Source organism: Ceratotherium simum, chromosome 8 (genome assembly GCF_057802395.1).
Source record: "Ceratotherium simum simum isolate JZ-2026a chromosome 8, ASM5780239v1, whole genome shotgun sequence".
Lineage (NCBI taxonomy): Eukaryota > Metazoa > Chordata > Mammalia > Perissodactyla > Rhinocerotidae > Ceratotherium > Ceratotherium simum.
The window spans coordinates 85,513,392-85,624,238 of NC_141907.1; the positions used below are offsets into that span (position 1 = coordinate 85,513,392).

Here is a 110,847-nt window from a genome sequence, read left to right on the forward strand (position 1 = left end):
TGTGATTTAACTTTATAACTGTAAATAAATACTATTGATACTGTTTCATTTAAAAACTACTAAACCAGACTGTCATTTTAAGGGTATTGCAGAAGTAATTTAAGTCTAACTTTAGTAAAGTCTACTTTTACTAAAAGTAAGTACTTTTACTTAACATATAATTTATTCAGATAGTTACTAAAACCAGAATTTAAAAGCTATTTAGGTGACCCATTTAAAGTTGGTGTGTTTGTTTTATTCCTGTCATTTTTTTTTTTTTTCTTTTTCAGGTGATCTTTTTAACTGAATTACTAAACTGATGGGGAGTTCTACTCCTCCTATTTAGAGACTTGACTATTTTATGTTTCTGTCATTAGATTCATTTAATTTTTTATTATGCTTAGTTTGTATTATGACAGCATAAGCCTGATGGATTACTTTAAACTTTCCTACGGTATTTACAGATTTACTTTGTTCTTGAAATATAAAAATACTAGGAGGGCATTCTATTTTATATTATTTTTATTAAATTAACTTTGGAATAAAAAATCATAGGAAAGCTCTATAGCGAAATCACATATTTATTAAATCTTTGGTTCTAAGTACACTCCACATATTTGTACCTTTTTATTTTTCTCTCATGTGAGATAATTCATTAAAAGAAGCAGAGAGGTGATGCAAGTAAACTTTTTAATGAAGTTTTAATTCTGTCAATTCCACTCTTATTTTGCTTGCATCACAGCGTGTAAGTACTTTGGGCCCCAGTATGCCAATAATTAGAGCTCCATTTGGAGCTGTGATCAAGATGGCTAAAAACGCTACTGTCATCACATCCTTCGAATATGGTTCCAAATGGGGTGCGCTGATTCTTGCTGTTTCTAGAGCCAGAGGACCTAACACGGCCTGCATTTAGGGGGGATAAACATGAGGCATAAAGAAAAATGTTAAACAGAGTTAACATATAATAAAAGTAAATGGCTCTGTTAAAATAAACAACACTTAGCACTAGACTATTAGAAAAGAGACAAGACTTAAAGTGCTGAGGAGTTTTCATGACTTACTCGTCAATTCTATGTTCTTCCTAGCAAATATACCTGGAGGAAGAGTGAAATAGTGACAAGCCAGTGTGCAGGCATTTGGGGCTGATTTTATGTTCTTGTCATCTCAGCTGTCCCCTGTTTAAACATCTGCCTTGAGTGCTCACTCTGCTCTCAGAACTGCAGGAGTTCTAACTGAACCTGGGTTTTGCTTATTTGCCTTTACCAGGTACCACTGGGCTGCAACAACACAACACAAAATACTGAGGTTTCTCCTGGTTCTCTGGGACTTTGTTGCTCCTTTTCCCTTGTTCCTCCTATTTGGGAGACAGTGTGAGACAGCCAAACCGATGAGAGGTTTGGGATCTACACACGAGCACTGAGAGGCTATGAAGTGACTGGTAGCGTGGTGCTCAAAGCAGGCAGTCGGGCCCCAGGAGCCTGCTTTTCTAACCCAGGCACATAGAGAATTTTGTTGAATGGAAACTCACAAGCTTCTGTTTTGGAATAACAATGAGGAAAAGAATCTCAGGAAATCAAGACCTTAGGCTGACAGGTTAAAAAGTCTAACAGTAAGTAGCAATTCTTTTTGTAGGAGGAGAATATCATTGAATCAGAGGGCAAAACTACATGGTCTCCCTTGTCTTTCATTTATTCATTCGCTCATCATTCATTCTTGTAGGCACGCAGTGCTTATTCACTGTGTACCCTGTCTGTCAGGCACCGTGTTAAGTGCCAGGGAGACATACCAAACCCAGACACTGCTCCCGTCCTCTCACACAGTCTCACGGTGAGACTCAGTCATCAATCCAATAGTCAGACAAACTAAATGTATAATTAAAATAGTACGTGTGCATTCACGTGTGGTACAGTGGGTGGCAGGGGCAGGAAAGATATATTTTAAAAAGAATCAATGTGTCTCTACTTTAAAATCACAACATTTAGCTCTACAATATTCAGCAAAATGTAAAAATTCCAATTTTCAGATATACTCTCATTTTATATTCTGGGAAATAGAATGTTTTCATAAGTTTAGGAATTATTTGTCATTAAAAGTATACTTTTCAATTTCAGAAGAATTGTTTTTAAAACAGACTCTAAAAGATTACATTAAATGTAATGAATAGTTGTGATCAATTGAGCATTTTAAAAGTCAGGCTAATAGCCCATATTTTGTGATTGCAGTAACATTTTTCATTTAGAATTTTAAAAATTCATTAACATTAAAATTATTAGAGTGACTTAATATGTTCTTACCTGGACTGTAGCTTTGGGCATCCATGATAAAGCAATAAAAATTTTCTCCTTAAAACTAAAACCAGCAAAACACATCAATGCAAATGTAAAAGAAATTCGAATCAATAATGACAAACTCACGGTAGCAACACAAAGGCCTACAACAGATAAAAACAAACATAAATAACAAAATATTTGGCAAGAAATCCTTCTTTATGCCTAGAGATGTGATTTGTAAAAGTGTTGAAAGCATTTTAAGACTATTGCCACTTTATGTCTTCATTTAAGTAAAAATAATAATCATAGAAAACATAAATCTGATTGAGCTTCTAAGTAAAGTGCAAAAGATTATCTGATGGTGGAGGTACCATGAAAAATAAGATAGATTACATTTACTTAATTCTGAGCGAATAGACTTTGGACTTTTACTATAAATGAAAGTATTCAAAAGGGGCTGATGTTATCTAATATTTCCTCTCAGAAGATAATTCTAATCTCCATTTCCTCCAGTCACTCAGGGCCGATGCTCAAGGCTGTCTCTGAGAACACAGTGCACACAGGGTGAAGGAAGATGCAGCTCTTACTGGATCTGATGCCGGCCCTGATATCAGTTCCCCTACATTAAACCCAGTATATATGGGGTTAAAACCAAAAGCACTCATCCTCTTTCCCTGCTTCTCAAAGTTACACTCATAGTAAATATGTGTTTTTTTAAACCTTTGTATCCCTGAACTTCACAAGGTAAATAGAAGTTACAAATTGTTAAAAGCCCAGGTGGCCTCTCTCTGGGCTCACACTGAAGTTTTGGCTAATTACCAGTTCTTGAGGTTTGTTACAGGGAAACTGATATCCAGAGAATATCAAGAAGCTAAGCTTCCCAGACCCCAACTCCTTGGCTTCCTGGTGCCAGAATCCACCCTCCACCACAGAGACAGAGACCAAGGACACTCATCTGAGGATTCTCTTATCTCGCCATCCTCCTCCCTGCCAGCAGCCTCACAAGGCCAAACGCAGGCTGATGGGAAAGCGCCAACCAGCAAGGCCACAGGCTCCACCCCCTACAAGCAGCCACGTTCCTCACAACCTTTAAAATCCCTCGCCTCCCATCTTTTCAGGGAGACGAGACGAATTTGAGGGCTCACTCTTGTCTCCCAGCTGACATCACCCAAAACAAAAACCCTTCCCTTGCTATAAGCCTGGTGTTCCAGTTTTTATTTGGCCTCTCCTGTGTGGCAGGTAAAGAACTTGTGTTTGTGTCTGGTAACAGATCCACATGAGTTTCTCAAGGCCCTTGTAGCATTCAAAGACACATTGTAAGTAAAAATACAAATTATTCATAGTTTTCCTAAATATTTTCAAATCTTATATTTTTTGTGCTTCTAATCATTCTTACCAATAGCATTTGACTTAAGAGATGCAACAGATACTTCTGATCCAACCAAACCAAAAAGAAGGGGTTGAAAAACATTCCATGCAGTTGTAATAATTTTTTGGACGCTAATCTGTAGAAAAGAGTAATACATTTTTAGTTATTGTGGCACATAAAAATAACTGCATTTCAGAAATTTAAAGGTTCTCTTAGCATTTAATAAACTTTACATTTAATAAACTTCTACAAATATTTTATTTGTAGAAGAAATGTTAAAAGTTAATAAAAATTGAGTAGGTTAATTCTTTTACTCAAACACTTAGGTAAAATTTGATTAAAAGTAATTTACAAAGCTATAAAATAAAAATATTATTTGTCATGGAACTAGTAAGTCCTTGGAGTTCTAGACATGTTCTGATGGTTTGGTAAGAGTTCCCGCTTTTGTTTATCAGGTAACTGAACAGAGATAGAACTATATCACCCAAAGAGAACATACTCAAGATCATGCCAGCATTTCACTCTCAAAAGGGAGTTGGGAATACCTGTACTAACAATTATCCTGGAACTCAGTCCCATGACAGTGAATCCTAATATGTCCTAAGCTACTAGGAATAAAATTCTGGTAATCTATTAGGCCTGCTCCCAAAGGACCCATGTTGAAAACTTCAAAGTTATTTTTTCCTTAAAACCAAACCAAAAACGTAGAATAGATTCTTATTTGGTTGCCTGCCCTGCTTCCCTTTTTTGGAACGAATCCCTCCCAGTGCTACTTTCCCAATTGTGTGGTGACAGCAAAGCCCCTATTGACATAACTGTACCCTGGCTCTTCACCAGGAACTGGATGGAGAGACTTGAGTCTCAGCCTGGGCTTATCTTTTTTCTTTTCTTTTCTTTTGGTGAAGAAGATTTGCTCCTAGTTCACATCATCTGTTGTCAATCTTCCTCTTTTTTTTTTTTTGCTTGAGAAAGGTCAGCCCCAAGCTAACACCCGTGCCAATCTTCCTCAATTTTGTATGTGGGTTGCTGCCATAGCACGGCTTGATGAGTGTTGTAGGTCATGCCTGGGATCCAAACCCATGAACCCAGGCCACCGAAGCAGAGCGCACTGGACTTAACCGCTACACTACGGGGCTGGCCCTGGGCTTACCTTTTTTTTTTTTATTAATATCTTTTTTTTCTTTTTTTTTGTGAAGAAGATCAGCCCGGAGCTAATATCTGTTGCCAATCCTCCTCTTTTTGCTGAGGAAGATTGGCCCTGGGCTAACATCTGTGCCCATCTTCCTCTACTTTTTATATGTGGGACGCCGCCACAGCATGGTTTGATAAGCAGTGCGTAGGTCTGTGCCCAGGATCCGAACCTGTGAACCCCAGGCTGCTGAAGCGGAGCACGTGAACTTAACCACTATGCCACCAGGCTGGCCACCACTTATCTTTTCTTTATAGAAGATACACAAAACCTTGATATCCTTTGTTTGGGGCTTAAACTATCTTCATAACTATTCCCCTTATGACTGGATTCTCTGATTTCCATTTATAAAAGTAAAGTTTAAAAAAGGAAAAAAACAAGAAACAAATAATATTACTCTTTTTTCTTTATAACACATTATCCTAGTTGTTACTTTTTTTTTTTTTTTTTTTTGCTGCAGAAGATTCGCATTGAATTAACATCTGTTGCCAATCTTCCTCTTTTTTTGCTTGAGGAAGATATGCCCTGAGTTAACATCTGTGCCAGCCTTCCTGTATTTTGTATGTGGGTCACCACCATGGCATGGCTGACAAGTGGTGTAGGTCCATGCCTGCGAACCCAGGCTGCTGAAGCAGAGCGCGCTGAACTTAACCACTATGCCATGGGGTTGGCCCCTCCTATTTGTTACTTTTAATCTTTAAAATCTAGTTATTCTTTACTGTTTGACTTCCTTTATCACGTAAAAAAAGAACTCTAGAAGTTTTCATTTCATTTATCTAATTGTAATTTATTATTAACCATTTAATTTCTTTTATAATTATGATTTTATTGGAATACTAAACAAAATGCCAACATGATTTTTGAGTAGGAAACTTCTCAAGCTTATTCTAAAATTTATCTAAGAAAGAATATGGGCATTAACAGCCAAGAAATACTTTAAAAATAAGTACAATGAGAGAGAATCTTTTATACTAGATTTTGAGACATAAGACTACAGTGATTTAAAATAGAGTGGTATTGGCATAGGAATAGATAAGAAGGACTAAATAGATTCCAGAAATGAACTTGTATATATGTGAGAGTTTAGATCATGTTAAAAGAGGCATTTAAAAATCACTGAATAATTAATGTCAATAAATTAGTCAATAAATAATTTGGCAAAAATTGACCATCCAATTCATATTCATACACATGTATATATATATCTATTACATGTATGTATATATGTCCATGAACCCATAGATATATAATCACACACATGTACATCCTCACCTCACAGCACTCACAAAAATAAACCCCAGATGGATGAAGAACTAAATGCAAAAACAACACAAACTACCAAAGTATTAGGTGATAAAGCAAAAGATGTTATAATGTTTATACTCTTATAATCTTGGGCGAAGAAATCCTTCTTAAACAAGATACAGAATCCAAAACCAAAAAGGAAAAACTGGCAGGTTTGACTATAGGAAATTTTACTTCCATACAAAAGACATTATAAAATAAAGTTGAAGATAAGCAACAATTATATGCAATATATGTATAACAAAGGATTAGTAGCCCTAACATATAGAGAAACTCTATAAGTTAGGAACAAAAAGGCAAATAAGCCAATTAAAAAATGGGCAAAGAACATGAATAGGTAGTTAAAACAGAATATATGAAGAGACGCTTACCCCACTACTAATCAGAAAAATGTAAATAAAGAATAACAATGTTATTATATAGTTTCTTAGCCATCAGCTTGTAAAAACAATAGAACTAGTGATGATGTCCAGGGTTGCTGATGGTTTGACGTACTGGGGACTCTCCTACACTTGTGGCAGTAAGTAGTGCAAATAAATAAAATCTTTTGAAGGGATAATTTGGCAGTACGCATCAAAACAGAAACATACCATTTCTAAATTCAGCGATTCCAGTTCTGGGAATCTATTCCTACAGAAGTACTTGTGCATTTGCAAGAAGACACATGAACAGGACTGTTCATGGCACACTGTTTGTAATAACAAAAAAAGGAAATGACCTAAACGTCTACAAATAGAGGGCTGATTAGAGGAAAGGATTAATTCTGAGAAGGGGGGTTTGATATTTGGGAGTGGTGGGGGAAAAGGAATCTTTTACATTTTATTCTATATGTGGACCCTCTGTATTGTTTTAATCTTTTATGAGCATGTTTTCATGTATTACTTGTATAACCAAAATTTTAATGAATAAAATAATTAAATCAACAAAAGTTATATAATCATATTGCAAAACTTGGAAAAAGAAAGAGGCCTGAGAAATAACTCAATTTCTGATTGCATTTGAGTGTATTTCAAGGTCCTTTTCCTAAATATTTTATTTTCTTGATTGATTCATACACTTCCTCGAAGACACAAACTTCTAGAACATCTTCCAACTAGAACAAGGAGATTTCCTAAATGTCCATTACAGAAAAAAAATGGTTATTTTATCTTTTTAAAAAATGGTATATTAAAAATATTCACCTTTTCTTTGGACCAATTCATCCCTGCCATGAAAGTCAACACTAGTGTGCACAATCCTCCAGCTCCGTGTAAACCGATGCGGTGGCTGCCCAAGACAGCAGAGACACACATACTCAAAAGAAGGGATGCCCTCTTCAATGGAAGCTTTGTCTAGAATTAGATAGATATTTAGAAATTAACTTACATTAAATATATAACACAGTATTTACATTATCTATCATTTATTATTGACCCTTTGATACCACGTCTCTATATTTTATATTAAATAATGTCTCAAATTTTGACTTTCTTCCTTACCAAATATGTTACAGGCTTGGTACCAAGCGACAAAATTTCCAATTACTAAGTTTCATCATCTGCCACATCTTTGATACTAATGTCAGTAAAATGGTTATAATATTTTAACTGTAAGTGAAGAAGGAAAAAAAAGAGACCCATATAACCTGTAATTCCATATAACATATCCAATGAATTCTTAAAAATAAATTTCTGAATATCTCTCTAGCTAAGACAATTGTTACAGGGAAATTAAGATGGGAGTTACAGAAATACAAGAGTAATGCACATGCTGCAGGGCAGGAAAGGGTTGAGTTTATCAGTATTGCCTTAGTCAAAGGGAGCAGGAGTGAATTTAAGTCAGGAAATACGCAGAGATAAATGGGAATCTATCTCCCCAAAAATGTTCAAAGGAGAGTTTGAGGGAAAAAAGATAAGGAAAAATTGTCAGGAGTCAAAGGGCAATTTAATGAATAAAGGAGTGGGGTGGAATAGAGAGGGTCCTCTGAATTGAGTACATTTTTCTGATATTCCTTATTTGCCAGATCAGAAAGCAGAGACCTCAGTCAAGGCTATTGCCCTGTATCAATCACAACTGTGCTTGGGTTAAGCAGAGTAGGCACTGAAGACTACTTTTGGGAAAGAGAATTAAATATTAAATTTAATATCTCATGGATCTTCCAAAAGTTCAAATTTTTGAAAGAAATGTCTAATAACACACTTCTAAAAAATAGATTAATTTTTTATTTACCTGATCTCCACTTGGAAAATATCGAACAAAAAATCCCAAAACAGTTCCTACCAGCACACCAACAAGTATGTCCCGAAAAGAAGCTATGACATTATTAAGGATACCACCTGTAAGGGCACAAATAAGGAAAACATTTCATAGAGAAATATTTTCACATAGCTAACACATCAGAAAATCAAATCTAGGTGGTTCATGAAGAAAGGTATGCATTTTATAGAATATACAAAAATAGACTTTTAATATTTACATATGTGAAAGCATATGCAGATCTATTTCACAAATTAAATATGTACTCTCAAATAATTTATATTTTTTTTTTTTTCTTTTTTTTTTTTTTTTTTTTTTTTTTTATTTATTTTATTTTTCCCCCCCAAAGCTCCAGTGGATAGTTGTTTCTCGTAGCTGCACATCCTTCTAGTTGCTGTATGTGGGACTCGGCCTCAGGATGAACGGAGAAGTGGTGCCTCGATGCGCACCCGGGATCCGAACCCGGGCCGCCAGCATCGCAGCGCGCGCACTTAACCACCAAGCCACAGGGCCGGCCCTCAAATAATTTATATTTATACACAACTCAGAAATGTTCACTGAGTAAATAGGCCAGAAAACGAAGAAGTAATTAGCCACAAAGTACTCCCCGTACACACCTCACCTCAAGACCAGGTGAGGCAGAAGGAGGGACAGAGACTGACAAGGGAGGAGTGCCTCTGGTACCTAGCACATGGCTGGTAATGTTTCTTCTCTGAGGTACTATTATGACAAAGAAACAAGTGATTTAAACATAAAAAGAACAATTTAACAGCAACAACATAAAAAAAAGATTTATTCCAGGGTCAACCTTAGGAATATTCAAGGGTCAACTGAGTTTCCAATATATTTTATTTATCCATATCTGTAGTTTATTGTAATAAGCTTAAAAAAATGATCCTGGGTCACAAAAAAAGTTCAGTTATGCTCTGTGAATTTAGGTCAATACATCATGTAAATATATCAATTTTAGAAATATGTTTTCATTAAAAACAGTAGAAATGGGGGTGACAAAAGCAAAATAGTGGAATGGGAAGCCTCAGAACCTCGATCCTCCACAGAGACACCAAGTTCACAATATACAGTCCAAAGCCTTTATGAAATGCCACAAACAAACTAAGAAGTTGCAGCAGGAGAAAAGGGACTCATCACGTACACAGGAGCTTGCATAAGATTACCAGGAGATTTCACAGCAGAGATCTTAGAGGCCAGAAGGGGTGGGATGATACATTCAAAGCATTGAAAGAAAAAAACTGCCAACCAAGAATAGTATTTCACAAGATTGTCCTTCAAAATGAAGGAGAAATGAAGACTTCCCCAGATAAACATAGGCTGAGGGAGTTCATCACCACTGGACCTGCCTTACAAGGAATGTTAAAGGAAATCCTTCAAGTGGAAATGAAAGGACCTTAGACAGCAACACAAAAGCAGACAAATATAAACCTCTGGTAAGGGTAAGTATATAGATGAATTCAGAATTCTGTAATACTGTAATGGTGGTGAGTAAATCAGTTTTAATTTTGTTATAGAATTTAAGATAAAACCATAAAAAGTAACTAACTATAAAATTATGTTAACGGATATACAACATAAAAATGTATTTGTGACACTGATAACATAAAGCGAGGAGGATGAGATGTGAAGGAGTAGAGTTCTTGTATGTGATTGAAGTTAAGTTGTTATCACTTTAAAATAGATTGTTATAACTGTAAGAATGGAAAAAGATACTCCATGCAAATAGCGACCAAAAGAGAGCAGGAGTGGTCATCCTTACATCAGACAAAGTAGACTTTTAGTCAAACACTGTCACGAGAGATAAAGAAGGACATTATATAATGATAAAAGGGCCAGTGGACCCGGAAGACAAGGTTAGATCTCAGTATTTACCATATTCCAGAATATACATGTATTAGAGATCTAATGTATAAAATGAAACCGTAAAAGTCCTTAAAATTTTAAGTGACAGTTTACATAGTCAGGTGGTGGGAGAGGATTTTCTAGGCATCTACCTGCTGGGTTTTTCACTTTTTTGGTTCTCCTCAAATTAGGTTTGGTTTCCTGTAGCATGTTCCCATAGCATCCTATACTATGCAGTGTTCACCCCCTTTGTAATGATTTGTTTAATATGAAATCCTTGAGAACATGGGCCACATGGTCTTCTCTGTCTGCTGTGTCGGGAGGCAGTGTAGGATAGTACTTAGAAGTATGGATCTGGGGTCAGACTGCCAGATTTGCATCTTGGCTTCTCTACTTATTGGATCTGTGACTTCGAGCAAGTTACTTAACTTTGTTCCTCAGTTTTCTTATCTGTAAAATGAGCATAGAACTATTGTGACTATTACATGAGTGGAAACATCTATGGAACTTAGAGCAAGTACCGAGCGATTTACTCAATAAAAGCTAATATTATTGTTCACTGTTTATCCTCAGTGCTTGGCACAGTAGCTGGCACAATGGAAGAGGAGTACAAAAAATATTTTTTGAAAGAGTGACTGATAACCAGTCATGAAGGAAAAGACTGCCAGATTAGACAATAAAAAAATTTAGAACTTCTGAATGGCAAAACAGAGATAAAGGTCAAATTACAAATGGGAAAAACTGTAGGATATAAAATGAAGGGTTATAATTCTTAATTTTATGCAGAATCTTGACAAATCTAAAAGAACAAAAGATGAATGGATCTATAAGATATAGGCAAAAGATTCCAAGACAAGGAATTTATAAAACCTTCCAAAATGCCAATGGACAATAAATATAAACATTTGTTTAACATCACTAGTATTCAAAGTACTTCATTTGAAGAGGCCTCATTTTTCACCCATCAAATTAGCAAAGGTAAAAAAGACTAGTATACTAGTTTTGAAGAAGGTAAAGAGAAAGGTTGTGCATCCTAGTAGGACATGATGTTGTGGCAACATATTTTTAAAAGCTTATAACTCTATATACTTTTTAGGCCAACAATTCCACTTTTAAAATTAAGAAAATATTAAGTAGGTGCAACTATTTCGGTACAAGATGTTCAACCAGGCATTATTTTAATAGTAAATATTAGAGTCAAATTCAATTTTCAATGGCTTAAGTAATTATGATGCAGCCAATCAAATACTATGCAACCATTAAAAATGTCATAGAAATATATTTCTGGGGCCGGCCCCGTGGCTTGGTGGTTAAGTGAGCGCGCTCCACTGCTGGCGACCCGGGTTCGGATCCCGGGCTCGCACCGACGCGCTGCTTCTCCGGCCATGCTGAGGCCGCGTCCCACATGCAGCAACTAGAAGGGTGTGCAGCTATGACACACAACTATCTACTGGGGCTTTGGGGGGAAAAAATAAATAAATAAAATCTTTAAAAAAAAAAAAAAGAAATATATTTCTGGAAAAGAAACATGTTTGTAATATAAAGTTAAGTGCAAAACAACTCAGGTTACAAGAAAGTATGGTCAATGTTCAATAATTTTATAAGAATATTGGGAGGAGAAAGAAAGAGAGAGTGAGGGAAAGAGAGAGAGAGAGAAGTGTGGGTGGATTTACATCAAAATAATCAGAATTGTTATTGTTGGGGGCATGACTATTGCAGATTTTGTTTTTATCTTTTCCCTTTTTTTCTTCTTTTTTATTTACATCTTATGATTTTAAGAGAAACTATATATATTACTCTTCAACTTAAAAAATATTTTGGTGCTTCAATAATACAGAAGACTGAATTTCAAACATTGTAGATAATTAAAACATTACTAAATGTGGAAATGTTTACTTTCACAATTTCTGCAGAGTGACATTTAAGACTAAATATCACCTTGAGATTCAGAATTGGTGCAGGATCTCGTCCCACCACTACCAAAAAGGCGCACAGTTGTCCACACTCTATATACTTAAGTTGTCTTAATAATAGAGCAACCAGTTATTTATAATGATGGCCAAAAAGGTACATTTCAAAAATATCTATTAAATATATTAGTAGTACTAATAATATTGCTGCTTAAAATTTTCTATTGAAAACTGTGATAAAATTCCAAAGTAATATGAGCAGACAAAAGGTAATAATATGGGTTATTGAATTAACTGAAATATATGATTATTAAAATGAAATCATTTGTGTTAAGTAGTGGTTTCTTAACCCATTTAAATTTCTTCCGTGGTCTAGAATGAGCTTTCTATGAAGAATAAAAGATGTTAAATGTAAAAAAGTCTTGGTTAATAAATGAAGAAGTAAAGCTAGAGACCTTGTTTAAAGAACTAACAAAAAAAGAGCTATGAATGCTATGGCAGCTGTTGTAATTTCTTGTTTACCTGTGGAGAAGACTATGCTCAAGCATGTATTGAAACCAGTGATAGCCAGGATGTCATCCAAACTGCTGGCAGCTATTAGTAAGGTTGGAATGCCTTTCTCAACACCATATCCTTTTTCTTGCAAAACCAGCATGGCAGGGACAACAACAGCAGGAGAGACAGCACCTAGTACAAAACTGAGAGAAAGACTTTGAAAACCAATTTAAAAACATCCTTTTAACCAAATAGTGTTTTATATTAAATTTTACAGCAAATATATTAACCTTTACAACAACTTCAAACGTAAACATTCTGCTTTTGAGTAAATGTCATTTAATGGTGGTAAAATTTTTCACATATTTTTTAGTGCTGGCTAAAATTTTATAGAGATTTCATCCAAGATGTTGGGCTGAGCACAACTGCAGCCTCTACCACCATCCCTAAATCCTTTGAGATGAAGACAGAAAAATCCATAACCTAACTAGAAAAAAAGAGGAGTCCTCAATGGACAAGAAACAAAGTATATCCCAGGAAGATAAGAGACAGTTTAGGATCGAAAAATGAAACTATAGGCCAAAATGTGCATAAGTAAAGATGGCTACAAAGATATGGTATACTTCTAAAAATGCTCCAAGCCCAGAAACGGCAGATGCTGGGAGCAGGAGGTACCTCTGAAGAAATCAAATGGGTGACTATTCGGAGTACCACTGTAAGAATGGCCAGACAAATGTACTTTCCACACCATTCCTACCTCTTGAACAAGTCAGTAAGGAACAGAGATGTCTGCCCTAAAGAAGGAATGATGACTGTGGGCACCTAAGTTGCAAAGGCAAAGGAGAAGATTCCTGGGGTGGTTGATGACACCCACTAGGAATGGGGAAACTCCTGCTCAGAATACCCTCTGTTGGTATATCCCATCCAGAACCTTGCCTCATCTTTTCCACATTCACTTTATGAAGGCTGAAGTGTACCCTGTGAAAAGATGCTCTTGTGCCCCACCAGAACCCATTTACCAGGCCAGTACACACATCCCCCAGCTGCTGCTTGTTGGTTGCTCACTACCGACACCTGCAACTTTCTAGGAGCCTCGCTCTGATGATGAGAGCTTACTTGGGGATGCTGGGGTTTCCCCACCCCTACCCTCCTTCCAGAGGGCTCCTGCCAATGACTGTCTGATGTGAGGGTCTGACAGGTTAGCCCTTTGCCTCTGGCTATACAATCTCTCTGCATTTTATGCTCAAGATTGCCCTGTGGACTCAAGAAGAGCCTAGAATCCTCTGAAAACACATATTTGCCTACTTCAGTGGTTCCTCAACTTTACTGCACATTGGAATCACCTGGTGTATTATTTGCCTGTTGCTGCCTAACAAATCATCCCCAAATTGGGCATCTTAAAACAACAAACACTTATCATCTCACAACTTCCGTGGGTCAGGAATCTGGGTGTGGCTTAGCTGTATGCCTCTGACTCAAGGTCTCTCATGATGTGGTGGGAGAAGATCTGCTTCCAAGTTTACTCACATGCCTGCTGACAAGCTTTCAGTCTCTTGCCATGGGGGCTTCTCTACAGGGCTGCTCACAACGTGGCAGCCGGCTTCCCCCCAGACAAGCAGTCAAAGAGAATGCAAGAGAGAACATGCAAGACAGAAGCCATGGCCTTCTCATAACCTAATCTTTCAAACACATCCTATCACTTCTGTTCTATTCTGTCCATTAGAAGCAAGTCAATAAGTCCAGCCCACACTCAAGAAGAGGGTATTACACAAAGGTGTAAATATCAGAAAGCAGGGATCACTGGGAGCCGTCTTAGGGGTTGCCTACCATGTACTTGGGGACCTTTAAAAAATACTAATGCCTGACTCTCATTTCAAGACATTCTGATCTGATTTAGGAAGGAGTTTGACTAGAGTACTGGGATTTTTAAAAAGTTTTTAAAAAATTTTGGTAAAAAAATACATAATATATAATTTACCCTCAACAATTTTTAAGTGTACAGTTCAGTAGTGTTAACTATATTCACATTGTTGTGTAACTAAATTTACTAAATCTACTAAATTTACTAAAATTTACTAGAAAGACAGAAACCAGGACATGACTTCAGAATAACTGTAAATATCCTCAGAATCGTGAAGGTACAGTGCTCTATCCATAAAATTTTAACTATAGTTCTTAGAAATTAACAATCAATGCCAAAATTAAAGAAATAAATAGGTGATATGGACATAGTTGAAGAGTGAGTTAATAAGTAGAGAACAGAACAGAGAAAATTTTTCAGTGTGTAATGCAAAAAGGCAGGCAGATGAAGAGTATAAGGAAAAAGTAGGTATGGAGGAGGGAGTTACAAAAGGACATAATAAAAGAGAACTAGAAGAGAGAAAAGATATATCCAAGACTTGGGGAAAAAACCCACACAATCCTTTGATTGAAAGATCCCACCAAATATTGAGTAGAATAAATTTTAAAAAGACTCATCTAAGGATATTAAGGAATTGTTGTTAATTTAGTTTAAAAAAATACCTTTACCTTTTAGAAATGCATACTGCAGGATACGGGGTGCAATATCATGATGTCTGTAATTTACTTTAACATTCATTAGGGATTGTTAAGTTTAAGTTAAGGGTATTTAGGTGTTCATTATATTATTCTCTCTACTCTGTTTCATGTGGGAAGAACTTCACTAAGAAAAAAGACCTATCTGAGACTGTTCTTTTCAAACTTTAATATGCAAACAAAATTACCTGAAGATCTCATTAAAATGCAGATTATATTTCAAAAGGTGTGAGGTGGGGCCCACGATTCTGCATTTCTAACAAGTTTTTAAGTGAATCTAATGTTGCTGTCCAAGGAACATACTTTGCATTGCAAGAAATTCTTGTTTGGAAAAATTCAGAAAACCAAGCTTCCAAAGAGAAAAAAATTAGATTAGATTACCTAAAAAAGGAATTAAATTTTAATAAGAAATTCCCCATGAGCAAAATTAATGCAAAGAGATAACAATGATATCTTTAAAGTATTGAGGGAAAAATAATTTTGAACCTAAAATTCAATACCAAGCAATACAGAAGTCATTTTCAGACGTTCAATGATGCCGTTTATCATCCCTTGATCAGTTTTAAAAGAACTAGAAGATCAATTCACCAGGAAAAAAATTTAGTACAAAAGAAAAGAGATAAAAAATAAAAGGATATAGACAGGATTGTGTAGACATTAAGAATAAAGGCTCTAAAGGCAAAGTTCTGGATCCACCTATTAGTTGTCTGACCTCAGGAAAACCATGCATCATCTCTTTGTCTCAGTTTATATACAAAAGAATGGGAATAATAATAGGGTCTACTTCACAGGGCTGTTATGAGGATTAAATAAGTTAATAATTGTCAAGCACCTCACAAAGTGCCTGGCACATGGCAAGCCCTATATAAACGTTTGCTACTACTGTAATTATGATTATCATTATAAGGAACGATGATGAGCAGTGAAACTTATTGCTAAATCTACAGACGTGTTCATTGTAAAGAAAATTTAAAAATAATCTTAGACTAAAGTACTAGATTATATATCAACAGGTGGGGGAATATATGAGAGAGTGGAGAAAAGTGAAAACATGCTATAAACTTAAGCATGTGTTTTCCAAAATTATAGGTAATCACTAGGAGAATGAGTTTCTAATTTCTAAATATTAAAGGAATAAACAAAAGTGAACAAAGAAAATGCTGTTAATCTAACAAAAGGTAGGAAAAGTGAAAAAGAATGAAATTCCCAAGAAAGTATAACATTTTCAAAAGTAAAATGAAAGCAAGATTAAGTTTAAATTGACCTCAAATGAATTGGTTGGATGGATCTGTTTAAGACAGTGACTCTCTGACTGGACTAAAAAAATTTAGCTCTGAGTTGTTAGTAAGATATACCTCTAAAACAAAATGGTACAGGAAAGTTGAAAATTACAAGTATGACGACCAAATTGGGTCCAGTTTATGAATGAAAGTTTGGCTTACATTAGAAAATTAATCGAGGGGGCCAGCTAGTGGTGCAAGCGGTTAAGTGCACGCGCTCCGCTACAGCAGCCCAGGGTTTGCCAGTTCGGATCCCGGGTGTGCACCGATGCACTACTTGGCAAGCCATGCTGTGGCAGTGTCCCATATAAAGTGGAGGAAGTTGGGCACGGATGTCAGCCCAGGGCCAGTCTTCCTCAGCAAAAAAAAAAAAGAGGAGGATTGGCAGATGTTAGCACAGGGCTGATCTTCCTCATAAAACAAAAAAAGAAAATTAATCAACATAATTCACTATAATAGAATAAAGGAGAAAACTCACATCATCTCAATAGAAGCAAAATAATCATTTGATAAAATTCTACATCTATTTACAATAAAAACCTTTAGCAAACTTAGAGGGGAACTTTCTTAATCTAGTAAAAAGGGCAGCTACAAAAACTTATAACAAATATAGGATCAAGACAAAGATGCCTACTATCACCACTTCTAATCAACATTATATTGAAGGTCCTAATCAGTGCCATAAAGAAAGAAAAATAGATGGCATATATATTGGAAAGGAAGAAGTACAGCTGTCATTATCCACAGATAACATGGTTGAACATGTAGAAAATTCAAAGCAACCTACAGATAAATTTGAATTAATGAGTATACCAAGGTTGCTGGAGAAAAAAGCAATATCGAAAATAAATAATATTTCTAATACCAGCAACACATAATAAAAATGTAAAAAAACCACAAAGGTACTATTTATAATAACATTGATAACTATCAAATGCCTAGGGATAAATCTAATTAAACTTCTATGCAGGGGAAAAAAAAACTGGATTAAGAAAAATTAGAGAATAAATGGAGAATAAATAAATAGAAGGGTAGACCATGAGCATGGATTGAATAACTCAATATTGTAAATGTATCATTTGTCTCCTAGTTGATCTATAGATTCCATATAATGTCAACAAAAATATTAATTTTTTAGTGGAAATTGACAAACTGATTCTAAATTTATATGGAAATGTAAAGGGTTATGAATAATGAAAACACTTTTGAGGAAGATCATAAAAGTGAGAGTTTTGTTATACAAGATATCAAGACTTATTATAAAGCTACAGTAATTAACACAGAAGATAGACAAATAGACGACTGGGTAATAGAGTCCAGAATAGAGTCCAGAAACTGATCCATAAAAAGCATTGGAAATACAGCAGACCATCTAGAAGAGAGAATTGGCTAACTTGAAGCTAGAAACCTAGAAATGATTCAGGTGGAAGAAGGGAGAGAACTAAGATGTAAAAAAATATAGAAATTCTATGAGAATTATCTGACTCCATTAGAAAGGGCAACATAAGGATAATGAGTATCCCAGAAGGAGAAGAGAGGGAGAAAGGAGCAGAGAGCTTATTTAAAGAAATAATAGCCCAGAACTTCCCAAACCTGGTAAAGGAACTGGATATACAAATCCATGAAGCTAACAGACCACCCAATAATCTCAACACAAAAAGACCTTCTCCAAGATACATGATAATAAAACTGTCAAAAGTCAATGACAGGGCCGGCCCCGGCTTAGCGGTTAAGTGCGCACACTCCACTACTGGCGGCCTGGGTTCGGATCCCAGGCATGCGCCAACGCACTGCTTGTCAGGCCATGCTGAGGTGGCGTCCCACATAGAACAGCTAGAAGGATGTGCAACTATGACATACGACTATCTACTGGGGCTTTGGGGAGAAAAAGGGGGGAAAAAAAAAGGGAGGAAGATTGGCAATAGATGTTAGTTCAGGGCCAGTCTTCCTCAGCAAAAAGAGGAGGACTGGCATGGATGTTAGCTCAGGGCTGACCTTCCTCACACACAAAAAAAGAAACCTTGGAAACAACAACAAAAAAAGTCAATGACAAAGAAAGAAGATTAAAGGCAGTCAGGGGAAAAAAAAAATAACCAAAAACCTACAAGGGAACCCCCATTAGGCAATCAGCAGATTTCTCAGCAGAAACTCTACAGGCCAGGAGAGAGTGGAATGGTATATTCAAAATACTGAAAGATAAAAACTGCCAGCCAAGAATACTCTATCCAGTGAAGTTATGCTTCAGATATGAAAGAGAAATAAAAGCTTTCCCAGACAAAGAAAAGCTGAGGGAGTTCATCACCACTAGACCTGCCATACGAGAAATGTTAAAAGGAGCTCTTCTACCTGGACTGAAAAGACAAAGGTGTACAAAACTTTGAGCAAGGTGACAAATAGAATCAGAAAAACACAACTCTATATTAGAATAGGTTAGTAAGCACTTAATTATAACATAAAAGTTAAAACAGGAAAGGAAGCATTAAAAATAACTATAAGCACTTCAATTTGATAATGAACTCACAATATAAAAAGAGATAACTTGTAACAACAAAAACATAGAAGAGAAGAAGAAAAGGATAAAACCTGTATAGGTAAATGAAGATAAGATGCTATCAGCAGAAAAAGGATTATGCTATATATGAGATCTTTTATACAAACCTCATATTAACCACATAACAAAAATTCAGAACAGAGACATGAAACATAAAAAAAAGAGATAACTGAGAAAAATATCACAGTAAACCAACCAAACTGAAATGGCAGAGAGAAACACAAGGAAAAAGAAGCATTGGAAATACAGAGCAACCAGAACACAAAAGATAAAATGGCAGTATTAAGTCCTCTATATCAATAATCATCCTGAATGTAAATGGACTGAATTCACCAATCAAAGGACACAGAGTAGCTGGATGGATTAAAAAACAAGACCCAACAATATGCTGCCTCCAGGAAACTCATCTCAGTTCCAAAGACAAACATAAGCTCAAAGTGAAGGGATGGAAGATGATACTCCAAGTAAATGGCAACCAAAAGAAAGCAGGTGTAGCCATACTTATATAAGACAAAAGAGACTTCAAGCCAAAAAAGATAACAAGAGACAAAGATGGACATTATATAATGCTAAGGGGGCAATCCATCAAGAAAAAATAACATTTATTAATATACCTAACATAGGAGCACCAGAATATATAAAGCAATTATTAACACGCCTAAAGGAAGAAATTGACGGCAGCACAATAATAGTAGGGAACTTTAATACCCCACTTACATCAATGGATAGATCATCCAGATGGAAAGTCAACAAGGAAACACAGGCTTTAAATGAAACATTAGACCAGAGGGACTTAATAGATATATATAGAACATTCCATCCAAAAGCAGCAGAATACATACTCTTCTCAAGTGCATATGAAACATTCTCAAGGATAGACCATATGTTGAGAAACAAGAGAAGCCTCAATAAATTTAAGATGATTGAAATTGTATCATTTTTTGACCACAACAGTATGAAACTATAAATCAACTATAAGAAGAAAGCTGGAAAAGTCACAAATATGTGGAGACGAAACATGCTGCTGAACAATTGGACCAATGAAGAAATCAAAGGAGAAATCAAAAAACACCTGGAGACAAATGAAAATAAAAATACGACATGCCAAAATTTATGTGACACAGTAAAAGTCATACTAAGAGGGAAGTTTATAGCAATACAGGCCTACCTCATCAAACAAGAAAAATATCAAATAAACAATCTAAGAGTGTACCTAAAGGAACTAGAAAAATATGAACAAAGCCCAAAGTCAGTAAAAGGAAGGAAATAATGAAAATCAGAGCAGAAGGCTGGCCTGGTGGTGTAGTGGCTAAGTTTGCATGCTCCGCTTTGGGGGCCTAGGGTTTGCAGGTTTGAATCCCAGGTGCGGACCTATGCATCACTTATCAAGCCATGCTGTGGCAGGTGTTCCACATATAAAGTAGAGGAAGATGGGCACAGATATTAGCCTAGGGCGAATCTTCCTCAGCAAAAAGAGGAGGATTGGCAACGGATATTAGCTCAGGTCTGATCTTCCTCATTCAAAAAAATAAATAAATAAATTTTAAAAAAATCAGAGCATAAATAAATAAAATAAAGACTAAAAAGACAGTAGAAAAGATAAAAGAAACTAAGAGCTGGCTCTTTGAAAGATAAACAAAATTGAAAAACCTTTAGCTAGCTCACTAAGAAAAAAAAGAGAGAAGGCTCAAATAAATAAAATCAGAAATGAAAGAGGAGAAATTACAACAGATACTACAGAAATACTAAGGATTATAAAAGAATGCTATGAAAAGCTATACCCCAACAAAGAAGAAATGGATAAATTCCTAGAGTCATACAACCTTCCAAAACTGAATCAAGAAGAAACAGAGAATCTGAATAGACTAGTAAGGAGACTGAAACACTAATCAAAAGCCTCCCAAAAAACAAAAGTCCAGGACCAGATGGCTTCTTTGGTCAATTCTACCAAACATTAAAAGAAGATTTAATACCTATCCTTCTCAAACTCTTCCCACAAATCGAAGAGGTGGGGATGCTTCCTAACCCATTTTACAACTTTACCCTGATACGAGAACCAGATAAGGATAACACACACAAACAAAAATTACAGGCCAATAAAGCTGATGAACATAGATGCAAGAATCCTCAACAAAATATTAGCAAACCTAGTACACCAATACATTAAAAAGATCATATACCATGATCAAGTGGCTTTTTTCCCCCAGGGATGCAAGGATTGTTCAACATCTGCAAATCAATCAACATGATACACCACATTAACAAAATGAAGAATAAAAATCATATAATCCTCTCAATAGACACAGAGAAAGCATTTGACAAGATTTAGCATCCATTTATGATAATAACTCTCAGTAAAATGGGTACCTCAGTAAAAAGGAAAGTACCTCAACATAAGAAACACCATATATGACAAACCCATAGCTACATCATACTCAATGGTGAAAAACTGAAAGATATCCCTCTAGGAATAGGAACAAGACAAGGATGCCCACTCTCACCACTCTTATTTAACATAGTATCAGAAGTCCTAGCCAGAGCAATTAGGCAAAAAGAGAAAGAAATAAAAGGGATCCAAATTGGAAAGGAAGAAGCAAAACTGTCACTATTTTCAGATGACATGATATTATATATAGAAAACCCTAAAGACTCCATCAAAAAACTGTTAGAACTAATAAACGAGTTCAGTAAAGTTGCAGGATCCAAAATCAATACACAAAAATCTGGTGCATTTCTTTACACTAATGACAAACTATCAAATAAATTAAGAAAACAATCCCATTTACAATCACAATAAAAAGAATAAAATATCTATAAACTTAACCAAAGAGGTGAAAGACATGTACAATGAAAATGATAAGACACTGTTGAAAGAAATTGAAGACGACACAAATGGAAAGATATTCTGTGCTCATGGATTGGAAGAATTAAAGTTAAAATTTCCATAAAACCTAAAGCAATCTACAGATTCAATGCAATCCATATCAAAATCCCAACATTTTTCACAGAAATAGAACAAAGAATTCTAAAATATATATGGAACCACAAAAGACCCCGAATAGCCAAAGCAATCCTGAGGAAAAAAACAAAGCTGGAGGTATCACTCTTCCTGATTTCAAAATATACTACAAAGCTATAGTCATCAAAACAGCACAGTACCAGCACAAAACCAGACACACAGATCAATGGAATAGAACTGAGAGCCCAGAAACAAACCCACACATCTGTGGACAGCTAATTTTCAACAAAGGAGCCAAGAACATATAATGGATAAAGGAAAGTCTCTTCAATAGGTGGTGCTGGGAAAACTGGACAGCGACACACAAAAGAATGAAACTAGACCATTATTGGACACCATACACAAAAATTAATTGAAGGAAACAACCTAAGTGTCTGTCAATGAATGAATGGATAAAGAAGATGTGGTACCTACACATATATACATATGTAGTTATAAGATGAATAAGTTTTGGGGATCTAATGTACAGCATGGTGATTATAGCTAATAATACCGTATTATATACTTGAAAGTTGCTAAGAGAATAGATCTTAAATGTTCTCACCACGAAAAGGAAATGATAATTTTGTAATGAGATGGGGTGCTAGCTAATGCTATGTTGGTAATCATTTTGCAATATATAAGTGTATCAAATTAACACATTGTACTCCTTAAACTTACATAATATTATATGTCAATTATATCTCAATAAAGTTGGAAAAAATAAAAATAAAAATGTATGATAGCTTATGACAATAAAAAAAAATGCAATATATGGGGCCGGCCCAGTGGCTTAGTGGTTAAGTGCATGCGCTCTGCTACTGGTGGCCCAGGTTCAGATCCCGGGCATGCACTGACACACCGCTTGTCTGGCCATGCTGAGGCGGCGTCCCACATACAGCAACTAGAAGGATGTGCAATGTTGACATACAGCTATCTACTGGGGCTTTAGGGAGAAAAAGGAGGAGGATTGGCAATAGATGTTAGCTCAGGGCTGGTCTTCCTCAGCAAAAAAAAGAGGAGAGTTGGCATGAATGTTAGCTCAGTGCTGATCTTTCTCACGCACACACACACAAATGCAATATATTAATTGAAAATTTCACTTGATAAGATTAACAGAAGGTTGAATGCTGCAGAAGAAAAGATCAGTTAACTTGAAGACATAGCAATAGAATATACCCAAAATGAAGCACAGAGAGTAACATGACTGAAAAAAAATTAATAGAGTATCAGGGATCTATGGAATAATATTAAGCAGTTAACACATCTGTAATTGTAGTTCCAGAAAAAGAAGAAAGAGAAGGGGGCACAATATTTAAGAAATAATGGCTGAAAAATTTCCAAATTTGATGAAAAACCATAAAACCACAACCTGATACCACCACACACCCACTAAAAAATGCTAAAATTAAATAGACAGACACTATCAAGTATTGGAGAGGACACAGATGGCCTGGAATTTCATACATTGCTTGGGGGAATATGAAATACTACAATACTTTGGAAAACTGTGTGGCAGTTTCTTAATAAAATTAAACATCTTACCATACGACCCAGCAATGCTACTCCTAATTATCTCCTAAGAAATGAAAAGAAATGTCCACACAAAGACTTGAATGCATAACTCATAGTGCTTTATTTGTAACAGCCCCAAACTGGACATAATCCAAATATCCATCAACAAGTAGATGGATCAAGTTGGTGGTATATTCATACAATGAAATATTGCTCTGCAATAAAATGGATGAACAACTAGTCATAATATGGATGCAGCTCAGAAACAGCTTGCTGACCAAAAGCAGCCAGAGTCAAGAGTATACACTATATAATTACGTTTGTTTAAAACTCTAAGAAAATCTCATCTATTGTGACAGAAAATAGATTATGGGTTGCCTGGGGCCAGTGTGGAAATTGACTGGGGTGGGACACAAGAGAATTTGGGGGGGGGTAATGAAAATATTCTGCATTTCAGTTGTGCTGTTGGTTACATGGGTGTATAAATTTGTCAAAACTCATTAAAATGTTCACTAAAAATGAGTGCTCATTTTATTGTGTGTAAACTATACCTCAACAAAAGTGATTTAAAAAATGAGTAGCTTTCTTATACATCTGAAAAAACTAATTAGAAAATGTTATGGAAAAAATTCTACTCACAACATCAATAAAAAACACAAAATATCTAAGAACAAAACTATGAAGATAGTCTAGACCTTTATAAAAATTATGAACACCATAGTACTTAAGATAACACCTGAATAATTGGAGAGACGTTTCACATTTGTGGATAAAAAGCCTCAATATTATAAAAATGTCATCTCTTCCTCAAATTAATTTGTTAATTCAGTGCTATGCCATTTAAAATCCTCTCAGGATTTTTCATTGCACTTGACTAGCTGATTTTAAAATTCATTTGGGAGAATAAGAGCTTAGAATGAAAAAACTAAGTCAATGTAAAAAAGAACACACTGTTTTTGTAAAGGTAAAATGGTTAAGACGGTGCAATAGTGACATAAAAATAGACAAAAACAATTGGAAGAAAATAGAATACAAAGCATAGAAAGAAATCTATGGGATTTGTTACGTGGTAAAATTGACATTTCAAATCAGTGGGGGAAGAAAGGACTTTTCTACAAATGGTGTTGTGGGAAAAAATGTATCAAGATCCCCATACATAATAAATTCTAGTTGCTTTAAAGAATTTAAAAAACTGAACTTAAAAACTAAACTTATATCTATATAAAATATTTCTGATGTATATAATACATATAGTGTATAAGGAAGAGGCCATTAGATGGGTTAAAAAATAGAGATTGATTACAGTGTAGGGGAGAAGGAATAAACTGATGAAGTGAATTATCTTGGCATTAAACATTTAGGGACTAGGCATGTTTGTCAAGGATATGGTGGATTTAGGACCTGGCTCTGCTTCTGACCAACTGATTTCCCAGGTTTTCTACCACTGTGAAAAGAATTTTAATGAGAAGCTTGTCTATACAATATTCTGAATATTTCAATAATTTTAAACCAAGCATCCTTAACTGAATATTTTCATAGGGAAAAATGAGAAAAAGTTACCCTAAGAGAAATCCCCACTGCCAGGAAAAATTCATAAGGAAGTGGGAAATAACAGCAGCTGAACATGCCTCCATAAGGCATGGACCCATAGACAACCTTAAACAAACTCCCTTCAAATGCTTCAAAGCCTGAAATATAAACATAGGCACATTTAGACAAACTTATAATGACCAATAATAAAATTATTTAAGCATATCTTGAAATACATAGTCTTTTTTGAGTAATGAGCTTATACTAAATTAAATCTCCCAGATTGTCCCACTGGGCTTGAAATGCTAACACAGCTCATTTTATATGTCGTCATAGATTAGAATATAAACTATTTCACATTTTATAAAACATCGTTGAATTTTAATTATTAAAAAAGATCCAATTCTCTGTGATTAACTATTTCTACCTTGCTTAATCTTCCTAGTAAATAGTATAATGAAAGTATCCTACAGGTATATTTCCATCAGTCAACTTTTAGAGATGAACTGTTTAATTAATGTAATAATTACAAATAGAAAATATCAACATGCCAAAAGAGAAAATCATTTAAAAACCGCATAATTAACTAAAAGGGAGAATTTTAAAATTTTCTCATTGGTTCAAATTTTCTACTGGAGAATATAGTAAATTATCACTGTCTATAATTATTTATGCTCTTGAGATATTTTCACTAAACTTAAACATTTGTCACATTCGAGTAGCTATATTTATGATATATTCATAATATTCATTAGCAGTCATCTTTTTAATGTCCAAATAGATTTATAGTAATATTTTAAGAAATATTTTTAAAGATTAGCTTTTACAATAATGCAAAGGTAATTAGGAATGTACTTCTGTGGGAAAAAATCATAAAACAAAAATATCTGAAGATCTTAATCTCTGAAAAAATAAAACAAAACAAAACAAAAGCAAAAACCTTTTATGGGGTGAACTTATCCTTTGTTAACTGAAAAGTAGTTCTGCATAGGAAAGCCACAACTCCCACATAATACAAATGCTGCATAAGGGACATTTATCTTTATGCAAGTGTCCCATCTCTAACAGAGATCTGACATCACAGTGATTTCTCTTCCTATCAGTAATAATATGACCACAAGTAGAAATTAAGTTGCCAATATTTCTGCAAAATTTTTGTTCTTTATCTTAGTTTTGCTTACGGACTCCACTTGGAAGAGCTATAATAAAAATTCTGCCTCTTTTTTTTTTCCACCAGCCTCTAATATTTAAAATAACTTTACTCAAGGTATACTTGGAAATCTACCTGGGGATCAAGTCCAAGCCCAGCTCGTATTAGGATAATGGTAAGGGCAGTGTTTCTTAACGTTGAAGACCACGTGTTACTAATATGGACATGCTCACTGATGAATGGAACATTCCTGATGGTAAAGCCAGCCAGTAACATGCCTTAAAAGAAAGAAAATAAAGCATGTCTGATTCAGTTCATTTTTTCCAAGAGAGAAAACAGAAATGTTTAATTTCCCCTCTTCAAACACACTATGTCTCTAATTACTTTGGTGAAGGGCAGGTTACATACAAGTAGAAGAGGCAGCATAAATAAAGGAATAAAGATAAGAAATGACATTTCTCAATAGGGTTCAACAAGTAATTCAATGTTGCTAGAACATAAGGGGCAAGGATAGGAGGGGGAGAATGGGCAGGAGGGGACAGATAGTGGAAAGATATCCCCACCCCTGCTTTGGCAGAGGAAGGCACCATGGCAAAGTTTTAGCTGGGAAATGACACAATGAGCCTTGCACTTTCTAGGTGATAGTCTTCGTGAATTAGCTAGATATAAAACTGGAGGAGAAACCAATTAGAAGTCTCTGCCATAGTCCACGGAATATGTGGAAACAAATAGCCTAAGCTAGGGCAAGAGTGGAAGTTTTGGAGAGGAGGAGAAAAGATTCAATGAATACTTAGGAGGTGCTGAAAGGGTGTTATAGACATAGAAAGGGTGTTAGAAATAAGATGGAGACAGTATCTCTATTGACATTGTACTGAATATTTGGATGTATTGAATACTTAGAAGAAAGGAGACAGCTCTGATGGAAGTTGTTCCACTAATTTTCCTCTGTCCAGCTGGAGAGTTATATAATAATGGTGATGAAGAAACAGGGTATAACTCTGGTTAGCCAGAGGATGAATCCATGAATATACAGGGTGGAGATGCCCCCAAACCACAGGACCCTTTGTTGTCCTAGTCACTATAATATTTGAATCTTATTATTGTATTTGAGTTGGGTTATCTATAGAAAAAATTATGTCTTTTCCAAATTTTTACTTTTCCATACTACATAAAATTAAGTAAAAAAAAGTCCATTAAGTGATAAAGCAAAAGGAATCATTTATTGAGTATATTTAAATTCTTTTAATAATACATTTCAGAAAAAATCTGTGTGTGTGTATGTATAGAGAGAATAAATACTCTACAAATGAGCCATATATACACATATATAGTAAATACATATATAAAAAGCTATATAGATCATTTTACATTGAAATATTTCTAAATTATATCTACTCTGACTAGAATATGTTCATAATTTACATATAGTCAATAACAAAGAAATGAGAGGTAATTATACACTTACCAAGAAGAGGTGGAAGTTGAGGCACTGAAGGTATTCTAATGAGTTCCAAAAGTTTCCCCCCAATAATGGAACTATAAAAGATAATTAACACTCCAAATAAATTTCCACCAGGGAGAACTTCAGGGCCTGAGAGTGACCAGGTTATACACCATATCATAAAAAGTACAACTCCTGAAATATAAAAAAGAGCACATATCTATAGATCCACATAGACATAGATCTATACATATAAAAGATAAATTCTATTTTATTAACTATCATTAATTAATATCATATTAATATCAAATATCATATTAATAGCCATAATACTATGTATCATATATAACGATATATATGATATGTATGATATATAATGATACATAGTGTAGGCTAATGTTGTGTGCTAGTATGATTGATGAAATATCTGTAATAGCCATAATACTATGTATCATTATATATGATACATATCATATATATCATTATATATGATACCTAGCATAGCCTAATGTGTGCTAGTATGACTGATGAAATATCTGTTTAACATACATCCAAAATCTCTGTCAATTTATGGGACAAGTTTTAAACAAAGCATTTTTATTGTAAAAAATATTTTTAAACTATACGTGAATCCTTTAAAGTGCTAAATATTTTTCATAATATATGACATTTAAAAAATGTCATGGCAATATGATTAGATTTACTTCATTTTATATTTTATTTTATTATTATTATTATTTTTTTGCTGAGGAAGATTTGCCCTGAGCTAACATCCATTGTCAATCTTCCTCTTTTTTTCCTTGAGGAAGATCAGCCCTGAGCTTCCATCCATGCCAATTTTCCTCTACTTTATATGTGGGACACCGCCACAGCATGGCTGGTGAGTGCAGTAGGTCCACACCCAGGATCCAAACCTGTGAACCCGGGCCACTGAAGTGGAGTGCGCGGAACTTTAACCACTCGGCCACAGGGCTGGGCCCTTCATTTTATATTTTAAAGTAGCTTTTCCATCATGAATAAAAAGATGATTGGTTGCGATAAGAATTAGCAAATTTGTTGAAAATCACAGCGACACGGTGCCAAATTTTTTAACAGGAAAAGACTAAATCTTTGTATTGAAACATAACTCAGTTGATATTTGGTATAAATTATTAAAGGGAGTGAGTGCTGGGAAAAAAGTAAACCTGGTCTTTGGGAGAACATAAAGTATCTTAGATTATGTGTAGGAAGTAGAGGTGGACAGGGTGAGTAAGGATAAGGTAGCAGACATCTTGTTTCTGGCAACCAGATACAAAGGAAAGGCCTAATTATAGGGGAATCCATGGGTTTCTGTGAAGGGCAGATGGTTGCACTGTGAACTGCCATCTGCAAATTAAATGGCTAACTTCATTTACTATGAATCACAATTTCTAATTCTTTTTCAGGTTCTTAAAACAGCTTAAGTGCATTCTTAACCTGTGACCCCTTTTTGGCTGCATAGAACTGTCGAGGGTAAAAGAGGAGGATTTTGACAAGCTCAAGGCTGGAAGTTAGAACTAAGATTCTTGTCTCCTCCCCTCTGATTACTGCCACTCCACAAAACTGGAACACTTGAAGGACTGAACTTTTATTAAAAGAATGGGCCAGAAAATATGATTCTACTGACAAAAGGAGATGACAAGGCAGTTTGTTTGTCTTAGCTGGTCTCTGGGTGGCAAAATCACCTCTAGGAATTCATACATAGAATAAGCCTCAATTGAATTATGTTTAGGGCTCAGATTTACATGATTTGCATGGTTTGGGAACCGCCAAACCCTAAACCTAGCAGAAAAAGTGTCTTCTCAGGGAACTATCCTTAGGGTACTTAGTAAATGCCAGTTCAAAATATCCCTAATAGACACTCCTGATTCCCGACTGCATAAAGTCCGAAAGGTAAAGCTCCACTGCATCTGAACTTAAAATAAAAACTTACAAAATAAGAAGTAATCCTCTATGAGCAAAAGTTGATGGATACAACAAAGAATGAGATTAGATATCAAAAAACCTTAGCCAATAGAACCACTAGACAGACACTATAAAATATTTATTTTCAAAGAAACTCAAGACAATTTAAAAAGAATAAAGACATAAGAAAAGAAATACTTGGAAATATTGTAAAATAATCAAATAGAACATCTAGAAAGAAACTAAAAAAAATCACTGAAATTTAAAAAAATCAGGGGCTGGCCTGGTGTCCTAGTGGTTAAGTTCACGTGCTCCACTTTGGCGGCCCAGGGATCGCAGGTTCAGATCCCGGTGTGGACGGATGCACCACTTGTCAAGCCATGCTGTGGCGGCTTCCCATATAAAGTAGAAGAAGATGGGCATGGAAGTTAGCCTAGGGCGACTCTTCCTCAGCAAAAAGAGGAGGATTGGCAACGGATGTTAGCTCTGGGCTAATCTTCCTCACACACACACACACAAATCACTAGTTACCTTACACAGCCGGTAATATGACTTACAGTTAGTCATATTTCATGGAATTTTACTAACTAGATATTTATTTGAATAAACACGCACCTCCTTTAAAATTAATCTATTTGCTATCTTGCCCAACACCAAGCTGAGAGCAGATAAACTAAATGAATGGAAGTTTTTTTTTGTTTTGGTGAGGAAGATCAGCCCTGAGCTAACATCCGTGCTAATCCTCCTCTTTTTGCTGAGGAAGACCGGCTCTGAGCTAACGTCTATCGCCAATGCTCCTCCTTTTTTTTCCCCAAAGCCCCAGTAGATAGTTGTATGTCATAGTTGCACATCTTTCTAGTTGCTGTATGTGGGATGCGGCCTCAGCATGGCCGGAGAAGCGGTGCGTCGGTGCGCGCCCGGGACCCGAACCCGGGCCGCCAGCAGCGGAGCGCGCGCACTTAACTGCTAAGCCAGAGGGCTGGCCCCAAATGGAAGTTTTGATTAAGTGAAAAAGAGGATGGGTGGGGTGAAGGGAGAGAAGGAAATAAGAACAAAACCAAGTTAGTTCAAGATGGCAGAGAGGGCACACAAGACTTAACTAAAATAAAAGTACAGAAATACAAAAAGGTATAAACATACCACCATGAAGAGAATTGGGGGAGAAGAAAGAGTGGCTGTCACATAGTTCTGGGGGGTGAAAGCAGATAGGGCCAAGTTGAAGGATGCAAATAGGTGGAGAAAGCTGCAGCCTTGAATATGTGAGGGAGCTACAGAAATCCATCTGACAACGGAAAGTGAAAGAATCTCTGGGCTTAGAGAGAGTATACAGCTAAAGGCAGGAGCGAGAAAAGGGGCTGATGAGAGGGAAATTAATCAAGGGTTTGTAAATGGTACAACAGCACCAGTCAGCGACTCTGCTCCTCTCTCCATTGCATGGATTGCCATATCCGTGACAAGATAAGATAGATATACGATATGAATGATAAGATAGATAAGATAATGCTAGCTTAGAGACTGCTAGCATTTATCATACTTTAAATAGCTGATTGGATTATCTAAGGGAGATCTAAAGCTTCAAGAGTGAACGTCTCATTCTGGCATGTGGAAAGTCCATATCCTCATAGTCAGCTCTGTGTTGATTCACCACAAACCAAAGCCTATCAGTCAATAAAGCTTTGTTCTGCCCTGTTCCAGGCAGAAGACTGTCTCAGAGGAGGGACTCCACAAAAAAACAGTCCTACCTTCAGAACAGCAGAGTATACCCATATAAGCTATTGAGACTTTCCTTCTCTAATCCTCCTCTTTTTGCTGAGGAAGACCGGCCCTGAGCTAACATCTATTGGCAATCCTCCTCCTCTTTCCCCCTGCCCAAAGCCCCAGTAGATAGTTGTATGTCATAGTTGCACATCCTTCTAGTTGCTTTATGTGGGACGCAGACTCAGCATGGCCGGAGAAGTGGTGCGTCGGTGTGCGCCCGGGGTCCGAACCCAGGCCGCCAGTAGCGGAGCCTGCGCACTTAACCGCTAAGCCACGGGACCGGCCCTGGTGCAGCACTATTTAAAACATTATGGAAGTTGTGCAAAAAATTAAAAATAAAACTATCATATGATCCAGCAATTTCACTTCTTGGTATTTGTCCAAAGAAAATGAAAACTCTAACTTGAAAAGTTATACGCACCCCCATGTTCACTGAAGCATTATTTACAATAGCCAAGATATGAAAACAACGTAAGTGTCCATCAGTGGACGAATGGATAATGAAATTGTGGTATATACACAATGGAATATTATTCAGCCATGAAAAAGAAAGAAATCTTGGGCCAGCCCTGGTGGCCTAGTGGTTAAGTTTGGCACGTTCCACTTTGGCAGTCCAGGTTCGGTTCCCGGGCAGAGACCTGCACCACTCATCTGTCAGTGGCCATGCTATGGCGGCAGCTCACATACAAAAAGAGGAAGATTGGCAACAGATGTTAGCTCAGGGTGAATATTCCTCAGCAAAAAAAAAAAAAAAAAAAGAAGGAAATCTTGCCATTTGCAACAACATGGATGGACCTGAAGGGCATTATGCTAGGTGAAAAAAGTCAGACAGAGAACAATACCATATGATCTCACTTACAGTGGAATCTAATACAGCAAACAATCAAGCTCATAGGTACAGAGAACAGATTGGTGGTTGCCAAAGGAGGGGGGTGGGAGGGTGAGCAAAATGAAGGGCATCAAAAGGTACAAACTTCCAGTTATAAAGTAAATAAGTTATGAGATTGTAATGTACAGCATGGTGACTATAGTTAATAATATTGTATTGTATATTTGAAAGTGACTAAGAGAGTAGATCTCAAAAGTTCTTATCACAAGAAAAATATTTTTAAACTATGTACGATGACGGATGTTAACTAGACTCTTATTGCAGTGATCATTTTGCAATATATACAAATATCAAATAATTATATTGTGCACCTGAAACTAATATACCTCAATTTAAAAAATTTAAGAAAAAGGCGAAATTCAGGAATTTTTGGAGAAATAAACGCTGAGAGTATTGCTAGAAGACCTACACTACAAGAAACAGTAAAGGAAAACTTGTAGGCTGAAGGAAAAGAATCCCACATGGAAGCCCAAATTGCCAGAAATAAGTGGAGAGAACCAGAGAATGTAAATATGTGGACAAATATAAGGGAATTTTTTTAACTTTTAAAAAAGATTTGGGCCTTTTAAAGCAAAAATAATAAGAATGTAGAAGTAAAATATATGATAAATCTAGCACGAAGGGTGGAAGAGGGATAAATAAAGTCATTCTATTGCAAGGCTTTCCATATTATATTGATGTGAGCGATGGCTACCAGGGTGTATACATTTGTCAAAATTCATTGAGCTTTGCACTTAAGACCTGTGCTCTTTGTGGTATGTTAACATTATTGTAATTCAATAAAGTATTGTTAACCACAAAAAAATTCATGAGATGATGGAGAGTTTGGGGGAAACAAACAAAAGTATGATACTGACAAATAGGGTAAGGGTTAACAAAAAATTTTGGCAATTATGAACAAAGCTGCTATAAACATCCATGTGCAGGTTTTTGTGGGCATAAATTTTCAGCTCATTTGGGTAAATACAACCAAGGACTGTGATTGTTGGATCACTTGGTAAGAGTATCTTTGGTTTCATAAGAAAGTGCCAAACTGTCTTCCAAAGTGGCTGTACCATTTTGCATTCTTACCAGCAATGAATGAGAGTTCCTGCTGCCCCACATCCTCACTGGTATTTGGTGTCAGTGTTTTGGATTTTGGCCATTCTAATAGGTGTGTAGTGGTACCTTATTGTTGTTTTAATTTGCAATTCCCTAATGACATATGATGTTGAGAATATTTTTACACGCTTATTTGCCATCTGTATATCTTCTTTGGTGAGGTGTCTGTTAAGGTCTTTTGTCCACTTTTAATTGAGTTGTTTCTTTTCTTATTGTTGAGTTTTAAGAGTTCTTTGTATATTTTGGATAACAGTCCTTTATCAGGTGTGTCTTTCACAAATATTTTCTCCCAGTCTGTGGCTTGTCCACTCATTCTCTTGACATTGTCTTTCGCAGAACAGAAATTTTTAATGTTAAAGAAGCCCAGCTTATCAATTGTTTCTTTCATGGATTTTGCCTTTACTAGTGTATCTAAAAAGCCATCACCATTCCCAAGGGCATCTAGACTTTCTCCTATGTTACCTTCTAGGAGTTTTATAGTTTTACATTTTACCTTTAGGTCTATGACCAACTTTGAGTTAATTTTTGTGAAAGATGTAATGTCTGTATCTAGATCCATTTTTTTTGGACATGTATGTCCAGTAGTTCCAGCACCATTTGTTGAAAAGACTATCTTTCTTCCATTGCATTGCCTTTGCTCCTTTGCCAAAGATCAGTCGACTATATTTATGTGGGTCTATTTCTGGGTTCTCTATTCTGTTCCATTAATATATTTGCCTAGTCTTTCACCAACATCACACTGTCTTGATTATTATAGGTTTACATTAAGTCTTGTAGTTGGGAAGCATCAGTTTTCCAACTTTTAATTTTTCTCCTTCAATATTGTGTTGGCTATTCTCAGTCTTTTGCCTCTCCATATAAACTTTAGAATGAGTTTGATATCCATAGATATCCATAAGATAACTTTCTGGGATTTTGATTGGGGTTGCATTGAATCTATAGATCAAATTGGGAAGAACTGACATTTTGACAATTTTGAGTCTTCCATCAACATGGACAATCTATGCAATTATTTCGTTCTTCTTTTTTTTTTTTTTTTTGAGGAAGATCAGCCCTGAGCTAACATCTGATGCCAATCTTCCTTTTTTTCTTGAGGAAGATTGGCCCTGAGCTAACATCCATGCCCATCTTCCTCTACTTTATATGGGATGCCGCCACAGCATGGCTCGACAAGCAGTGTGTTGGTGTGCGCCCGGGATCCGAATCGGCAAACCTTGGGCTGCCACAGTGGAGCACGCACACTTAACCGCTTGCGCCACTGGGCCAGCCTCTATTTAGTTCTTTTAAATTTCTTTCATCAGAGTTTTACAGTCTTCCTTATATAGATCTTGTACATATTTTGTTAGATTTATACCTAGGTATTTCATTTTGGGGAGTACTAATGTAAATGGTGATATGTTTTTAAGTTCAAATTCCATTTTTTCACTGTTGGTACATAGGAAAACAACTGGCTTTTGTATATTGACTTTGTATCCTGCAACCTTGTTATACTTGCTTATTAGTTGTTATGGGAGTTTATTTTTCTTGATTCTTTGGATTTTCTACATTGTCTAATCATGTCATCTGCGAACAAAGACAGTTTTATTTCTTCCTTCCCAATCCGTATACCTTTTATTTCCTTTTCTTGTCTTATTGTATTAGCTAGGACTTCCAGTACAATACTGAAAAGGAGTGGTGAGAGAGGGCATCATTGTCTTATTCCTGATCTTAGTGGGAAAGCTTCTATTTTATTACCAGTAAGTATGATGGTAGCTGTAGATTTTTAGTCAATGTTCTTTATCAAGGTGAGGAAGTTCCCCTCTATTTGTAATTTGCTGAGAGTTTTTATAATGAATGGGTGTTAAATGCTTTTCCTGCATCTATTGATATGATCATGTGATTTTTCTTCGTTAGCTTGTTGATGTGATAGATTACATTAATCCATTTTCAAATGTAAACCAACCTTGCATACCTAGGATAAATCTCACATGGTTGTGATGTATAATGTTTTTTATACATTGTTGAGTTCGATTTGCTAATATTTTGTGGAGGATTTCTGTATCTATGTTCATCAGAGATATTGGTCTGTAGTTTTCTTTTCTTGTAATGTCTGTGATATGAGAGTAATACTGGCCTCATAGAATGAGTTGGGAAGTATTCCTCTGCTTCTATCTTCTAGAAGAGATTGTAGAAAATTGGTATAATTTCTTTCTTAAATGCTTCATAGAATTCACCAGTGAAGCCACCTGGTGTGGTGCTTTCTGTTTTGGGAGGTAATTAATTGTCAATTCAATTTCTTTAATAGATATATGCCTACTCAGATTGTTTCTTCTTGTGTGCATTTTAGCAGATTGTGTCTTTCAAGAAATCGGTCCATTTCTTCTAGGTTATCAAACTTGTGGGCATAGAGTTGTTCATAGTAATCCTTTTGTATCCTTTTAATGTCCACAGGATCTGTAATGATGTCCTCTCTTTCATTTCTGATATTAGTGATTTGTGTCTTCCCTTTTTTTTTTTCTTAGTTAGCCTGGCTGGAGGCTTAGAGAGCATACATTGTACGATTTTTATTCTTTTAAATCTATTAAGGTGTATTGTATGTCCCAGAATGTGGTCTATCTTGGTGAATGTTCCATGTGAAGCTTGAGAAGAATGTGTGTGGCTGAAGTAGTCTATAGATGTCCATTATATCCAGTTGATTCAGAGTGTTGTTGAGGTCAACTACCTCCTCATGCATTTTCTGCCTGTTGGACCTGTCCATTTCTGACAGAGGGTTGTTGAAGTCTAACTGCAATCATGGATTCACATATTTCTTCCTGCAGTTCCATCAGTTTTTGCCTCACGTATTTTGACACTCTGTTGGTAAACACATATACATAAGGATTATCATGTCTTCTTGGAGAACTGACCCCTTATCACGTAATGCCCTCTTTATCCTTGATAATATTCCTTGCTCTGAAGTCTGCTCTATCTGAAATTAATATAGCTACTTCATCTTTCTTTTGATTACTGTTTACATGATATATCTTTCTCCATCCCTTTACTTTTAATTTATATGTGTCTTTATATTTAAAGGTGGTTTCTTGTAGACAACACATAGTTGAGTCTTGTTTTATGATACACTCTGACAATCTCCGTCTTTTAACTGATGTATTTAGATCATTGACTTTTAAAGCTATCATGGAAATAGTTGGATTAATATCTACCACGTTTATTACTGTTTGCTATTCATTGCCCTTGTCCTTTGTTTCAACTTTTGTCTTCCATTCTTTTTTGCCTTTTGTGGTTTTAACTGATCATTTTATATACTTCCATTTTGTCTCCTTTCTTAGCATATCAATTATACTTCTTTTTCATTTTTTTTAGTGGTTGTCCTAGAGTTTGCAATATACATTTACAACTACAGTCACGTGTTGCTTAACAATGGGGATATACTCTGAGAAATGCATCGTTAGGCGATTTCATCATTGTGCGAACATCATAGAGTGCACTTATACAAAACTAGATGGTCTAGCCTACTACACACCTAGGCTATATGGTATAGTCTATTGTTCCTAAGCTACAAACCTGTACAGCATGTTCCTCTACTGAATACTGTAGGCAATTGTAACACAATGGCAAGTATTTGTGTATCTAAACAGAAAAAGTACAGTAAAAATATGGTATAAAAGATAAAAAATGGCACACCTGTATGGGGCACTTATCATGAATGGAGCTTACAGGACTGGAAGTTGCTCTGGGTGAATCAGTGAGTGAGTGGTGAGTGAATGTGAAGGCCTAGGACATCACTGGACACCACTGTAAACTTTATAAACATTGTACACTTAGGCTACACTAAAAATATTTTTCTTTCTTCGATAATAAACTCAGCTTACTATAACTTTTTTACTTTATAAACTTTTTAATTTAACTTTTTGACATGTGTAATAACACATAGCTTAAAACACAAACATTGTACAGGTGTGCAAAGATATTTTCTTTCTTTATATCCTTATTCTATAAGCATTTTTCTATTTTTAAAAGTTTTTGTTTTTTTACCTTTTAAACTTTTTTGTTAAAAATGAAGACACAGAGTCTGGCCCTGTGCCCCAGTGGTTAAGTTTGACACACTCCACTTTGGCGGCCTGGGTTTGGTTCCCAGGTGTGGACCTACACCACTTGTCAGCAGCCACGCAGTGGCCGCAGCTCACATACAAAATAGAGGAAGATTGGCACAGATGTTAGCTCAGGGCAAATCTTCCTCAAGCAAAAGGAGGAGGATTGGCAACAGATGTTATCTCAGGGTGAATCATCCTCAGAAAAAGAAAATAATAAAAATAAAATAAAAACTAAGACACAAACACACACATCAGCCTAGGCCTACACAGGGACAGGATCATCAAGATCACTGTCTTCCACCTCCACATCTTGTCCCACTGGCAGGTCTTCAGAGGCAATAACATGCATGTATGATAACAATGATAACAATGCTATGATAACAATGATAACCTATGATAACAATGCCATCTTCTGGAATACCTCCGGAAGGACCTGCATGAGGCTCTTCATAAGGAGGTGTCACTCTTTCAGAAATATGTCCATGGTGGTTTGCTTGGTTTGTTTGTTTCTTTTTTTTTTTTTTAAACTATTTATTTATTTATTTTTCCCCCAAAGCCCCAGTAGATAGTTGTATGTCATAGTTGCACATCCTTCTAGTTGCTGTATGTGGGACGCGGCCTCAGCATGGCTGGAGAAGCGGTGCGTCAGTGCATGCCCAGGATCCGAACCCCGGGCCGCCAGCAGTGGAGCGCAAGCACTTAACCGCTAAGCCACGGGGCCGGCCCGGTTTGTTTCTTTCTTTCATCATAGGTTTGCTTGTAAGCAGATAATGCCCATGAACATTCCTCTCTGTTAATGAAAACCTTTCGGTGTTGGGGTCCATGTTTTCAAACTTTTTAAGGAGATTGTTGAGGTCTGCAGAAGCTTCTGCTAAACTTTTCACTGTGAATTTTCTTGGCGGTTCTTCTTTTCTTCTCCTGCAGTTTCCTTTTCTCTTGACTTTTCTCCCTCTATAACATTATGATGGCTATGATGCCACTAGATGATAGGAATTTTTCAGCTCCATTATAATCTTATGGAATCACCATTGTATACACGGTCCATCGTTGACTGAAATGTTATTATGTGGTGCAACCAAACCCACTTTCAAATCACACTATACCACTTCATGGGTAGCACCTCATAATGGCAAGTACTTTCTAGTAACAAAATATTCCTAATTCCTCCTCCTGTTTCTTGTATCACTGCTATCATTCATTTCACTTATGTATTAGCTAGAATCAGTGAATATATTTTTGCTATTATTATTTTGAACAAACTGCTGTTTGATCAGTTCAGAATATAAAAAATAAAAGTTTTTATTTTACTTTTACTTATTCCTTCCCTGATGCTCTTCCTTCTTTTTTTTATTTTTTTTTTTTATTTTTTTTAAAGATTTTATTTATTTTATTTATTCCCCCCAAAGCCCCAGTAGATAGTTGTATGTCATAGCTGCACATCCTTCTAGTTGCTGTATGTGGGACTCGGCCTCAGGATGGACGGAGAAGTGGTGCCTCGATGCGCACCCGGGGTCCGAACCCGGGCCACCAGCATCGCAGCGCGCGCACTTAACCACCAAGCCACAGGGCCGGCCCTTTTCCTTCTTTATATAAATCTGAGTTTCTCACCTGTATCATTTCCTTCTCTCTGAAGGACTTCATTTAACAATTTTCTAGGCAGGTCTACTGGCAACAAATTCTCTCAATTTTTGTTGTTCTGAGAAAGCCTTTAATTCTCCTTGACTTTTGAAGGCCAATTTCATAGGATACAGAATTCTAGGCTGGTGTGTTTTTTTCTCAACACTTAAAATATTTCATTCCATTCTCTTTTTGCTTGCATGCTTTCTGAGGATAAGTCAGATGTAATGCTTATGTTTGCTTCTCTAAAGGTAAGGTGTTTTTTCCTCTGGCTTCTTTCAAGATTTTTTCTTTCTCTTTGATTTTCTGTAGTTTGAATATGATATACCTAGGTGTAGTTTTTTTTGGCATTTATCCTGCTTTGTGTTCCCTGAGCTTCCTGGATCTGTGATTTGCTATCTGACGTTAATGTGGGGGAAACTCGGTCATTATTGCTTCAAATATTTCTTCCGTTACTTTCTTTCTTCTGGTATTCCCAGTACCTATATGTTACACCTTTTATAGTTGTCCCACAGTTCTAGGGTATTCTATTGCTATTTTTTAAAATCTTTTTTCTCTTTGCTTTTCAGTTTTGGAAATTTCTATTGACCTATCCTCAAGCTTATAGATCCTTTCCTTCAGCTGTCTACAGTCTACATAATGAACATTCATTATAGGCATTCATTTCTGTTACAGTGTTTTTAGTTTCTAGCATTTCTTTTTTATTCTTTCTTAGAATTTCCATCTCTCGGGTTATATCACCCATCTGTTCTTACATGTTGTCTACCTTTCCATTGGAGCCCTTAGTCATAGTTGTTTTAAATTCACGGTCTGATAATTCCAACATCCCCGCCATATCTGGGTCTGGTTCTGATGCTTGCTCTTTCTCTTCAAACTGTTTTTTTGCTTTTTAATATATCTTGTATATTTTTATTTAAAGGTTAACATGATGTCCTGGGTAAAAGGACCTTTGGTAATGTGGTGGTTTGTGGGGCGAGGGAAGAGTTCTGTAGTCCTATGATTAGGTCTCAGTCTTTTACTGAGCCTGTGCCCTTGGCTGTGAACTTCATAAGCACCTCTCGGTTTTTTCTTTTCTTTTCTTTCACTCCCTGAGGTTGTATAGGAGGCTACAGGGGGCTGAAGTTGGGTATTTCTCTTCTCCCAGGTTGGCTTGGCTGTGGTAAAATCCCCATAGGTTACGCTCTGATAAAATAGTTTTGTTTGAGGGCAGATCTTGTTAAGAAGAATAGAATGCTCTGGTGTATTTCATAGCGGCTGCTTTCCCCTTCTCTGTGCCAGATGGCTCCCAGAGGTAAAACTCACAAAAGCGTGTCCCCCACCACCTTGACTGGGCTTCTCCTGGAGTTTATAACTCTCAGACTTGTCCACACTGAGCCTCCAGCCAATTTGTCAACTACAATTTAGCTTTTCCAACCATGGTACTGGTTCTCGCAGAAGTTTCTGCTCTGGTAAGTTATGATTCTTTGTATCCACCTGCCTGTCTCCAATTTTCGGGGCAGTAATTTGCCCTGTGACCTCACTTCTTTGATAAAACTAAAAAGAGTTGTTGATTTTTTTGGCTTATTCAGCTTTTCTTTTCTTCTTCTTTTTTTTTTTTTTTGGTGAGGAAGATTTGCCCTGAGCTAACATCCATTGGCAATCTTCCTGCTTTTTCTTTTGCTTGAGGAAGATTAGCCCTGAGCTAACATCTGTGCCAATCTTCCTCTATTTTGTATGTGGGATACCTCCACAGCATGGCTGACAAATGGAGTAGGTATGCACCCAGGATCCAAACCCATGAACCCAGGCTGCCAAACTGGAGCGCGTGGAAATTAACCACTTAGCCACGGGGCCAGCCCCTTTATTCAGCTTTTTACTTGCTGTTAGGATGGAATGATGATGCTGGACCAGAAACTAGAAGTGTCTGGGATATTATTTTTGAACTCTAAACTTCTGAGACTGCTTAATTCATAAAATTGACGATAAGATTTTAATGGAGAAATTCTGGCCCCAAGATTACTTGAAAATCATAGTTAAATGAATAATAAAGCTTTCATTTATTTAAAGGAAAAATAACTTCATGAAAATAAGTTAGTATCTTTACTGAAAGTAAAATAAGAAAAACAAAAAAGAAGTAATAGCCTAAAACCTAAATCTATTGCCCTAGAATATCCATTTCTTTGCAACGAGGGAAGCTACCTCCCAAGTAAGTGATATAAGCAATATACTTAAAGGTAATTAGACTGATTTCTGCGTGCAGTTGAGAGTTTAGATTTCTTATTTAAATTAACTTGTATACACTGTGGGATTAAATATGATTTGTAGAGAAACTATATGCTGTTTTAAGGGTTTCTTTAGTGTGAACATAGGGTGTGAGTTTGAAAGAAAGAGAGAGAGACAGAGAGATGGAAAAAGAGTATAAGAATATACATCCCCAGGAGAGAAACATGGAAGCTCCTTTTCCTATAAATTTCTATAAAATTACAAAATCAAAAGCGAAAGAAAACGAAGGGGGAAATGCGTTATAGATCTAAGTATGTAAGTCTGTAGCTTCAATACTAGTGCTATAAACACCTCAGTTAGTGCCTGAGCAAGCTGCAGCCCTCCACCTCAGTGGCAATCTTTGCTGATCAGTACGCTTTCCTCTCTTCCACAGGCCCTACTCCTCACAACTGCTCTACAGAAACCGCCCAATAAATAGGGTCCCGAGAACATCCATGTAAGACCTCTGGGCAGAAATTATATTTCAAAGGAGTCCAATCACTTAAACTGGCAGATGTTCAAGTTTAGTTTAGATTCACCTTTATTAAACGAAAAATCAATTAATGAAATTTGCTTTCAAAAGTTTAAAGTTAGCAAGCAGCAAATAAGAAAACAAAATTTTAAAACTTAAGTTACGTTTTGATACTTCATCATATTTTAATCTAATTTTTGTTCTCTATAGGGTCTATACTTCTGGAGGTTGAAATCGCTCTCTCCCTCTCTTAAGTTTAATCATATAGAATATCTAGAAAAAAAATCAAGAAAATCTCAGTAAATATTTGGTGACAATGAGATGCTTTCAAACTGTAGTGACAAAGCAGGTTTTATACAAGTCTTTACAGGACAGCAGCTGTTTTAAAATTTGGGGCCTAATTTTAATAAGAACCTTAGTATTGCCAGAAGTATAATGTTCCTTCTAGCTAACTTAAAGCTAAATGTCAAAAGTAGGTTTTAAATAGAAATCTTTAATCAATGCTGTTTCTAATCCCCCAAATTTAACATAATAACTCATGAAAAACATTACAATATAAGTTTGTTAAGCAATTACCAGTATTAATTTCAACAGATTCACAGAAATATTTCCTCTTTGTCCACATGTTGCTTGTACTAGAGTTGATCATCTGATCTGGAGTATATAGATTAAGCAGTGGCTTTGTCGGCCTGTGTTTTAATATTTATCAAATATATTTCTCATTTTCTCTCCATTTACATTTCTTATTTCACATACCATTTGTAATAAATTTATTCAAAGTTCCTTGTGGAGGACAAGAACTCTTCTTTTCCATCTCTGGTTTTGTTTCCTCTGTTTCTGTCAAGACAGTTTGCTTAGTTTCTTCATGTTCCCTAATATTATTGTCTTTGAGGATCTGAAGAAAACAAGGAAATCTTTTAAAAAATCTACTTTCCATGCAATTTTATGAATGTATGAAACCACCAAATCTCATAATTAAATTCATATCACTACTGTCAACATGGAGAATTACACATACAAAAGAACATTCATGCTCTATATCAGTAGGTATTTGGGGATGTCACAGCAGTGCATTTTTCAGGGCACCTTGACTTAACCTTTTATAACTTGAGTTTCTGCCATTTTCATTTGTGCTTTATGCATACTGAATAAGTGAGCCTATAGCGGGGAGAATAATTAAAAGTGTGCCTTCTCAGTCTAACTCCCAAAGATTATTCAACAAAACATTTGTGGAATGAAATACAACTAAGCTGGAAAGGAGGTAAAATATAATTTTACTTGGACTCATTTCATTTGAAAAATTATATAAGTGACTGAAAAATTAGAAAAACAGATCAAGCTCTCAGAAATTCAAGATTCATGCTTCCACTATTATTTATAGATAACATATTTAGATAGTTCATGGGTGTACTTCAGCCTTCCAGGCTTTTTATGGTAGGTGGTCTAATTATGAAACTGCTGATTTAGAAAAAAAAGACATCTTAAGTTTGTGAGAATATTGTGAGGTTTCTTCCAAGGTAAAAAACAAAACCGAGTTGAGTTAGCCCTGGAAATGAGACCTTCAAATTTGCCTTACTGTCATCATGGGGTGTGTGTGTGTGTGTGTGTGTGTACGTGGGCACACACACGGGACAGCACTTTGAGCGTATTGATAGTAGTTTGAGTGCAGTGGAGAGAGAACGTCACATTGTCACCAGACATGGTAACAAAGGCTAGAGAGCATGGACAGATTAAGGAAGAGAAGAGGAAACATTTAATGACTAGGGAGACAGGCACCACAGCAGCTGATGTAAGCATTATGTAGCTCTTTAACATCAAAGTTCTTTAAACCTGATCATGTCTGTTGGAGTTCTAGCGTAGAGACTTTTTTTTTGAAAGTCTGTCACCATACAAAAGGGCCAAGGTAAAGACACAAAGGTAGATTTTGATTAGGATGGGTGAAAGTTCAGATACAGTAAAACCATATTATTTTAGGTTTTATTATTTCAGAATTTATAATAAATTGACATAGACTAGGATGAAGTCTTTACAGAGTAATCAAGTAATTAAAATCAATGGTAAATATTTTAAATATTTAAAAGGACTTTTGGGCCCTTACGAACTGTAGAAACCTCTATTTTAAAAAATAAACAATTTATAATTCTAATTATGAGCAATTATTATTTAGTAAAACTAGACCAACAAGAGGTCTAACTTACTCTGTACACTTGCAAAAATAAAAATTCGAGTCTCTTCAAATATACAGCACAACATTTTAATTAATTCAGATTTGTCTTTACCTCTTGTAGTCTAAATTACTGAGTTTTTCCTGGACATGGCAAGAAATAATAAACCATATTCCCATTATTCTGAAAATGTGCCCTCTTACCTCTAAAATAATTTGTAGGCACCCTGTTCCATCTTTTCCTTCCTTTTGCTCATTTCTTAGGACCTTTTTAAAACTACCTATTTTAAATGATCACTTCTCATTTTTTAACCAGGCATGTAAAAGAAACCTAATAAGTAAACTTTATAAATAAATTTTAAGATAAGGTTGATTTTTATGTCATATATTACAATATAGTTTTAAGTTTTTACCTGAGGAGTTGTAGATGATTGGACATTTTTATCCTCCAAATGTTCATCTTTTGACTCTGTGGTGTACATGCTAATAATTAAAAGAAAATAATTTGAAAGAAAAAACAAAACTATAAATCCATCTGAAAACAAACATGGTTAATTAAGTGGGATTAATTTTTTAATGATTTTTTTTATCATAAAGTTGTATCACAGTCAAGTCAGATATCTTTATACTTAAAACAGCTCCAAATATTCATTTTAAAGTTATTAACCAAAGTGATGTGCCTAAGTTTTGAAAACCATTATCACACAGAAATTTAACACTTCTCAATGATTCATAATGCTGGGCCATATCTTAAAAGCATATATCAGAAAACTCAGTTCTTTATTTCATGCACTGAACTAGTATGTTTGAGATAATTTCCATCATTGATTTGCTCTATCTTTAGTCACACTCCTGCATAATAGACTCCAAGAAAATTTAAAATGGAATACAATCAACCACATTAATACCTATATCTATAAGTTACTGATACATGCTGTCTTTATACGTGGTCCATTTGAAAGGTCTGTAGGTCCAACATTTAAACAAAATAAAATAGGTTTTATTATTAATAAGAATGAACTGGAAAAAAGAAAGAATGAACTATAGAAACACATCGAGAGAAGAATTAGGTCTGGAAACTTTTATTTTAAAATACCTGTTGTTTCTACTTTCTCTGTGATCTTTGTTGCCTTTGAGTGTTGGGAGAGTATCTTTGCCTTAAAAATATCTTTCAATTCTTGAGTTACTGTTGAGGACAAAATTAAAGATTTCCAGTTTTAATTTTTAGGTACTTGATAAGACCAAACCTCCTAGTGTTTCAAGTATCTATATTTTTTAAAAAAGGCAAGCAATTTTAATAATGAAAAGGAACATTAACATTGGAGTACTTACCATATGCTAAGTGCTCTACATATATTGTCTCACTTTAATGAAGTAAAATATTAGTGTGTAAAATCCTATAAGGGATCCTAACTGAATTTATGACATTAAAACAGAAAATAACATTTATTTAAAAAATTTGATTAAAAAATTAGATCTCTAATTTCCTTTAAAGTAAAATTCCATTTTAGTTAAAGGGAGTATCAAAATTATGTCCTTGTTGTAAGAATGACTACCTGGCATTGGCTGTTAGAACAGAAGCGAAGTGACATTAAGCTCCATGAACAATGAGGTGGCGGTGTCACCTCAGCTGCGCCAAATTCTGAAGGGATGGGCTGAGAGTTAGCACCACTACAAACTGTGAGCTGCAGTGCACAGGAGTCATGAGGTCAGGGCACAAGGTGCATCCACTCAATACTTTTTGAATGCCTACTCTCCTGGGTTCTGAAGGTAAAGCAGCAAAACAAAACCAAACAAGTAGAGGTTCTGCTCTCACGGAGTTTATATTCTTGTTGGGGGTAAGGGGAAGACAAAAACCAATATTTTCAGATTGTGATTAAGTACTGAAGAAAATAAACAGGATGATGTTACAATGACCAAGGTGACATTTGAATGAGGAGAAACTGTGAGTCACAACTAGGCAGATGGACCAGGAGCAGGCAGACATGACACCAAGAATCATAAAAGTAGCGACATCAGTGCACCAGGCAGCATATTTTAGGATCTGCAATGATGTCACAGTTAGAGGACTTGGAATCCAGGCAAGCAGACCACGCATCAGAGCTCCAAAACCTAGATGAGGAGTATGAATAATAAATGGACAGGTGAGCAGCTGTAGGGAAGCTTGATACTGTGTCAAGCAGTATTTGTGCCTGGCAATTACTCAGAACTCTCTTTACAAATCTGCCAAGAGGGGAATTGGTAGGTGGTATGCACAGTAACTAAAAGCAAGGACTTTGGAGGTGAGATAGAAATTTAACTCTCCCTTTTATCTTGTAATAACTGTGGGAAGTTATCGCCCTGGGCTTCAATCTCCTTATCTGTAAAATAATGATATAATATTACTTACTTTATTGGTTATTGTGAGGGTTAAATGATATAATAACAGCTGACTCAAGATGGACTACATTAAGCACTTAACATGAATCATCTCATTTGATTCTCATAATAACTCTGAGTTATTTACTATTATTATCCTTATTTTACAGATGTTGAAACGGAAACCCATGAAGGTTAAGTAATTTTCCCAAAGACACACAGCTAGCAAGTGGCATTGCTGGAATGTGAACCAAGTACTCTTTAATGTTATTCAAATCCTTGTTAACCTTGGTATTGTTGGCCTTTATCCTTTTAGTTATTCTGATGATACTGCATTGAGGATTTAAGTTGCATATTTCTGATGACTAATATATTTTCATATATTTATTGGCCACTTGAATACCTTCTTCAATAAAGTGTCTGTTCAAATCTCTTGCCCTTTTTTTTTAAAGATTTTATTTATTTATTTATTTTCCCCCCAAAGCCCCAGTAGATAGTTGTATGTCATAGTTGCACATCCTTCTAGTTGCTGTATGTGGGACACGGCCTCAGCATGGCCGAAGAAGCGGTGCTTCAGTGCGCGCCCGGGATCTGAACCCGGGCCGCCAGCAGCGGAACGCACGCACCCAACCGCTAAGCCACAGGGCCAGCCCTCTTGCCCATTTTTAAAAATGTACTGGCTGTCTTTTTCTTATTGATTTGCTGGTGTTCTTTATGTATTCAAGAAATGAATCCTTCATTGGATAAATAAATAGCCAATATAGTCTTCCACTCTGTGGCTTGTCTTTTCACTCTGATGATGTCTTTGAATGAACAGAAGTTTTTATTTTAATGTAGTCAAATGTATCCTTTCCTTCCTTTATGGTTAGAGCTTTTATTGTTTTAGAAAAATTTGCTAACCCTGAGATCATAAAGATATTCTCCTATATATTCTTTTAGAAGCATTAGTGTTTCACCTTTCACACTTAGGCCTCTGATCCATTTGGAATTGATTTTTATGCACAGTGTGAGGAAGAGATAAAAATTCACTTTTTCCCACTTTGATATCTAATTGACTCAGCACCATTCACCAAAAAGATCATTCTTTACCCATTGCACTGCAGTGTCACGTTTGTTGTAAATCAGGTGAGCACATTTATGTGAATTTATTTTTTGATTCTACTCTGCACAACTGAACTATTTTTCTGTCCTTACACCAACACTACACTTGTGTTTCTGTAATAGGTATTAAGATCTGGTGTTGTAAATTCTCCAGTTTTGTTCTTATTCAGAGTTGGATTGACTCTTTGGCTCTTTGTATTTTCCACATAAATTTTAGAATCAAGCTGTCAATTCTCACACACACACACACACACACACACACACACACACACATCCCTGCTGGAATTTTGACTGAAATTGCACTGAATCTACACATAAATTTGGGGAGAACTGACTTAACTGTCTTAACAGTATTGAGTCTTCCAATCCTGAAACATTGTCTATCTCTCCATTTATTCAGATTTTCTTTATTTTAATAATGTTTTGTAGTTTTCAGTGCAGAGGTCTTGCACATCTTTCTGTTAGGCTCATTTCTAGGTAGGCTTATTCTAGGTACTGATGTTTCTGTAGATGTTACCAAAATAGTATCACTGAAAAAATTCATTATTTGTTTTTTGCTGGTATACATAAATACAAGTAATTTTTGTTTATTTTCTTTGTACTCAGGCCTTGATAAATTCACTTTATTTGAAGAGTCTGTTTCTATTTTCAATTTTCTATCTTGGCTTGTGGTCACACAGTATTCTCTATTAACTAGCATGGACATTAATTTTTATTAATTATTTTATTAATTAACACAAAATTTGACATTGTGTATAAACAATTATACAGTCTCCAGATGATAGCTTCCTCCAGAGAGAACTATGTGGAGTAGGGAGAGTGCTAATTACTTTAGGTGAATCAGAGACTGAGCTCAACTGGGACAGCTTTGTAACACCCAGTTTTACCTCAATTTGTCCTGGTTCCTAGGGAATAGTTCTCCAGGGATTTTGCCTTAGATGATGTCCCCAATAAATTATGGTAGCTTCACTCATTTTTCCAGATCAGGGATACCTCAGCATTTCCCCTTGGCTCACTCCTATTGTCCGTGCTTTCCTGTCGTGGAATAACTGAATTAATCTTTCCAAGGTCACATAGCTATAAAAAAGGAGTGGGGGCCAAAATCAGGCAGGGTGGCTCCAGAGCCCACGCTCTTAAAACTGCAGTGCCTATAATACATCAGAGACAGTGCCAGACGCAGACCAAAGCTCTCACAGGGTTTAGATGCTCACATTTAGAAAACAGCTATAAAAACTTAAATCTATTTTTAAAAAAAGAGAGAAGAAAATCCATCAAACATCTATCTCACTTTTTGGCTCCTCTATTTCAGAAAAGGAACTATTAAAAATAAAGGCCTTAGGGAGTGATGTCAGCATCATGGTGGAGTGAGCTTTCCCCCTTAGACTCTCCCCTCCTAAGATACAAAAAGAACATTCATATACCAACAGATGACATTCACACAACACAAAAGACGTCTGAGAGACCTATAGAGCCACACGTCTGAAGGTGGAGGCATTGGAACCCCTGGAGGAAGTGGAAGGAGGTAAGGAGAACTTCTCTCCTTCCCCAACGACAGCGACCCTGGTACCAGGTCTGCATGGCTCTCAGGGAGGGGGAGGGGTGGCCCTGCAAGGGAAAACTGTCGCTCTCCAAGTTCTCTCACAGCCTTTGAGAAATTCCCATATGGAGGGGACTGAACTGTTGCAGGGGTGCCTTCATCAAGCTAGCACCCCAGGAGAGAGAGAGCGAGGGAAGAATGAGAAGACCCCGGGATCAGGTGGGTGAAAGAAAGTGCCCGTCTCCCCGCCCAGTGCCCCTCTACCCGCCCAGACCAGTACAGCCGGTCAGCCAGGGCGTCCGTGGATCAGGGAGGGCTCAGAATACACAGCCCTTGACCTCCACCCAGTGGAGGCAGGTGGAAGCAGCAACCACATATTTTCAGGATGAGGAAAAATAAGCCCATACCCTCAAGCCGTATGCAAAAATATATTAAATCTCCAGACCAGAAGGAAAATGACAAGCACTCAGAAATCAATCCTGAAGGCACAGAAATTTATAACCTAAATGACAGAGAATTCAAAATAGCTATCATAAAAAAGCTTAACGAATTACAAGAACATACAGATAGACAGTTCAATGAAATCAGGAACTTCTTCACTCAAGAGATTGAAACTATAGAGAAAAACCAATCAGAAATGTTGGAGATGAAAAACACAATGGAGGAGATAAAGAAAAATCTGGAATCTTTAAAGAACAGAGCTGACAACGTGGAGGAAAGAATTAGCAATATTGAGGATAGGAATGCAGAAATGCTCCAGCTGGAGGAGCATAGAGAACTAACACTAAAGAGAAATGAAGAAATTCTCCAAGAAATATCTGACTCAATTAGGGAATGTAACATAAGGATTATAGGTATTACAGAGGGAGAAGAGAGGGAAAAAAGAGCAGCGAGCTTGTTCAAAGAAATAATAGCTGAGAACTGCCCAAATCTGAGGAAGGAGCTGGAAATACAAGTGAATGAAATAAATAGATCTCCTAAATATATCAACATGAAAAGACCCTCTCCAAGGCATATAGTAATAAAGATGGCAAAAGTCAATGGTAAAGAAAAACTATTAAGGGCGGCAAGACAAAAAATATATATATATATATAACGTACAAAGGAATTCCTATTAGGCTCTCAGCCAATTTCTTGGCAGAAACTTCACAGGCTAGGAGAGAGTAGAATGATATAGTCAAAATTCTGAAAAACAAAAAATTTCAGCCAAGAATACTCTATCCAGTGAAAATGTCCTTCAGATATGATGGAAAAACAATAACTATCCCAGATAAACAAAAGCTAAGGGAGTTCATTGCCACAAGACCCCCACTACAAGAAATGCTCAAGAAGACCCTCGTGCCTAAAAAAAAAAAAAAAAAAGACAAAGGGGATACAAAACTTTGAGCAAGAAGAAGAATAAATAAACAAAATCAGAAAAATTGCAGCTCTCTATCAGAATAGGTTAGCAAACAATTATAACATCAAAGACTAAGGGAAAGAAAACACCAAAAATAAATATAACCTCATCACTTTAACCACAAACTCACAACACGAGATGGAATAAGTTGTAACAATAATAACTTAGAAGGGGAAGAGGAAAGGGATGGAATCAACTTAGTCTAAGGAAATAAGAGGCCATCAGAAAATGGACTATCTCGGGGCGGGCCCTGTGGTGTAGTGGTTAAGTGCGCACACTCCGCTGCTGGCGGCCTGGGTTTGGATCCTGGGCGTGCACCAATGCACCGCTTATCAGGCCATGCTGTGGCAGCATCCCATATAAAGTAGAGGAAGATGGGCACAGATGTTAGCCCAGGGCCAGTCTTCCTCAGCAAAAAGAGGAGGATTGGCATGGATGTTAGCTCAGGGCTAATCTTCTTCTTCTTCAAAAAAAAAGGACTATCTCATCTATGAGATTTTTTATACAAACCTCACGGTAACCACTAAACAAATAATCAGAATAGAGACACATACAATAAATAAAGAGAAAACAAAGAAAACTATCATAGAAGACTACCAAACTGAATTGGTAGTCTGAAACACATGGGACAAGAAACAAAGGAAATGCAAAAGAACCAGAAAATGAGTGAAAAAATAGCAACATTAAGCCCTCATATATCAATAATCACTCTAAATGTAAATGGATTGAATTCTACAATCAAAAGACACAGAGTGGTGGGATGGATTAAAAAACAAGATCCAATAATATGCTGCCTCCAGGAAACACATCTCAGCTCTAAAGACAAACACAGGCTCAGAGTGAAAGGATGGAAGACAATACTCCAAGCTAATGGCAAACAAAAGAAAGCAGGTGTTGCCATACTTATATCAGACAAAGCAGACTTCAAGATAAAACAAGTAATGAGAGACAAAGGGGGTAATATATAGTGATAAAAGGGACACTCCACCAAGAAGACTTATCACTTATAAATATCACTTATATCACTTATAAATCACTTATCACTTATAAATATATATGTACCCAACACAGGAGCACCAAAGTACATAAAGCAACTATTAACAAATCTAAAAGGAGATATTAACAACAACACAATAACAGTAGGGGATCTTAACACCCCACTTACATCAATGGATAGATCATCTAGACAGAAAGTCAATAAGGAAATAGTGGACTTAAATGAAAAACTAAACGAGATGGACTTAATAGATACATAGAGAGCACTCCAGCGAAACACAGCAGATTACACATTCTTCTCAAGCGCACATGGAACATTCTCAAGGACAGATCATATGTTGGGAAACAAGGCAAGCCTCTGTAAATTTAAGAGGACTGAAATAATATCAAGCATCTTTTCTGACCACAATGCTATGAAACTAGAAATCAACTACAAGAAATAACTGGGAAAGTGACAAAGATCTGGAGACTAAACAACATGCTACTGAACAACCAATGGATCATTGAAGAAATTAAAGGAGAAATCAAAAAATATCTGGAGACAAATGAAAATGAAAACACACCACACCAACTCATATGGGATGCAGCAAAAGCAGTCCTGAGAAGGGAACTCATAGCAATACAGGCCCACATCAACAAACAAGAAAAATCCCAAATAAGCAACCTTAAGCTATACCTGAGAGAATTAGAAAAAGAAGAACAAACAAAGCCCAAAGTCAGCGGAAGGAGGGAAATAATAAAAATTAGAGCTGAAATAAATAAAATAGAAAAAAAAAAAAACAAAAAAAACACCAGTAGAAAGGATCAATGAAACTAAGAGCTGGTTCTTTGAGAAGAGAAACAAAATTGACACAACCTTTGCCAGACTCACTAAGAAAAAAGAGAGAAGGCTCAAATAAATAACATTTGAAGTGAAAGAGGAGAAATTACAATGGGTACCACAGAAATACAAAGGATCATAGAGAATACTAGGAAAAACTATATGCCAACAAATTGGACAATCTAGAAGAAATATATAAATTCTTAGAGTGATACAACCTCCCAAAACTAGATCAAGAAGAAATAGAGAATCTGAATAGACCAATCACAAGTAAAGAGATTGAAACAGTAATCAAAAACCTCCTAAAAAATAAAAGTCCAGGACCAGATGGCTTCTCTGGAGAATTCTACTAAACATACAAAGAAGATTTAATATCTATCCTTCTCAAACTATTCCAAAAAATTGAAGAAGACAGAATACTTCCTGACACATTTTATGAGGCCAACATCACCCTGATCCCAAAGACAGACAAGGACAACACAAAGAAGGAAAATTACAGACCAATATCCCTGATGAACATAGACGCAAAAATCCTCAAAAAATATTGGCAAGCTGAATACAGCAATACATTAAAAGGATCATACACCATAATCAAGTGGGATTTATACAAGGGACACAGGGATGGTTCAATATCCACAAATCAATCAATGTGATACACCACATTAACAAAATGAGGAATAAAAATCACATGATCATCTCAATAGACACAGAGAAAGCATTTGACAAGATCCAACATCCATTTATGATAAAAACTCTCAAGAAAATGGGTAAAGAAGGAAAGTACTTCAACATAATAAAGGCCATATATGACAAACCCACAGCCAACATCATACTCAAAGGGGAAAAACTGAAAGCCATCCCTCTGAGAACAGGAACAAGACAAGGGTGCCCACTCTCACCACTCTCACTCAACATAGTACTGGAGGTCTTGGCCATAGCAATTAGGCAAGAAAAAGGAATAAAAGGAATCCAAATAGGCAATGAAGAAGTGAAACTCTCACTGTTTGCAGATGACATGATTCTATATATAGAAAACCCTAAAGAACCCATTGGAAAACTATTAGAAACAATCAACAACTACATCAAAGTTGCAGGGTACAAAATCAACTTACAAAAATCAGTTCTATTTCTATACACTAATAACAAACTAACAGAAAGAGAATTGAAGAATACAATCCCATTTGTATTCTTCAACAAAAAGAATAAAGTATCTAGGAATTAATTTAACTAAGGAGGTGAAAGACCTATTCAATGAAAAGTATAAGACATTATTGAAAGAAATTGATGATGACATAAAGAAATGGAAAGATATCTGATGCACACGCAGGAAGAATCAACATAGTTAAAATGTCCATATTAACCTAAAGCAATCTACAGATTCAATGCAATTCCAATTAGAATGGAACAGAATTGGCAGTACACTCTTTGACATCGGTCTTAGAAGGATCTTTTAGAACACGATGTCTACTCAGGCAAGGGCCTGAGGGAAATAAAAGAAAAAATAAACAAATGGGACTACATCAGACTGAAGAGCTTCTGCAAGGCAAAGGAAACCAGGAATAAAATGAAAAGAGAATCCACCAACTGGGAGAAAATAATTCCAAATCATATATCTGACAAGGGATTACTCTCCAAAATATATAAAGAATTCATACAGCTCAACAACAAAATAACCCAATCAAAAAATGGGCAGAGGATACGAACGGACATTTTTCCAAAGAAGATATACAGATGGCCAATAGGTACTTGAAAAGATGTTCAACATCACTAATCATTAGGGAAATGCAAATCAGAACTACAACAAGATATCACCTTACACCTGTTAGCATGGCAATAATCACCAACACAAAAAATAACAAATGTTGGAGAGGATGTGGAGAAAAGGGAACTCTCATACACTGCTGGTGGGAATGCAAACTAGTGCAGCCACTATAGAAAACAGTATGCAAGTTTCTCAAAAAATTAAAAATAGAAATACCACATGACCCAGCTATCCCACTACTGGCTATTTATCCAAAGAACTTGAAATCAACAATTCAAAGAGACTTACGCACCCCTATGTTCATTGCAGCAATATTCACAATAGTCAAGATGTGGAAGCAACCCAAGTGTCCATTACCTGATGAATGGATAAAGAAAATGTGGTATATATATATATGTATATACATATATATAAGAGAATACTACTCAGCTTTAAAAAAAGACAAAATTGTCCCCTTTGCAACAACATGGATGGACTTTGAGGGTATTATGTTAAGTGAAATAAGCCAGACAGAGAAAGACAAACACCGCATGATTTCACTCATATGTGGAAGATACACAAACACATGGACAAAGAGAACAGATTAGTGGTTACCAGAGGGGAAGGGGGCATAAAGGGTAAAGCAGCACATATATATGCTGACTAACAAATAATAATGTACAACTGAAATTTCACGTTATAAACTATTATGACTGCAATAAAATATTAAAAAGAATAAGGGCCTTAGGAAAAACTTGAAAATAGAGTATAAATAATGAATAAGTCATAGAAGCCTAAAATTATTTAGAAATAGCTCATTGGAAATCAATTATAAAGGTGTTAAGAATTCTGGCCATCATTTCAGAGCCTCCAATCCAACCCCTTTCACTGAGCACTCTGGAACTTCTGCTCAACAATTACAAACTCTCAACCTATTCTCAGAGCATTTTCTAAATTCTGCTTCCTATCTGATACCACTTTTTCCCCGATAGTCCTCTTACATAATAGCTGTTGATTCGCTTACATTCCTTCTGACATCCCACTGCTGTTTCTAAACATTAGTTTTTAAAATTTTGCTTCTTTGGGGGCCGGCCTGGTGGCATAGTGGTTAAGTGTGCATGCTCCGCTTTGGCGGCCCGGGGTTCACAGGTTCGGATTCCGGGCACGAACTGACGCACCGCTTGTCAAGCCATGCTGCGGCAGTGTCCCATATAAAGTGGAGGAAGATGGGCACAGATGTTAGCCCAGGGCCAATCTTCTTCAGCAAAAAGAGAAGGATTGGCATCAGACGTTAGCTCAGGGCTGATCCTCCTCTCACACACACAAAAAAATTTGCTTCTTTGAAGTTTGTATAATTTGACAACATCATCTTCTCCCTCTTCTAGTCATTGTTATTTACTGACCTCATCTTGGTCCCTGTCCACCTAAGACACGAGCGCCTGACCCCAAAATTTGTAATCCTTGTGAGTCTTAACTATACATGTGGATAATTCATCTACTACCTTGGTTTGTCAATTCTTTACTTCCCTTCCATAAAGGAAAGGCCATGCTGGATCTTTCCATCACCTGACATGTTTTATTATCAATAATCATGAATTGAAGCATCCACCTCTCTGAATATTACGTCATCTTATTTCAGTTTGCTTGTTCAATTACATTCACTTCACCTCCTCCAATTATTCTTCAACCTTGTCAGGATGTGCAGTGCAGTGAGACCTTTAGCCCTTTCCCATCATCACTTCCTTTTGTATTCAATATCTGTGATCCATCATCCCCAAACATCACCAGTATCCTAAACTCACTTGAAATATGTTTATTGTTGTTTTGTTGTTGCACCTTTCTAGAAAAACCTCAACTCTGCACCAACTGTATATTAGAGTAAACTGGCATCACTATAAATTCGTAACTAACAGCCTTGAGTGGGCTTTTAAAATGTACCAATCCTAACATACACATTCTCTGTCAACTCACTTTCCCTCATGACTATTCCAAACCTTTTCCACTTTTCTCAAAGATCCTCCACATATTCCCCTTCATTCTCAGTAGATAACCTTACCTCCAATTTCCATCTACAAACCTCTCTTCCTCTCTTTCTTTTCTCTTCTTATATTAAAGGAAGTATCCTTCCTCCTATCTAAGGCAATCAGACCACTTGTATTTCAGATTATATTACTTCCTGTATTCTCAAGAATTTCATACTATCAATGATCCTCCTCTGCTTGTATCAACTATCCCTCCTCTCCCACTTTCTTTCAACTAGATCCTTCCCAATGACTTTTAAATGAGTTCATCTTAATAAAGGTTTCCCAGAAACCCACAACTCCATTCAGTTACTGCCCCATCTGTCCTCTTCCCTTTACCAATAAACTTTTTGGAGAGGTGCTGATTCTCACCAGTCTCTTTTTCCCCATGAATCACTCATTCCCAATGTTCTCCAGTTGAGGTTCTACTCCTTTCACTCCCCAAAATAAATCTAGCTAAGGTCATAAATAATCTACAAGTGACTACATGACGTGATGAAACATTCTAATTTTGGCTCTTGTTAAACCACTCTCTCATTTCCCCTCTTTTTTCTTATTCCTTCCCTGTCTCCTTTCTAGGATCATCCTTCTCTACTCAACTGCTAAAAGTTGGGGGTCCTGAAGATTCTGTCCTTCAAACCTCTAGCAGTTCACTAGTTGAGTGTCCCAATAGTCCCCATGGGCTTTAAGATAAAGATAAAAATGTTTAACATGACTGTCTTAATTTGACTACTCTAACAAAGTACCATAGACTGGGTGGCTTATAAACAACAGAAATTTATTCCTCACAGTTCTGGAGGCTGGACATCTGAGGTCAGGGTCCTAGTATGGTTGGGCTCTGGTGAAAGCCCTCTTCCAGGTTGCGGACTGCTGACTTCTTGTGTCCTCACGTGGCAAAGAGAGAGCGAGAGAGCTCTCTGGGGTCCCTTTTATAAGGGCACTAACCCTTCACAAAGATTCTACCCTTATGACCTAATTACCTCCCAAAGGCCTCACCTCCTAATACCATCAAATTGGGAGTTAAGATTTCAACATATGACTTTGAGGGGGACACAGATATTCAGTCCATTACAATGACCTACAGAATTCTGCACAGTGTGGTCCCTGGCTCCCTCTCTAGCCTAATTTTATATCAGTCCTCATCCATTTTTTTTTTAAACCTAGCCTTTCTTTCTTTCAGTTCGTTGCTGGTTAACACTTCCTTTTCCCTCTAATTGAAACTCGCTCCACCACCAATCTCCCCTTTATTTGCTTAACCCTTTCCTATCTCTCAGCTCAAGGACCATATGTCCTCAGAGAAACATTTATGACACCATCTGCCCCTAGGTGAAGTCAGGTCCAGTTTTTATACGCTCTTATGGTACCTTGATCATTTTCTTCAGAACGTTGACCTCAGTTTGTAATTATGCATTCATCAGAGTGATCGTTTACTGTGTTTGCCTCATTAGGCTGTAGACTCCACAATACTGTCCGGCATGCCCTTGAGGAACTGTTCATTTCATTTTTCAATCTTTTTTGACTCTGTTCTTCAGATTGGACAATTTCTCTTTACCTATCATCAAGTTCATGGATTCTTTCCTCATTCATTTCCATTCTGCTACTGAGTCTATCTAGCGAATTTTTTATTTACTGTATTTTTTAGTTCAAAATTTTTTACTTGCTTCTTTTTTACTGTTTCTATTTTTCTACTGTAACAAGTATCTTCCCATTCATTACAACTATGCTTATGTTTAGCACATGAAATGTAGTTATAATGGCTGCTTTAACATCTTTGTCTGATAATTCCAACATCTGTGTCATCTTGGGTTGGCATCTGTTGATTTTCTTTTCCCTTAAGACAATCATTTCCTAGTTCTTTATATGTCAAGTACTTCTAGATAATCTTGGACATTTTGTCCTGTAGACTCTGGCTCCTGTTAAAATCCTCTGAGGAATATTTAAAAATTTTCTGTTTGTTTGTTTTAGCAGGCAATCAACTTGCTTAGTTGCAGATCATAAATTCTCTCTTTATTTTCTGTGGGCACTGGTCCTAACCTCAGTTGTTTCCAAAGCCTTTGCTATGCTGCCTTTGGTCTGTCCCATGCATGAGCCATTCAGGGGTCAGTCTGTGACTGGGGCAGTGGGTTTTTGTAACCTTACTTCAGTTCCTAACGCCATTGCTATGCTGCTTTGGGCCTGTCTCATGCATTCACAGCTGGAGGAGACCTAAGACACTTGGTTGGGTTCATACACAGAATTAAGGAACTCCATTCCCCAGCTTTCTCATCTCTTGAATCCATGCCCCCCAACCCCCAACCCCCACTCTGTATTTCTCAAGGTCTCTTTTCTTGGTTTCTCTAGTCAGAAAATGAGTTTTTCTCTGCATTTTAGCTGCCCATAATGCCATAAATATGGCCTACCCTTGGGGAAAAGCTGCTAGAGGAAAAAAACAAGGATTCCTCACACTCTCTTTGGACTATAGGGTCTATTTTCCCAGCTCTGCAGGCCATAAAAACAGGTTTTCTATTATAGTTTGGCCTCCTCTGCTGTCCTTGCACAGGTGCATGACTGGGGCCTGCCTTCAGGTCAAAGATGCAATAGCAAGAGAAATCCACCCCTGTAGGTTTGACTCTCCTTCACAACCCACCTGCTTTTGCTTACTTCTCAGAGTCCTCAGGTAGTTGCTCTTTGCATTTTATCCATAGTTTTTGGTTGTGAGCAGTGGAAAAGAGGTTGTAGTGGCCTAGTCCATCTTGGATGGAACTGGACGCCTGTGTGCTCCATGAGAGGAGGGACTATATCTGGTTTTACCCTTGATCTGCATAGTACCTAGCCTGTGGTAGGCACTCAATAAACATATGTGGGATAGACACTGAGTGAACTGAGAATAAAAAAATGCCAGACATTCAAAATGACAACAAAAATAAAAACATTCTTCATGGTTAACAAGAAAGGCATATTTGGTAGAAGAGTAAGAGATTCTAACACCAAGAATAGGTTTTTCAAATATATTAAGAAAAAGGAAGCAAATTATAGAATGAATAAGACCCTTAATGATTATGCTGCAAAGACAGATAAAGAATCAACTGGACAACTTAGAAAAAGGTTCTGTTCCTCTAGAACGAAAACTTACAGTGTGGAAGTTTTGAAGAACTAGAACCCCGGCTAGGGTAGAATTTTCATACAACTTTAATGGAGGAAGTTGAAGAGGAACAACTAGACATGAATAACGTGGGGTCAGAAGCAGGTTGGACAGGATACGTGGGCCTCAACTCTCTCCGCATTGCCCCTTTCCCTCTTTTTAATACTGTGCCTGTCCCCTTTCTTCTCGGCCTAGATATCTCCTCATCTTGACTTTCCTTTGGACTTCTCTCTTCCCCGGACACCTCTTTCTCTCTTATTTGACTGATTTTTAAAATGCGTATTTAATATACATTTTGTAATTTAAAATGTATATAAATTAAACTCATGAATTTTATCTTTCTCTTAGCGAATGGTTTTTTTTTAGGAGTCAATTTTTGATAGAAAGACATCTTGTCAACAGCTCTATGCAATTATTTGAAATAAATTTGATAAAAGCAAAAGCCTACCTGTGCAACTCAGAAGTAACTGGTAATCTGGGTGTCTAAGGGCTCCAGTGACTGCATCCTGTTAGGAGTCCTCTCATTATACGTCTGGATAGCTGGCATAACGGAAAGAATGAGGGCTTTGAAATCAGAAATATACTAGTTATATGATCTTGGGTAATTTACCATCTCGCATAATCTTTTAGTGGGCATAGTACTACCTACGTTTCCTATTTTGTGCCCACAGCTAGAGAAGGCAGAATCAAATTTGAGAACAGCCAGCCAAATGTGAGTTTACTGGACATCATGGCAGGCTATTGGTACACTAACAAAAAGAACACTTCATAGTGATTTATATTCCAGTATCTTACATTTATGATCACTTCAGTTTTTTTTTTAAATTTTATGCTATATTTATTTCAATAAGCTTCTTCAAATCCTTTTTGGAGTGAGGCACAGTATAAATACACAGATACTACATGCCCTGCTATTATGGGGGGAGTGAGAAGTCTGTATAGTCCATAGCAAAAGCTATGGTACTTAAGTGATTATTTCTATTAGAAGTATGTACTGTTATCATATTGCTAAGTTTTGCTTTTAAAGTAGTGGAAATTTTTGAAAGATTTAGAGGTCCTGTTTTCACCTGTTTTTATTGAATGTCTCTTTGATTGTACACACTAATAATAGACACTGTGCTATTGTAAAAAGAGTTGGGCAATTAAGCTGTTTATAATTTGCTACATAGTAATGAGTAAATTTCTTGTCAGTACACCTCCCTGTACCTCAATTCCAAACCTATAAAATGGGGTAGGGAAGGAGGATGTTAGATGGTCTAAGGCTTTATCACTTTTATGTCTACGCTTCTACTCTCTCATGGCCCTACTGTAAAGAAACCGGGAGAGAGCATTCCAGCACATGCTGCTTGGGAACTTCACATCTCATATAAACGTCATGTATATATATATGCATAGCACTTAAGAGAACAACTTCTTCTCTTTCCTTGGTGTGTTCTTGTACTGAATACTACATTTTGGGTTTTACCCTTTTGGAGCAATGTTGTGCAATAGTGACATCCAGTGACTACGCCACATACCATCAGCAAAAATTGATGGCCAATTCTTAGTCCTCTAAAAGTGGATGATTCACTTTGAGGCTTACCTAAATGCTTTAAAATCATTCCTCATCTCTCCCCTATAGACTTAAGAAATACTAATTAAATTTGACAGTAGCATTATCAATTGAATACATAATAACTGAAACTTCCTTCAAAAAATCATAATGCATACAGCGTTAAGTATAAACCATTCTGAGACTGCAACTTTCTTCCTTCCATTGAGAGTCGGTGGCAGAACTGGGATTTCAATTCAGGTGTGTTACAATATGTAGTCCACGCCCTTAGCCACTATACGTCACTGACACAGAATAGCATTTAACACATATGTATTAAATGAGTGCTGGGTGAGCACACGCATCAATATCTGTGGTTGTCAGTAGGTATTCCTTTAGAATCTTTGGAACTATTGCTGCCCTTCAGACAAAGAAGTCTGAGTTTACATCAAAGATCATCAAGTAAAAACAACTACAGTGCAAGTCTTTTTGAACAAATGAATTTGAGAGTTATATCCACAAAGAGAATATTCTTTATAAAGAGCATTCCACCTAGATCCATTTTTTCTTTTTTTGTGTGGAACATCAGCCCTGAGCTAACATCCATGCCAATCCTCCTCTTTTTTGCTGAGGAAGATTGGCGCTGGGCTAACATCCGTGCCCATCTTCCTCCACTTTATATGGGACGCCGCCACAGCATGGCCTGACAAGCGGTGCGTCCGTGCACACCTGGGATCCGAACCCTGGCCGCCAGCAGCGGAGCGCGCGGACTTAACCGCTATGCCACCGGGCCGGCCCCAGTTTTTTTCTTTTTTTAAGATAATGACTAGCTGGCATTATTATTCAATCAGGACAATAAAAATCTGGGCAAAACTACTATTCCAACAAAAACTGACTTTGTTACTGTTAAAATTCCTATAGAATTTAGTGTTTGTTCTCATTAATCAGATATTATCTTGAATTTTTATTCTTTTCAGGTGCCTAGATCTTGTTTCCACAATAAAGTGGTAAGGTATTCCAGGGTTCAGAGCATATTTTATATTCTGTCTTTCCCTTAGCACCAACACAGTGGTTTTCCTCACCTATAGAATAGATAGCAACAACTCACCCAGAAGCCAAGGTTGTCCACAACACGGCACACCTGTCTTGTCAGCTTTCTCTCTAGTCCTCTTGACCCTACATTTCAGTCAAATTCAACTGTGAAGTGTTCTCCCATGCATTGTTTGTTTCCTTTTATTTGCTTGGAATACCTTTCCACTGCACCTCTTCTTGTAAATGATATCTATTGCTCAAGGGTCATTCCAAAAAAAGTTTCCTGCAGGGGCACCGCAAAACTGGAAGTCGTCTTCCCCTTTTGAATTCTCACATCATTTGGTCACTTGCTCTCTCTGCCTTCTACCTCTCTGCTTGTCCTTTCTTGGGCTTCTTTACAGGATTCTTTTCCTCTATCTATTCCTGAAACGTTGAGGTTCCTCAGGATTCTGCCCTATGCCCTCTTCTCTTCTTGCTCTATATACATTTCTTAAGAAACGTATTTTACTCCTGTGGCTGCAGTTATGACCAATATGCTGATGAGCCTGGCCTAGAGAAGCCCTCTTGAGATTCTGACTAGCATATTTATTCATTGGATAGCTCTACTTGATCGTGTTTACCAGCATCTTAAGCTCAATATACATACAACTGAACTCAAGACCTTTCCCCACCAAACCTATTCCTTCCTCAGAGCATGTCCTATCTCAGAGAATGAAGCCACCATCCACCTAGTTGCTCAAATTAGAAACTGAGGAGTCATCCCTTCTACCTACTGCTCCTCCCTGCTGACATCCACTGAGTTACTAAATCATGTTAATACAAGCTCCTAAATATTCAAAAATTTTATCTACTTCTCTCCACATAAATTGCCACTACTCCAGTCCAGGCCATAAGCACCTCTCCCCCTAAACAATGGAATTGCCTCCAGTCTTGGTCCTCCCCCGTGTAATTTCCACAATGCAGAGTAACCTTCTAAAATGTAGAGTGATTATGGCAACTTCCCGCTTAATATTCCTCAATGGCTTCCCATAGAAGTCCAAACTCCTTAAGCTCAGCTTACAGAACCCTCTGTAGTAAGGGGTAACTTTGTCCCATTTATCTCCTTATTCTTCTCTTGGCATTCTAAACTTCAGCCATACCAAATTTTAGTTCTTCAAAGTTGCCATGCCTCACACCTCTGAGACCTTATACATTCTGTATGCTGCCTTCTAACCCCACACCCCTGCTTTTTGCCCAGCAAACTCTACAGCAGTTTAAGAAGTCCCTCTTGCAGACACTCTCTTCATATGCACTCTTATCATAGCATCTACCCCTTATCACAGCACCCACCTCACTACTGTAATTGCTTGTTTAACTATTATCAGTCTTTTGTTTGACGAATATTCACTGAGAGTCCACTATGTCACTGGTACTGCATTCTCCTCTGCAGACAGAATTTAGTTGATACAGGGTATTGTGGAAGCACATATGGTATGTGGGAGAGGGTCCAAGAAACGCCTCTTAGTGACTCGCATTTCCATGTATTTCCCTACTAGATTAAATCTGATTTCATAATCATTTCTGGGTTCTTTGAATTACCTAATACAGTGGACGGTAGGTAAATATCTAATCCCATTAACTGCTGGATTTTAAACATATACAAAAAGTTTTTGCATTGTAAGAGGTCTCCAGCTAGCCATTCCTTTCTACCTAGCAGAGTTTATCTTTGATCTCACTTTGGATATAAGGGAGTGTAAAAAGGGAAGAGGCAAACTTCTACAGTGAAAAATATGAGATTCATTGTCAGAACACTGTGGTTAATAATTCTGCCACTTACTAGGTATGTGTACTTGATCAAGACCCTTACTCTCTGAGCCTCAGTTTCTTCATCCGAAAAAGGTAGTTACAAAATCAAATGAGATACGAGAAAATAAAAACAGAGCACAAAATGTAAAGGGCTATCCAAATGCCATGATTATGATTGTTATCAGAGTGAGTACAGATCAGGTCTCCCTGTCACAGGTCATCCCAGCTCTACAGGCAACAGGATTTCCAAATCTCATCCTTCATTTTCCTTTTACTGTTTAAGAGGTAGGCTTTTGTACTTAAATAAATACATATTGATCGAAATGGTTAAAAAAAAAAAAAGGAAAAACAAGCCAAAAAATTTAACAAGTACATATTAAAGGGACAAGAGAGACAGAAGCACCAGCCTATGAGAATCTAGAATTTGGATATATGGTCCAAAAAACATTAGGCCACACTTACTTTTTTTTTATATTAACTAGAAGGGTAGGTGGCAGAAAAGAGTAATGATCTGAACCATTTCTCAGTAAAATGGTAACCCACCAAACTGGAAAGTCAGGATATCGGGTTCAAGAACCAGTTTAGCTGCGAACTTAACCACTAATACCCAGGCAGTCTACCCACCCAACACACTGGTCTTTCAGTTCCTTGATCTCCTTGGCTCCTATCATCTTTTTTTCCACCCTATCTCAGCCACCCACTCACAAGACCACAAATGTCAAATGGCCACTCCATCTGGCCCAGCTATGCTACTGTGCTTCTCTAATATTGCTGTAGACTGAATGTTTGTGTCTCCTCAAAATCCCTATGTTGAAATCCTAAACCCCAATGTGATGGTATTAGGAGGTGGGGCCTTTGGGAGGTGATTAGCGCATGAGGGCAGAGCCGTCATGAATGGGATTAGTGCCCTTATAAAAGAGACCTTGAGAGCTCCCTTGCCCCTTTTGGCCATCCATGGGCCAGGAATTGGGCCCTCACCAGATACTGAATCTACTGGCACCTTGATCTTGGACTTCCCAGCCTCCAGAACTGTGAGAAATAAATTTCTGTTGTTTATAAGCCTATGGTATTTTTGTTATAGCATCCCAAACAGACTAAGACAAGTATGATTGCCTTCTGTCCTCCCAAATGATTATTTTATACCTTCTCTTTGCCCCTTAAACTGCCTACCCAAACATTCCTCCTCTCCTCTTACTGATCATGCCTCATACCTTATATTTCATTGAGACAAAGAGAATCAATATTAGGCAGAAACTCTCTCACCTTCTAATCACTGAATCTACCCATCTACCTGCATCTCTACTTACACTCACTACCTTTCTTCCTATTACTGTAAATTTTATGTTCATATTCCTAAGCCAACACTTCTACATATTCCCTGGATCCTATCCCCTCTTGTTTTCTCAAAGACTTTAGTCCTGTAATACACACATTCTCTGTTATACTATAATGTTTTTCCCTCTCTACTCGATCATTCCCATCAGACTTTGTATCCCCATCTTTCAGAATCCTACTTTGACCTCACATATTCCTCAATTACCTCCATTTCTCAGCTCTTCGTAGTAAAATATCTTGAGATTTCTATAGCGCTATATCCATTTCTTCACATCATGTTTTCTCTTCCTTGTGCTTGTCAAAGCACATTACTACATGTTGCCAAAATCCAATGGTCAGATCTCTTTATTTTACTTGACTCTTCAGCATGTTTCAACACCATTGGCCATGCTTTGTTGTCTTGGCTTTTAAGTCACCACACTCTTCAGGTTTTCTTCCTACTTCATGGGCTACTGCTTCTCCATCTCCTTTGCTTGCTTCTTTTCCTCTGCTTTACCTCTGATCATTGGAATGCTCTCCACGAACACACATTCTCTAGGTAGTTTTTCCTACATGCTGATGACTCTCAACTTTTATCTTTGGTCCCTTACACAGAACTCAAGACTCACAACTTGCTTTAGATTTCTAATAAGCATGTCAAACTTAAGTAGAGCAAAATAAGAATACCACCCTCCCATACTTTTTCTTCCCTGCTCTTTTCCAGTTTTGAGTACAACCATCCACTCAAGCTCAAGACAAAAACCAGGAGCTTCTCTTTTTTCCTTACCTCTATATTTAAAACATCACCAAGTCTGTAGGCTCTGCCTCCAAATATATCTCACATCCATCCATTTCTATACCACTTTAGCCCAAACTACTGTCATTCCTTCCTGGATTACCGCAAGTGTCATCTGCTATCAATCTTTCTCCCCTTCCCCTGTGACCCACTCACCACATGACAGGTGGAACAAACCTTTTTACAATGTAATCAGATTATATTACTCCCTTCCAGAATACTCCCTACTGGTTTCTCATCACACTTTACATAAATTCCAAATGTATACCATGGGTAGATCCCCATGGCTGATTCAAAGCCCCACATGACTTGGCCCCTCCCTATTTCTCCACACTTACGCTGTACCACTCTCTCCACATTCTAGCTACAGCAGTCTTTACAATGTTCCTTGAGCCAAGCTCTTTCCTACCTTTGGGCTTTTGCAATTGAAGTTCTCTTTACCTGCAATGCTCTGATCCCAAATATTTTCATGCCTGGCTTTTTTATATCAGTGAGACCAGCACAAATGTCAGCTCCTCAGAGAGGCCTTCTGTAACCAGTTAATCTAGAGTAACCTCTCCCCCAGTCTCTCTCACTGCACACTGTTTTACTTCTTCACTGTACTTACCATTATCAAAATGTTCTTGTTCATATATTGTTTACCTGTTTATTTTCTATCTTTGTTCACTAGAATTTAAGCTCCATGAAAACAGGAATCTTACCAGTCTTCCTTACCATTGTATTCACAATGCTTGGCAAAGTAGTAGATTCCTTAAAAATATTTGATGTATGCCCATCCCTGAGCAAGTCACTCAACTTCTCCAACTCACGTTTGTGGGCTTACTATTGCCAGACTCAGCTCTGGGTCCAGGGAATACAAGGCGAATAAGGCAAGGCTCCTTGAGAATCTCATCCATTTATCCCTTCAACAAATATTTACTAACGTATATTGGAACTAACTGTGTTCCAGGTCCTGTTCAATCTCACTTTAGTTCCCTCTTCAGTAAAATGGAGTTTTGTTAACCAACTCTATCTCACAGAGTGTATGAACACAATGAGTATGAAAATTATGCACAAAAAGAGAAGTGCTATAAAAATGTTACCTTACATATTACTATCCCTGCACCTGTCTCTTTCGTTTTTTGTCTGGTAATGGACAGGAGCTTATGACGAGAGAATCAACTGACAAAAACAGGTGTATAAACTCTGCTACTCATAGAAAGTAATAAATATGAATAGCTTTTCACAGGTACATAGTGACTAAGATGTTTAACGCATTAATTCTTTAGATGTGATAGTAGTGTGTTAATTTTCCGCACTTGTGTTGCACAAATAATTCTATTTACCCATATGGAAAATTAGGGAGTAGGGTGTGGCCTCCCTCAGCGCCACCTGGGACAATCGCCCCTTTCCATCACCCCATCTGATCTTTCATAGACTGTAGGACACACATGGAGGGGCGTCAGGGACCTGGTGTGGGCCTGCAGAGCTCTTAAAACGCCTCCTAAGTGATGCGCCTGACACACGGTACATGTGCAACAACTGCCTAACCCTTCAAAAGCATTGACCTAAAGTGCTGTCCGCTGTGATAAAGCCAACAGACACGGGGGCGGGTGAGGGGTGTGGGGGTGGAGGTGTGGGGGGGAGGAGAGCTTTCCAGGATCAGCAACCAATCCTGGAACACGTCTCCAATCACAGGAGCATGTGAAGGGTCATTTACAGATATTCAGTATTAGGACAATAGGCTGCCCCTAATGAAACTAATTTTGCGGTCAGTCCGGACTGACAGACCTCTTCTTTCTGACTTGTGAGCACCTGTAAGACGAGAGAAAGAAAGAGGAGGCAGGGAGGGAATAAGGGAAAGCGGCGCGAGGCAGACGAGGGAGCGAAGAAGGAGTCGGGGAGAGAGGCGGTGGTCCGCGGCCGCCCGCGGCGCCGGGCGGAGGAGGGACGTGCGCTCCCGCGAACGGAGGGGGAGTGGCGGTCCTGGGGCCGCCGGAAGGGAACCGCCTGGAAAGGGAGAGTCGAGAAAAACGGACCCTACCTACAAGTCCTTTAGCATCCCCGCTGCCCCGGAGCGGCCCTGGCGCCCAGCAACCGCCGCGCAGACCACGCGCCGCTGTGGGAGAAGCCGCCAGGACCCGCCCTGCGCGCGGGTCGCGGGGCCAGGCTAAAGGTGGTGGGCTCGGCCGGGGCGGTGGGGCGGGGCCTGGGCGGGGCTGGCGGCGGCGGGGCGGGGCTGGCGGCGGGAGGGGCGGGGTCTGGGCGGGGCTGGCAGTAGCGGGGCGGGGCTGGATGCGGGGCGGGGCTATAGGCGGGGCCTAGGCGGGGCCTGGGCGGGGCGGGGCGGGGCTAGCGGCGGCGGCGCGTTGTAGTGGCGTGTGGCCGCCCTGGCCTGCGGAGGCGAGGGTTCCGGGATTTCTTAGGACCGCCTGATGTGTTTTCAGTCTATTCAACCCTTTCCTTTCAACGTCTCTTCTGAATATTGGCCTACTGGAGTGTAAAAGTCCAGGGACAGAGTTGACATCACGGGGCCCTTTAGCCAAAAGCGCCAGGGGCTGCACATGCCAGAAGTAACTTGTCAAAATTCAGATCACGTTACCCCGTAAGTCAGCTCAAATGTAGTGCAATCGCAGAAGGGCATAGTCTCTGGGGTCAAGACTGTCTGGGCTCAAAGTTCAGCACTGCCACTTTACAGCTATGGGACACAGGCAAATACATGATCTCGAGCTGCGGTTTTCTCATCTGTAAAGGGTGCGCTGGTGGTGTGACAATAAATGATTTGATACATGGCGAGTGTCTGGAATAGGGCTTGGTGCAAAGTAAACACTCAATATCTTGTTATGTAGAACCTTAGGTGTCCTCCCCCTACCCCCTGCCCAGGAAATCTTATGTGGTTAGGAAACAGGGCTGCTCCGGTTGAGGGTGGGCCCAGAAGCTTTGAGTTCTCAATCCCAAAGGTGGTCCATAAGGTTCCTCTAGTGGAATCCCCAAGCTCCCTAAACTATAGACAAAAACAACTATTATTGCACACCGTCCAAACTTCTTAGAAAGACAATCTGCCCTTTTCTATCTAATTTTTCTCCTGATGCTCCGAACAACTTTCACTCCTGCACACACAGTACTCCTTTTTGCCTCCGTGCTTTTTCTAAAGTTATTTTCTTTTTTTTTTTTAAAGATTTTATTTATTTATTTTTTTCCCCTTAAAGCCCCAGTAGATAGTTGTGTGTCATAGCTGCACATGCTTCTAGTTGCTGTATGTGGGACTCGGCCTCAGCATGGCGGGAGAAGCGGTGCGTTGGTGCGCGCCCGGGATCCGAACCCGGGCCGCCAGTAGCGGAGCTCGTGCACTTAACCGCTAAGCCACGGGGCCGGCCCCCCTAAAGTTATTTTCTATTGGGAGTGTTCTCTTCTTTTCTTATTTATCACTTAAGATCTGATTCAAATTACAACTCTTTCTTGGGTGACTAAGACATTCTCTTTTCATCGTAACCCCCGCCCACGCATGGTGTAGACATCTCAGCAAGGATTGAAAGTTATTTTCTCCCTTGTTTTCGAAGAGTAGACAAGGTCTTCTGTGGTTATAGGGTTAAAGAAATGCCTTGTTCTCATGGTTGGGAAAGGAAAAGCAGGTAGATCCCCGAGGATACTGGGAGGAGGGACAAATGGTAGAGCTGGGAATGAGGACCTTTGAGAGGAGCCTGACGCCCTCCAGGGCACTGCTCTGTGCCCCACATGCAACGGACTGCTGGAGGTTAAGTGCTTTAGGGTCCATCTAAGGAAGTGGAGGGCACATCAACCAATGGAGTTTTTGGGATTCTCACCAGGTCAGAGGGCTCAGCCAGCTTTGAGTTAGTCAACTAAAACTTGTAATATTACCTGCTCCCAAAATGGCATGAAGCAATTCCCACCTGTTACAGAGAACTACAGAAATTATTCATATAGAAATATGTTCTGAAAAATTTCAAAAATAATGTCTTTCATTTATTTAAGGACAATATGGTGAAATTTTGATAATGGCTTAAAAAATCTAAAGAAACATCTGATACTTTTCCTTGTAAAAAATTAATAGCAACTTAAAAATAATTAAATCGGTTATATTAGCAACAATGCCATTGAAAGCAAAAAACTTGAGGAACAAGGAGAAACTTATTCATGACAGCATTTTCCAGTAAATTTGATACGACGAAAATAGTTTAAAAAATATCTTCTATATAAATGGTTCTGTACTTCTGAAATCACTTCAATAAAACCAGAAATTTGGCCAATGATCTATTTGGTATGAATTAAGTGCCAATTTTCTCTTCCAGTCATTAATTCTCTTTATCAGCCTTAAGTGTTAATCATTTACTACACCCCATGCTTTACTGTTTTCAAACTTTGCTAATATGCCAGCCCTCCATCTAGTTGTTCCTTTCTTCACCTTCCTCCCTAATATTAACCCATCAATTCAAATCATATCCACCGTTGAAGGTCCAATTCAAGTATCACCTCCTTTAAGAAGTTCTCCTCACTGAGAAGACTTTGGAATCATTCATTTGGATTACAGCTAGTTGTACATATCTTATTTCCCTGTAAGGTTCTTGAAGGCAAATATCATGTCTTATTCATATTTGTATTCCCCACAGTGTCAATCTCCCACTAGAATTCAAGTTCCATCAAACAGAGCCCTTGAATATCCTGTTCATCACTGTATTCCCCAGCACCAACCATACTACCTGGCACATAGTAGGCATGTTATAAGTATATTTTGAGTGAGTTAATGAATGGATTTTAAAACATAAGCTCCATGAAGGCAGGGATTTGTTTTATTCGTTCCAAAATGAATATTTGAATATTACCAGGTGAATAAATGATTTTTTTGAAAGCTTAGCATTCATTATATACAACAAAAATTTTTCAATCTATATATCTTCACAGAAGTCAAATATAAAGCATTTATGTTGCCTTTAACCCAACTAATTCAGTGGATGATATATCTTTCTGAAAATGACACCTCACAGAACTGCAAGAGCAAAATTGAAAAGAATCAAAATAAAATGAATGTTAGGGCCGGCTCCGTGGCTTGGCGGTTAAGTGCGCGCGCTCTGATGCTGGCGGCCTGGGTTCTGATCCCGGGAGCGCCCCGAGGCACCACTTCTCCGTCCAACGTGAGGCCGAGTCCCACATACAGCAACTAAAAGGATGTGAACCTATGACATACAACTGTCTGCTGGGGCTTTGGGGGGAAAAAAAACTGAATAAATAAAATCTTAAAAAAAATAAATAAATAAATAAATAAAATGAATGTTTACATTAAGAGTAATTTCAGTTTTCTTCCTTGTACTTTTCTGTGTTCTAAATTTTCTGCAATGGAAATATATTATTTTGTAATCAGGAAAAAAGTCAATACTATTTTTAAAGAATGTAATGGATGAGATCATTTGCAAATGTACGGCTGAGGAAATTTTGAGGACACTCAAGTCTAATCAAGGTTATTTGGAGTTAATACCAGACAGAAAAACTCTGGAATGTGAAAATAACTTAAAGAGCTGAAACTTAATCAGTCTGCCTAAAAAAAAAATAATAAAAAGCTTCTCAGAGGGGAGATGGATGGCACCGACCCTACTAGGAAAAAAAGGGCACTGAAGAACAAGAATTTACTGTGTTTGTTTAGCACCATCCTTGGAAGTTTGACACCCCTGCTGTGGACTGAATTGTGTCCCCGCAAATTCAAATGTTGAAGCCCTAACCCCCAATGTGATGGTATTTGGAAGGGTGGGGCCTTTGGGAGGCAATTAGGTTTAGATGAGGTCCTGAAGGGGGGGCTTTCATGATGGGATTAGTGCCCTTACAAGAAGTGACACCAGAGAGCTTGCATGTTCTCCCCTAGTCCCCTCTCTTTCCCCACCATGTGAGGACACAGCAAGAAGGAGGCTGTTGGGAAGCCAGGAAGAGAGCCCTCATCAGAGCCTGACCATGCTGGCACCCTCACGTTGGACTTCCACCCTCCAGAACTGTGAGAAAATAAATGTCTGTTGTTCAAGCCACTCAGTCTGTGGTAGTAGCCCATGCAGACTATGACAGACTAAGCAGTCTGAGATCTGAGCTCTTACGTGGCAGGTGGTTTTCCTATACTGGAAGAGGATCTCCGCACTGATTCAGTCAATAAACATTTGTTAAATGCCTACTGTGTTCCATGCCCTGTGCAAAGTGCTGAGGATTCAAAGGTGACCAAGACAAGGCTCCCACCTCTAAGGGACTGATTTAATAGGAGACAAACATGTAAACAAACTGAAAAAAGGGTTATAAGTGCTCTGATGGAAGTACATACAGGGCACATACACCTTTCTTTCCGGCACCCAGAGGTTAGAGTAATTGTTTCTATCTGTGGTTGGGGTGGGGTAAGTCTGGTTGGTCCAAGTCAACACTCTGTATCCAAAGTTATCTCTGAGTTCACCAAATAAGTGAAGAGCTGTGACTCACGATGTGGTGACAAACCCGAGACTTCACACAGTGAGCCCTGCAGAGGCCAATACTGACAGAGAGTCACTGAGATTCAGATGGTGGCTGTCTACCGAGGAGAGGGAGGAGAGAACTTGCTGCGTGCTTGGCAAAATGGAATGGGCTATTGGCAGGGGCTTCCTGGGCTCTTCAACTATTTCTACATGCTGAATTTCCGTTTCTAATTCTTCTTTGGGACCTTCAATATTTATAATCACATTCTCATTTACTTATAGTAACCGTATTTTGTATGTTAATAAGTATTCACAGCCTGGTACTTAGAGAAAAACTACCGGTGAGCACGGAGACCAGCACTCACTGTGCAGCCTTCGGCCTCATGTGCCCTGTGCCGTCTAAGTCCTAATCATCCCCCATGTCCCAGCCGAGGTCCTGCTCTCTCTGGAAGCTGTGCCTAAACTGCACCCCACCCCCGATTAGTGGGGGGCTCCTGCTATGAGTTCCCTAGCACTCCTGTACTTCCTGCATCATAGCACTTATCACACCGCTTTTCAAGCTCTTGTTTAATTGTCTATCTCTCTATCAGACTGCCAAATCCTTAAGGATAGGAACAATATTAGTCTTAATAATGTGCCTGGGTCACCAAAGGCTTTCAGTAAGTATTTGTCGAATGAATCTAGTTTCAGAGCCTGTGAAAGTAGAGGAACAGATGAGCATTAAGTTTACGGTGCTACCACCAAGGTGCACCTAACCAATGAAGTTCAGTTTGAAAGATCCATCTGAACTTTGATATAAATTAATCCAGTCCAAATTGTGAACATAAACACTAAGGGAATACAGTACCACAGAGTAATCAGAGTCAGGCTGCCATAAAATGAAGCCTGTTAAGGCTTCATATTATGTTAGCTTAATAAAAATTAAGCTAGTTTTGAACAGAGGTGAAAGTCACGGTGGAAGGGGCTAGAATGGTACTCTAATGACAGGAGAGGAGTGGACAGGCTTTATGCAGATCAGCTTCGTGGGATCAGAATATTCTAATCCATTCATTTAATACATATTTAATATCTACTTCAAGATTAGATTGAACTCTGAATTCTAGGTTAAAGAGTTTAGATGGGAAGTGACAAATAAGTAATAAATGCTTCAGGTATACAACATGATAAGGGCTGTAAACTGTATTTGAACATGACTATTCTAGCAACTAGGCAGCAGTTGACCTAGAGTAAACAGAAACTCATGGGTGATACACAAAAGCAGAGACGGTCTGTTGAATAAGTGGGATAAAGCGTGACCTATGCAGATAAGCCTCTCTTCTAATATATTCTCTGCTGGCATGTCACAATGTCTGAAACTCCTGCCACAGAAGTCAGTCTTTTGGTTAAAGGCACTATCTTTAGAAAGCCCTGTTAATATGCTATAAGTGACGGTAATGTTACCGCACAAAGAGCACGATCTGCTCACCGAGAGACAAAAGCCACTCATCAAGAGGAAAGATGGTGGCAGAGAAAGGGCAGTTTATTACAGCTTGCTAGCAAGGGGGAAGATGGCCAACTAACGTCTGAAAGAATTGTCTTACAGAACAAAGACTACAGGCCAGTTATATAGGGGGCTGGTCTCCGGGTGGGAGAGGCATCTGGTCTCAGGGTGGGGGCATCCATCTGATCTCCGGGTGGAGGCAGACATCTACTCTCTGGGTGGGGGCATCTATTTGACCTCCAGATGGGAGCAGATATCTTGTCTTAGTTCCCGACAGTCTTTTGTTTTACTGGATATGCATCAGAGACCAGAGCAACGCCCTATACCCTGATCTTTCAGTTGTCATTGATGATGGCTATCAGCATAGACTTTCTGCCCGGGGGTCATCACATTCCTAAAGAACTCAAGAGAACAAAGTTATCAATTTATAACAGCTAGGAGGGGCCATAAAATCCACAGAGCATGTCTGGGTTAATTAATCAGAGGTTGTTCAAAGTTACAATAGGGTTTCTTTTCTACAATATGGCTTCCCTTATGTCAACCTTGTGTTGAGCCGGTATCAGTAACACCCAGCTCAATGGTACCTCTGACTCCCAAATCTAATTTTTCTGTCCTCCTAGGAATATGACTAATGCATATTGAGAGACAAGACTTCTCAGCCTCCTCACAGCTGGGTGCGGTCATCACCAATAGAATGTGAGAGACATTCGGACATGTCCAACTTCCTCGTCACTTCCTTGAAAATAAATTGCTTGCCTTCTTTTTTCCTTCTTCCTGAAGGCTAGAAAGGAGACATGGGATAGATCCATCTTTAACCTGTGTACTAAGCTAGGGAATGGCGGAGCCTCAAGACAGAAGGACACGGGTCTCTGAGTAGACCTCATCAGCAGAGTAACCCCGTCAGCATCAACCAGACAGCCAGTTTCATGAGAGGGAAATAAATTTCTATTTTCTTTTAAGTACCCTATTTTTTCGTTTCTTCATTATAGCAGCTTAACTTACCTGGATTAATATGATATTCGTGAGAGTGGTATAGATTTGAAAATTGGCCCTATCTCACCTAGAGAACAGGAAGAGCCTGAAGATGTGGGTCACAAGAAACAACCAAGAAAGGGCTGGACCAGGGCACTCCTTAGCGGGAGGCAAACTCAGAGGGGCCACTGAAATGGGGGACTCTGTGGAGCCAGCTAGGAGACAGGATAAGGGCTTTTGTCATTCAGATAGGTGCAAGAGGAAGATCCAAGAGAGATACTCTATGTACTTAAAAATTCTGGTGGGACCAATCAGTTACAATAATTCACAGAAAGGTAGTAAGAGGGGTAGAAATGGAGAAGAGGCAGATTAGTAGGGAAAATGAGGGTAAAAACTGGTAAGAGATTACGTTATGGTATTTAAAAACAAAAAAGAAAAGAGGAGCCAAAAACAATTCAAGGCCTGAGAGGCTACACCTAGCCTCCACACATCATAAAACTGTGACAGTAACAGTAACTTAGAGTGAGCTGTTGGCTACCAGAACAGGACACCAAACTTGGTCTTTCCCATGTTAATTTAAGTTGTGGTAGTACATTAAAGTGTATGTGGTCCCCATACAGATTAAGATATATGATGGAGTATTTGGAGAGAAAAAAAAGATAGATAGAAATGGAAAGGGCGGGCCGGCCCCGTGGCTTAGTGGTTAAGTGCACGCGCTCCACTGCTGGCAGCCCGGGGTTCGGATCCCAGGCGTGCACTGACACACCGCTTCTCCGGCCATGCTGAGGCCGCGTCCCACATACAGCAACTAGAAGGATGTGCAGCTATGACATACAACTATCTACTGGGGCTTTGGGGAAAAAAAAATAAATAAATAAAATTAAAAAAAAAAAAGAAATGGAAAGGGTAATGGCTAAAAATGCTGTTTAAAGAAATAGCCACACTTTTGGTTCTGTTGCATTTTAAGCTTAAATGTTAAATATTTCAATATCCATCTTAATAAAAGTAGCCTCTGGTAGTAGCTTTCTAATCATTATATTCAGCATTCTCTCTTTTCACGTCTAAACTTGTTCAGAAGTCTCTCCTTGAACTTCTTCATCATTCTTTTGATGTTCAGCTTTCTGGAGAAGCCTGGGACCCAGCCAACCAATGAGGAGACTTCCAACTGGGGCTGTGATGAGGATGGACAAAAATGCCACTGTCAACACATCCATTCCGTATTCTTCTAACTGTTTCTCTCCATGTGACCTCCCTGTGTCCAAAGCCACAGATCCTATTGCAGCCTATGAAAGTTTAATGGTAAAGTTGGACACATGATAAGACAAGCACATAGAAAAAAGGTGAATTATTTTATCATTTGCAAAAACAAATTGCTTGTTTTTTTTGCTTAACTAATACATTTCTTTCTTTCAAAGTATACTGCAGTTGGTTTTGATATTCTGAAAATTCTCCTGCCCTTGCATGGGGAAGGAATGGTGATTCATATGTAACTAGTTGCAGAAGGCAGTGTTACAAAAATATCAGGCAAATATATTTCAAAACAGAAAGCAAATACAGCCTCATGATATATTTAACTATAACATGATTCTGCATACTAAATTCCTCATGAGTAAAAGAAAGTTATTGGTCATCTCATTCTTTTATCTTTAGGAATTTGGAATTAAGAAAGAACAAGATGAAAAAATGTAGGGGCTGGCTGGGTGGTGCAGCAGTTTAAGTGTGGGCACTTTGCTGCGGCAGCCCAGGGTTCGCAGGTTTGGATCCCGGGTGCGCACCGACGCACCACTTGTCAAGCCATGCTGTGGTGGCGTCCCATATAAAGTAGAGGAAGATGGGCACGGATGTTAGCCCAGGGCCAATCTTCCTCAGCAAAAAAGAGGAGGATTGGCAGCGGATGTTAGCTCAGGGCTAGTCCTCCTCACTCACACACACACACACACACACACACACACACACAAGCATAAGAATAGGTATTGCTTTAAAGCCTAAACTAACTGTTAAACATCAAGAAACTTGAAAGTGGTAGGCACCTTCAAAACTTAAAGTTGACTTATTAGGTATTTGGTCAACTCTTTGCGTTAGGTCTTGGTGAAATGTTTTATTTAAAATTTATCTACTGGGAAGTATTATGAAAACTTGCATTTTCCTTTAAAGGCAAAATGCAATATTCTCAGTGCAGATGGGAAAATAATATATTAATCAATCTGGTTATTCCTTTATTCCACAGAACACAGCAATGTTGGCCTCTAGGACAATGAAACAGAAGAGAGAATGTCAGTGTGGATGAGACACAATGGCAGAGACTACTAATTGCCCACAAATATCTGAATGCCCCTTTTCCCTTCTATACTTAGAACTCCTGAGTTTTAGCTGGTCACATTGCTGTCCAAACAGAGACTTTTTTTAGCCTTCTTTGCAACTAGATGAAGCTACGTATCTAAGTTCTGGCCACTGAGAGGTGAGTGGAAGTGATAAATGATAGTTGTAGACTGTTCCCTCAAGAGAAATAGACATTTATATGTCATTCTTTTTCTCCTTCCCCCTGAATGAGAAATGGTGAAAGTTGGACTCATGGATGGAAGGCAAATGCTGAGGATAGCGTCACCCTACCAACTCTGGAATGCCCACGCTGGACTGTTGGTGGGAGAGAAATAAATATCTATCTCCTTTAGTCCCTGTATTCGAGGGCTGCTTGTTATTGCAGGTTACCTTGTAGCATAAGTAATTCAACATTTCATGATTTCTTGGCAAGAACTGCACACATTACAATGTATATTTCTCTTTCAGTTCTCTGTTGTGTGCGTAATGTGTGTGTGTGTATGTTTTGGGGTTTGTATGTATACTGAGTTGTGATTTAAAATATATTTCTTATAGTAGGTCATGGACAAAAAAATTTGAAGAAAACTAATATGGAAAAATATATATAATAAAGTCTTGTTTTGGGCTTGCCTGGTGGTGTAGTGGTTAAGGTTGTGTGCTCTGCTTTGGCGGCCCAGGGTTTGCAGGTTTGTATCCTTGGCAAAGACCTATGCACCGCTCATCAAGCCATGCTGTGGCAGGTGTCGCATATACAAAATAGAGGAAGACTGGCACAGATATTAGCTCAGGGACAATCTTCATCACCAAAGGAAAAAAAAAAGAAGTAAAATAAAAAATAAAGTCTTGTTTCTTATACAGTGGCAAAAGAAAAAAGAAAATTCTATACAATACTTGCTTCACAGAACATACATTATTCAACACATCCTAGACAATTTCTCCTTATTTTAAATTTGCTTTGATAGCAGGAAAGTGCCATCTTTCAAATTTTAACCTTTAGAAACAAATCTTTCATACCAAAACTATTAGAATAATTATTTTGATATTTACCTAGTAAAGTTACCAGAGGTAGTGTAGAAGCTAGAGACACTGTGAGGGCGAAACTAGCCCACTTATTGCACCATGTTAACCTCACAGTATTCTTAGCCATTATGTCCCAGACATCTCTCAAAGTCTGATGGAAAACAAAACTTCTCTGGGATAATGCCCAAGCCCCTAGCCACACCAAATCTGGCATATAGTTACAGAGCATACACATCCCTCAAAGCCTCCTAAATTAAAAACATCTGATTTTCATTTCATGAACTAGAAATTCACATATTTAAATAATTGCAAAATAATCAAGGATGGAACAGTTAAATCTCATTTGCTATAATTAGCCTGAAAATATACAACACGATCGGGGTATTTACAATAAATGATAATCTATCCAGTTCTAACTGAATTAACAATTACAGGTGCTCTACGGAATACCTGGTTGGTAACTCCAAGCACCCATGAGTGCCTTGTCCATTGGTGCACAGATTTAGGTCATGTGATTGAGAGACATGTGAGTAAAATTTAATATTAACTACTAATCTAGGAAATCAATAAAGCATTTTCTGAGTTGTTTTTCAATAAATCTTTCTCCGTTATATATAAAGACTGTGGTCAAGCATAACTGATCATCAATCATATTGACACTGAAGTATTTCCAAATACTAAGATTGGCCATGCTATGTCTGTTTCACTCTCTTCTTAGAAGACATCAAAATGAAAAGAGTTAATAACTCTCTCTGGGTCATTTAGAGAGCTGTGACTAATAGAAATTCAAACTCTTCCCTCCTGCTACTACTGCTTTCTAGTAGTGTAGGGATTTATTGGATTTTTAGTTGTACCCTGGTGATCTAAAGAAATTTAAATGAGCCATCATATTTAAGGAATCACTATATTCAAAATAAAACTTTTAAAGAGTAGATTAGTATAAATTCTTTTCATAAATCAAACTTCAATTACTTATATTCACCAAATTTGAACAAGCCCTCTTATTCCAAATTTTAAGGGATCATATTGAAATAGGAATTAAGATCCATCATTACCTGGACTGTGGCTTTTGGAAGCCATGCAAAAGAAATAAATATCTTTTCCTTTACGTTAAAACCAGCAAAACACACCATCAGAAATGTAGCCAAAATTTGTATCAATACTGCAATGCCCAGGGTGGCAACACAAAGGCCTGTAAGAAATACTCAATTTTAAGACATAATGGTGGGCCGGCTCCGTGGCTTAGCAGTTAAGCGCACGCGCTCCGCTGCCGGTGGCCTGGGTTCGGATCCCGGGTGCGCACCGACGCACTGCTTCTCTGGCCTGGCCGCGTCCCACATACAGCAACTAGAAGGATGTGCAGCTATGACATACAACTATCTACTGGGGCTTTGGGGGGAAAAAGAAAAAAAAAAAAAGACATAATGGAATACTGGGGAAGAAATGGAATCTCATGATTATTGATTCAAAATTCTATCAACAGAAATAATCTAAAAAAATTAAAAAGACAAAAATGATTACGCATAATTTATCAAAACATCAACATTAAGGATCAATCAGACCATTCGTTTAAACGAAAGTATTTGCCCTAGATTAAAATCAGAAATTAATTAAACATATTTGAATTTCTATAAAGGAAATTTGAATGTTATTTCTCTTATGCTTTATAGTAAGAACCACATTTTCTTCCATGTGTTCATTTAACAAGAATTTATTAAATGATAACTATGCATAACAGGATTTGGACTAGGTACTGGTATACAAAAATGTATAAGGTACAGACTTTGCGTCCATGAACTTCAAAGTCAGAGGAAAACAGAAACATAAATAACTAATTAATATACTATAAGGTAAATGCAGTATAAACATACTACTAAGAGGGCATGGAAGAGGAAAAAATTAATATTTTCATCAAAGTGGTTGAGAATTCTTTGCAGAGCATAAGACCAGAGGTGATAAAGTATTTATCAGCCAGTTTGGAGGCAATCAGGCAATCAGAACAGAGCTGGCTGGGCACTGACCAAGCAGAACAAACACTGGCAGTCTACTCTGCTCACCATGCTGGTGTGCACACTGACTGCCCACTGGCCCCGGCCGACACGTGCAGCTACCGCATCCAGCCCTGCAGAATCCTTCGCTGATAAACATAAGTTCATTCTGATTTGCAAAATAAGAGAGTGTGACTAGGGCAATGCAGGCTACTGGACCTGAGAGTTACTTAAGGTGACTGCTAGGCAATAGGGTGATTTTTGAAAAAGTAACATTTGTTGAGTGCTTACTCTGTGCCAGGTTCTGTATTAAGCTTTAAATGCATTACTTTACTTAATCCTTATAACCCTGGGGTAATTATTCTCACTTTACAGTTGATAAAAAATGAAGTTCAGAAAGGGTAAATAACTTTCTCAAGTTCAAAAGGCTGGTTAAACACCAGACAGACATTGCTGGAGGCTCTATTGTGAATCTGCAATACAGTTTCTTTATGGAAAAGTTCTGTGGCTCTTTGTTGGAGGGTATTTCTCCCAGATTGGTAGATTTTCAAAAGTATTTGTTGCCTTGAAGTACAAGATACAAAAGAGATGATACCATTCCCAGGAGGGAACATTGAAGGTTCGGGGAGAAGATGATGAGGAAGTTTTTTTTTTTTTTAATAATTTTATTTATTTATTTTTTTCCCCCCAAAGCCCCAGTAGATAGTTGTATGTCATAGCTGCACATCCTTCTAGTTGCTGTATGTGGGACGCGGCCTCACCATGGCGGGACAAGCGGTGCGTCGGTGCGTGCCCGGGATCCGAACCCGGGCAGCCAGCAGCAGAGCGCGCACACTTAACCACTAAGCCATGGGGCCGGCCCTGATGAGGAAGTTTTAGACACTGAGTCTGAAGTTTTGTGGGATTTACAAGTGGTGATGTCCAATCAGCGATTGGATATACTGATTTAGAGATACAGATTTTGGAATTACATAGTTTATATTCGAAGCCACTGAGTGCAGAAGAGCTCAGGGAAATGGTACAGAGTGTGAAGCATACAAGGCTTTTGAAAGAACTTGAGGAAGAGCAGCGTTTAAGCCCTGTATAGTGTGAAGGAGGACTCAACGGGCACCGGAAAACGTGAGGTTCCAGAATTCAATGTAAAAAGTGTTTTAAAGAGGTCAATAGTATCAAATGCTGCTGAGATATCAAGTAAAATAAAGAGCCATAAGTATTAAGTGTATTTAGCAATATAACCTTGGTGAGAGCAGGGTTGGTTGTGTGATTGGCAGAAGCTGGACTGAAATGTACTGAGGAAGGGAATGAGAGCTGAAATGGAAAAGGGGGACACAGTTACCTCTTCAGAAAGGTTTGAAAAAAGGAAGAGAGTGATAGAGTGGTAGGTGAGGGGGGAATTGAAATCGAGAAAGTGTATGTATTTGTGTATATGTATATATATATGTGTATGTATATTTATTTAAATTTTGATTGTGGTAAAATACACATAAAATTTACCATCTTAATTTTTAAGTGTACAGTTCAGCAGCATTAAGTTAAACATTCACATTTTTTTGCAACCATCTCAGGAACATTTTCATCTTGCAAAACTGAAACTCTAAACCCATTAAACAGCAAGTCCCCATTTCCCCTGCCCAAACCCCTAGCAACCACCATTTTCCTCTCTGTCTTTATGAATTTGACTACTCTGGATACCTCCTATGAGTCGAATCACACAGTATTTGTCTATTTGTAACCGGCTTAGTTTACCTAGTGTAATGTCCTCCAGGTTCCTCCTGTTGTCACATGTATCAGAATGGAAGGATATTATTTTAAGATAGGAGAGATTAAAGTCTGTTTAAACTCTGAAGAAGAGAAAACTGTGACAAGGATATCTGAAGATGTATGAGAAAAGGGGAGGAAATCTATGTGTGAGATCTAGAAGGAGGTGGCAGGGAATGGAATCCCTAATGTGGAGAGAAAACTACTGTGATGCGAGGAAAGAAGGAAATAATGAGTACAGATCTTCCTCGATGTATGATGGGGTTACATCCTGATAAACCAATCGCAAGGCAAAAATGTATTTAATACGCCTAACCTACCAAACATCCTAGCTTAGCCTAGCCTCCCTTCAACGTGCTCAGAACACTTATATTAGCCTACAGTTGGGCAAAATCATCTAACACAAAGCCTATTTGATCATCAAGTGTTAAATATGTCATGTAATTTCTTGAATATGTACTGAAAGTGAGAAACAGAATGGCTGTCTCGGTACAGAACGGTTGTAAGCCTCTTGGCCATTTACCCTCGTGATCTTGTGGTGACTGGGAGCCGTGGCTGCTGCTGCTGCCCGGCATTTCGAGAGAGGATCGCACCACGTATGCTAGCCTGGGAAAAGCTCAAAATTCAAAATTCGAAGTATGGTTTCTACTGAATGCGTATTGCTTTCATACTGCGGTAAAGTCGAAAAATCCTAAGTCAAACCATTGTCAGTTGGGGACCATCTGTTTATGTGTGCAAATTAATTTTTAAGTGCAGTACTACGAGTCAAGAGTTTTAATATGATGGTTTTCAAAGGTATGAATGAATAAATGAATGAACAAACATTTCTATTCCATGGATACATATTATAGAACTGACTAGTTATCTTTAAAATTCTGGCCCTTGATCAAGATAAGGCTAGATGAACATTTTTACCCTTGGAAAAAAATTTTAAGGCCTGCATTTTATTGATACTAGTTAGCAGTGTCATTTTCTTTACAAGGAACAATATTAAAGGCCCCAAATTCAGTGTCTTAGATTGACAAACATTCTTTTCCAACCAACTACTTAAAAGGCTTAGATCATTATTAACTTTTTATATAATTGTGGCAATGGGAGCCACTGAATATAAACCTATTAAAGATATTTCAACTGAATATAAAAAGAGTTGATTTCAGCAAAAGTACTACTTTGAAATTCTTACCTACAGTTTCTGGTCTGAGAGATACAATAGATACCTCTGCTCCAATCAGTCCAAAGAGAAGGGGCTGGAAGGCGCCCCAGGCACTGCAATAATTTTTTCAACCTCTGCCTAAAAGAAACACACATACACACAAATGGATTTTAATTATGTGAAGTTAGAAGTTCTAAGAATTTTAGTAATTTTAAATTTGAGTGAATTTGACCTGAGATAGGCTTTATCTCTGTGGCATCTATAAATAAGAAGTTAGCTAGAATACAGGAAAAAATTGCATAAAGATATTTCTAATGCAGTTAAGGTATTATACGAGGTGCTTTGGTGTCGGTTTGCAAAGGGATGTTAATTATAGAGTCTTATAATCTCAGGACGACTTCTATTTCTGAATACATGATGTGCATGTGTGTACATATTATAATACTTAGTATTATTTCACAGTTTAAAACTTTATGTTTATCAGCTGACTTCTCTGCAGAAACCTTACAGGCTAGAAGAGAGTGGCACGATATATTTAAAGTGCTAAAAGGAAAAAGCTTACAGCCAAGAATACTCTACCCAGCAAGATTATCATTCAAAATGGAAGGAGAGATCAAAATTTTCCCAGATAAGCAAAAATTAAAGGAGTTTGTCACCAAGAAACCAGTGCTACAAGCAATGTTAAAGGGACTGATTTAAGGGGAAAAGAGAAGACCACAAATAGGAAAAATTATCTATTTCCATGATTAGAACGTAATGGATACAAATGCACAACAAAGAGGTTAGATATGATATCAAAAACATGAGGGAGGAGGGGAGTTAAAGAGTACAGCTTTCAGACAGAGGTCAAACTAAAATGACCATCAATTCTGTATAGAAGAAGAAAGGAACAGAGAAGGACTACTAAAACACTGAGAAAAAAACAAAAAGTTAAAAAATGGCAGTAAGTACATACTTATCAATAGCTACTTTAAACGTCAATGGACTAAATGCTCCAATTAAAAGGCATAGGGTGGCTGACTGGATAAAAAAACAAGACCCATATATATGCTGCATACAAGAGACACACTTCAGACCTAAAGACACTCACAAACTGAAAGTGAAGGGATGGAAAAAGATACTCCACGCAAATGGCAATGAAAAGAAAGCTGGGGTAGCAGTACTCATATCCGACAAAATAGACTTTAAAACAAAAACTGTAAAAAGAGACAAAGAAGGGCATTACATAATGATCAAGGGAACAATCCAACAAGAGGATATAACACTTGTAAATATCTACGCACCCAATGTAGGTGCACCTAAATATATAAAGCAATTATTAACAGACATAAAAACAGAAATAGACAGTAACACAATAATAGTAGGGAACTTTAACACTCCACTTACACCAACGGATAGATCATCCAAACAGAAGATCAATACGGAAACATTGGCCTTAAACGACACACTAGAACAGATGGACCTAGTAGATATATACAGAGCATTCTATCCAAAAACCAAAGAATACACGTTCTTTTCCAAGGCACATGGAACATTCTCCAGGATTGATCACATATTAGGCCACAAAACAAGTCTCCATAAATTTAAGAAGATTGATATAATACCAAGCATCTTTTCTGACCACAACGGTATGAAACTAGAAATCAACTATAGGAAGAAAATCAGAAAAGCCACAAATACATGAAGATTAAACAAAATGCTACTGAACAACGACTGGGTTAATGAAGAAATCAAAGAAGAAATCAAAAAATACCTGGAGACAAATGAAAATGAAAATACGACATGCCAGAATTTATGGGATACAGCAAAAGCAGTTCTAAGAGGGAAGTTTATAGCGATACAGGCCTATCTCAACAAACAAGAAAAATCTCAAATAAACAATCTAACAATGCAACTAAAAGAACTAGAAAAAGAAGAACAAACAAAGCCCAAAATCAGTAAAAGAAGGGAATAATAAAAATCAGAGCAGAAATAAATGAAATAGAGACCAAAAAAAAATAGAAAAAATTAATAAAACCAAGAGCTGGTTCTTTGAAAAGATCAACAAAATTGACAAACCTTTAGCTAGACTCACCAAGAAAAAAAGAGAGAAGGCACAAATAAGTAAAATCAGAAATGAAAGAGGAGAGGTTACAACAGACACCTCAGAAATACAAAAGATTATAAGAGAATACTATGAAAAGCTATATGCCAACCAATTCGACAATCTGGAAGAAATGGATAAATTCTTAGAATCATACAACCTTCCAAAACTGGATCAAGAAAAAGTAGAGAATTTGAACAGACCAATCACCAGTAAGGAGATCGAAACAGTAATCACAAACCTCCCCAAAAATAAAAGTCCAGGACCAGACGGCTTCCCTGGTGAATTCTACCAAACATTCAAAGAAGACTTAATACCTATCATTCTCAAACTCTTCCAAAAAATTGAGGAGGGGGAAGCTCCTAACTCATTCTCTGAAGCTGACATTACCCTGATACCAAAACCAGACAAGGACAACACAAAAAAGAAAATTACAGGCCAATATCACTGATGAACATCGATGCAAAAATCCTCAATAAAATACTAGCAAATCGCATACAACAATACGTTAAAAGATTATACACCATGATCAAGTGGGATTTATTCCAGGGATGCAGGGATGGTTTAACATTCGCAAATCAATCAACGTAATACACCACATTAATAAAATGAAGAATAAAAATCACATGATCATCTCAATAGATGCAGAGAAAGCATTTGACAAGATACAGCATCCATTTATGATAAAAACTCTGAATAAAATGGGTATAGAAGGAAAGTACCTCAACATAATAAAGACCATATATGAGAAACCCACAGCTAATATCATCCTCAATGGTGAAAAACTGAAAGCCATCCCTCTAAGAACAGGAACCAGACAAGGATGCCCACTGTCACCACTCCTATTTAACATAGTACTGGAAGTCCTAGCCAGACCAATCAGGCAAGAGAAAGAAATAAAAGGGATCCAAATTGGAAAGGAAGAAGTGAAACTGTCACTATTTGCAGATGACATGATTTTATATATAGAAAACCCCAAAGAATCCACCAGAAAACTTTTAGAAGTAATAAACGAATATGGTAAAGTTGCAGGATACAAAATCAACATACAAAAATCAGTTGCATTTCTGTACACTAACAACGAAGTAGCAGAAAGAGAAATTAAGAATATCATCCCATTTACAATTGCAACAAAAAGAATAAAATACCTAGGAATAAACTTAACCAAAGAGGTGAAAGATCTGTACACCGAAAACTATAAAACATTTCTGAAAGAAATTGAAGAAGACACAAAGAAATGGAAAGATATTTCGTGCTCTTGGATTGGAAGAATTAACATAGTTAAGATGTCCATACTTCCTAAAGCCATCTATAGATTCAATGCAATCCCTATCAAAGTTCCAACAACATTTTTCACAGAAATAGAACAAAGAATCCTAAAATGTATATGGAACAACAAAAGACCCCGAATAGCTAAAGGAATCCTGAGAAAAAAGAACAAAGCTGGAGGTATCACACTCCCTGATTTCAAAATATACTACAAAGCTGTAGTAACCAAAACTGCATGGTACTGGCACAAAAACAGACACACAGATCAATGGAATAGAATCGAAAGCCCAGAAATAAACCCACACATCTATGGACAGCTAATCTTTGACAAAGGAGCCAAGAACATACAATGGGGAAAAGAAAGTCTCTTCAACAAATGGTGTTGGGAAAACTGGATAGCCACATGCAAAAAAATGAAAGTAGACCCTTACCTTACACCATACACAAAAATTAACTCCAAATGGATTCAAGACTTGAATGTAAGACCTGAAACTGTGAAACTTCTAGAAGAAAACATAGGCAGTACGCTCTTCGACATCAGTCTTAGCAACATCTTCTCAAACACCACGTCTGACCGGGCAAGAGAAACAATAGAAAAAATAAACAAATGGGACTACATCAAACTAAAAAGCTTCTGCACAGCAAAGGAAACCATCAACAAAACGAAAAGACAACCTAACAATTGGGAGAAGATATTTGCAAACCATACATCTGATAAGGGCTTAATCTCCAAAATATATAAAGAACTCATACATCTCAACAACAAAAAAACTACCAACCCAATTAAAAAATGGGCAAAGGACCTGAACAGACATTTCTCCAAAGAAGATATACAGATGGCTAACAGACACATGAAAAGATGTTCAAAATCATTAACTATCAGGGAAATGCAAATCAAAACTACAATGAGATATCACCTGACGCCCGTCAGAATGGCTATAATTAACAAGACAGGAAACAACATGTGTTGGAGAGGATGTGGAGAGAAGGGAACTCTCATACACTGCTGGTGGGAGTGCAAATTGGTGCAGCCACTATGGAAAACAGTATGGAGATTCCTCAAAAAATCAAGGATAGAACTACCATATGATCCAGCCATCCCACTGCTGGGTATTTATCCAAAGAACTTGAAAACACCAATTTGTACAGGTACATGCACCCCTGTGTTCATTGCAGCGTTATTCACAATAGCCAAGACTTGGAAGCAACCTAAGTGCCCATCAAGGGACGAATGGATAAAGAAGCTGTGGTATATATACACTATGGAATACTGCTCAGCCATAAGAAACGATGAAATCCAGGCATTTGTGACAACATGGATGGACATTGAGGGTATAATGCAAAGTGAAATAAGTCAGAGGGAGAAGGTCAAATACCGCATGATTTCCTTCATTAAGTAGTAGATAATAACAACAATAAAGAAACACATAGGGACAGAGATTGGATTGGTGATTACCAGAGTGGAAGGGGGGAGGGAGGAGGGCCAAAGGGATAATTCGGCACATGTGTGTGGTGATGGGTTGTAATTAGTATTTTGGTGGTGAACATGATGTAATCTATGCAGAAATAGAAGTACAGTGATGTACACCTGAAATTTTTACAATGTTATAAACCAATGTTACTGCAATAAACAAAAAATTAAAAAAAAAACAAAAACTCAACGTGTTACAAAATAATAATACTACTAACCAAAGTGAACTTCCAATAAAAGAAAAGTCATTTTCATATTTTATTGCTCAAATAGTATTTTACACTGATTTTCAAAGTGCATATGTACAAACACATACAGACAGAGATTGGATTAGTGGTTACCAGAGGGGAAGGAGGGAGGGAGGAGGGCAAAAGGGATAATTCGGCACATGTGTGTGGTGATGGGTTGTAATTAGTATTTGGGTGGTGAACACGATGTAATCTATGCAGAAATAGAAGTATAATGATATACACCTGAAATTTATACAATGTTGTAAACCAATGTTACTGCAATAAACAAAAAATTAAAAAAAAAAAACAAAAAAAACTTTATGTTAATTTTCATCCCACAACATGATTTAAAGATCTTGTAATATTTGTACATATATCTAGATATGCATCTAATTATTGCTGCATAGTAACCTATGATATGGAAGTACCATAATTTATTCAATCATTTCTTTATTGATGGACCTTGTTTCCAATTTTATTTTATCTTTATAAAAAATACTGTTTATGATTACATCAAATCATGCACAAAAATAAAATTCAGGTATAGTGAAGTGCTGTGCCAGTTATTAACTTATCGCCCCTTGGCTCCAAATCCTTTTTTCATTGTTGCTCTGCAAAAAATGGAGCTGGAGGGGCCGGCCCGGTGGCACAAGCGGCTAAGTGCATGTTCTCCGCTGCAGCAGCCCAGGGTTCACCGGTTCGGATCCCGGGCGCGCACCAACGCACCACTTGTTAAGCCACGCTGTGGCGGCGTCCCATATAAAGTGGAGGAAGATGGGTACGGATGTTACCCCAGGGCCAGTCTTCCTCAGCAAAAAAGAGGAGGATTGGTATCGGATGTTAGCTCAGGGCCGGTCTTCCTCACAAAAAAAAAAAAAAAATGGAGCTGGGCTCTTTAAACCTTTCTCCTGTGCGAGCTGGACCATATTAAATTTTGTCAGTAGAGGGCGCTGAAGAGATATTGCAAGAGGGAGGTGCTCTTCCTGGTTTCCCTGTGGCTCCTCCCGGAAGGATCCTTCAGCACCAGGCTCCTGCAGCTCAGGTGGCTGCTCCAGGGCCAGGCTCCTACAGTGCATGGTGGCCAGCAGCACTCAGTGGTCAGCAGCTTCCCTAGCCTACTCCTGGGGTGATTTCATAGCCAACTCCCTTGGGCAACATACCTCCCCATGCACCCTAGAGGGTGGATTTGTTACAAGTTTGTAGGGTAGATTTCCAGCAAATTCTGCAGGCAGGGCGTCACGGCAACTTCTCTGCCATCTAGTGAACCAAGGCTCTAACAAGGTCTGGATTCTCAGCCCTGGGGTTGGGAGTAGGTGGGGTGGGGAGGTGGAAGGGGATGTTCTATCTCAGCCCTAGGGGTTTATAGCTGCTATTCATAAATTCTTTATGGGTCTCTTTATATCTTACAAGATAATCCCTTCTTACCTGAGCCTCAGTATGGTTAATAATAAACTTTCCCTATTCCAGTTACTATATGATTTCTCTTTCTTTATAAAACCCTAACTGATATAAGTACTAACTTTACAACGCATAACACAAAAAACCTAGGAAAAGATTGACACAGTTGACTATAGTTAAAACTAAAATCTTTTGTGGCAAAAGAAACCATAAAAACACAAAAGATAGGTGACAAACCAGCAGAAAATATTTGTACTATGTGTAACAGAATATAGAGCAAGAGCCGATCAATAAGAAAAAGACAGAATCTAATAGAAAAAATGGACAATACATATGCACAAGTAGATTTTTTTTTTTTTTGTGAGGAATATCAGCCCTGAGCTAACATCCATGCTAATCCTCCTCTTTTTGCTGAGGAAGACCAGCTCTGAGCTAACATCCATGGCCAATCCTCCTCCTTTTTCTCCTCAAAGCCCCAGTAGATAGTTGTATGTCATAGCTGCACATCCTTCCAGTTGCCATATGCGGGACGTGGCCTCAGCATGGCCGGAGAAGCGGTGCATCGGTGCGCGCCCGGGATCTGAACCCGGGCCGCCAGCAGCGGAGTGTGCGCACTTAACCGCTAAGCCACGGGGCCGGCCCTACACAAGTAGTTTGTAGAAGAAGAAACACAAATGGCCAAAAAAATAAGATACTAAAACTCAGTAATCAGAGAAACACAAATTAAAATGATATATCATATTTGGGGGGAGGCATCACACTGGAAAAAACACTAAAAACTTTTAATAATGTCAAGTATTTGCAGGATTGTAAGGAAATGCAGTAACTGGTAGGAGAGCAAACTGATAATGGTTTTTTAGGAGGGCAGTTTAGCAGTACCCATTACAGTGTCTAAGAATTTACATTTAACAGATTTTTTTCAATCAACTAATAAGAATCTATATTTTTGAACATTGTTACACTTCTTTTCTTACATTTTTAAAAACATTTTTACACATCTTTAAGGATCTGCACTTCCATGTATATATTCAGCAGTTTGACAAAGAAGGATTACATTGTTTCTCTATTTTATTCATTTTTATTATTTCTGGTATGTTCATTAGGGTGAAGATTCTATTTCCTCTGAGATTATAAATGTTTAAAGACAGCATATAGGAGGGGATTGGTTGATTTATTTATATAGTTCTATCCCTATATCATTAAAAAGTTATGTTTTCACATCATAAAGAATCAGATAATGACTTAGGTTCAAATTCTGCCACCCACTAACTGCAAGCCACTTGCCTCTCAGCACCTCATTTTTCTCATCTGTAAAATGAGCAGTTTATCATTGATAACATCCAAGGACCTTTATCATTTAATGACAATGACTAGTCTGCCAAAACTGGGGCCAGTTGCCACCCTTCCACATATCTTTAAATTTTAATTTTTACTTTAGTTTTTAGAGGATATCATAGCTAAAGATCAGACTTTAGTTGATACCCATAGTTGTAAAGAACAAAAATCAACTCTATTAATTTTACGTTACTTAGCCTATTGTTGCCATGACTCATTGTTTAAGGGAAGTCCTCAAAAATATTTCATGTACTCAGAATTCCAATGAAAGCAGAGGCCTAAACAGTTTTCTCTATCAAATTATTTTTATTTCTAAACTTAGACAAAGGCCATGGTTTGGATTTTTATTGTAACAATTTAGACTAGTTAAACATCAGACATGGGCTTATATATTGTAAAACTTAAAAATGGGAGAAGAGCCACGATGTATCCTCTTGTAGCTTTTTCATAACTTCAAAACTAAAATGAACTTGTTTATAAAGAAAATGGAGTCATCAAATATGCTAAATATAAAAGAAGATATGAGCCCAGGGGAATGAAGACTGTATTGTCCATTGAAAGGTAAGGCCACTTTACACATCTGTATGCACCATTAGTAAGAATCTTTAAAAATATAAATCACTTTTCAGGATAGACAAAAGGAGAAAGTTAAGAGAAATGGAGATTTCATCACGAGTTAAATACCTACTTAGAAGGTATTTAACATTTCAAGATTCAGAAGATCCAAAATATATCAAGAAAAACATCTCGAAACTATAAAGGTCGTCAGAAGCACTGGATTTGAAAATAGATGAAAAATATAGATGAAAAAGGATTAAAAAGAAAAGGAGAGTGCATTTGAATACAATAATGGCAAGATTATAAGGAAAACCAAGCAGAAATGTATGAAATAATGTTAGAAAACTACAGGCACGAAAAACTTTTATAAAATATTTTGGCTTTTCAAAGCATAACTCAAAAACAATATTGCTATAGCACTGAGTTTACAAGTTTCATTTCCATTTTCCTACATAATAGTCACAATAATTCTTTAGATATTAGTATTTTCTTCAGTTTACAGTTGAGGAAACTGAGTATTAGAGAAGGTAAGTGACTTGCTTGGGATTACACATCTAGACAGTAGAATCTCTGGGATTGGAATCCCAATTTCCATATATTAAATTTTATGCTTTTTTTTATTATGTTGTGCTGCTCTGGAGGTAGTTATAAAAATAATTAGCGTATTCTGACTGAGCACTTTGCTTTATATGGTTATTTCACTCAATCCTCCACTCTATGAAGTTGTTGCTATTGTCATTCCCCAGTTTAGAGACACGGAAATCGAAGACTGAGAAGGTAGATACCTTGTATTTGGTCACACAGCTACTAAGTTGTGGGCTGAGATTAACCCAGGCAGTCTGAGTGCTCAGACCCTGCATGATACTATGGAACAAGGAAGAAAAGCAGCCCCAAAACCTGGACTCATTGGTTTGGTGCCACCAGAAGTAGGAACTTTCCTGAGTACTAAATTAGAAAAGATATGGAGGGCCGGCCCTGTGGCTTGGTGGTTAAGTGCGCACGCTGCGATGCTGGTGGCCCGGGTTCGGATCCCGGGTGTGCATCGAGGCATCACTTCTCCGTTCATCCTGAGGCCGAGTCCCGCATACAGCAACTAGAAGGATGTGCAGCTACAACATACAACTATCCACTGGGGCTTTGGGGGGAAAAAATAAAATAAATAAAAATCTTTAAAAAAAAAAAAAAAAAAGAAAAGATATGGAGAGTATCTGCCACATAACTGATTCAATGAAGATTCATTTTCTTCCCTTTCTTTAGGGAATCATTTTCATCTACTCAAACAGTGTGTTTTCATCCTGGCTCTGCCACTTACTAGCTTGGCGGCCTTAGGCAATCTATCTCTAGGCCTTGGCACCCTCATTTGTAAAATGGGCCTAATATCTCCCTCTCAAGGTTACTGTAAAGAATAAATGAGATAACATGTAAGATTTCACTAGGAAAGAGATCTTTAAGGAAAAAAAACTGTTGAGGAAAGGTCATAATAAGAGATTGATAGATCTGACCATGTGAAAATACACGATATTTGTGTGTTAAAAATGAACAATAAAGGGCACAAAGGGCTGATATCATATATATAGGTGTGTGTGTATGTGTGTGTGTGTATCTTACAGATCAATAATCAGTACATTCAACTTCAGAAGACAATGGACAAAAGACCTATCAAAGAAAAAGAAAAAAATACAAGTGGCTAAGTATATGAAAAAGTGTTCAATTTTAATGTGAATCAAAGAAGCATAAAAGAAAATAAGATACCACTTTTTACTATCAGTAAGGCTAAAGATTGAAAACAATCACATTCTAAGGCAGTGTTTCACAAAGTGTGGTCCCCAGGCAAGCAGCATCAGCAACACCTGGGAACTGATCAGAAGTACACATTCTCAGGCCCCATTCTGTAGTCTAACTAAATCAGAAATTCGGGGGGTGGGGTCCAGAAATCCAATTTGACAAGACTTCCAAGTGATGCTAAAGTTTGATAAACACTACTCTAAGCTGAGGAGGCTGTAGCGTGATAGGTACCTCACATATTACTGGTGGAAAAGTAAATGGATACAACCCTAGAAAGCTGTTTGGTAATACGTGTCAAAACCTAAAAATCTTCATATTATTTGACAAACAAAAATTTAACATTAGGAATCTGCCCTAAGGAAATGATATTGGATTTCAGCATAACTTAAAATAGCAGAGTCTGGAAATAATCTAAATATATAGCTATAAGGGAACGGTTTAAAAAAGCTTATGGTGCAGCCACGTGTGGGTGTGTAGATAAGGAGACACACATAGGAGAGCAACCAGAGGTAAATAAGAAAAAAAAGGCTCCTAGTTCTCTCTCTGGGTTGTGGGATTACATTGACCTTCTATGCAATCAGCTTCACAGCAGGCAATTCAGGCACAGTTATGACAAATGCAAACAAATAGATGATTTGTTTTGGTTTATAACAATCTTTTCTATATGACTCACATCATAGTTTTTCTGAAGAATTGTGCATTTGGAACCGACCAAAGTTCCCTCCCCTCCTTTGTCATCTGTGCCCAGAGCTAATGTCCACTTGCAGTAGGCATCAGTCTCCCCTTGACTTCTCTGTTGCTAAAACTACTCTTTTATGCTCTATTCCAAATGATATGGCTCCTTTTCACTGTTTACTTTCTTATCCTATCATTAATTAATTTAGAGACAATCCCAAATTGCAAAGTTTAGAAGTATAATGTTTCAATACACTTGGTAGGTGTTACTCAAATAGATGTCAAAATATAAAAATGTGCCCTGCACAATGATGCTATCGTTGTATTATGGTTAGCGTAAGTCACTTTGGAGTCAGATAGACCTGAGCTTAAATCCCAGTGCCAGTTTCTGATTCTGTGACCTTGGACATGTTATTTAAGTCTTTCTGACTTATAGTCTCTATAAAATGTAAATGGTAATACTTTTTCAAAGGCTTTTTTTTGTGAAAATAAATGAGAATATCCACTTAGTGCCTAGCACAGGGCCATACAGAGTGGCAATAAAAATTTATTAGTTCCCTTCCCTCTTTTCACCCATGACAGTATAATATAATGAGTTGGTTGTAATTTTTGAAAATTTTTAAAGAAGTGACAACAGAAAGCATTTATCTATAAAATTCAATTTGAAGAAACTTACTACAAGCATATTTGAGAATTTTCCTGTTGAATAAATGAAAGGAAATAAACCAAATATTTAGTTTACAGAGCTGTTGGCTTTAGGTGGAGAAATTACAAATGATTTTTTTCTTTCCTCTTATTTCTGACTTTTAAAAAATTTCTCCAAAATTCTACAATGTCATACTCAGAAATCAAATAAACTTTATTCTAAAAAATATTCTCTTTGGTAATTTATTTTTCTAAATGCTAAAAAAAGTTTACCATGAAGAAGGGAAGGGATGGTTTGTAAAATGCTAATGCCAGGCAAACTTCCCAGATGCTGGAGGAGGGTCACAATGCACATGCAGGGGCGTCCCCTCACTGGTGACAACTGTGATCTCTGTCCCAGGGCAAAGGAGTAGATCAGAGTGCTCAAGAGTGAGGCTGGAAGACACACAGCAGTGAGCGCTCAGAGAAGCTGAGGATGCAGCACAGCCCTTTGTCCTGAGCTGAGATCAGACCCAGGACTGACCAGTGATGTGTGATCACCTGCCTCGGCCTGCAAGTAAAGGGAAGGCATGGAGAAACACATGTTTTGACAAGAGCAGCTGTTTATGAGAGATGAGGGATGATAAGAGGACCCAATTTATACTAGGAAGTCTGTTTATGTCTTAGCTTTGCTCTTGTCAGATGTGAAGTTACTTGAAATCAGAAAAGAGAATTTAATAATATAGGTGCTGCTAATAAAAGAAAAAGTAGACCTGAAATAAGCCTTATAGCCAAGCCTCCTGATGACGAGGCAGCACCCCCAGATGCCCAGCTGGCGCCTAGAGCAGGGTTTCGGAGACTCTGCTTTCCCTCAAAGCCCAATCCATTTGAGCCCCTTTTCCTGTGGCCTCAACACCCTCCTCTACACAAGGCTCCAGGCAGCCCCACCAATCCATCGTCCTCTAAAGCAAGAGGACTCACAACTGCACTGGTCCTGACTTGATAACCGCACCCTGAGGGAGTGAAAGCCTCCTCCCTGAACGCTCTTGACCCGCAACAAAATTCTGTCCCACAGATCTCTGCAGAGACCATTTAACAGAATATGTCACATACCTAATCTCAAGACTTATAACCTACACATAGTTTTCCATATGGTATTATTTTAAGCTTAATTATTTTGAACAGTTGTCTTTGATTTTCCCAAATGATACATCTGCGCTTAGTTTAGGTCACCTATGTCTAATTTCTTCATGAAACAGAATAGTATATGATCCTGTCAAGTTCAAATCCATAAAAATGTACCTTGAAATTAAAATAAATAAATGGCAACCAGCTAATTTCCAGAATACATATAAAGGAAATATATAATCTTAATGATCTTGAAAATCAGTGAGAAAAAACAAAACAATCTTATAAAAAATAGGCACAGGCTTTTGAACAAACTGGCTAGTAAATACATGACACGATGACTAGCTTCACTTGTAAAGAAATGCAAATCAGATCAATAATGAGATTCATTTTTCACCTATCAGATTAGCAAAATATCTGAAGATTGAAAATACTCAGATCAGAAAAACAGATCCTCTCACATAGTGTTGGTGGGAATATAAACTGGCACAGCCATTTAAAAGGGCAAATTGATATTATCAAAAGTATCAATGTGTAGGGCCGGCCTGGTGACACAAGTGGTTAAACGCGCACGGTCGTGCGGTGACCCGGGGCTTGCAGGTTCAGATCCTGGGCAGGCACCAGCACACCACTTGTCAAGCCATGCTGTGGTGGAGTCCCATATAAAGTAGAGGAAGATGGGCACTGATGTTAGCCCAGGGCCAATCTTCCTCAGCAAAAAAAGAGAGGAGGATTGGCATCAGATGTTAGCTCAGGGCTGATCTTCCTCATTAAAAAAAAAGTATCAGGGGCCGGCCCGTGGCTTAGAGGTTAAGTGCGCGCGCTCTGCTGCTGGTGGCCCAGGTTGGGATCCTGGGCGTGCACCGACGCACCGCTTGTCCGGCCACGCTGAGGCGGCGTCCCACATACAGCAACTAGCAGGATGTGCCACTACGACATACAACTATCTACTGCGGCTTTGGGGAGAAAAATGGAAAAAAAAGGATGAGGATTGGCAATAGATGTTAGCTCAGGGCTGATCTTCCTCACACACACACACACACACACACACACACACACAAAAGTATCAATGTGCGTGCTCTTTCATAGAGAAATCCTATTTCTAGAAATTTATTCTATAGATAAACTCAAAGATATGCTATATTCTGTTGATTTTAAGACACACACTTTTTCACATTTAAACATTTCTGAAATTAGGATGTCATGTCATAGTTTAATTGGCAGCATTCTTTTTCTTTCTTCGTGGCACGTAAAATAATGGTGCTTCTTAGACTTGATAGTGTCTCAGAGTTTATGAAATATCATACATGTAAGGATATTTTATTGAAACAATTATTTTGTTAGCAGAAAACTAGCAACTAGTGAAAGTGTCCCCTCCCCTCTCTACCAGGAAGGACAGAAGTTAATCACTGAGACAACCTGGGACCCTTATGGATGCTGATCAGCCCTGAGACAGCACCAGAGGAATCCATACCACAAACTTTGCTAAAACCAGCCCTTGTCTACCATTAGTTCCCCAGATATTTGCCTTCCCACAATTTACTGCCTCTAGAAGCTCCAAGTGCTTTTCCTTTATCTTGCACTTCTCTACAAAATTATTGTTCTTTGCTAAAATGCTGTATAAGCCCAAATTCTGACCACCCCTTTCAGTTACTCACCACTGAGGGCTTGTGTAAGCACAATGCACACATTAATAAACTGTTTTTCTCTTGTTAGTCTGTCTCTCATCCCAGTCTGATTTACAGGGTCCCAGCCAATGAACCCAAGATGAGCAGAGGGGAAACAGTTTTTCTTCCCGTCCAGTTTCAATCATTTCTCTTATTTAAAAAAATGATTACCTCTGTAGTAATTTTATTTAGCTAGGACAGCTGTTAGGTAATAGTGTGACTGTCAAAAGCATCTGTGATAATAGCATACGTCACAAGCTATTACAGTAAGTAATTTATTATAAATGTGTAGAAAGTAACTAATCACTTTCAGTCTCCTCTATAGTTAAGGTTGTTTAAAAGAAAAAAAGACTTCTTGGGCCCCACTGGCCAGGCCTGGGATCCACATTTTGAAGAGGCTCCAGGCAGTTCTCCCATCCAAAGGGTCTAAAGACTACATGAAACTGGTAAACAGTTAGCCTTCGATGATTAAGTAACTAGGATCTAAAGTTTTTTTTCCTTTTTGCAATTACTGAGTGTAGCTTTTAGTTGTTCCCCCACCCACTGTTAACTGTGCTGTTGAGGCAATATGCTAGCTGACTCCCACTGGGTTCCTATAGATAACATCTCCTTGAAGCCTGGGTCACCATGGTAATGGATGTTTGAGCTGTTTTTCAGGAATTAGAGCCCCTTGTCCACTTCAGGCCGGTTGAGACCACCAACTGTTTTCATGGCATCTAGAACAGTAGTCCTCAACTTAGGTTGCATATTAGAATCACCTGGGGAGCTTTCAAAAATTCTGATGCCCAGGGCTACTCCATACCAATTAGTTCAGAATCTCTCCGGTAGGTCCCAGGCATAAGGTTTTAAAAAAATTCCCCAGATGATTCCTACACATAGCCAGGTTTGAAAACTTAGGATTTTGCTATGGAAAGCGTGGTCTTTGAGCTTATTAGAAATGCAGAATCTCAGGCATCTCCCCAGACCTACTTAATTAGAATCTGCATTTTAACAAGATCCAAGGTCATTCCTCTGGATAATAAAGTTTGAGAAGCACTGATTTAGATGCAGGGGTCAGTAAATATTTTCTGTAAAGGGCCAGACAAGAAACACTGCAGGCTTTGGGGGCCACATGGTCTCTGTTACAACTTCTCAACCCTGCCACTATAGTGTAAAACCAGCCACAGACGATATGTAAACGAATGCGCATGGGTGTGTTGCAAGAAGATCTTACTTGCAAGAAGAGATGGTTTGCTAATCCTTTACCGTAGCATACAGGCATATTTAGAAACAACCCATTTTAATAATTCAATTAAAAACTTTAGAGAACAAAAAGCACCCATGACAAACAATATCAATTAAGTGAAATAACTTTAACTTTACCTAAATTGAAAAATACATTGAGAAACAGTGCATAGTAAGATGTAAATAATTCTACTTCTTTTTATATTTAGCTTCAACTGTTCACCACAAATTCAAAAGCAAATAATTTTGGCCTATGTTAACCAATCCTGATGGTCCTCACTAATAGAAAAAAATTTTTACTTAGGAAATGTGTGCAAATATGCATGTGTAAAAGGTTACATGTTTTTTTGTTTTTGTGAGGAAGATCAGCCCTGAGCTAACATCCATGCTAATCCTCCTCTTTTTGCTGAGGAAGACTGGCTCTGTGCTAACATCTATTGCCAATCCTCCTCCTTTTTTTCCCCAAAGCCCCAGTAGATAGTTGTATGTCATCGTTGCACATCCTTCTAGTTGCTGTATGTGGGATGCGGCATCAGCATGGCCGGAGAAGCGGTGCGTCGGTGCGCGCTGGGATCCGAACCCAGGCCACCAGCAGGGGAGCGCGCGCACTTAACCACTAAACCACGGGGGCAGCCAGATTACATGGTTTTTAAAAAACTTCATGATTTATAAATCTGTGAGAAATGGACACAAAATGTCTTTTGTGGTATACTGAAAGTGGTACACTGAAATTTTATAATACGAAATTTTTAAAAGAAACATTAAAGACATAATGCCTAGTTTTAAGACTAATTTTCATGTGTGTCATATTTGGGCAGTTCTCCTGGCTTCTGGAAGAATATTTTTAGCAAATTTTTTTAACAACCATGATAATACAATATACCCTGTGGTGTGCTGATAAATGCTTACAAGTGGCTCTCCAAAAAAAGTATGCAGACTTATATACGTAAATAAGTTTATTATAAATTCCACTGACACAGAGGAGGTGCAGCACACAGTTCACAGATATACTACAATCATCACTGTAAATTCTGTATAGCCAGTCAATTCTTACAAAATGCTTTCATTGCTGAAGTCCTGTATCCACAACCATCTATGGCGGCAGGTCACCGTGATTTGACAAAATCAGAGTACAACTAAATGCCTGACTACCATCTGGTTTAGAAAAGAAGTCACTCACATCATTGATGAGTGAGTGTAGTGTCACCACTAATGTTGGCTGATATTTTCACTTACGTCACTGATCACCATGGAAATACACGTCGGAACTTCTCTCGTTTGTCAATGATGTGAGCGACTTACAACATATTAAGCCCTGGTCTGTAGCATTTGCTGATTTCTGGATTACAGATACTTCCACCATGGCTGATGCTAAGCTACCAACCTGATGTCACTGAACACGGAGTTGGGAAGAGATGGGCAGTGAGACACCATGATATAGTATTTCCATAATCTCAAGAGAAGAGATAAGGGGATAATGTAGTAAAATAATTAGGAAGTGATCAGTTTTGAGTATCGCCCTTATGTTTAATGCAAGTTATTTAACTGTAAGCATATATAATTTAATTTTTTCAGATCGCTGTGTTTAATAACTGGCTTATTTAACAATCAGCATCAAACTCATCAAAACTCATCAAAACTTATCAAAATTTAACAATCAGCTTTTAGGTCCAGCACAGCAAATACAGAAATAGTTTATTCCTTTATTTCCCAAAGCTTTCCAAATTACTATTTTAAAAATATGATTTACTATGAAGAAAACAGGAGGTGTTTGGCACTTACCAAGAAGAGGAGGCAGTGGAGGCAATGTAGGTAACTTAATGAGTCCCAAAAGTTTACCTCCAAAGATGGCACAATAGAAAAGGATTATAATTCCAAATAGGTTTCCTCCAGGAAGACATTCACTGCCGGCAATTGACCAAACTACAGCCCACAGAAGAACAAAGATGGTAACTGAAATAAACCAGGAAAACCAGTTTCTATCAATAAGTTATCATATGCAGGTTTTGATATAATCTAAAAGTTTTTAAAAACAGATACTGAATACACATAGAAATATTTATAACCATGTGTAAGTTTTGAAGAACATCAGTGATATGAACAACTGGGTAATTACTAACCACCTTAAGAAATAGGATATTCCCAGGGCCTTGAATGCACCTATGTGCCCCTCTTAATCCCATCCCCCATCCCTTTTCACAATGCTGCAAGGAACTACCACCTTGAATTTATTTTTTTACCATTCTCTTATTTTTCTTTATAATTTCACCATAAATATGCCACTAGTTAATAAAAAGAGAAACAATCACTTTTTAGTGTCTTCACAGGAATATAATACTTGAACAATCACATTCCACTATTTTAGTTCTGCCTTGAATTAAACGTTACCGTTTCTTTTCTATAGGCAACGTTTGTTTAGTATTACTCACATACTTACCCTTTTTTTGGGTCATCATTCATTATGGCACCTCAAACCTTTCATCTGGGACAATTATCTTGTTGCCTGAAATATTTGCTTTAGTAGAGGCATTTCTATTAGAATGTGAAATATGTTTTCCTGTTTGAAAACCTTGTGTTCTACAAAATTGTACACTGAAAATAGAAAGACTTACGGGAAAAACAGAGTTGGGGCAGACCACTCAAAACTCAAAACTTGCGACCAAAGCACTAACAAAAACAATAACAATCCTAATAAAAGTACCAGCTCAGTTAAATCTCCACTGACATCTGTATCTCAGTCTCTTCTTTGTGGACTTCAACCCTGGAACCACACTTCCTATTTCAAGATGTAGAATCTTGAGGGCATTTGCTTGAAACAGACATCAGTTGCATCAAAATCTGATCCACATTGCAGCCTTCTTCATCAAGCAAACGTTTTTTTTTTAACTGAGGGAAAAGTGTTGGCAGCTTCTTCACCTGTACTGTCAGCTTCTTCATCCACATGTGGTTTCATTAGATAGCTTAATGTTGTAGAAAGTCGAGAAGGTTTTGGAAGCCACTAAACCAGCAACTAACTGCCCCAAAACATGGCACTTTCACAGGGATTTCAGCTTTTTAAAAGGTCCTCATGTTAGTACGGCTTTATCTTTAACTGTAAGAAAGCATATATCTGATTTTTTTTTTTTTTTTGGTTTTCAATTCACTTTGCATTCATTTGCTATTGCTTGATGATGAAAAATACTAAGATGCCAGGAAAAATTACAAACAAAAATGCCAATTCCATATTATACTGACACACTTCCCCATTTCCCATGGCATATGAGCTAATCCATGGCACAGAAACACTGTAGCAAAACAGGCCATATTTCTCATGAGGCTCTGTTGGTTGTAAATTCTTAGTTTTGTCTGGAATTATCTTTATTTTCACTCTCAAGAGAGAGTTTTTTTGGATATACAATTCTAGGTTGAGAGTTACTTTCTCTCAGTCCTTGAAAATATTATTCTTCTGTTTTCTGGCTTTCATTATTGCTTTTCAGTCTAATTTCAGCTCTTTTAGGGAATTCTTTTTCTTCGGCTGTCTTTAAGATCTTTTCTTTTTCTTTGATTTCTGCAATTTCGGGTTGATGTGTTTAGGTATGACTTCCTTTTGATTTGCTTAGGGTTTGTTTTTCATCAATTCTGAACGATTCTCAGTCTTTATTTCTTCGAATATTTCCTCTTCCCCATTCTTCCTATTCTCTTTTTCTGGAACTAGGATTAGACACTCATACTCCCTTCTCCACGTTGCTAATCCTTTCTCCATGTGGAAAGTTTTCACATTCTCCATCTTTGTCAGTGTGCACTGCGTTCTAGATAATCTCTTCAGATCTACTTGCTAGTTCCCCAATTCTCTTTTCACTTAACCTACTGCCTAATCCACTGAGTTTTAAATTTCAATTACCATACTATCTTTCATTTCTAGAAATTTGACTTGGTTGTTATTAAAATCTGTTCATTTTTTTAAAAGTTACTTGTTTTGTACTCATATTTGCTGTCTCCTCTAAGTTCTTTACAGATATCAAAAATATTTTATATTCGATTTTCTGATAATACAAATTTTTGAAATCTGTTTCCTTGTGCGTGTTGTTTTTTTTGTTTGTTTATTCTTTGTGACAGTGATCTCTTACTTAGAACTTTATCTTTGGGAATTGTTGGAGCCTTAGGTTGAATGTGAGTTTTCCTAGATAGGATCTGAATTTGCTTCTACTATGTGCTTAGAAGCTTCCAATCTGGGATCACTTTTAGATATATTTTCAGCCCGAGTTTTTTCTATGACTTTGGAGCACAGACCAGCATGATGTTACACATTTTTAGTGGAGACTCTCCCATCCCCCAGCCAGCACCACAGTGGAGACAGGCTACAGGCCCCATCTGCAACCACCACAGTGGGCTCTAGCTTTGTGCGGGGCAGGGAGAGTGATGCCTCCTTTCAGACTTCTCCCACCTGGGCGGGCTCTATCATGGCCTCCTACACTCTCATGGTTCTCAGAATGGATCTCAGGTTCACTGGTGTTTTGCAGAAGCCTCCAGGGTGAAAGCCAGCTTGAGTGCATATTTATCACCTCTACTTATAGTTTGTTTTTGGTGTCTGATGACTTCCTGTTTTCTTGACAGAAAAAAGGTACATTTAAAAAGATTAAAATACTGTTTTCATCTTGGCATAAGTGAGAGGATCGTCCTGATTTTCTAGGCTTATGTTGATATTACGAGGAAATAAATAACTTAGGGCCTTCAGTATTTTTCAATTGGTTGTAGGGGCTGAAATTTCTATACAGTATTGGAGGTAAAATGGGAAAGTAGGAATTACCAGCTACTAAATTTTATTTTATCACAGCATAAACCCAATTGCATATTAAATTCAGCAAGGTAGTTTTCCACTTCAAGATCACTTTTTTTTTAAATCTCTAACTTTCATTTCCTTTCCCATATTTAAAATGCAGTTCTTTTTTTTTTTTAATAATTTTATTTATTTTTCCCCCAAAGCCCCAGTAGATAGTTGTATGTCATAGTTGCATATCCTTCTAGTTGCTGTATATGGGACGCGGCCTCAGCATGGCTGGAGAAGCAGTGCGTCGGTGCGCGCCCGGGATCCGAACCCGGGCCGCCAGCAGCGGAGCGCGTGCACTTAACCGCTAAGCCACGGGGCCAGCCCTAAAATGCAGTTCTAAATACAGAGTAAATGTACTTTATAAGGTTTCTCTAAATCATGTTTAATTTGGTTAATAATTTACTTCTTATTTATGATTTTGGAAAACTATATTTTCACATGAAAGATTTATTTCTTAAGATGAGTACTTATGTATACTGAATGGACACAGGAAGGAGTATAGGAGAAAAATCTTCCTGGAAGCCTCAGGAACAGAAGTATAAGAAAACAAGTGAAGAAGTGTTACGTATATATCATGAGTTCCATTTCTCAGGCAGCTGTATGGACAATGACTATAGAATTTAAAAAAATGAGTCTCCAAATCATATCATTCATTTATATCCTTTCCTATGTCAATCTGTATAAGTTTTATTGTAAGTGTTTTAACTAGAAAGGTGCCATAATTTGAAGGGTAAAAGTTTAAAAAGATAATAAAAAGGATAGAAAAGGTATTAAATATTAACTTATTAAATATTGCCTTATCAACTAGTGTATATTTTGGAACTTGGTTTTCTCTATGTGCTTTAAATAAACTTTGAGATGTTTTTCTCATCCTAGTTTAGAAAATTAACTAATTTCTGTAAAAACCTATCTAAAGCCTAAAGTATAACATATTATACTTGGCTTCCATTGTCCCAGTTGAGAATGGCAAAAATGTCTTTCAGAGCTCACAAATGAATCATAACCATAAAGAAGTGAGCCCTATTTTTGAGTAAACATAACTTCTAGATCAACTGTCTTACATTTTTCAACATATTTACTTTGGGAAGCCATATATTTTCTCCAACGATGCTGTCATTCTTTAACACAATTTTTGAAATTGTCTTTAAATTTGCCTTTATAGACATTTTTCAAACCCCTTCTCCTCTTTCCTACTATACCACACATCCTCTGATATACACAATACAAATATACATACATACACACACAGGTACATACACACACACTTCCTTTTTGAACAAAAAACAGCATTAGTGAATTTGAACATCTATTTATTCATCAAATTGGTATCAGATTAATGTTTGGCTGCCTCCAAAAACCAAATCCATTCCTAAAAGACAAAAATATCCCAACCCTAACAATATTCAAACGAGTGCTGAGACAAATTTCCCCCCCAAAATCTCCCAAACGTTTTAAGTAATAGCAGCTCTCCAGGAATAAGCTGGATTGCAAACCAGGATCCTTCCTTATAAAATGACGTGACTCATTTGCAAGTGCAGCTGTGTTGGCTTGAACTTTAGTTGCGTTACTTAACAGTAACAACAACCAACATTTATGTAGTGCTTTTCCGTTTACAAGTGATTTCTCAATCACTTTTCTCATTGGAGCCCTAACGTAATCCTGTGAGATTGCTCAGATGCAGAAGAGGAAAGGTTCTTGATCTCTGCTCTTTTCCTCTTCCTGCTAGCTGGAATGGTGGTGACCACAGTGCTCTTGGAAGCCCTCCATGTCGAAGATGGTGGAGCCCTTCAGCCTGGGCCCTGATGACTGTGTGGAGCAGAGACACGTACCATTGTGAATTGTTCACCCAGTAGTTTTTATGTGAGAGAGAAATAAACCTCTTTTTGTCCTTTAAACCATATTATTTGAAATCTTTCATTATATGACAACTCCATCTTTTACCCTCTCTTTCTGAATTCATCCTTACCATTACATACCATTTGTTATTACTCTATCCAGTAAAGCATGTGGAGGGCAAGCAAATATCTGTCTTAGTCTTTGCAAATGAGTTGATTCAGTTGGTGTTTCCTGCAGCCTTTTTTCCTACTATTCAATAGGTTACTTCCTTCTGTTGGTTCATTTCCATCTATGCCTTTGAGGTTCATAACTGTCTGCTCCTGTGTTTAAAGCAATTAGAAAAATACTTAAAACTGTATATTTGCTGTACATTTTTATAGTTACTGAGCCATCATATCACAAATAAAATTCCCATTCCTAGAACCAAGGCTAACACTTTACAGGGGAAATACACAGCTTTATTACTACCTAATCAGCTAATGCTTGGAATAAGAACTATGTCAGGAGTATTTACCATTGAGCCACTATTGTAGCATTATAAATGCCTGAGCCACATACAATTTCATTATGTTTTGCAATGCTGGGTTTAAAAATTAGCCTAAGATATGATTCAAAGCAATAGTTGGTAAATATATCAAAGTGGTTCCGAAAAAAATAACTATCTGTGATGAAAACCAATTCACATTCATTCATCTACTTGAATTTAAGTAATAAAAAGAGACAGGGAAGAAACCAGAACCATTCTAGGCTTGAGGCTGGGAACACAGAGCATTTCACGGGCTCTCCACTTCTCCAGCTTCATTGTAGGGCCAGCTGCTGATGACTACTGGGAAAACTGGTAGTCACACCTACTGTGTGGGCTTGGGGATGAAGAAAGGGAGAATTGTTAACTGAGTGACTGAGGACAAAGAGGACATATGGCTATCATAGATTTGGAAGTATATAGTCCCCTCCTCAAGGAAATGGTTGAGATGGTCTACATTTGATCACAGATCTACCTGTGTTTCTTGATATACAGAGGCTATGTGATTCATCTCTGTGGATGGTACTGAATCTTCATGTTCAATTGTCTTATCTTTATCCTCCATGATTTATAATTAAGAGTAAGACGACAGACGGAAGAGGAACAAGATCTGTTTTGAAGGAGAAATAGTCTAGATATAGAATAGCAATTTGGGATTTAAATGAATGAATTAAACAGCAATTTGAGCAATTTAAATGAATGAATTGTACTTATTTTTCCCCCTTAGAACTCTCAATGGCTAAAATATTTTAAATTAGACTATTTCTAACTTCCAATTGCTAACCTCTTCTTTGATTATAATATCCTATTTCTTATCTACCTTTTTACCTCTCTTGATAAAGCCCTTGTTGACTACATTTTTACATGATTTCTTTCCCATCCTGTTTTTTGAGTTACACTTCACACATTCCAAGCAATATTACTGTTAAATTGTCCTCTGTAATGGGCCAACTTGATGAAGCAGGAAAGCTTTAGGTAATTTTCCGATGTTGATATGAGGAAATGAGTCACCAAAGAGAAATCTATGCATTCCACCATTTTCAGAGAAACCAGAGTCACTAATTCCTGCTCGGCTCTTATTTCTAAATTAAAGTTAAAAAAATACAACAACATTGATCGAGTAGCCACAATGTCTTAGACACTGTGATAAGTGCTATGTTAGTCTCCTGCTAGTTATTTGGGTAATTCAAAGACTACCAAAACACATCCTTTGTTCTCTATAGGCTTACAGTATGCCAGGAAAAATAAACTTAGACCAAGTAACTGAAAAACCTGTAGGGCAGACCTAGAGGTTGACTCCATAAAGCCCACTTCAATCTCTTCTCCCCTGGCTGCCTATGCTATATAGGCTGCTATATATTCCTAGGCACATAGCAGCTGGATGTGGCCATGTGTCCCAGTTCTATGTAATGATATATAAGTGGGAGTCCTTGGGGAGGGCTTTCATTCCCAAACTATAAGGGAAGGCCTTTTGAGAATCATACTGTTTACTCTTTGCTTCTAACATTTCCCTTTCTCCTTCCTAGAATGTAGATACGCTATCTGGGGACCAGCAGCCCTCTCTCCACCAAGAGAATAAAAAGCCTGATACCAAGGAGAGTAGATAAGTAAGACAGGAGGAGCAGGCTCCTTGACGACATCCTTGAGTTGCTGCATCAGTCTTGGGCCACCAAGCTTTGAGGCAATGGTTTAAACCACTATTGGTTTGTCTTTTCACTAGTAACCAAAGTTATTCCTAATGCAACATTACGATGAATATCATAATAGAGGTACAAACTACAAACCTAGGTAGAACTAAAGAGAAAATTATATAAGAGAAGGGAAAATCTAATTCAACACATATCTGAGTGCCTAATATGTGCCAGGCACTATGCTAGGCCATAAAGACCAGGATTAATTAGACAGGACTCCTGTCTCAAGGAATCATTTTCTGTTCCACAAAGTGCCAAGACGTTTGAATTTAAAATTTCAAAGAAAATTATATCCTTTCCACTGTCACCATCAACACCACCACCACCACCATTTTTCTTCCTTAGAAAACACAATGTTAGCTAGAAAGGCATCTCAAAGAACCTTCAGTTTAGGACTAGCCCGGTGGCACAGCAGTTAAGTGTGCGCGCTGTGCCGCGGTGGCCCGGGGTTCGCAGGCTCGGGTCCTGGGCGCGCACAGACACACCGCTTGTCAAGCCATGCTGTGGCGGTGTCCCATATAAAGTAGAGGAAGATGGGCATGGATGTTAGCCCAGGGCCAGTCTTCCTCACACACACAAAAAAAAGAATCTTCAGTTTGCCTTTTTTTATATATTATATATAATAAATACACATACATATATGATATATTATATGTGTGTATATATGTATATATAATTTTTTGAATTAAAAAACTTACTCCAAAATTTAGACTCATACTGAGAAAGAACAGCATTTTGACAGGAAAGTGTTGGGCTCAGAGAACCCTCTCATCAAAGGCATAGAGGCATGAAAGCCAGTGGGGTGTGAGGGAAACTCTGCTGGATCCTGGGGGAGGAGCCTGAGAGTAAGGGGAGAGGAGGCTCAAGATTTGGAATATCACGTCCCAAACCACGGCACTTGGCCTTGACCCTCCGCAGAGAATAAGCCCTAATATCACAGTAAGTGACGAGGTCTGCTGGCTCTCGAGTTGGACAAACCTGGCTCTGAGGTTCAGCTCCATCATATACTAAATTGCTTAGACTCTTTCTAACTAATTCCTTATCTACAAAATGGGGACAAGGTGGTTCCAACCCTGCATATAATAAGATCCAATAGTGCTGGTTATCAGCCACTCATATTCCTTCTCTCTAATTATCATGAATCCCTAACAATCTTTTTGCTTTTCCTATTAAGCTGAACAAGGTCTCCCCAATCTTGAAGAATTTATTACTTAAGCCCATAGATTTTCTGTGATCACATTTTTTTTTTATAATTTTTTAAATTTATTTATTTTTCCCCCAAAGCCCCAGTAGATAGTTGCATGTCACAGTTGCACATACTTCCAGCTGCTGTATGTGGGACGCAGCCCCAGCACGGCCAGAGAAGCGGTGCACCGGTGCGCGCCCGGGATCCGAACCCGGGCCGCCAGCAGCGGAGCGCGCGCACTCAACCGCCAAGCCACGGGGCTGGCCCTCTGTGATCACATTTTTTACCTCTTTCTTTCAAGGCCAGCTTCTTGATTAGGTGTAACACTCACCACTGTCATTTCTTCACCTTTCCCTTTAGTAGAATTACATAGAAACTCCTGGGCAGTGCCACTAGAATTACCTTCTTCATCAAATTCTCAAAATCAGCCAATTATGGAAGTTATGAATAATATTATAATTATTATTATTATTTTTGTGAGGAAGATCAGCCCTGAACTAACATCTGTTGCCAAATCCTCCTCTTTTTACTGAGGAAGACTGGCCCTGGGCTAATATCTGTGCCCATCTTCCTCCACTTTATATGGGACACTGCCAGAGCATGGCTTGACAAGCAGTGCATTGGTCTGCACCCAGGATCCGAACCTGCGAACCCCGGGCCACCGAAGGGGAGTGCACACACTTAACTGCTACACCACTGGGCTGTCCCCCAAGAATGTTTTTAAATAGCCAACAAGTATAAATGATTATTTCTAGTAGATATAAACTACTAACTAAAACAAAGCCTTTTTTTTTTTTTTGTGAGGAAGATTAGCCCTGAGCTAACATCTGTTGCCAATCCCCTTTATTTGCTGAGGAATATTGGCCCTGGCTAACATCCATGCCCATCTTCCTCTACTTTATATGGGACGCCGCCACAGCATGAAGTGGTGCATAGGTCTGCCCCCGGCATCTGAACCTGTGATCCCCAGGCCACCAAAGCGGAGTGGGTGAACTTAACTACTACACCACTGGCCCGGCCCCAATGAAGCCTTTGAGAATTTATTTTATTGGGGCTGGCCCGGTGGCATAGCGGTTAAGTGTGCGCCTCTGCTGCAGCAGCCTGGGGTTTGGATCCCAGGCGCACACCGACGCACCACTTGTCAAGCCATGCTGTGGCAGCATCCCATATAAAGTGGAGGAAGATGGGCACGGATGTCAGCCCAGGGCCAGTCTTCCTCAGCAAAAAGAGGAAGATTGGCAACAGATGTTAGCTCAGGGCTGATCTTCCACACACACACAAAAAAGAATTTATTTTATTAATGTTATTCTAGTCCTTTGTAACATAAACGATCAAAACTTGGCATGTTGCATGGTATATGCTATTTGGGGAAATATACAGTTTTCTGTTTCAAAAAAATTTCCCTGTTCTCCCATAAACTCCACCATGAATGCCAAACTACTTATTTGAGATCAGAGAGGTATTACAAAGAGGAAAAGTAAAATAAAGTACCAGTATCTTAGTAAGTCCAGTAAAGCAACTTACAACTGGTCAGCTTTGTTTATTCTCTGCTGTTTTCATTTCCAAAAGAACACTTAAACTATCTGTCTCACTTCAGAAACTTAAATTTAGAAAAACCACAAAAATATAACCTTTACTTAATGCAACCATGTTCATGGTATTTACTGTTCATAGTCATTGGGTCTTAAAATTACAATAGTATATCACCCATTAAGAAGGCGGTTTTGGCAAAGAAATCAGAAAATGCAGAAATGACCTTTAAAGGGCCATAAGAAATGTCATGAAATCCATTAAAAAGTACAAAGTTTATACTCCTTACTCAGAGAGAGGCTCTCCAGTTCTCACTCAGAGCCCATTAACTCTTATTTTGAAAACAATTCTAATGACTTTGCTCATCTGGTTTCCAAACCCTCAGAAGATAAGATGTTATAAATACAAAGGTAGGAAGAGATTGTGATAGAGGCAAACTGAGAGCAGCAAGAGTGACAGTCGACAGTGAAAGAGATGGAACACAGCAATCTCAGAGTACAAAATGTGGGGACAAATATCTTTTCCACAGGGGTATTTCTAGTTGTGGCCTGCCCAGCATCTCTTCTCCCCCTATTTGGTAACAGCACATTAATTTTCTCTTGTGGAATCCATGCCTCCCCTAGTCTCCATCCATGTGGTTCATGTGAACTCACATCATCCTCACCTCCCTGATGCCCCTGCTCCACCAATGCTCCAGAGATGGGGGCAGGCCTGGACAATGAGGAACTCCTTCCCTGGTCACACTGATTGTTTTAGGCATGAGCGTGTGACTCACACTGGCTAATGAGAGTCAGCTTTACGGTGTTTACTGGAATCACTAGGAAAGAGCTTTCTTTCTGTTAGGGTTGCTAAGCCCAGACTTGCTGCTGACGATCCTTGTGACACAAGAAAAGCCTTCCAACAAAAGAAGTGATCACAGAGCAAAGCAGATTCTTAATACGCAAAGAGAGAAAGAGAAAGCTCCAGATTAATAATAGCATTGTTGGTACACCTGGAAGCAGCTCCTTTTCAGTTGGATGAGCCAATAAATTCCTTACCAGTTAGAGCTGGGTTTCTGTCACTTGCCACCAAATGAATCCTTAGTAAGAAGCTTCATACCTGATTTGGCCCTGAAGGATCCCCTGTATAATAACACAGGTTTAGAAAGGTGATTCTACATTTTCAAGAATATGAAAAGAAAAAAATGATGTGGAGTGTTTTCTGTTTTAAAGGCATTAAAATATATAATAGAATTTACAGATTTTCTTTAAAGAGAATGTTAAAATAAACAAAAATTTGATATTCAATAAAATAGGTGTCAGTTA

At 37.8% G+C, this 110,847-nt stretch overlaps 1 protein-coding gene and 1 long non-coding RNA gene across 4 annotated transcripts; one reads left to right on the forward strand and one right to left on the reverse strand.

The window, feature by feature from the left end:
* Nucleotides 1-481: 481 nt before the first annotated feature.
* On the reverse strand, nucleotides 482-67,555 carry SLC9B1 (solute carrier family 9 member B1). 3 transcript variants are annotated; one of them, XM_087434656.1, is made up of 14 exons: nucleotides 67,441-67,533; nucleotides 59,408-59,499; nucleotides 44,962-45,051; nucleotides 44,279-44,348; nucleotides 42,458-42,596; nucleotides 27,652-27,822; nucleotides 26,322-26,464; nucleotides 25,067-25,194; nucleotides 12,634-12,809; nucleotides 8,321-8,427; nucleotides 7,294-7,443; nucleotides 3,646-3,754; nucleotides 2,274-2,410; nucleotides 488-882 (listed from the first exon to the last, which is right to left on the reverse strand). In XM_087434656.1, exons 4-14 carry the CDS (start codon nucleotides 44,345-44,347, stop codon nucleotides 670-672), a joined length of 1,542 nt encoding a protein of 513 aa, XP_087290782.1. In that variant the 5' UTR covers nucleotide 44,348; nucleotides 44,962-45,051; nucleotides 59,408-59,499; nucleotides 67,441-67,533; the 3' UTR covers nucleotides 488-669. The 3 variants fall into 3 exon arrangements, with proteins under 3 accessions (XP_087290783.1, XP_087290782.1, XP_014643404.1); XM_014787918.2 differs by lacking the exon at nucleotides 59,408-59,499 and having other exon boundaries at nucleotides 67,441-67,555; XM_087434657.1 differs by lacking the exons at nucleotides 42,458-42,596; nucleotides 44,962-45,051; nucleotides 59,408-59,499; nucleotides 67,441-67,533 and having other exon boundaries at nucleotides 482-882; nucleotides 44,279-44,350.
* Nucleotides 67,556-75,386: 7,831 nt separating this feature from the next.
* LOC147916525 (uncharacterized) lies at nucleotides 75,387-77,233 on the forward strand. Its single transcript, XR_015552971.1, has 2 exons — nucleotides 75,387-75,625; nucleotides 76,513-77,233. It is a non-coding gene; the product is annotated as an uncharacterized LOC147916525 (long non-coding RNA).
* Nucleotides 77,234-110,847: the final 33,614 nt, after the last annotated feature.

Coding starts and splice junctions, on each gene's coding strand:
- SLC9B1 (XM_014787918.2), bottom strand. CDS start 44,347: ATGTACACCACAGAGTCAAAAGATGAACATTTGGAGGATAAAAATGTC. Junction 42,597..44,278: donor AATCATCTACAACTCCTCAG/GTAAAAACTTAA, acceptor TGTTTTCTTCAG/ATCCTCAAAGACAATAATAT. Junction 27,823..42,457: donor GAATAAATTTATTACAAATG/GTATGTGAAATA, acceptor TTTATATTTCAG/GAGTTGTACTTTTTATGATA.